A 101,249-nucleotide genomic window follows, 5' to 3' on the forward strand; every position below is an offset into this window, starting at 1 on the left:
ATGCTAGAAAAGAAAAGATTATCAAACTCTAGGTCATGGAGAAGGTAATTCTTAGGGTAAAACATGAAGAATACACAGAACCAAAAAATGAAAAAGCTCAAGAGACCAAATACTCAGAATACTATGATTTAGAGAAATGGTGAGTTCAGGAACCAATGTAAGTGGGGAGAGTGAAATAATGGGAGAAACACCATACTGAGCTAGCTTCCTTCCTTCCTTCCTTCTATCCCTTTCTTCCTTCTTCCCTCTCTCCTTTCCTTTCCTTTTGTTCTTTGAAGAATATAGGATAAAGTAGCATTGAATCTTTGAAACAGAAAGTCAAGAACTAATTTATGTGTTGTATGTGTATGCACACATACTCACACTCACACAGGAACACAGAAATAAAAATCAGCTCTGGATAATTGACATAGTGAAGGAGTTTTTGGTTGTATAGATACAACACTAATTAGAGGAAGCAGGAACCAAAGCAATCCAAGTCACAGGAATCTAGCCACACTGTGATTGACTTCTGAACTGTCTTGTTTCTTTGCTTCATTGGCTTAAGGTGATACTCCTAAACATCAAAATTCACTGAGTGAGACTAGATCAACTCCCTACACTGTAAATTGTAGGGCATGGAATGAGGGAGTAGAAACCTGGCGGGACCTAGTTGGAAAAAGTTCCTTTTGGAAAGAGTATACTTAGGAGCAGAAAGAGACAACAAAACCCACTATAACATGTACTCATGAGGTTTCTAAAATTTGAATGTGAGAAAAGTATGAGGAGAGCACTCAACCCAGTGGTGGTTCTGAGATATCCTGATCCAAAAGATGATGTAAGGAAAGACAGTCATGTGCAGTCAGCCTTTATTAGACTTGCAGACAAACTGCTAAACAAACAACACCCAAGTCCCAGTAGTCCCAGGGTAAGATTATTTCTCAAAGCAAGGAGTGCGACTGTGGAGTGTACTCTATGTCTACTCCATTCAGCCATCAGAGACTCAACTTCTATCCATCCCATGGCTTAGCTCTGTCCTAGATCCTGAGTCTCCACTCATGTGAGGTGGGGAGGAAAGCTCACCATTTCCCCTCAGAATTTAATCTTGGGGCCTCATCTGAAGGCAAGGGAGGATGGCATGGCTATTGGTGAGCAGTAACAGTCTCTACTTCAGATCCCAAAAGTTTCCTTGAATAAGCCCCAGTGAATTTTTCTCTCCACAGAATGAGATTGAAAATCTTGTGTCTACTCTGATCTCTTAGGGTTAAATATCAAGAGCATCATGAAAAGAGGATTTTGAAGCCAGGTCCAGGGTAAATCAATGGAGAGTTCTGTGGTTGATTGGCCAAGTCTGCCACAAGTGTAGAGAATGCTAGCCTCTGTATAAAATATTTTTGCTTCACATTTGCAGCTTTCTCAAGATGAAATTTCTCCCCTCTGGGGCTGTTAAATTCCAAAATTCTCCACTCATCATTTAGTAATAGTATAGGACTAAGAGTCATAAGGTCTGATTTTGAATTTACTCATATTTCATAGCCAGAGGATCTCAATTCATCTTTTACTCTCTCTGAACCTGTTTTCTAATCTTCTTATCAGGCAAAGCTATCATACACAACAACTGTGAGATCAAATTAGGTGTATATGAAATTATCTTCCAGCTTGAAGCATAATGGGGTCCAGAATACATGATAATAACTCTTAATTTTTGAGTCCTAAGTATCTTTCAAGCTTCAAGGGGTTTTAGTGTTTTGAAATGTGATGATTAAGTTCTTAACTATGTTCGAACAAAAATTTGTTATATCCCATCAGAATATGGCTCATTAAGCCCAACATTGTCATTGGCAGAGAAACTCAAGGGTATGCCAAACAGAAGTCTATAGCTGTTGTCCTTGATGTTAACTTCAAAGGACAATGACAAAACATATCATATTCTCATTTTACTTTGTAGTCAATTATGACTTTATCCTGCATGACTTAATACAACCTTGCAAAAACTATTTTTTATGACCACCTTGTGCACTCTTGTTCTCTAAACATTGTCTTTTTTATTTCTAAGATTTTTGTTTTCCTTTCATATTTCAAGGAGGAAGGAATATAGGAACTAGATAGAAGGCTTTAAACATGGGAATCTAAGTAGCTGCATTTACAGGTGCTCTGGAGAAGCTGAATACAATTGTTTATTTCTTTAAGAAATAATAGCCATCGAGCACATACTATGATGCTAAGAACTTTGTGTGTGTGTGTGTGTGTGTGTGTGTGTGTATGAGAGAGTGTGCCTCATATATATAAAGTTATATATTTATAAAATATATACAATCTATATTATATTCTTATAGAACTACTGTGGGGCAGTTTCTATCATTATTTCTGTGTGTGCAAATGAGTTTCAAGAACCTTAAAGAACTTTCCCAAGGCTGGGCACCAGGTATTCACACCTGTAATTCTAACTACTCTGAAAGCTAAGATCTGAGGTTCACAGTTTGAAACCAGAGTAGGCAGCAAAATCTCTTAACACCCTTTATCTCCAATTAACCACCAAAAAGCTGGAAGTGGATCTGTGGCTCATAGATTGTCAGCCTTGAGCAAAAAAACAAAAGGACAATGCCTGGGTCCCAGTTTCAAACTCCAGTAAGGGTGCACCACTTGCCCAATGTCACAAAGCTATTAAGTATATTTGAAGAAAAGGAAGGCGTTTACCCTTGAAATGTGTACTCTTTCCTATCGGCTGGCTATCCTGGTTCCTATGATCCATCAAAACCATTTCTCAGGCTGGGGGCATAGCTCCAGAGGTCGAGCATTTGCCTAGCTGGTGTGAGACCCTGGGTTGAATCTGAGGACTCAGTTTACCTCTCAGCTTCGGTGGCTGTTTTCCCTTCTGGTATTTCTTAATTGCAAATGTCTTGAGAGAGAAATTTTGCTTCCACATGCTCCCATCCTGGTAAGGTTCACACACAGTGAGCCTCCATGGTGTTCTACACCCTGCTTTCATGGCTGTTGGAGAGTACCTACCTACCTGGCCTTGCTTTTGACAGGACGATGTCACATGACACAAAGCAAGACTTTTCAGAGACAGGGCTGAAGGCATGGCAGGCAGCTGAAGGCTTTTTTGGACTGTTCATTCTTGCTCAGAATGTAGATTATTCTTATTATAATATTTAGAATTTTTGGTTCCTCCTCACCTATTTATGAGGTGACAGATACCAAGGATTTCCCCTCTGCCCTCACCTTTTCAGATTCAAGAATGGCTTTCCTCTAGCCCTCCTTCTCATCTTTTTCAACTACATTTATCCAGATATTATTATCAGAATTCTTCCAGTCTAAGTGCATCTTGGTTTTAAGAAGAGAGGATTCTGGTTCTCATTTTTTGATGCTGGAGCCTCCCAGAACCGGTCTAAGTTAACATAGTATAAAGGCTGAAAATGGTCCAGCTGTGCTGGATCTTTCTATCCTTATCTACAGACAAGTCCTTTGACAAAAACCTAGCATGGGAGTACTCTGTTGACTTATCTTCTGCCTCCCCTCACGGTTGGTGTGGTATTAAGATAGAGTGGTTAAAAGTACGGCCCCCGGGGTCAGGTAATTATGAATATAAATTCCGCCTTTGCCTAGACAAATTTCTTCGCAGTGTGAGCCTCTCGATTGTCAAGTAGGGATAATCATTCTTATCCCCCAGGGGTTGATCATTCAATTAGAGAATATATTTAAAAAGTAACACACGAGCAGAAAAAGCCAGAAATGGTGCCGTGACTCAAGTGGTAGAGTGCTAGCCTTGAGCTAAAGAGCTGAGAGACAGCACCCAGGCCCAGAGTTCAAGCCTCACGACTCGCAAAAAAAAAAAAAAAAAAAAAAAAGTAACATACAGCAAATGAGAACTCCCACTAACATTCGAGGGCCCAGCCTGGGTTCCTCCACTTTTCCCTTTCCTTTGCTCTTTAAAAAAAAAAAAAATGTTCCCTATTCTCCCACCTCTGCCTCATGGCATTGGTTAGTTTCTTATCTGACTATCACAGTAAATTTATGGAAGTGTTGGTAAGTATTTTTTCCCTCTGGGGATCTCTCAGTCCTCTATTCAAACCAGCAATCTTTTTGTGCTAATAATTCAGGAAAAGCATGCAACAAAATGCAAAGCTCTCCTTGGCTGTATGTATGCATATATGTACGTATTTCTTCCAGGGGTTTGCACTCAAGAGATTTATGCTTGTTTGGCTAGCTTACTCAGCTGGTGATCTACCTATCACTTGAGCCACACTTCCAGGCCAGTTTTTGGCTGGTTATTTTGAAGGTGAAGTCTCAAAGACTTTTCTGCCTGGACCGGCTTTGAACTGTGATCTTCTGGATCTCAGCCTTCCAAGTTGCTAGCATTACAAGTGTGAGCCACCCCGTGCCTGGTTCTTCCTGGCTTTTGGGCTTCAAAAATTCAACCTCATAGGCTATGAGAGGAAGTCATGGATTTAACCCAGGATACAAGTGTAATGCAGGAAAGACTGAAGGAGCTGTGGTCACTGTGGTCTAATGACCAGCATGCATCACTCTGCAAATGTTAGCCAACAGTTGCCATGGAAAACTTTGAAACTACTTCCTACTTTTCAAGGGGCAAAAAAATCAGAATAAATAGAATATAACATCAAATGTATTATCACCCATTGCATATTCGTCTTTCAAATTATGCAGCAATAATTCATCCAAAACCAGTGGGTTAGAACTAGGGAACACAAAAACTAGACAGTTCCTGTTTTGGAGCCCACAGTCGGAAGAACTAAAACACAGGATTGCAGTTTGGAGCAACAGACAACAGCAACAGCTACCGCTGAGAACTTGATAGAAATGTGAAGTTGTAGGCCCAGCCTGCTTAATCAGAGAGCTGAGATTGTTTTAACATACTTCTGGAAACTGATCCATGCTACCCTTGAAGAACCATCTAGATAGTGGAAAGCTAAGAGGACCTTGTAACAAAGAGCCAATACACACCTGAGCCAAACCTGCCCTCCTCTGCCATTTATAAATCATTTGCAATCCTTTCCAGGCTGGACTGTAAATACAGTGCTCTCTAGTAATTCACAAGGGTCATAGGGTGGTTCTTCATTTTCTTTTTCTTTTCTTTCTCCACCTACTTTCAGGTTTTCATCAGTATATAAGAATACCAGCAACTGGGCACCAGTGGCTCACACCTGTAATCCTAGCTACTCAGGAGGCTGAGATCTGAAGATCACGGTTCAAAGCCAGCCTGGTCAGGAAAGTCGGTGAGACTCTTACCTCCAATAAACCACTCAGAAAACCAGAAGTGGCACTGTGGCTCAGGTGGTAGAGTGCTAGCCTTGAGCTGAAGAGCTGAGGGACAGTGCCTAGGCCCAGAGTTCAAGCCCCATGACCACCACCAACAACAACAAAAGAATACAAGCAGTAAAATCAAGCACCTAATTTTAATATTAGAATAATGTGGTATAAGGGCTACACATATATTAACAAATTTTCATAACTTTTTTTTTTCTTAATTCTCCTTCCTTAGTTTCTGGAGTGCTGGGGTTACAGGCATGGATCACCACGTGGCTTTTGACATTTGTGTGCGTGTGTGTGTGTGTGTGTGTGTGTGTGTGTGTGTGTAGTAAAATATACCTACAATTCCCTATTTTAACCATTAACAATGGTGTGTAGTTCAACAGTACTGTTATTCACATTGTTTCACAAACATCACCATTTTCCATCTCTAGATTTTTTGTATCATTAAAAACTGAAATTCTTACCAGCACAACTATGTTTATTGCAGCATTATTTACCATAGCTAAGATATGGAACCAACCCAGATGCCCCTCAGTAGATGAATGGATCAAGAAAATGGAATTCTATGCCTCCATCAGAAAGAATGACATTGCCCCATTTGTTAAGAAATGCAAAAACTTGGAAAAAATTATATTAAGTGAATAAGCCAGGCTCAAAGAAACATAGGTCCATGGTTTCCCTTATTTGCAATATCTAGTATATGTATGAGTCAAGCAGAAAAGGTCAGATAATGTGATGTTAGGAAAATGAACCCTTAGATATGTATTTTAATGTTTTTTTCTTTCATGCATTTGTTTCTAACGCATCTATAAGATTATCTCTTTGTTGCTTTGTATGTCCCTCCCCCACAGTATAACCCCTGCTTTCACTATATTTGATGTCAGTATAACTTGTGGAGGAGATGGGGAAAAACAAGTCGTTTAAGGATACAGGTGGACCTGTTGCAACAATGAGAAGTACAAGTTGTCATGTCGAAAACCAGCTTTACAACGTTGGTGGGGAGGGAGGGAGGGGAGGATTGGGTGGAGGGGAGGGGGGGGAGGCTGGGAAGGGATGTGAAGGGTAAACAAAGGAGGAGGCTGCAATGCTTGATAAGAAATGTATGCATTATCCTGCCCATGTAATTGTAACCCCTCTGTACAGTATGTTCACAAAAAAAACAAAAAAACTGAAATTCTCTTAAACAATTGTTGGTACCTTTTTTTTTTTTCTCGCCAATGAGATTTCATTTCTATTAACTTGTATAAATTAACGTTTTAAATTAGGGAGACCAATCTTTTGTCTTCTACCACCTTATGCTTTTTAAAGTACCTCTCCTGGACTGGGCATAATGGCCTATGTAAGCAATCCCAGTTCCTAGGGCGGTGGAGGTTGGGAGGATCTCGGTTTGAGGGCAGTCCAGGCAAAACCCAAGACTTCCACCTAAAGAAATAACTGAGGTATGGTGACTCAGGACTGTGTTTAAGGGTATGTCAGGGGCATACGTACAAGATTAAAGCCCGAGGCCCTCCTGGGTAAAGAACTGCAAACTCTCATTTAAAGCTAATGAAACATCAAAAGTGACTGGGTGCAGATATATGATATTATATATAATTATATATTCAAAAACCCTGTGCCAGGTAACTTGCATCTCAAATTTTAAATTCTTTCATGGAATCACGGTCCATATTTAGGATCCCATTATCCGATTCTTCATGATTTGTGTGGCCATCCTTGCGGTCCCTCATCAACCCAATCTTGTGGGTAATATTCTTTCATTTTCTGCTACGGCTTGAACACTGAAATAGTTCATCGCCAGAGCTGCGCAAACGCCGTTTGTAATTCTTTTGAAATTACTGTTAAAATGTCAACCCGCTGCTGCGTGTTCGTCCTTCCCGGAGGGCGGACTGGCAAGTACCGTCGGCCGCGTTCGGGTTGGGGGATGACAGGGACCAGGGCCCCCGACCCACACTAGGGGGCGCGGTTTCCCGGCTTCGCCTCAACCACATCCGGGTTCCACCACAGGTTCCGGCTCGGGAGAAGGCGGAACCTTTCTAACGCGTCTCCAATCAACAAGTGCGGCGGGGACGCTTAAGGCCGCCGCGCATCGCTTCTCCCGGCGCGCGCTGCAGTTAGTTTGCTTGGGAAAGTGAAGGCGAGCTTCGAAAGAAGGCCGGCCTTTCTCCCGCTGTAGTGACGTGGAACGAAGGAGCGTCCACATGGACGTCCTGGCGGAAGAGTTCGGGAGCCTGACGCCGGAGCAGCTGGCGGCGCCGATCCCAACGGTGGAGGTAAGTGCTGCGAACCGAGAGGAGCGGAAGAGGCCGCGGCATCCGAGGAGGCGTTGTCGGGGGTGGGGGTGTGTGGTTAGTCGTGACCGTGGTGAGGGGCGGGGGCGGTAGCTTCTGAGCATGCGTGTGAGGCCTTCCTGCACTGGTGTCCCGGCACCCGCGCATGCGCAGCGTTGCTGGTCCGGCCTCCGCGTACACGTGGGGAGCCGACCTGAACGCTCTGTCTTGTTGCTGCCCCGGTTGTGAAGCGCAGCCGGTGGCTTTCCGGGTGACCCGCTCTGGGGGACCTGTTCTACCCTATCGGCCTGATAGAGAAGGAGACCGAAGACCGTGGAGCTACGCCTCTGAGCTTTCGGGAGAGGAAGCCCTTGTGACTCTCATCATCTGTGAACTTTCCAGTTAGAGGCGGCGGTGGATGTGTTTTGCTCCCGGGAAAGGCTCCTAAGTCTTTCCGAACCTTGAGATGTGTGTTGCCAGGGGGTTGGAGAGATGGAAAGTTGAAAGATAAAGAGATTAGATCTGGCCGCATGGGAGCCAGATACCTGAAAACTCACCCTAAGACCATCGGACGTTTCTGAGGACTTGAAACCATACCAGTAGTTGGAGGGTGAAAGGAAGGAGGGGGAGGATGGATAGCTAGGTGAGGGTACTGATGACCAAGTGTTCGTGTTAAACGTCTGAAGGAGTCAAGACTTTATCTCTGATGGATCTTAAGATGCTTTTGACAGGTTTAAAGAAGAGTGCAGCGATTCTTGCCTGGGATTGTAAGAATCCTTTTCTTTTGTCCAGCTCAGTGGCTCACACTGGGGAGACTGAGATCAAGACAACAGCGGTTTCAAGAATAGTCTGAGCAAAAGCATTAGCCAGATTCCTATCTCAACGGGAAAAAAATAAAACCAGTGGTCCTGCCTGTCATCCTGGCTACAGTGGGAAGCATAAATACCATTATCCAGGCCCAGTCCTGAAAAAAAGAAAGACCTTAACCCAAAGTAATGAAAGCAAAATGGACTAGACGTCTGCCTCAAAGGATAGTACATCTGACTAACAAGTAAAAGATCCAAGTTCAAACCCCAGGACTGCTACACAAACAAATAAATGCACTTCATTATTGTTACTTTGCAGCTTAGCGAGGTTGAATTATATTCCATCCTGTATTATCATTAACTAGCATTTTATCAAGCACTGTGTGCCAGGCTGTGTTTAGCTATTACATGCGTTATGCTATTTAATAAATAACAAATTAAGCACTCTTTTCACTGCCATTTTTGCCCAAGTGCTGGTGATTAAGGAGCTTAATCCAGTGTTAAAAAGCTGGTAAATGGCTAATCTGGAATTTGGACTCCTGTCAGTCTGACTCCAGAATCTTCATACATTCTGAATAGACTCTCTAGAAGGCTTATAATTCTTGTAAGAACTTGCATGGTGATGAGACCCATTTTCTCCCATCCAAGTACTAACTAGGCCCGACCCTGCTTAGCTTCCGAGATCAGACGAGATTGGTCGCGTTCAGGATGGTATGGCAGTAGACGAGACCCATTTTCTTTTCTTCTTTTTAAATTTTTAAACTTTTTATGGAGGTAATATTCAGAGGGGTTACAGTTACATAATTTAGGCAAAGAGGACATTTCTTTTTAGACAATGTCACTCCTTTTTTTAAATTAGTGCTGGGATTTGAACTTAATGGCCTTTTTTCTTAACTTTTTTAAATTACCCCTTGAGCCATTCCTCCCTCCACTTCTGCTCTTTGCTGGATAATTAGAGATATGAGTCTCCCAGATTTGTCTGCCTGAGCTGGCTTTGAACTTTGATCCTCAGATCTCAGCTCAAGTAGTTAGGATTACAGGTGTGAACCATCAGCACCAGACTTCAGCCTATTTTGGCTTTTATTTTTCAGGTAGGGTTTCATTTTTGCCTGATGCCATCTAAGATTACAGATGTGTGCCTCCACAATGGGCCCACTATTCCATTTTTCTGATTCAGGAAGAACAGTTCCTTTTTCCCTGTACTCTGCATATCACACCTTGAATGTCCTGCTTTCTAACTACAAACAAATGTGAAACTTCCTGCTGCCCTCTCACTAGTAGCAATTGCCACCTCTTATACCTTTCCTGTCTTACCTGGCAACTGACTTGTCCCACTCCTATCTGTTCTGTTTCTTGTAGTCAGATATCTGTCTGAACACACATGTGTATTTATCTTACTCTGTTGCTTAAAGGTCTTCTGTAGCACCAGGTGCAGGTGGTTTATGCTGCTTTTTGACGCCAGCTTGGGCAGGAAAGTCTGTGAGACACTTATCTCCAATTAAGCAATAAAAAAGCTGGAAGTGGAGCTGTTGCTCAAGTGGTAGAGTGCTACCCTTGAGCCCAAAAACTCAGGGAGAGTGACGGGCTTTGAGTTCAAGCCCCAGAATCAACCAAAAAAAAAATTATAAAATATAAAAAGAATTATCAAGTCACATTATATTTAGGAAATCTGTGGTATTAAGGTGTGTATTTATATATATGTACATGGTGCATATTTATATAGTTTCCATCAAAGTACTTAGAATTTATGAGTTATTCTTTTGGGGGGAGGGGGCAGGTGCAGGTCCTAGGGCTTCAACTCAAGCAACTCAGGTGCTGTCTCTGAGCTTTTTTTTTTTCCTCAAGGCTAACACTCTACCACTTCGGCTATAGCTCCACTTCCAGCTTTTTTTTTTCTTCTGGCTAATGGGAAATAAGAGGCTCATTGATTTTTCTACCTGGGCTGGCTTTGAATATTGATCCTCAGATATAGTCTCCTGAGTAGTTAGGAGTATAGGCATGTACTCCACTAGCAGCCAGCTCTTTTTGTTTTGATGACTTTCCTTGGTCACTATGATAGTCATTCTAAGTACATTGAAATCATTTGTATAAGTATTGTACTTGCTGACACAGAGTTGTAATGTTTTTACTGTTTGATCCACAGGAAAAATGGAGGCTGCTTCCAGCATTTTTAAAGGTAATTGTTTAACATTTAATAATAGTTATTTTCACATGATAAAAAATAAGTGGCTTTTTGTTCAGACTGACTCTCACAAAGTAACATTTATTTGACAGTAAAAAGAAATTAAGTACTGATATATGTTGCAACATGAATGAAGGTTATAGCCAAATGAAAGAATGCAAACTTGAAATATGTTTAGAGTTTTGTTCAGTTTACTCGGGTGTCCAGGCCAAAGGGAGACAAAGTGCTGGGAGTACTGATAGGTTCAGATTTCTGACCATGATGAAAGTTATGTCAAGGATTTGGCCTTTCTTCTATAAGAAGCTGATGAAGTTTTAAGTGAAAGAGTGACCAGCGATAGAAGGAAGCAGTGGAGGGGATGAGATTGATGGGAATACACTGCGGACATTTAAAAATGAGCCCCCCCCCTTCATGTGTAACTAATTAAAAAATATATAGACAAGTTGAGAAGCATGGCACTTTGGCTCACACTTGTAATCCCAACTACTTGGGATGTTCAGGAGGATTACAGTTAGAGGCCAGCCCTGGCAAAAAGTTAGTGAGACATCTCTCAACAAAAAAAGCTGGGCATTGTGGTGCCCTTGTCATCCCAACTCCACAGAAAGCTTATGTAGGAGGACTGAGGTCCAGGCCAGCCTGGGCAGCCACAAAAATAAGGCAGAAAAGGGCTGGGGGGGCATGGCTCATGAAGTAGAGCACCTGTCTGGCAAGCAAGTTGAAATTCCAGTATCCTTGCCTCTGTCCTCCAAGTTAACACATTTAAAGAAAGAATTGACTTTAATTTGCAATCCTAGAATCCGGCAAAACCTCATCTCCTATAATCTGAGTGTTCTGATGAGCCAACCAAAGGGGCTGAGCTTTAGGCAGAAATAGGTAGAAGAAAACAAGAAGAAGGAATGAGAAGTGGTTTAGTCATCTCCATTTAAAGAGGACTTTCTGCCATGGCAGCCACATAAACTAGTCCCCTTCTGACTGGTTGCTGTGGATTTCCTCCTGTGGAATGCCATCTGTTTTACATTCAAGTTGATTTGATGACACTTAGCACAAGTAACTCCATGCTGCCTGGTCTGATCTTTCGGTGCCTAGTGCTAGGAGACAAGTGACGAATAGTAGCCTTGTTTGACTTTGCTTCACAAGACAAAAAAAGAAAGGTTGAAAAATTGGTGCTCAATTGCGCCATCCACTCTGAATTTAGTATTCTATACGGAGTCAGTAGATTCAGATTCTGATTCTTACATTGTGAATTCCGAAGGCCAGATTGCTTCTACAAAGTTGGAGGATGCCTTGGTAAGATTGTGGAGAAATTGAATGAGATTAATGAAAAATTAATATGGAATTAATCCGCATGAATGAAGCAAATTGCTAAATTAAGACCCGTGGTTGTTTTATCATGAGTTTTGAGGAAAATCTCATTGTTTCTTTTGAACGAATTATATAGTCTGATATTTTGTCAGTATAATGTGCTAGTACTTTTTTTCTGTTGTAGGTTAAAGGCCTTGTGAAACAGCATATAGACTCATTCAACTATTTTATTAACGTGGAGGTGAGCATCTTAGAAGTAGATATAGCTGAGACATAATTGGAAGCCAGAGTCTCATTCCTCATGTTGCTCTTTCCACTGCAGATAAAGAAGATAATGAAAGCCAACGAAAAGGTTACAAGTGATGCTGACCCAATGTGGTACTTAAAGTAAGAAGCCAACTACCTTGCTATGCTTCTGCTTCTCCCCTTCCTTCTTCTCTTCTCTTCCCCCTTCCTTTACCTGCCCTGTCTTTCCCCTCCTCTCCCCTTCTCTAATCAGAAAGTTAGCAGTGATGCCATGCTATTAGCTAGTCTATCAACCTGCCTTCATATTTTCCCACCAGCGTCCTGTTTCTCATACTGAATGAGAAATATGTGATATCCTTCTGGCTTCCTAGTGTCCTTAGTCTGTTGATGGTTGGTCTCTACTGATGTTCATGACTTTTGACAGTTTTGAAGAGTTTGGTCAGTGTTTTTGGAAGGTCCTTCAGTTTGAGTGTACTTGATGTTTACTCATGATTATCATGCATTTGAGACAAAAATACCACAGAAGCAATTCTTCGTGCCATTTTTACTGATTCATATTGGGAATATGGATGTATTTTATTTCTGATGATTTTTAACTTGGTTCAACTGGTGAAGGTGCTATCTTCCAGCTTTCTTTATTGTAAAGTAATTGTTTTTCCTTTTGCAGTTATTATGTGCCTATGGGGATCCTTTGAAAGAAATCATAATTTCCCCATTGACTTTACTGCACATCAACAGTCTTACTGTGCTGGTTCTTACTGTAGTGTAATGTACTGCTACCTTTGTTTCCATCACACCTTCTGTGATAAGAAGGGCCTGTTCTTTCCTCTCATTTATCCTATACTTACATCAATTTGGGCCATGAAGGTTTATTTAATTTTATTGGTTATAATCTAGTCCTGTCTTTCTATTGTTCTAGCTGTCTCAGCTCTGAACACATAGAGAGTCCGCAAGTCTACTTCTGTGTTCTTTCCACATGCCTGCATTATTGTTCCAGTACTTCCTGGAGCCATCAGATGTGATAAGTCATCTGTGGTTCTCTCTGTAATAACTAGGAATCAACCATTTCTTCAAAGAGCCCTAGTCTCTTTTATTAGAAAATAAAACAACGTATGGATAGTAGGGTCCCAGTGGACAGATTTAGGAAATGTGTGTGTGTATACTAATACTTACTTACGTACATGTCCCTGCCTCTATAACCTATCCATTTTTGTATGTGTTAAAAACTAAGCAGACTGGTACCTCTGACTCAGATCCAACACTGTAGATTCAGTGTAATCTCCCTTATTTGTAACTGACTGACATCTGTCAACTACAGTCCTAGATAGTATATAAAGTTATTACAGAATTGTTTGCTCATGTGTGTGTGAGAATAAAGTTTGCTACTTGAGAGCATTTGTTATGTCGTCCCTTCTGTCTTTAGCCTTATAGCATCCAACTATCAAAGTACTGTTTTCTGAAGTTACTAGGTCATGGGTTCTGTTCTTACCTCTCCTTTGGTGCAGTTATGTTGTTTTAGTTTATTTTTTTATTTTTGGTATGGGTTCTGGGTCTTGAACTCAAGGCCTCAGCAACTCTCACTGAGCTTTTTCACTTGAGCCACAGCTCTGCTTCGTGGTTAATTGGAGATAAGAGTGTCATGGACTTTCCTGCCTGGGTTGGCTTCAATCCACAGTCCTCAAATCTCAGCCTCCTGAGTAGCTAGGATTACAGGTATAAATCACTGGTGCTTGGCTACTTATTTTTCACTATAGCATGTTTATACTCCATGTTGGCCTCTCCTGCATGTAGGTTGACTTTAATTATGCATTTATGTTTTGGATCAACTGACACAGTATTAAGAGTTATACCACCTGTACAAAACAGTGTTTTCAGAAATTGTTGCTTCCCCTTCCACTATAGCCACTTCCTGTAGGTTATAACTTTGCTAGTTTTTACTTTGTCCTTCCTATGAAGGACATATTTTTTTCCTTATGGCCTCTTACTTATAAGTAATAATACTTGAAGTATCTACCATAATAGTTTTTGCACTTTTTTTTAAAAACCAGGTATCATTTTTATGGAACCATATTTCCAGGATTTTTAGAAAGAGATTTATATTATTTTTGTAAGACACTTTGACAATATTTCTCATTTACAAAACTGCACTATCCTTTCAAAAAATGTACAGTTAATTATTTTTTGGTGGTTGTTCATACTAGGATTCGAATTTGGGGCCTCCTGCTTGGGCAGATGCTCTACCACTTGAGCCATGCCTCTAGTCCTTCTTTGCTCTTATTTTTCAGATAGGATCTTACTTTTTTTTGGTCTGGGGCTGGCTTTAGACTTTGATCTTCCCACTCATTTCTCCTTAGAGCTAGGATCACAAATGTGTACTGCCACACATTTTGTTTGAAATGGGGTTTAACTTTTTTTCTGGATTAGCTTCAAATTGTGATCATCCTGTTATCTGCCTTATAAGTAACTTGGCTTACAGGTATGAGCCATATACCCAGCCCTATTAACTTTTTTCAGTTGGTCATTCTTAGCAAAGTAGACATTTATCAAAGAATATCTTTATTTGTGGAGAAAACACCTTGATTATACATTATTTGGGGAAGCATAATTGGTAATGAAGTGTTTTGCTTTTCAGATATCTTAATATCTATGTTGGTCTTCCTGATGTTGAAGAAAGCTTCAATGTAACTAGACCAGTGTCTCCTCATGAGGTAATTATATATTGAATTCCTTTGCTGTAGTGCAGGTGATCATCTTGTAATAGATACTGTTAAAAGATTGTTTCAAGACAAATTTTAAAAATCTCCTCTGAAACAAAGGTAACCAAAATAAGCACTAATGTACAAGTTAGGAACTCCTGACCCAAAACTGAACATAGTGATGCTCAGTGGCTCAAGTCTACACAAATGTGCAATATCTAAAAATCTCCAACTCCTCTCACCCCAGCATTTTGGATAGGGATTCTTAACCTATGCAGTAGGGAAGCAATTCTGCCCTGTTTATTTGGTTATGTAATCAGAATCAGCACGCACTGTTTCTGTGGCCCTATTTCTGTCCCATTTCTGAGCTCTTTCCAGTCTGGGCTCAGCTCCCAGCTGCTCGGCTGCACACAGTATGCTGTTCATTGAAGTCACTCACCAGCACACTTTGAGAGTTAGCCAGAGATGGTGACAGGCAGAAGAGACCAAGGACCAGGAGCTCCTCTTTAATAGGAGAGATAGAAGAAAAGAAAATTGAAAAACAAGGTTTTAACAGAGTTCAGATAAAGGGTTATATATCCATTTACTGGCTTTTAACTGATCTTTGCTTTCCCCTCACATTCTTCTACTTTGTGTCCACCCTGGGAATTGAATCCAGAAAGAACATTGATTGTAGCTTCATCTAGCTTGTGTTCAAGCAAAACTAAATGATTGGGTTTTGAAGCATGGGGAGGCGGGGTCTTTAATAAAGAATAAGAGAGATGTTTGGTGTCAGAGTTGTTGTGTAAGCAAACTTCAATAGGCAGTAAGATCAAGAAACCAGATATTCTGTAGGCAAGCATTGGTATTATTTAGACATCAAGTGTTTATTGAACATTTATTTTGTGGCTTAACGTTTAAAAAAAAAATAGATGCAGTACTCTCCTGAGGCTTTTATACACTGTTACTTCAGAGACTGAAATAGCAGACAGTGAGACAGAGGCACCAGCATGCAAACCTGAGTGTCAGAATGGGGACCAGGATATGGGGATCGTGTGCACCCACTTTGTCTTCCCCAGCTTCCTATTCCATTTTGTGAGATCCAGTTTTTCAACAACTAGGCAACCAGTTGGCCGTCTCCAAATGATCTTTCTAATGGTATCACTGAGTTCAGAGAAGGGAACAAAGTATTGGAAGGAGTTCAGGGGTGTGGGAGCCACACTGCTCATAATTCTCTTTCTGATACTGATGAAAGCATGGATATTACGGCTCTTGGAGAGCTGGGGAGAGTGAGAGCAGGTAGGGGCAGACCTGAGCCACAGCAGAACTGAGGAGGTCGGAGCACCCAGCCCACCCCGTGGGAGGAGAGTCGGGGGTGGGGGGCAACAGATGGAGTGGGTTCCCAGTTATGTTTGCCTTTTGGTGTCTTCTTCTCTTGTTATTAGTATTTTTGGTGGCATGAGAGTTTGAACCCAGGGTTTTGTACTTGCTTGCTAGGCCAACCCCATACCACATCTTTAGCTTTTTTTTTTTTAATCATACCTGTGGAATTTTATTTACATTTGGGTTTGTTTTGGTAAAACTCATGGAATGTTCTTTCTGTCATGGGCATTACATTAACTTTATCAATTTATATATATATGTATATATAAAATATTATATACCAGGCACGATTCTAAAACTGTATTTTACTACTTTGGAAGTGGAGATCAGGAGGATCATAGTGTGAGGCCAGCCTGCATAAGAAGTTAGCAAGACCGACCCTGTCTCAACAAATACACCAGGCTTAGTGGTTCATATCTGTAATCTCAGCTGTGTTGCAGCTTGGTGAACATTTGAGGCTTTATAAAACAAACAAACAAAAAACTAAAAAGGATGAGGAGCATGGATGGTTCAAGTGGTAAAGTACCTGCCTACCAAGCACAAGGCCCTGAGTTCAGACCCTACCACCACCAAAAAATACACATACACATATACACTTTGGCCATGATTATCATTCATGTTTCACATGTGAGAGGAGACTGAGATGGAGAAGACGACTTAACGTAAATTAGAGTCAGGATTAGATCTTGGCAATAGTTTACACTCTGCTTCCATGACAGACCATTGTTGGTCCCCTTGATGATACACTATTCATAAATCATTTTTATTGCTCAGTATGTTGATTACTTTTGTGACGCTATAACCAAGTGCTTGAGTCAAACAACTTAAAAGGAGAAAGTATTGATTTTGGCTCATCATTTCAGAAGTTCCTCATCCTTAGTCCTTGGTCTCTTGATTCTGGGCATGTGGTGGGGCAGAGCATCATAGTGGTAGGAGTATGTGGAAGACAGGGAGCAGAGAGCAGAAGTTACTGGGGACCAGTTGTAACCATCACAGGCACCCCCACCCCTATCCTCAATCCTCCCATGTAAGCCCCACCTCCTAAAATTTCCACCACTTTCCAAAATCTGTTCAGTGCATGATACTATGGGACCTTCATATTCAAGCCAGCACAGTCAGCCCTAAAAACAGTAATATGTAGAAATCTTGGGCATTCTTGTAAGGGTAGAAAAAGTATAAATCTAACTACATTTTGTTCAGTTAAGCCAGAGAGAGAATTTCGCACCATGGCCCTAAGTTGTATGATTGATGTTTAGAGAAATTCTGTTTCAAACTGCCTGCCACCTGATAGTCATCAATACAACAGGGACATTGTTGGAAAATTTGGATGTTATTTCCTGTCTCTGCTCCTGGCTCAGGCATGGATCAGGTGTCATCTGTTCTGTTCTCACCAGGTCATGTTTTAGTTTGCTAAAGCATAACCAGCAATTTCTAAAATGCTGCAGATGGTTCAGAAACTGCTTGAGAGATGTATTGAGTGATTTGTGATAGAACATAATAACCAATGGTGAGGGGTTTTGTGATGGTTTTGGTTTCAGGGTGCATGTATACATTCATTGTTGTTACATTTGCTACTATTTGGAATAACATGCCCGGCCACAGCAATTACTTTCCATGGATTCCCTTAGCAAGGAGTCTTAAAGCTAGGCAGTAGTCTGGGATGGAATCAGATCAGTGAGAAGGGAATCAGTCCTAGTTTGTTCCACTTCTTGACAGGCAGGGCAAGAGTCCTCTGGGGGTGCCTAAGTCGATATAGAGCAAGGAGGATGATAACTTTCAGTTCCCAGCTGGAGACAAGATCCACATTCAGCATGGATCATACTTCAACTAGGATCAGAGATCCCAAGGGATCAGGACCCTTTCCTTCTCCAAAAGGAGGACCACTTGCTGTCTGCTTCTGTTCCAGTGCCGTTTGAGGGACATGACTTACTCCGCCCCCATTACTGTGGACATTGAGTACACCCGAGGCAGCCAGAGGATCATTCGAAACGCCCTACCCATAGGCAGGTGAGCAATGAAGCCTGCTGTGGAGCCAGAAGGCCTGCCTAGCCCGTGACGCACCTTGAGCAAGTTACTCATGCCTTATGTCTGAAGCTGAACTCTGTGGGAAATGACACCCATCTCAGGGATTAGTTGATGGATCTAAGTGAGTTGTATAAGGCACAGAGTATAGTGTGTAACACAGAGGCATCATTATTTGCTGTCCCTATCTTAGAAGCAGTGTGCCTGAGGAACCTCTTTGACATTGGCTGTTTCCCATAATTACTATCCCTGCCTTTCCTAACAAGCTGCACAGAGATGCAGATCCCCTCTCTGCAGCTTTGGCCTAATAATGTACATGGTGTTTTCTCTCGTTTTATTTTTAACAGGATGCCCATTATGCTTCGAAGTTCTAACTGCGTTCTAACAGGGAAGACGCCAGCAGAATTTGCAAAACTAAACGAATGTCCTTTAGACCCAGGTATGACTGCTATCTTGGATTTACTCCTCATTTTCCCCCCCCTTTTGCTTGGTGGTGGCTATTTTCCTCAAAACAGTCCTAACCTTTCTGCCTTCTAATGAACTTGCTGGATAAAACTATGTTCACAAGGCATCTGAAAATTGGGCTGCAGCTTTATTCTGTTCGTCTGGATTTCTGCAACTATGCCATTTCTTCTTTTGTGGATTTAAAATTTTAATACCCCAAGTTCTGATTTATTGCCATGGTTCCTCAGCCTTTTCTTTGTACCTTTGTTCAGTGGTTTCTGTTGGTTTGCTTAAAATTCAAGAATAATCCTCCAAATGTACTTGTCTAGGCTTGTCTGAAAAAATTCCGGTAGCTTTGCTCATTTTACTGTTTTAAATGCAGTAAATGGGGAAATGAAATTCTGAGTTCATTATTGTTAAATTTTTTAATTCTATTTTTGTACTTATTTTTAAGCAATTTCTTTTGTAATGTCTCAAGAGTAACACTTAGCAGGAAGTTTCTCTGTATGCCTTAACTTATGTTTCACATTGAATTTTTTTAACTGACAAGAGCTATAATTTCTATAGAGTTACACTGATATAGAATCCCAGAAAATGCTGGAAAGAATTTTACAAACATGACTACTAAATTCTAACAAAATTTTTTGTAAGTCAACCATGTTGCCTTGTCTTGCTGGTGTTCTGCAGGTTAGAGTGTAAAAATGTGTAATAGGTTATATGAGCTTTATTGAATAGGGGACATTGTTTTGGAAACAATTTGAGACTACTGTTATCACCAATTTGTTAGAGAACTTAGAGCAATTTTTTTTTTTTGGTCGGTCATGGGGCCTGAACTCTGGGCCTGGGTGCTATCCCTGAGCTCTTCATCTCAAGGGTAGTGCTCTACCACTTGAGCCACAGTGCCACTTCAGCTTTTTCTGCTTATGTGGTGCTGAGGAATCGAACTCAGGGCCTCATGCATGCAAGGCAAGCACTCTACCACTGAGCCACCTACCTAGCCCGCAAATTTCACTTTATATCAACAATCATTAGTTATTTCTGTTCTTTTTATAAATTACGTTTTTATTATCTTTTAAGTACAAACTAGTTACCATTTGGCAAAACATTTATGAATACAATGTGTCTTTTTTTTTTTTTTATCATGGGGCGTGAACTCTGGGCCTGGGTGCTGTCCCTGAGCTCTTCAGCTCAAGGCTAGCGCTCTGCCACTTGAGCCATAGCACCACTTCCGGCTTTTTCTACTTACATGGTGCTCATGCATGCAAAGCAAAGCATTCTACCACTGAGCCACCTTCCTAGCCCCTGCAATGTGTCTTGATCAATGTCACACCTTTCACCATTCTCTCCCATTCCTCTCAACCCTTCTTCTCTCCTCAATTTTGCAGATACATACTGAATTTTATGTTCTTAAAAGATCTGGGCTTACATATATCTTGTTTTGTGTATAGTCCAATGAGAGGAAGATTGTTCTCAGTAAGTTGATCATTGGTTGACTTGTTTGTAGAACATGTGCTGGCCTGATGTCAATCTGCTGTAGAGTGGTACTGGAGCCCCTTCACATGAAGTGGTAGCCCGTGCCATGAGGCAGTCATTTCACCCCCTGCTGACTAAAGAAGAGGTAGTGAAGCCTTTCTTGTTTCCTCTGGGCAGGTGGTTACTTCATCGTGAAAGGAGTTGAAAAAGTGATTCTCATCCAGGAGCAGCTCTCTAAGAACAGGATCATTGTGGAGGCAGATAGGAAAGGGGCTGTTGGAGCATCCGTTACCAGGTATGGGAGGCAGAGAAGTGTTCATGGGAAGCCCAGTGGCCTGCTTTCATACACAGGCAGGCAGTATTTCAGTAACTGCCAGTGTGATTTTTAAATTATCTGCATCTGATATTGGTGTAAATCTGTAACCATAGAGTATTGACTTTATGTAATTTCATTGATGCAAGTATAGGGACATCATTTGAAAGGTCACTAGTTGTCTTAATTAAGCTCAGCTTTTAATTAAGAAATTTGTTTTTGCCTTGTGACAGGATTTGACAGTGTAGCTCCAGCTGATCTTGCTAGAACTACAGACATATACCATCATATTCAGCTGCATTAAAGAAACTTGCAGGGAAAAAATACAAAAACACCCTTCAGCTTTTCCTGCTCCCTCTCACCCTTTGGCTGTTTACATGTCTGTTCTTACATCCATTTAAGTGGAGACTATTTTACATACAGTTTTCAACGATTCCTATCATGGACTTAATATCATGTTCTTCGCTTTTCACCACCTGTTTTCACAGTTAATTGCATATCTACAACAACTTCCCTTTAATACTGCTATGACTTTTTCCCCTGGTTTTTATCATTCATAACTTGAAATTTGGATGTTGGTGAGTTCTGGGAATAGAGATAGGGGGCATAGCTGTCTGTGCGGTACAGTTTCTCTTCTGACAATGTATTAGGAGGAATGAGTGTAGTGCAGAGTTTAGAACAGAGTTCCTATAGCTCTCTCTGGTGGAGAAGCAGTTAACAGCCTGGCTAATTATTATGAAGCACATACTCAGAGCAGGTCCTAGGGTCCTTTATACATGTTTATTTCATCGTCATCTCCATCTTCAAGGTGAATGGTCCTATCTTCTTTTGATAAGTGAGCTCAGAGTCACCTTGACTGTAAGAGCAGCCTTTGAACCCATGCCTTTCCCTTATGCACAGTTTTACAGCCAATAAATCTGAACTTAGATTCTAATTATTTTTGGCTATGACACTGCATAGGCAACTTAGCTTCTCTGAGTGGGTAATATGCATAGAATGTAACCAGCAACCAGTATGTGTTACTATTGTGGTTAATATAGCCTTTCTGTGCTCCTTAAAACATTAGGAATTTTATACCTAATAAAGGTTATCAATTGGAGATTCTTAGGCTCCTTTTTTTTCCTAGCTTCAATATAATTTATTAATTAATTTTAAATCATATTTCTTTGTAAAGTTTGGCTCAGGCTGTTTTGACGTTTTTCTCTTCAAGTACACTGTACAATCTGTCATGAATATATACCTTACAGAGAGTAAGTCAGGTAGAATCAAAGTACAGTAGGTCAAAGGACATTATCACTTATCCCCCACAAATTTCTACCATAATCTCAAAGCTAAAGAAACATTTATTTAAAAAAAGAAACATTTATAGATTTGGAAATGTTTATGGAAGTGGCTACGGAAGGGCAGGTTGTATATCTTTTTGTCATCATTGTTTGTTGTTGATTTTTTTTGTTTTTGTTGGTCATGGGGCTTGAACTCAGGGTGTAGGCGCACTGTTCTTGAGCTTTTTTACTCAAGGCTAACACTGCCACTTTGGACCATGGTGCCACTTCCACTTTTCTGGTGGTTTATTGGAGATAAGTCTCACGGACTTTTCTGCCCAGATTGGCTTTGAACTGTGATCCTCAGATCTCAGCCTCCTGAGTAGCTAGGATTACAGGTGTGAGCCACTGGCACCTGGCTCATTGTTTGTTTGTTTGTTTGCCAGTATTATAGCTTGAACTCAGAGCTTTACACTCACTTGGCTTTTATACTCAAGACTAATGTGCTCCCATTTGAGCCACAACTCCACTTCCAGCTTTTTGGGTTTTTTTGGGGGTCCAGTGTGGGGCCTGAACTCTGGGCTTGGGCGCTGTCCCTCAGCTCTTCAGCTCAAGGCTAGCACTCTACCACTTGAGCCACAGCGCCACTTCCGGCTTTTTTCTCTCTGCTTATGTGGTGCTGAGGAATCGAACCCAGGGCCTCATGCATGCAAGGCAAGCGCTCTACCACTGAGCCACCTTCCCAGCCCCGAGCTTTTTGGTTTTTTAATTGGAGCTAAGAGTCTCAGACTCTCCTGCCCAGCCTGACTTCCCACTAAGATCTTAGATCTCATCCTCCTAAATAATAACTAGGACTATAAATATGAGCCACCAGTGCCCAACAGGATGTATTTTTGAAAAATACTTATCTGAAAGGACTTTACTAATGATTGTTGAATCTTGCTGATTGATGAATCTTAGTGATTAAGAGCTATGGCCCTGCGTGTTACTGAGCGAGACCATTTACCTAACTTGTGTTTACTTGTAGCTCCACCCATGAAAAGAAAAGCAGAACCAATATGGCGGTGAAGCAGGGACGGTTCTATTTGAGGCACAACACATTATCTGAAGACATACCCATTGTGATCATATTTAAGGTAAGCTGCAGCTCATCTGAAAACTGAAATAATTTCTCTGATTTATTCTCATACATAATTAGAAATATGGAAGGTTAGAAATAGAAAAGTCTTTGGCATAGATGGATTTTAAATTGATAATTAATAAATCTGTACTTTTTCTATTTTATGAAGTAGATACCTAGAAGTACAGGATGAATAAGCCTCCAGCTTATGATGTTGCTAACCACATACTTCTCCTACCCAGAACTCCATATTACTAGTTGCTTGTGCATCTTTCAAGAGATAGTTTAAAATATACAAGAACATGCATATTTCAGTTTTGTCTGATACATCCATGCATACTGTTTTGTGATTAGTTCTTTTTGTTGTTTGTGTCTGACATCTTGGTAGTGTTACATTAGATGTGTAGTACTGGGGCAGGAGCTAGGGCCTCACACGTGATAGGCATTTGCTCTAATACTAGTCACACTCCCAGTCCCAGTGTATTCCTTTGGACAGACTGTCCACTTGTGGGTGTTAACCAGCTCCTAGTTCTCCATGAACCTGCACATCTCTATCTTGCTATTACAAAACTGCTGTAATATCATATCACACAGGGATAAGTATGGTTTCCAGCTGTCCTTATCCTTGTAGGTGACATTCCTAATAACTCTTCCATCTATAACTCACTTTTGTTTTTTTTTTTTAGCTTGTCTGTGAATTGGTAGCAAAGACCCCAAAAGACACTTCCTATAGAAACAGTTTAAATGGTGTACTCGTCTCACTTTTTCTGCCCTCAGCTGTCAGTATTTACCTACCCTATCAACAATTATTTTATTAGTCATTAAGCAAAACAGAGTTATGTGGCAGAGTTATGTGGCACAGTTGATCCTCAGTGTTTACAAATTCCATATTTGTGAATTTGCTTCTTTGTTAAAATATATTTAATTGTACCCCAAAATCAATACTTGTGTGACTGGGATGGTAGTTGTATACCACTGTGCCTGACTCAAATAAATGTGTTTTAATACAGAAGAACACATAAATTAGTATTCTGTATTAATCAGTTAAGAAAGATGTGATTGTAGGCTCACAGAAATCTACCCCTGTGTTTCTTTTTTTTTTTTTTTTGGGTCCGGTTGTGGTGTCTGAACTCTGGGCCTGGGCGCTGTCCCTCAGCTCTTCAGCTCAAGGCTAGCACTCTACCACTTGAGCCACAGTACCACTTCCGGCTTTTTTCTTTTTGCTTATGTGGTGCTGAGGAATCGAACCCAGGGCCTCATGCATGCAAGGCAAGCACTCTACCACTGAGCCACCTTCCCAGCCCAGCCCCTGTGTTTCTATCAGGAGCAATGATTCAGTATTTACTAATTATATGTAATTGAATATGAGTTATCAATGCAACTCCTATGAATAATGGTTTGACTGCAAATGGGTATGAAGTGAATCTTAATGAGTAGTTTAATTGAAATAAAGAGTTCAGAATATTTGAAGACATAATAGGTCCTTCAGATAATTTTAGAGATTGATAATTATCATTCTCATTGATCAACATGGTTTCACTTTTGGGTTAATGTTTCTATCCAGCAGTTTTTGTGATCATGGAAATAAATTCTGAGTTACACTAAGAAATGACAGGAAGAGATCTGCAGGGGTAGAATTCACTAAGCTCCTTAGAAAGGGAAAACTTGTGATTATAACCTCCAAAGGAAGACTAAAGAAAGGATGTGGCTCTATTGTGAAAGGTTTCACCTAGTGGCCAAGTATGAGGGTCAGGGAGGAAGTTAGGCTCTTTTAATTCAGGCTGGTAGTTGGGGCTAGGGAGTGTGATGTGGTGATTCCTAGGTATCTAGTGCATATTGACAAGTCAGGTTAACTTGGGAGGTACCCAAATTCCAAATGCAGCTATGGGAAGGGAGTTGTAGGAAATGTTTGTGTGTTTTGTACACCTTACTGTACTTTTGAGTTCAGTGTGAGGATCTGTTAGGTTAAGCTGTTTAATGTCTTTCATGATGATTATAACAGGTGCATTACATTGAGAGTCCAAAGGAAATTTTGAAAGACATGAAACATTTACTTCCTTTCTTGGAGGTTTGTATTTTCAAAGCACAGAAGGAATTGGGAATTTTCTTGAAGGGATTCCCACAGTGCCCAAGTGTCGGTGTACATTTTCATTTATCTGCGTAGAATTATATCTCCAACAGAGGGCAGTATGTTCACAAGTATCCAAAAGGCATTTTTGCAAGTTTTGAACACTTGTAAATGGATAGTACTGCTTTCTCTAGACCAGTAATTTTAATTAATTGTAATGCTTTTAATCAGACATTATTATAATTATGCATGATGAGATATACTTGTGCATAAATATCTGAAAAGTTTAAGTACTCTCTTTTATGAGGTAACAAAGATTTAATGAAAGTTTCTTCTGTCAAATTCATTTAATATTTATGTTGTGATATTTATTATGTTTAAATAGATACATACATAGCTGACTTAAATCCTTTTTAGGATAGGGCTGTAAATTAACAGCTGGATGTTGTTTCAGTTGTGGTTTCAAATTTTTCCCTTTTTGGTTATAAAAGAGTACTTCTGTTGCATAAGTTCAGAAACCTGCTCAGAAGCATAGCCACATATTCAGTATATTTTCCAGATCCTTTTCTTGTGATTTTTGTAACATAAACAATTTTGTTTTTATGTAATAGTGAATTATGAACAGCTTTCTATGTATATCAATAGATGTCTGCTTCATTTTTAGTGAGTATTGGGTAGACATTGAGTGCTTGTGGTACAGCATTTATGTATCATTTATCTTATTTGTTCTCATTCCTGCACACACCATAGGGTGCGTGTCCTTACACATGTTTGTATGGATTGATTATTTCCTGTGACAGTTTAGTTCTGGGAGTAGACATGTATCTTAAAAAGAGAAAAACAAAAAAAGTGGGCCCAGCTTGCCAATCTGATAATATATACAAATTAAAATAAGCATTTAAAAATTGGTTCCAATAAGTGGGCTAAGTATTTTGGTCATGCACAGTCTTTGGATCTTCAATTTCTTCAGGAGTCCGAGTACACTGACAAGAACTTGTTTGCTACCTGTGGTTTAGACTTTTCCAGCTGGGAGGCAGCAAAGACTATGGCTTGTTTAGAGTCAAACAGATCTACCTTAAATATCAATTTCTCCACTCATTGGCCATGTTTCTTAGAGCAAATTTTCTAATCTCTTTTAAGTCCTGGGTAATTCATCTGGGGCGAGCCTGGGGAAACCCCAAGAGGGTTGTGGAACTCAGTGAAATGGAATACTTAAAAAAAAAAATTGCCTGAAAGGGGGCGCCCTTCTTCTTTCCTTGGCTCTCCTCACCTACTTACTGTCAGAGCTGGGAAAATAAACTGGGATGCTAGAAAAAGGCACATCATTTCTCTTGTTGTGTTGTGTGGCACTAATACAGACCTTGACAGTCATTAGGACTTGATGGTTGTTGATTGTATCCAACAATTGGCTAAAAGTGACAGAATCAGCAGGGTTTCCAGATTCCATGCTGAGTCTGAGTATGACAGAAAAAACCTTGGAGGCCTAGGTCTGCCTTATTTATGGACTTGAGTCACCACCAAGGCTCTCCTGCCCATGAATCTTCCCACTTTCCTCTTTGCGTTCCCAGGCATTCGGCAGCTGCACTGTGGTGGCCCTCTGTAGCCGCAAAGATTTGTGGAAAACACAATCCAATTTCAGTGGTACTGACATTGTTTCTTAGAAACCAATTTATGGGGACACAGGAATAGAGGGAGGAAGGGTAATAAGTGTAGTCACGGCATTCAGTGTATACTATGTATAAATGAACAATGCAACTTTTGAGCAGGGATGGGAGGAGGAAAATGGGGAACGTGAAGGAAGGGGTGACATTGTCCAAAAACTGTACTCATTACCTGACTTCTCTTTGTACAACTACTTCATAAAGATAAAGAAGAAAACAACTTACACACAAGTTTTAATTAATTTATTATTTTTATGCCAGTACTATGGTTTGCAATCAGAACCTGGACACTGTCCTTTAGCTTTTTCACTCAAGGCTGATATTCTACCACTTGAGCCACCCTCTACTTCTGGCTTTTTGCTGGTTAATTGGAAATAAGAGTCTCTCCTGCCAGGCTGGTTTCAAACAGTCATCCTCAGATCTCGGATTACAGGCATGAGTCACCAATGCCTGGCTAAGGTTTTTCTTTATTTTCTTTTTTTTCTTTTGGGGGGTGGGGAGGTTGGTCGTGGGGCTTGAACTCCTCTGGGCTTGCGCACTGTCCCTTGCACTCTTCAGCTCAAGGCAAGTGCTCTACTGCTTGAGCCACAGCGCCACTTCCGGTTTTCTAGTGGTTTATTGGAGATAAGAGTCTCATGGACTTTCCTGCCTGGGCTGGCTTTGAACCATGATCCTCAGATCTCAGCTTCCTGAGTAGCTAGGATTACAGGCATGAGCCTCATTTTTAAAGAGAAACAATTACAGAGTTGAAGAGGACCTCACGGTTCTCATATTACCTGCTGAAATTGCTGTTAATAATAACAAATGAAGCCGGGCACCGGTGGCTCACCCCTGTAATTCTAGCTACTCAGGAGTCTGAGATCTAAGGATCGCAGTTCAAAAGCCAGCTAAGGTAAGAAAAGCCGTGAAACTCTTATCTCCAATAAACCACCAGAAAACTGGAAGTGGCGCTGTGGCTCAAGTGGTAGAGCACTAGCTTTGAGCTGAAGAGCTGAGGGATAGTGCCCAAGCCAAAGTTCAAGCCCCATGACTTACAAATAATAATAATAATAACAAATGAATGTTGCTTGAGAGAAAAATTTGAGATTTCTAAGTATTGATACTTGAAGAAGTTATTTCTATTGTGACCTATATACAATGTATTTCAACAGTCACCATTGGGGCTGGGAAGGTGGCTTAGTGGTAGAGCGCTTGCCTTGCATGCCTGAGGCCCTGGGTTCAATTCCTCAGCACCACATAAGCAAAAAGAAAAAAGCTGGAAGTGGTGCTGTGACTCAAGTGGTAGAGCGCTAGCCTTGAGCTGAAAAGCTGAGGGACAGCACCCAGGCCCAGAGTTCAGGCCCCACGACCGGACCCAAAAAAACCCAAAAAACAGTCACCATTAGTGTGCAACTCATTCTCTCCTGTTCAGTAATCTTCTTTCTTCTTTCTTTAAAAGTCACACTGCAGCTATCCAAGAAGACTGCATGACCATTTTTTTAAAAAAGTGCCTCCTGCTAATATTTTTGACTATTATTAGCAGGACATGCTATCTATCTCTTTGTTTTCTCATAGGGTCATTAGATAGCATTTCCACTGGATATGTTAGTAGGATTCATTTCAGGGACCTCGAGTATAAAGAGTTTCACGTAGAGCTAGTTTTAAAATGTCTAGATTATGTCTGTAAACTGAATGGTTGGGCATTTTGTTTCCATAGCAATATGTCATTTATTTGTAGCTGCAACTACTGAAGGCTAACTACTCATGAAGTCATTTCAGTCTTTGGAGCTGGAGCCCTTTTGATGGTAACGAGTTATAGCCCCTGTGTTTCAGTGATTCCATGTAGAAAGAGTTTCTTTTGCTGGAAAGCTTTGGCAATAATCATTCTTTCTGACATATGGTGTCACTTAACATGTGCTTGGCGTGTTCTTTCGTTTCACAACTTAGACATGTATTGGGGGCTTAATCAGTCTGTTTAGATCCATTGTTGGCCATTTGAAAATGTTAGGTAGTAAAAAAAAAACTACTTAGATTCATTATCAGGACAACTGGGAGTGACAGCCCATGCATCAGATAGGGAGGTTAAAAAAATATTGTTAATACCAAAGTAGGCAGTCAAATTGGTTGTCTTTTTCACTTGAAATTACTAAAACAAACATTGCCAAAAAAAATTTAGGTAGTCTTCAGGCCGTGAGATTTCAAGGTCAGCATGCCTAAAGAAAGGAGGCTCCTGTACCACATGACCGCCATGCCAACTCTGGCTTCATCTCATCTGTCACCCTGCCCTTCTGTGCCATTTGGTATGCCTCTCACCCATCCTTAGTGTCTGCCCTTGCACATCTCTGTGTTTGGCTTTCATTTTACTAGGTTGGTGAAAAGTCTTACATCAAAAATTCTAGAGAAATGTGATTGGACTCCACTGCAAATTAGTTACCATATTCTTGGTTTTCTTATATTTTTATTTTCTTAAAGCCCACATACTGTTATTTTGAGAATTTAACAAGCATGGGCTGGGAAGGTGGCTTAGTGGTAGAATGCTTGCCTAGCATGCGTGAAGCCCTGGGTTCAGTGGTAGAATGCTTGCCTAGCAATGCGTGAAGCCCTGGGTTCAATTCCTCAGTACCAGCTAGGCAGAAAAAGCCAGAAGTGGCGCTGTGTCTCAAGTGGTAGAGTACTAACCTTGAGCAAAAGAATCTCAGGGACAGTGCCCCAGGCCCTGAGTTCAAGTCCCAGGACTGGCAAAAAAAAAAAAATCAACAAGCAAAATGAATTTACATTGCCATTGTAGCTTTGTAAAGGAAAATTGTGCTCTAGTTCTGTTTCTGTTTGTTTGTTTTGGCCAGTCCTAGGACTTGAACTCTGGGCCTGGGTGCTTTCCCTGAGCTGCTTTTTGCTCAAGGATAGCCTCTACTACTTGAACTACAGTGCCACTTCCAGCTTTTTCTGAGTAGTTTATCGGAGATAAGTCTCATAGACTTTCCTGCCCAGGCTGGCTTTGAACCTCAATCCTCAGATCTCAGCTTTCTGAGTAGCTAGGATTACAGGCGTGAGACACCAGCTCCCAGCATGCTCTACTATTTCTGACTGGCCATGTGCAACCAAGGAGGAAGTGTGGGTGAAGGCTTTACTTTTATGCAGTCATCCTGGGAATAGTGTGGCTCAGCATGCTCAAGCTAAGAATAACCTAGTTTGTATTTTATATAAAACATTGGAACAGACCATTTTGTTTAATTTTTTTAATAATTGTCCTTTCATCTATGAAAAGCTGTCTTAATAAATTTATTTCATTTGTAAGTAGTAGAATTTCTAATGTCCATTTTACTAATTGTAGAGCTAAAAAAATCCTGCAAGACATGTGCTGGTAGCTCACATCTGTAATTCTAGCTACTCAGAAGATTGAGATCTATGGGATCAAAGGTCAGTTTCAGCCCTGGCAGGAAAAAACCCTGCGAGACTTCATCCTCAAAATAACTGGCAAAAAACTGGGCCAGAAGCATGACTCAGATGGTAAAGCACCAGTCAAGACAAGTGAGTGCAAGGTCCTGGGTTCAAACTGGTACCAGCAGCTAACTAAATAAATAAACTGCAAAAGGTAGAATTATGAAAAATAATTTGTATCTGAGTATTTCTTTGTAAAAAAATTTTTTTAACCAATCTAGTTGTATAGTTTAAAAGTAATTTCTTCAAAGTATGGGGGCACAAGCCTATTATCCCAGAATTCAGGAGGATGAGATGGAAAGATTGAAAGTTTGAGGCCTACTATGGAGCCTGGACTCAATAGCAAGACCCTATCCATTTAAAAAATGGAAAAATATATTTTTTTAAATACAAAAACTGAATTTGATTCCAAAAATTGTCGCCTTTGTTATCTGTGTCTGTAACAAATCATTGCCCAGGTTCTGTTGTTCCATAATTTGGGGGTTGTGTGGCTTGGTATTTCTGGCTTGGCTTTCTTTTTTGCCAAGGTAACAGTGCTTTTATAATGGAGTTACCAAAGTCATACATGCCCCTCTCCCCGACTTCTGTAGAAGAGCCTCCAAAGAATTTGTGAACATTTTTCATACTACCACACAAGTGGTCTAAGGGGCCACACCATCAACTTAGCATTGTTCAAAGTCTTGACGCCTTTCAGTGAGTTTATCCAGAAGGTCATGTGGAATCATAGACTTTTGAATTGGAAGGGCTCTGGGCTGCTGCCTCACTGCCCATGAGGTAGAACAGGGTGTGTGACAGTCCTAGCTGTGACGTATCATTAAATTAGGACGAACACCTTTGACCTCGTGGCTTGAGATGGTTGCCCGTCAGTCATGCTCAGGACAGTTCCCTCCATGTGTCACATTGGAATGTGGCTTCATTCCCCTTTCTCTCTCTCCTTTTGAGGAGACCTGAGGACACGGCAGTCAGAACTTGACAGTTTCCCTTTGGAAAGAATTGAATGCACACATAACTTTCTCCTAACTTCTAAGGAGCAGATTATCACCGTGCCAGGAGAGGTTTAGAGGGATTATGTTCTGTTTCTCCCCGTGGCAGAGTTCCAGGCAAACCTGTGAAGGAGTGAGTTTTAGGACCATATGTGATCTACAAAGCCCTGCTCCGCTGCATCCACCTTGAAACACTTAAGCGGGTTGCTTAAACCTGTTAAGTGTGTTCTTAGTTTTTAAACATCTCTTTTAAAGTCTACAAAAAGCCTCAATATCTCTTGAATAGTGAGGTAAAACATCCGTTAGGAAAATTCTTTTCACATGAATACCAACGATTTGACAAGTCTCAGAAAAATTAATGTTGTGACAAAAGTAATTGGGGTTCTGCTCATTTTCAGCAGTGTGTGTTTTTTGATTCAGTGCCCTTGGCTCTTTTTTCCTTACAAGTTTGCCTTGGTAATTGTGACCAGTCCTCCTCACTATCCCTTCTGGCCTCCTTTCTCCACTATGAAACTCTTAGAATATTTAAAAATTTTAGATGTAGTACACATGAGCAAAATGCTTGAGAATGTTTGTTTTCTTCCTCCTAATGAACATTTCTGCTTCAGGTTCTTCTGCAGCTTGGGCTGTGACTGCCAATGCCAGATGGCACCGTTTCTGAGAGAAGAGTTAGCTTTTGCTTAGAAGTAATACCACAAACAATGCCAAATTAGCATAAGCAAATGTCAGTGAGTGAGCACAAAGCCAACACTCTTTCCGTCTTTTCTTCCCTCTCTAGGCCATGGGTGTTGAGAGTGACCAGGAAATTGTGCAGATGATTGGGACAGAGGAGCATGTGATGGCCGCCTTCGGGCCCAGTCTGGAGGAGTGCCAGAAAGCTCAGATTTTCACACAGATGCAGGTGTGTCTTTCCCTGGTGTCCTTGGCTCTAAATCAGAATTGAGCTCTCATGTGGCTCAGCGATAAGGTGTCAGGTGCAGTGGTTTTTGGGGTGGTGGATTGGGGCAGGGTGTTGGGAAGATGGGAGCAGTTGGAGAAAGTTCCTTTGGCTCATTAGTGTAGATTGGATGGGGAATTTGCTAGACAAACTAGGAGCCTGTGGTCTTTAATTTAGAAGAGGACTATATGGCCAAGAGAGTTCTGTTCTTATATAAGGACAAAACCTTCAGTTTAAAAAATGTGTAGCACGGGGCGCCTGCGGCTCACGCCTGTAATCCTAGCTACTTAGGAGGCTAAGATCTGAGGATCTCGGTTCAAAGCCAGCCCGGGCAGGAAAGTCCGTGAGACTCTTATCTCCAGTTACCCACTAGAAAACCGGAAGTGGCACTGTGGCTCAAGCGGTAGAGCCTTGAGCTGAAGAGCACAGGGACAGCGCCCAGGCCCAGTGACCGACCAGAAAAAAAAAATCTGTAGCAATTCTAGTGTAGAGGGTTGATTGGAGGAGGAGCCATGCACTTTCTTCTTGTCATCTTGTTTTTCTTCTCGTATTGGGGAACAAACACATAGCCTATGCGTGATAACCTGGGACTCTACTACTGAGTTATAGCCCCCATCCTTAATGTGTCTCATGGCTTTTTTCCAGCTGAGCCACTTTAGGCATCCAGTTGTTTGTGATCTCTCTTCCGTTTCCTAAATGCCAGTTACTTCAGACAGCAAGAAAGGCCCAGGAATTATCCCACCACCCTTCCCCCACAGGTCCTCACTGACTGCTCAGCTCCTCCAGACAGCATCCGGGAATTTTAGAAGACTCAAAGATGACAGTATTTCATTATGCTGAACATAATAAAAACAACTGTACTTCCCTTCCCACATGGGCAAGCCCTAGCATCCATACTCAGGATGTCTAGTCTCAGACCTGTGAAGTGTTTGCTAAGTAAAAATCATCATAACATTCCTCATAGCCCAGCTAGGTGTAGGAATTCCCTACTACACAACTGCAGTAGGCGGTTCTGATTTGTCCATATGTATGTACATTGTCTCTTCTCTGGGTTCGTACGACAATATAGAAATTCTAGGGGTATCGTCCTGCCTTCCTCATCAAACTTAGGGCTCCTCATGTCTCCTTCACACACTAAGAGACTGGGTATCATTAGTTTCCTGGGAAGAGGTGACATTGTGATATATCACAGGGATACTCTTCTCCTCTGAGTTCCTCCAGTTCTTCCTTAAAGAAGAATCTTTAGACCTTTTTCCTAAAGAACTACACAAACATGCTTAAAAAAAAATTCCTGTAATACTCAAATGACAATCTTATAGGAAGAAAACAATCAAAAAACTAAAAAGGGAACTGTTGTGGTGTTATGTCATTGGTTTATAGTAAATGTTGATTTTTTTTTTTTTTTTTTTTACTACTCCTAGTATACTTTTCTTTATAACCAGAGTTTTTATCTTTGGTGCTTACAGTGTACATTGTGTGTGTGGGTAGGTGCTTAACAGAAGATTACCAGTGATGTCATTCAAACATTATCTGATTTTTATAGGCACTAAAATATATAGGGAATAAAGTAAGAAGGCAAAGAATGTGGGGAGGTGGACCGAAGAAAACCAAAATGGAAGAAGCAAGAGAGCTCCTAGCTTCTACCATTCTGACCCATGTACCGGTGAGTCACACTTTAGCAACTGAGAATAATGATTGTGGAATCTGTGAATTTCTACTGAAGAATTGTGAATGATAGTTTGCACTGTTAAAAGTGTATTTTTAAAGAGATTTTTAAAAAGAGGACTACACTTTCCCCCTGGAAGTAACTTTCCCTTATCTGCATATTATTTGTGTTTAGAATGTTAGTATAGTCATCATTAGCATGGTTTACTCTGTCATGCTCTTTCAATCTTATGGTTATTTTGTATATATAAAAGAGTGCTAGTACTAGAAATTATAGTTTCAAAAGAAAGCACTGATGTCTTACATGTTTTAAAAATAAAACAAGCAGGTCTAAAGACATGGCTTAAGCAGCACCTGCTTTACAAGTGCAAAGCCCTAAGTTCCAACGCCCCAGTACTGCCCCCCACCCAAAAAAACCAATTCATAGTACCTTTTCCATATCATTTTTTATTATGGTAAAAATATATGTAAATTTAATGTTGTAAATATGCAGTTCTCTGACAATAAGTACATTCACATTATTGGATGGCTGTGTCTACAATAGATGCTTTTGAAAATGCTTACTAGATGAGTTCATCTTCTAGATCTTGAGTTCTAAAATTTACACTGTCCAGACTTTATCACTTACAAGAAAAATTCTGTCATCACAACAGACTGGATCATCTGTCCTATCACCTGACTTTGTCAAATATCTGTTGCATGGCAGACAGTGTTGTAGCCCTGTTCCTGATAACCACTGCATAGCAAAAACTTCCAAAGCTCAGTGGCTGAACATGATTATATATTATATTTCTCATTGTACTATAGTTTGCTGGGTTTTTTAATAGATATTTTTATTGTAAAGATACCATACAGAAGGGTTACAGTTACATGAGGAAGGTAATGAGTACATTTCCTATCAAGCATTGTTACCCTCTCCTTTGTTTTTCCCCTTCCATCCTTTCCTTCCCCACTTCCCTAACTCCTCCCCCTCCACCAAGTTGTAAAGTTCTTTTTCAACATAGTACCTTGTACATCTCATTGTTACAATGGGCCATCCTATATCCTTGTTTCAGCATTTTGTTATTTTCCTTCCCCTCCCCAAATTAGAAAAATGTATATACAAGATGCAGGTCACCGGAGTCAAATTCAGTGAAAACAGGAGTGATACCATGGGGGAAGAACATACAAAAGAAACAACAACAACCAAGTCACATAGTACATTCTAAGTACATTAAAAACAACAGCAACAAAGATAAAACTTCTTGGAGGGGGGTTTGGGAAGGGATGGGAAGGGGAAACAAAGGAGGAGGCAACAATGCTTGATAAGAAATGTACTCGTTATCTTGCTCTTGTAATTGTAACCCCTCTGTACAGTATTTTCACAATAAAAAAAAAAAAAGATAAAACTTCTTGTGTCCCTATCTTGGGGTTCATTTCACTTAACATCCTCTTATATGGTCATATGTACATAGCTTTTGACCTTTTCTGCTTGTCCTATACTAGTTATTGCAAATAAGGGAAACCATATACTATAGTTTGCTGGGTTTAACCTTAAGTTGGGAGAGATTCTCATTCCCTATCTTTCATGAGGTTGCAAGTAGAGACAGCAGCTGAGCTGGAGTTACCTGAAGACTCAGCCAGGCTGGGTGTCCAAGGTGGCTTTCTCGATATCAGAGTGTCCTGGACTTCCAGAAAGGAAGTGAAAGTGCCAGGATACTTAAGAGGTAGGCCTAGAATTGGCTTCCACATCATTTTTGTGGTATTTTCTTGGTTACACTTATCAAAGGTCAGCTCTGAGGCTGATGACGTACACAGAATGAAGGAGTTTCAGGAGTCACCTTTGAAGACAGCTACCACAGGTAGTATGGAGATAGTATGTGTTTTCTCAAACTTTTTTTTTTTATGATTTTTGAATTACAGGTTAAAGAATTTAATTTCCGAGCCAAATGTATTTATACTGCAGTGATGGTACGAAGAGTAATCTTGGCTCAAGGCGATAACAAAGTTGATGACCGAGACTACTATGGTAACAAGCGACTGGAATTAGCAGGACAGGTGATTTAAATACCCTATTATAACCAGTCTTACTTTATTTTCACTGATAAGAATTAGTTTAATATTCATTTCAGCTTGTAAGAACAGACATTTTAATAAAATATTGTTTGTGTATAGTTTGAAGTATACATTTAAAAAAACCAAAAGTATACATTTTTTTTCACACATCTATGTAATAGACTTAAGAATTTCTTTAACTGAAAAACAGTTCTTTAACTGTGCTGATAGTATGTTACCTACATTATATCTTTTGTTGAGATGTTTACTGTTCTTGTAAGGTTGGAAATGAAATATGACTTTAAGTACTGTTTACTTATTTAATCAACAAATATTTATTAAACAGCTTTAATATGTTCTGTGCCTACTCCTAGGTTCTGGGTATATGGAGAGAGAATAAAGCAGGTGAAGATCCCTTTTCTCTTGGTCATTATACTAAATCTCCTGGGAGAGAGATGATCACACTTTTGAAAACATTAGTAGATTAGTGAGGAGAATATGTCTCTAATCTCATTTTAAAGTCTTAGTTGATAATGCTATCTTGAGTGTCTGAAAATCTTTGAAACTTTATTTTACCACTCCAATCACAGATTACCTTTAAATCAAAGAGCTGGAGACTTAAATGCTATTAGTTTTCTTTTTCTATTGATTATATGGAAGTACCTTGATATGATTCTATTATCCTAATTATAGTTTATTATATTCTTAAGTCTTTAAGCTGTTTTTTTTTTTTTTTTTTTTTTTTTTTTACCAATTTTGAGAGATTTAAATATCTTTTTTTTTTTTTTTCTGGTCCTGAACTCTGGGCTTTTGAACACTGTCCCTGAGCTGCTTTTCCTCAAGGCAAGCCCACTACCAATTGAGCCACAGCACCATTTCTGGCTTTTTTGAGTCATTTATTAGAGATGAGAGTCTCACAGACTTTTTTGCCCTGGCTGGCTTTGAACTGTGATCTTCAGATCTCAGCCTCCTGAGTAGCTAGGATTATAGGCATGACCACAGGTGCCTGGCTTAAATACCTTTTTTTGTACTATTCTTTCTCTTCTTTTCTTCTAACTCTAATTTTACTGATGGACCTTTTGATACTTAGATTCTATTAATTTTTTCCCTTCTGACTGGATGATTCTGTGATCTATTTTCATACTATTTATGTCATTTATAATTTATTGTTATATTCACCTGGTTAATTAGTCTAGATACTTTATCTTTCAATTCTAGAAATTTCACTTGGTATTATTTCATGACTTCTTTATCTCTGTTGATATTTCTTGTTTGTCCAACCATATTTTCATTTACATCTTTGAATTTTAATAGCTGTTTGAAGTCTTTGATACTCTTATCATCTTAATCACTTTGAGTCAGTCTTTTGATTAGCTTTACTCTCAATACTGGTTTTTTTTGTTGTTGTTTATTCTCATATGTATTATTTTGGATTCCATCTTGATAAAATCAAGTATTGGGATGTTAGGAGGATTCCCTTTGTATTTTAAACCAAGGCCTCCCACACTCAAGAGTAGATACTTGAAGGAAAGAAAGGCAATCTCATACCTGGGGAACTGAATTCCAGCAAAAACACAAGCTGGATGTATCTAAAGCACACTAGGCTAGGGATTTGGATTTAACTTTACAGTAGAATAGAAAACCTTTGGGGGCATGCTCTTCAGAGGAGTGACAGATCTGAGTTTTCGTTTGGGAAGCTTTGATTAAGAGATGAACAGGCCAAGAGGCAGTGGCAGTGTTCCAGGTGAGAAAGGATGGTGGCTGAGATGATGCCAGCAGACACTACCACGTCTGAATTCAAAGCTAGAAGTCATAAGTTAGAGCCATTTTCATTTGGGGGCAAAGTTATTGGTGTCTAGACTGTTGGAAGTTCTGTTGGGTTACATGCTTGGCTAATCAACTTTGACCACATTCAGATTGACTACCGTGCTTCTGATATCCTCACCACTCACAATCTGAATGTTTGCTAAATTTTAATTGGAAAAAAAATCATGCTGTAGAATTAGTCCATTAGAAAAGAAAGTTGGTTGCTTAGAGGAATAAGGACTAGATCAGGGAGGGTGGGGAAAGGAGAGAGACTATCCTGTTGCTTAAGAAATTAGAATTAAAAAGAGGGCTCCCATGTGCAAGAAAACATAGCTTTATAAACAATGTAAAGACATAAAAGGTATTGTGTGAGGAAAAATGTGGAGAAACAATAGCAGCTAATTTCACACCCCATGGGACGAAGAAGTATAAATGTGCTCCAGCTGGAGATAACAGAGTTGTCTCCACTGGTCCAGCCAGTTCTCAGAGCTTTGCCTCAGTTTTGCTGCCACCAGAGGGTTGGCAGGCCAGCCGCCAGTAGAGGTGTTAGCAAAACCTAGCGATTTCAGGCTTAATCTTTTCACCTACCTTTTCTTTTTTGGTAATGTGTTCATTATTTGCCGCACATTACTCTATTCTTTGTCTGCAGGTTTTTTTTGTTTCTAATGCAGCTTGCTTTGTATGGGTGAGATATGGAATGGTACCAAAATCCGGCACCTTGGAAAGCCAGGGATTTCCACCCTGTGACAAAAGAATGCCGTCTTGACTTCAGAGATTGCCTAATCCCAGCTGTTCTGATAATGTAATTAAGGCTGCCTAATGTCTTTAATTTTGCAACCAGTTTGTGTGAAAAGGAGAATTTGGCACTCTGAAGGCTTAAATACTAAATAGCAATCTCAAGACGCCTAATTAGAATTCTCTGACATTAAGCTAATTGGTGAAACTGTATTTCAGCAGCTTAACTTCTTTATTAATTTTTTTTAGCATTTTCATGGAAAATTAATTGATGAGCTGTCAGCATTTTTTCCCTTAAATATGACTTAGTCAGTAGTGGTCCTGTCCTTGCTCCTCAGACTAGCAATGAAAGGTATTGAATATTATCACCAGCATTCATTCCTTTTAATCATTTTACTCTTGACCTAAATAGTGTAGCTTGTGTGACTTGGCCTTTCCGTTTCTCACTGCTGTGGTAACTGGACAGCACTATTTCTCTTAGCTTGAAATTTAGGGGTGGAAATTTTATTAATGAGGCAGTTTTTCTGTTGAGTGTGCACTTACTTTTTACTTATTTAGTACCAGGGACGTTTCTTTGTATTTGAATCAGATGCTACAACAAACTCTACTGTGATCCAAAAAGAAAAAAACAACTTTGTCATAATTTGAGACACAGTGTCTAAGTGTGAAAGACTAATTAAAAGAGAGCTGAGCTTTTGTGGTTTAGGTTAAGGGCATTTGATTCTGCTCAGGATGCTTATTCAAGTTTCTTTTGCCAGTTTCCACAGGAAGTGGCTGAAATGGGCCTCTCATACCCTCTCCCCCTCTGCACCTGCTCCCATTCCCATGTTCTTTCTTGCCATGAGTGAAACTGCCGGGCTGACTAAGAAAGGATTAAGCTCTCAGGGAGGAAGTTTTCTTTTTAGACCACTTCTGACAGTCAACTCAAGTCCAAGTTTCTCACTTTCCTATCTGCAAGTTGATTTTAGTAGAAAAGTGGAACATGTATCTAACTTATGGGGGAGGAGCGGGGAAAGAACATAGAATCTAGTCCCACTTAAGAAATTCTTTTTTCAAAGCTAGCTAAAGAAGACTCACTTGGTTTGAATGCCTTCTTCATTCAGAGCCAAAAACTGCCTGTATATTATAAACATTCAGGAATAACCTCTCTCTCTGTCTCTGTCTCTGTCTCTTTCTGTCTCTCTCTGACACACACACACACACACACACACACACACACACACACACACACACACACACACACACACACACACACACACACACACACACACACACACACACACACACACACACACACACACACACACACACACACACACACACACACACACACACACACACACACACACACACACACACACGGAATTTGGTAAATCTTTAGCTTAAAGACCATCAGTGAATCTAAACATTCCTTTCTAAGTAAATAGTTTAAAGATAGAAACCCACAGTTTTGTTTTGTTTTTTTTTGGGGGGGGTCCTGTCGTGGGGCCTGAACTCTGGGCCTGGGTGCTGTCCCTCAGCTCTTCAGCTCAAGGCTAGCGCTCTACCACTTGAGCCACAGCGCCACTTCCAGCTTTTTTCTTTTTGCTTATGTGGTGCTGAGGAATTGAACCCAGGGCCTCAGGCATGCAAGGCAAATGCTCTACCACTCAGCCACCTTCCCAGCCCAGAACCTCACAGTCTTGCAAATTATTTTTTGTCAGTTCATTCAGATCACAAATACATAGTGCTCTTTTCTTCTCTATGTAGAAAAAGAATGCTTTCAAAAGAGAAAAAAACAGATGCTGTTAGTCATGCAGGGGTTGGTATTAGTTTATTATTGCCAACATATGCCTGCTCTTTACTTGTAGTAAGCCTCCTACTTAGTTTTCCCTTTGTGAACTTTCTGTTCAGGTTGCCTGTTGCTGTGTCACATGCTTTCCCAAAGCAGTAACTTAAACCAGAAACCATTTTCTTAGCCCTTATGATTTTGTGCGTCAGGAATTCAGGCATGACTTAGTTTTTGGTTCTTTTGTTTCACATGTGCTATGAGAGGTCAGTTGGAGGTGTTCTTCAGGGTACTGTTGGGAGGGCTGGAAGGGAAGGCTCAGTGAGGAACCAGTCTGTCCAGTGGGGCACACAAAGCTTGGGATGACCAAGCACCTGGACTTGAAAGCCATGCTCCTTATTCTTGCTCTGTGGTTGCAGTCACAAGTCCCGCTCAGATTCGAGGAGTAGGAGGACATGGCCACTCCTCACATTGTATTTGTCAGTCAGGGGTAAGCCAGAGATGTGGGCAAAGTTTATATAGAGAACTTGAGGGTTCTCTTTGTGGTCCTTTCTACTTCCTGTGGCATTCCCTTTCACTTTCTGCCTACTTCCACCCAATAGCTCCGATCTTTTTCTTCTGGTTCTTCATCTTCGAGTTTTAGCTTGTGTGGCTTGGACCCTCCACAAATGAGAAAAGCAGCTAGCCAGTGCTAATCACCCTCCGTTTTCCTGCTGGTGTCTTCAGAGAGATTTTAAGCACTCTGCTCAGACTTGGTTAGGAACTGCACACTCCACCATTTCTGGAAACATTATCATCTTTGACAGTCTTCACAGCTTCCTCTCCTATCCGATTGACTTGGCTTCCAGGACAGCACTATTTTAAGTAAATCACTCTTGTTTAATGTATTTACATTTTATCATATAATTGAAGTAAGTTCTATGTATATGTAAGTTGTGAAGGGAACAAAGGAGTGCCCTTGCAGCCATTACCAGCTTAAGCATTAGACTATTATCATCATCATTCCATTTACCTATTTTTATTTATTTATTTATTTTATTGTGAAAGTACTGTATAGAGGGGTTATAATTACATGGGCAAGATAATGAGTACATTTCTTATCAAGCATTTTAGCCTCCTTCTTTGTTTCCCCTTCCCATCCCTTCCCATCCTCCCCCGCCCTCCCACCCAATATGTACAGACTTGTACATCTCATTGTTGCAATGGGTCCACCTGTCTCATTGTTGCAATGGATCCACCTGTATCCCTATTTAAACGATTTGTTTTTCCCCTTCCCCTCCACAAATTATACCAACATCAAATACAGTGAAAGCAGGGGTTATACTGTGGGGGAGGGACATACAAAGCAACTAAGAAATAATCTTATAAATGTGTTAGTAACAATCACATGAAAGAAAAAAAAATTTGAATATATATCTTAGGGTTCATTTCCCTAACATCACCTTATTTGACGTTTTCTGTTTGACTCAGACATATAGTAGATATTGCAAATAAGGGAAACCATGGGACCTATGTTTCTTTGGGCCTGGCTTACTTCACTTAATATAATTTTTTCCAAGTTTTTCCATTTCCTCACAAATGGGGCAATGTCATTCTTTCTGATGGAGGCATAGAATTCCATTGTGTATATATACCACATTTTCTTGATCCATTCATCTACTGAGAGGCATCTGGGTTGGTTCCATATCTTAGCTGTAGTAAATAATGCTGCAATAAACATAGTTGTGCTGGTAGCTTTAGTGTAGTCTTGTTTGTAAACATTTGGGTAAATGCCCAAAAGTGGGATTGTTGGGTCATAGGGGAGCTCTATGTGGAGTCTTTTGAGGAACCTCCATACTGCTTTCCAAAGTGGTTGAACAAGTTTACATTCCCACCAACAATGAAGTAAGGTTCCCTTCTGTCCACATCCCCTCCAACATCTATTGTTACTAGAGTTTTTAGCCATTCTAACTGGGGTGAGGTGGTATCTCAATGTTTTGATTTGCATTTCTTTTATGGCTAGAGAGGTTGAACATTTCTTCCTGTGTCTATTGGTCATCCTTCTTTCATCCTTCAGAGAAGTTTCTCTTTAAGTCTTTAGCCCATTTGTTTATTAGGCAGTTGTTTCTTTGAAGATTTGTTGTTGGGAGATATAATTTTTTGAGTTCAAGGTATATTTAGATATGAGACCCTTGTCTATTGTATGGCTAGTGAAGATCTCCCAATCTGTGGGCTTTCTATTGATCTTGCTAGCTACGTCCTTTGCCATGCAGAAGCTCTACAATTTTATGCAATCCCATTTGTTCAACCTTTCTTTGATTTGTAGTGTTTCTGGGCCTCTATTAAGAAAATTTCGGCCTGTGCCAAGGAGACCTAGGGTTTCTCCTATTCCATCCTGTAATGTTTTCAGAGTGTCTGCTTTGACTCCGAGGTCTTTGATCCATTTGGAGTTGATTCTGGTGCAGGGTGATATATAAGGATCTAGCTTTAGTTTTCTACAAGTAGTTAACCAATTTTGCCAGCCCCATTTACTGAAGAGGCTGTCTTTCTTCCATTCTATTTTTTTAGCTCCCTTATCGAAGATTAGATGGCTATAGGTCTGTAGGCTCATTTCTGGGTTTTCAATTCTATTCCATTGTTCCTGAGGTCTGTTCTTGTGCCAGTACCAAGCTGTTTTGATTACTATGGCTTTATAGTAGAGTTTGAAATTTGGTATTGATATTCCTCCAGCACTGTTCTTTCTGATGAGGATCGTTTTTGCTATTCGGGGTCTTTTATTGTTCCATATGAATTTTTGGATTGCCTCTTCTATTTCCTTGAAGAATGAGGTTGGAATTTTGATAGGTATCGCATTGAATTTGTAGATAGCCTTGGAAGTATTGCCATTTTCACTATGTTAATCTTTCTAATCCAGGAGTATGGGAGTTTTTGCCATTTTCTAAGTTCTGTTTTGATTTCCTTTTTCAAGTTTTTAAAGTTTTCATCATAGAGGTCCTCCACTTCTTTGGTTAAGTTAATTGCTAGGTATTTTATTTTTTGTGGGGCTATTACAAATGGAGTTGCTTTCCTAATTTCAGCCACACTTTTCTCATTGTTGGCATACAGAAAAGCCATTGATTTTTGAGGGTTAATTTTATACCCTGCTATTTGCCAAAGTTTTGAATCAGCTTGAGTAATTTGGGAGTGGAGTCTATGGGATTCTTTAAATACAAGATCATGTCATCTGCAAAGAGGGAGAGTTTTCTTGTTTTTTTTTTTTTTTTAAATTTTTTTTTTTTGGTCCGGTCGTGAGGCCTGAACCCTGGGCCTGGGTGCTGCCAAAGAGGGAGAGTTTTACTTCTTCTTTCCCTATTTGGATCCCCTTTATGTTTGCATCGTCTTATTGCTGTAGCTAGGCATTCTAATACTAGATTGAAGAGAAGTGGAGAGAGTGGACATCCTTGTCTTGTTCCTGAATTAAGAGGAAATGGCTTTAGTTTTTCACCATTAAGTATAATGCTGGCTGTAGGTTTGTCATATACAGCCTTTATTGTGTTGAGGAATGTTCCATGGATTCCTTATTTTTCCAGAACCTTCATCATAAAGGGGTGTTGGATCTTGTCAAATGCTTTTTCTGCATCTATTGAGATAACCATGTGGTTCTTATCCTTGCTCCTGTTTATGTGATGAATTATATTAATTGATTTGCATATATTGAACCAGCTTTGCATCCCTGAAATGAATCCTGTTTGATCATGGTGCATGATTTTTTGGATAAATTGTTGAAGTCGATTGGCCAAAATTTTGTTGAGAAGTTTTGCATCAATGTTCATTAAAGAAATGGGTCTATAGTTTTCTTTCTTTGATGAGTCCCTGCCTGGTTTGGGGATGAGGGTTATGATGGCTTCATAGAATGTGTTCGGTAGTGAACTCCATTTACCTATTACTCAATCCTCTTCTCTTCCTCTGACTATTTTAAATATGTGTGTTTATTATTTCCTTGATTTACTACATTAGATAAGTTTTTATTTAAAAATTTCAAATAGCAAATGCTATTTGAATAAAGAAAAAAATGCTCTTTGAGCTGCGAATGACAGATGTACTTTTCTCTCTTCTGAATTTCTTGTAAACCAGGAGTTTAATCTAGATGTTAGACGATACCGAAGATTCTTCTGTTTTAATTGCTAGAACACTTCTTTGATGGTGTTATATCCTACCAGAAAGTGATGTCTGGTAGCATGTACTTTTGTGTGCTGTTGGAATCACTGAGTTCCAGTGTTTGGGCCCTGATTCATCCATTTCAGGTTCCCTAGGTGTTTTTCTCTGGATGGCTATATTTAGCAACTGAAGATGATCATTTCCCTTGTCCAGGATTTCAGTGGAACATAGAAAATAGTGATACTCTAGATACTGTAATTCTTCCATTGTAATGGATTGGCTGGAATTTTAAAAGTAATTCTTATGATCTCTGATTATCCTGAGACATAATTTATGTGGGAGCTACATCCTTTTCTTCTTTTTCTTCTTCTGAGTACTGGAGATTGAATTCAGAGCCTCAAATACGCTAGGCAACCAACCACTCCGTCATTGAGTTTTAGCCTCAGACTGCTACATGTATTTCTATTTTTTAATTTTTTAAAAATAATGTTACTTTTAGGGTTTCCTCGAGATAACTAGGCAAAAAGAAAGAAAATTGTTGCTGTTGTTTTCTTGAGAATCCTTATAAATGGATTTTTTAACATTTTTACTTACATTAGAATTATTTTTTACAATTGAATGAATGGATGGATAAGTAAATACATAAATAAGTTAAATAATGTTTACTGGCCTTTGATTGAGATTGCATTTGTATTGCTAGATCACTCTGGAGAGAACTGATTCTAAATAGTATTTCTACTGAGATTTACATAAACTTCTTGTAATAATGCTTTACAGACACTTGCTTTTTGCTTGCTTGTGTCATGTATGCTTGTTAAACTCATTTCTTGTTTCTAGGAGCGTTCCTTTTAGATTTTTTGGAATTCTTCTATTTGGGTAGTCATGTTATCTTCAAGTAAATATAATTTTGTATCTTTCATTCCTTTTTCTTGCTACATCTCCTACAGTGTTTAATAAAAGTGGTGAGAATGAACATTTTCCCTTTTTCCCCAGTTTTTCAAAGGACAGCTTTTGGGGTTCCTGCCCCTTCCCTGTGGGCTCCAGCCCCTGCTGTGTATCAGTGTAGGATCTTTGGCCCAAGTAGTTTTCCTGTTCCTCCCCCAGGGAAAGACGGTTTTGCTCCCCACCTCTTTCCTCTGGCTTTGTATTGGAATCACTGGCCAAAGGATTTGCTGGCCCCTGTCCAGCTGTACACTGTTGTTTCTTGTTAGGAGCCTGCAGAACTTTGCTAGGAGGAGGGTTTCCTGACCCTTCTGCAGCCCCTTAAAGGTTTTACTTCATGTGTGAGAAAGTCCAGGAAGTAGATTAGAGTTTGGTTGCTTTTGTTCCTACAAAGGAGTCTAGCTTGTTCAGGTCTCTGCACTGCTCCAGCCTTGTAGGAACATTCTTCAGAAAAGGACTTGTGAGTCTGGGTGGACTCCCTTGTGTCTAGGGCTCTCATGGTATACTACTCACAAGTCCTTGGAATTTTAACTCATTTCTTCATTCATGGCATTTGTATCCTTGCTTCTCCTTGTCTAATCATGCCTAACTAAACCACACAGTTTAGTTGTGCTGAGAATCTCATGTAAAAGGAATGATGCCATATAAATTCTCTTGTGTCTGATCTCTTTCACTCAGTATCATGTTGTTAAGAACTGGCGGTGGCTTTGCGATTATTTTTTTGTTCCTTTCAACTGGTCATTAGTATCTTATTATGTGTGTACCTAGTTTGTCAAAATATAGTTTGTATAGTTTATACTTCTTAGCTGCTACAAATAAATTATACCTATGTCCTAATGCAAATTTCCATGGGACACTGATTCTCAAATGCCTCCTCCTACCAGCAACCTGGCTTCTCCTATAATTTTTTTTTTTTAACTGTATTCTATTGCTGCTGGGATCAGCAAGTTGTGTTTTAATAGACCTCAGGGTGTAACTGTACCTGCTAAAGACTGAGAGCCTCTGGGAGATTCTTAAGGGGAAGAGCTCCTGGCACATAAGGGATAGATGGACAATGCAAACTGGCTTCTCAGTGGCAGTACCAGCTAGCCTACTCAGATGGTACCATATCATTAGTGTCCTTGGTCTGTTCCTTGCTAATTCCCTTTTTTATTGTTATTATAAAGGTAATGTACAATAGGGCTACAATTATATGTCAGGTAAAGAGTACATTTCTTTTTGGACAGTGTCACCCTGTCACCCCTTTACTCTCTGTTTTTCCCTCCCATCCAACCCACAAGTTTGTTTGTTTTTTTCTTTTTTTTGTTTTGGTCAGACATGGGGCTTGAACTCTGAGCTTGGGCGCTGTTCCTGTGCTCTTCAGCTCAAGGTGAATACTCTACCACTTGAGTCACAGCGCCACTTCTGGTTTTCAAGTGGTTTATTGGAGATAAGAATCTCATGGACTTTCCTGCCCAGGCTAGCTTTGAATCGTGATCCTCAGATCTCAGCCTCCTGAGTAGTTAGGATTACAGGCGTGAGTCACCAGCGTCTGGCTCAACCTACAAGTTTTATAATTCATTTTTAACATAGTGTCTCTTGAGTACCACTGCTGCATAATTCTCTTTTTATATTATTTTCACCATATTTTAGTAGATTTAATTAGTTGTACAAAGGAGTTTGATTTTGATACCACATATGCGTATGTATTGATACACAACCCTTTATCACTCTCTCCTTCCCTCTCTCCCTTTTTTCTCCTCATTTTAGTATATTTATTTGTAACACTAAAAATTTGGTTACTGGCCTGTGAAATGTGAAAATATGAATTAAATGCTTTAATACATCATCACATTTGCTTTTGGTTCCAGGACCCAGCACACACAGAAAATTCTACGCATATTTATCAAACTGACTTTTCCCATATATTTTCTTTAATTTAAGGTTCTTTCTTTTTTGTTTTTATTTGTATTTGTTAAAGCTGTAGTCAAGAACAAAACATATCAAATTAGTCTGTAATGCCATTGGAAAGATCACATACTTTTTCTGTTTTTTGTTTTTTTTAGCTTTTATCTCTCCTTTTTGAAGATTTGTTCAAAAAATTTAATTCTGAGATGAAGAAGATTGCAGACCAGGTGATTCCTAAACAAAGAGCAGCCCAGTTTGACGTGGTGAAGCACATGCGCCAAGACCAGATCACCAATGGCATGGTGAATGCCATTTCTACTGTGAGTCTCTAGCCTTTCTTTCAGAACTCTTCAAGTTGGGAATCTGTTCAGTAAAAGGGAAATGTGAAAGACTGAGAATCCAGGTTTTTAAAAATAAAAAACAATATATGCAAATCACAAATTTTCTGCTTGACAAACAGTAATTTTCCTCTTTTATTATTATTGTTATTAACCTCCTACTGTGCCTAATTTATAAGTTAAACTTTTTCATAGCTATGTAGTATAGGAAAAACAGTAAGATGTACCAGGTTCTATGCTTTCTGTGGTTTCAGACATCCCCTGGGGGTCATGGAGGTATTTTCTACGGGAAAGGAAACTGTACAGTTTTCCTGCCAACTTTGCATTCCTGTTCTATGAAGCACTAAGACAGTAACAGTAGATACACTTGCATTGAGGGAAATACATGTTTTAGTCTAACAGCTATTAATAGCTGTTCTTTTAAAAGGTACTTATCTCCATTTTTTCCTTTAATAAAGTTGACATATTTCAGTCAGGCTTATTAATTGGATACTTTTGTCCAAAAGAATACAAAAGTGTTTTATTTCACAGAAGGTTTCTGTTCTCCAAAGGCCTATCAGCTGTTCTTCCCTGAGTGATGAATTCAGCCCTCGGCAGCTGCTGTGTATTCAGGGCCTTGAGCTATTCATGAAAGTTTATCAGATAGGGTTTTTCTCCCTTTCTTAAAACATAGCAACTATAGGTCTATCAGATGAAGTCTGTTTCACGTTTTATATGCCAGACACACAATTAGGTTTATGGATGGCACCTTGCCCCAACAAAGAATAGTGTAGACCACCATGGTTCCCTAAACAATGAAGGGTAGTGTGGGCTTGCCGCCATAGTTGACTTCAGAGGTTTACATGGGGTCTATGCGAGCAGCTCTTGCAGAGAGAGCAATGACCAAGTGGAGGTTTACCCTGGCTGGTGCACGTGCCAAACTCCTGTGGCCCAGACTCATTTGAAGAAAGATATCCCAGAATGTGAGAAAGCCTCGGAGAGCTTGAACATAGTCCTTGCATCCTGATTCATTCTCTTTAGGTCATAAGAGCTATTTGTGGTAGTTCTTTTCCCCCTGAGGTGACATTGCTTTGCCTTCCCAGTGGGACTGCTTAGAGAAATCAGTGCTAGGCCTTCTGGCTGGCATGTCCCTATCTGAAAGTGACCAGGAAAAGAGCAACCTTTAAAATTCTAGGATTTACTGCCACTAATAGAAAGGTTTCACCAAATTGGTTTTCTTTGAGATTTAGACTTAGACGATTCATCTGTTTTTCTCCTCTCCCCTTGGTAATACTCCTGCAGAATACTAGAACAAGTTCTCTGCTGAATGTGTTGGCTTCAGCCCCCACCTATTTCCTGTTTTCCAGCAGTTATTGCCTTATTTTAGCTCTGTGCCCAGTATTTATTTACCTTATTTACCCTTACTCTCTGGGTAGAAGTCAGGTTCTACAGTCATTCTCATTCCAAGGTTGAAAGGAGTTCAGTGAGCAGTACAAGAAGTAAATTTGTGGTATACATGTGTTTGCCCTGTTTCTTTGCTTAGTGATGGATAAAATTTCTTCCTAAACTTTAGCTGTTTTCTATATTGCAGAAGATGCAAGGTTCCCAAGTGATCTTACTGTAGTGTAATAAGTATAATTGGTTGTAAGTATAAAACTTGTATCATTTCTGAGGATGCTCTCAGACACATTTCACCGTTCCTACCATAGGGATTTTAAAGCTGGTATTTGTGAATCTTCTCCTGAAATTGAATATAAAATCTGCATTCATGGTTCTCTGAACATTTTCCTCAGTAAAATACTCATAGCTTTCATCAGGTTCTTAAAGGAGACAAGAAGATGCAGATTTCTCTTTTAAATCAGAAAGAATTGATCCTACTGGTTTTGTTGTTGTTGTTATTGTTTTACCTTTTATTTTCTACTATTCTGTTTCAGTGCATGTTTCCCTGAATTTGTGTTTGGGGGAAAATTATTTCATATGCACAACTAATACAACCATCAAATAATATTATTTACAGCCAGCATAGTGTTCTGCACCTGCATTCTTAACTTCTTGGGAGGTAGAGATGGGAAATATCATTGATTTGAGGTTAGTTAGCTCAAACTAAAAGTTCAAGAGGCATCTCAACACAAAAATTGGTGTGCTGGTTTCCTGCCATACCATGATCTTCCCAATCTCAGTCTACCACACAGTTTAGGAGGTACATGTGTGCTACTGGACCCCACTGTTGATTGAGAAGAGATCTAGAATGTTTCTGGCCAGTGTGGCTAGGATTACAAGCATGAGCCAACAGTGCCATTTTTTGCACTGGCTATTTTTGAAATAAAGTCTCACTTCCTGCCTAAGTGCATGCCTGGGCTGCGATCCGCCTTCCTGTTGCTTGGATAACAAGTGCACACTGCTAGGCCTAGTTCTAATTGAGAAAGAGCCTCAAGAATTTTTTCTGTCCAGGCTGGCCTTTGAACCAAGGTCTCCCAATCTGAGCCTCTCCCGTAGCTAGAATTAATGGCATTAGCCACCAGTGCCAGCTTATTTCTTAATATGAATATATATATATGTGTGTGTGTATATATACACATCTATAGTGTATATATACACATATATATATATAAAAGATACACACACATTTTAGATTTCCTAGGCATTGACTAAGACATAGTTTGGCATCAGACTTGGTAGCACAAAACTGTACAAATTCAGTATGAGACCACGTCTGAAAAACAAACTAAGAAAAGCAAAAGGACTAGAAGTTATGGCTCAAATCATAAAGTATCTGGGTAGTGTGCACAAAGCCCTAAGTACTGCAAAAAGAAACAGAAACCTATAGTTTATTCATTATCCCTAATAACTACTCTCAGAGTTGCCTTTGTTGTGCTATATTTGTCTCTAAGACTAACTTTGGAAGATATCCACATCCCAATATTAGATTATCTCTTTGAACTCAAAACTTGTTTTACCTTTAATGTGTGTGGAAAAAGCTAGTGTTGGGTTAAACTGACTTATTCAGTATGGAATGAGTTCGATGGCTGCTCTGGTATGAGATGGTTGATGAACTGAAGCATGCTGAGATAATTTCCAAACATTGTTCTGATTTCGTATATTCCCAGAACATCCCTGCAAGTGATCCCGCAGTTTTGACTTATTTACTGAATGTCTATCATGGCTACAATTTTGTAATGAATCATCAATTCCAATGGTGAACTTCTCAGATTGACTCCTCAGGTTCGGCAGCAGATGAAAGGGTTAAGGGTCTTCTATCATTCATCTCTCTGCAGGGAAATTGGTCTCTAAAGAGATTTAAAATGGACCGCCAGGGTGTGACCCAGGTGCTGTCCCGCTTGTCCTATATATCCGCTCTGGGCATGATGACAAGAATCTCTTCCCAGTTTGAAAAAACAAGAAAAGTGAGTGGTCCTCGCTCCCTCCAGCCATCTCAGTGGGGGATGCTCTGTCCTTCTGATACACCTGAAGGAGAGGTAAAGTACCCAGCAAGTTTCTGTGGGGTCAGGGGTCATATCTGTTGGGATATCAAACTCTTGATATTCTGCTTCTGTTCCAGCCCCCTCTGCATATCTTCTGTTTTGATTAGCCACTTATTTGGCAAGAAATGTTAATGCAACTTGTCAAGATTACATCGTTACCATTCTAAAATCTTTTTTTTTTTTTTGTCAATCCCGGGTCTTGAACTCAGGGCCTGGGCACTGTCCCTGAGCTTCCTTTGCTCAAGACTAGCATTCTACCATTTGAGCCACAGCACCACTTCCAGCTTTTTCTGTTTAGTGGTACCGAGGAATCAAACCCAGGGATTCATGCATGCTAGGCAAGCACTCTACCACTAAGCCATATTCTCAGCCCCTCATTCTAAAACCTTCAACCTGAAGAAGCATCTGATTCGTATCTTACATAAAGAGAGGCATGTACCATTTCCATGCTTATCTTAGTTTATCCCAAGAATGAAACCAGGCAGTGAAAAAGGGATAAGAGTATAGACAACCGGGAGACCCATCACCTTTGATGCTCCCAAGAGTAAGAGTGCTTAGAGGACCTCATGTATTTAGTTGTAGCCAACTAGGTACCTACAGTCCAAGATAAAGTAGTTATGACTTACATAGGAAGCAAAAACCATTGTTCCAACTCAACCCAGGATTTACCTAGATTTACTTTTGTAGCCCCTGTTATTCCCTGGGTGGCTCCTTCTCTTGGATGTAGTCATTCTTAGTGTCACTTGATTCTGTTCCTTCAAGCAAAGGGTCATCTATGTATCTCAGCATGGCCTTTCTGATCCAGCATCAAGTACTGCTTGATCACCGGTGGTCTCTCTTACCTCTAATCCTTTATTCTTTCTTTGCCTTTCATACTAAGAAGTTTCAGTGTTCTGGCTGGCTATTTTATAAACTGTCTCCATTTCCAGCCAGAAGTTTTATGTGTTCACGTAGCCACAGTTATCCCTATCTTTCTCTACCATTTTCCCCATTATCAAGAAAACAATTGTGATGTTCCATTGTCTGCTAATACCAGTTTGCACAGTTAACGTGTGGTCATCATTATTTATAATTACAAGCAGTACTGTGTTGAGTATTTCTGTGACTGGATCTATTTTACATTCTTCTTAAGACACATTTCTGGGTTAAAAGAGGGTGTGTGTGCGTGTGCATGCATGTGCATGTACGTGTGTGTTTTAAAGGCTTTCCTGTGAATTGCCTTGTGTACTACTTTTTATTGCCAACAGCAAAGTGGTAAAGGTATTTTTCAGACACAGATTATACTTTGCATTATTAATGTTTATTTTAGAAATCACCATGTTATAATTTTTTTCTTTTTAGGCCTGTGGTTTGGTTAAAAACTTGGCCCTTATGACACACATCACAACTGACATGGAAGATGGACCTATTGTTAAGCTAGCTAGTAACCTGGGAGTAGAAGATGTAAATTTACTATGTGGGGAAGAACTTTCTTACCCAAATGTGTTTCTGGTCTTCCTTAATGGTAAGTATCCTATAGAGACATTCATTCTAAAACAACCTGTTGGGAGTTGAGAGAAAATCCATTACTTCTTTCTATTTAAAGCACAAGCATACCTTTAATTCTGGGCCCAGAATTACCCTAATGGCTGCCAAGGGAGAATAAAGTTTCACGTAGTATCGTTCAGAGCAAGTTAAATAGATGAGTTATTCTGCAGACATGATGAAATCACCCTAGAATGCAGTGATCCTGTGCAGTCATGATGAGGGGTATATGAGCAGCTGTGGCCAGGACCCCTTCCAATGGCTTATACTTCAGTTGCTTCTTTCATTATCCCTGTCTCCGTAAGGAAGGTGGCATCAGTTTCTCCATCCTTTTCTCTTACTGACTTGGTATAGTCTCTGTACTCATTTGATGTGCTTATCCCATGCTGCTTAGTTAATGCATCTTTTAGTCCCCCACTCCCCCCATTCCTCCCAGCCCAGGGTCCACTAACCCTTTACAGTGTGAGCTGGCTGGTGGGAAAGGGTCTGTGAACTGCCTGCCTTGCCTAGGGCTGACCAGAGTGGATGCTGACTCTGCACTCTCATTCCACACTTCTCTGTAGCTCACACTATCCCTGGGAGGGAAAGAAAGCTCAGTTTCCTCAGCTCACTGATGGTAACCACACAGCATGGAGTAGCTATAAGGCAGGGGTTGTTCTTAGCAGGTCATATAGATCAATTCATGACATCTGCACCACTTACATGCCGTGGGAGGGCCAGGGTTCAGATCCCAAGCTCATGCCTATAGCACTGTGCTGACAGCTGAGGAAAGGAAAGCTAATATTCCCAGAATTCCTTAGCCAGTGAGTGGTGGTAGTATAGACCTCAATCTGTCCACGACCACACCATGTCTCTTCCTATGGCCACAATGTTAATACATAGTATGTCCAAACAACCACTCATTGCACCTTAGTGTCTTCACTGTATGGATAAATCAGATTTTATCACTCAGGTGATTTGAAATCACATTGCATCTATTTCTGTCTTACTTTGTCTTATTTCCTTTTACTTAGGTAACATCCTGGGTGTCATTCGGGACCATAAAAAGCTAGTGAATACATTTCGACTGATGCGAAGAGCAGGATATATCAATGAATTTGTTTCCATCTCAACAAATCTGACAGACCGGTGTGTTTATATTTCCTCTGATGGAGGAAGGCTGTGCAGGTATATTTGCTTAAAGGAATTCAAGTGTCTTTCTATAAACTGTTGAAAGAAATAGGCTCATTTTTATTAAGCTGCTTTAACCTTTTTCACTATTATGAGATTTCAAAGATTGATAGGAGACAAAGGAAGGTCCAAAGTTTGTAGAAGAAAGAAGCTGCCCTCAGAGACCTCAGTCCTATGGGAGAGGCAAAAATATTTACTAGTTAGTAATGGTCAGCTCTTTTAGTAACTAATGCTAGTCACTTTTATTTTAATTGTGGTCTATATGAGTAAGGCTTTAACTACATTCAGCCCCATGATATGAGATGGTTTTCATTTAATAAACAAGAAAACTGAGATTCCCTAAGTTTATATCTAGAGCTAGAGGGTGGCACCGTTGGGTTTTTACTTACAAGTTTATAGAACTCCCTTGATTCTAACAATCATGAGTAAACCTACTGTATTTTATGGCTACAGTAGTACTTGGGTACAGAGGAAAAGGAGAATAGCTGGGAAAGGCAATAATGAAAATGTAGAGGCATGAAGAAAAAAGAATAGCATTAGACCCAGTAGAAAAGTGGGTTACTTTTGTTCATTCAGGGAGCATTTATTAAGGACTTTATGCACAAATTCTGTCCAGCATCTTGAGGTACAGAAACAAATATGACATAGTGTCTACTCCTTTAGGGGGACATTCAGGGATGCTGCTAAACTTTTAAGACTGCCCCTTACTTTACTTCAGGGTCTTTGTAACTACTTTAGTTAGTGTTTTTTCTATGCCTGAACACATCCTCATTTTCTTTGATTCTTTATCCTTTTAGTAAATTCTGAATGTTTCCAGTAAATTCCAGTTTTGCTTAAAGTAGACAGAACTGGTTTCTCTGATGGTATACCTGGAAATGATGTATCTGTCTTTGAACTCCAACTTGCCACTTTCTGACCTAATACATTGTATAAGTTGCTTCTGAGCCTTGGTTTTCTTAACTGTAAAAATGTAAGTGATAAAGTCTACCTATGTTTGTTCTGAGAAGTGGCAGGATATGGTACGCACTCAGAGGGTTTTGGCCAAAGTAAGTGCTTTTTTTTAATAGCTATTAACAATATGACCTAATTATGAAACTGACAGATTCTAGATTATTCTTTTCCCAGCACTTGTCTCTTGCATGCAATACATTCAGGCATATTCTGAAAGGAAACTTTTTTAGAAGTAATTTTGTAATGACAGGCCATAGATTTGCCAGAAAGACTAGAACTTAGTGAGGTGACAGCACTTCTCCTTCCTGCTCCTGTCTCCGAGTTTCAGCCTGAACTCTAGCAGCTCTCCAGTAGAGTGTACTGTCAACTCTCCTTTCCCTACCAAGCACAGCCAGGCTTTCAGGGTGCCGTGGGTATCCATGAACAGCTACCCTGTTCACTTTTTAGTAACTTTGTGATTGGGCTGCTCTCTTTTTGGTGCTTAAAACTGCTCAGTAGTCCTCACAGAGAGTTATTTGGGCTGCAGGGTAAGTGCACAAGTGTCTGTTGGCTACTTGCTTCCCTCTGTAAGAGCTGCTTATCCAAATAGCAACAGCCCTTGACGTTTCCGTGCTGCATGCCATCCTTTGTGTGGGTGTTTCCTTGTGGTGGTGAAGAGCTCAGAAGCAAATCACCATTGACAGTTACAGGTTAATCTGCAGAGTACTCATTCTACCTTCCACCTGAGAAATTGCTAGAAATCAGAAAGCAGGGAAGCTGTTGTCTGCAATCGTATATCACTCTTTTTGGTCAAGTGTCACTTTAACCTGTTAGTTTAGCTGAGTGACCTTTATAATCAAACCACCCTCAATATCTGGCTGTTCATTAGGTCTTCTGTTGATCCTGTTTTCCTCAGTGACAAGGCTTCTTTGCCAGCAGACTCCTTAGGTATTATATCAGGTACTTGTTACCTGTATGAAATGCATTCTAGGGCCTTCAGTGGATGCCTGGAAACCACATATTGTTCTAAATCTTATGCATGCTGAGATAGTTTTGATCTGATAACTGAGACTGCTATAAATGAGTAATGGACAGTGTCATGTGGGCTCATTAGACAAAGGAACATCACATCCTAGGCAGAATGGAGTGAGAGGATAGAATTATTTCTGTAGTTTTCCACTTAATATTTCCAAACCACCATGGACCTTCTGTAACTGAAATCAGTAAAAGCAAAACTAGAGAGGCTATAGATAAAGGGAGACTAATATAGACCAGATGCTCTGCCGTGGACCCTCAGGAGATGCTTCTGGAGTGAATGACACCTTTACAGTTTTGTTTAAATACTATGTAAAAGCTTCATTTCTCTTCAGACTTTATTGAGCATCATCTTGATGCTGCTTTTTCATTTAAAACCAAATGTTTCCTAGGAAACTTGAAGGAAGTACCATATATGTACATGTTTATGAATGTATATGCTCACATGTACATGAACTTGTAAGTGTGCATGAGAAGCAGAGGTTAGGTCCCTATGTGCCTATACATACATGCAAAAAGTACCCAGTGTCTACAAGAAATTAGGAATGAGTGTATTATCTATATCTTCTCTCATTCTGCTGTGGTAAGCATAAACAGTCAGACATAATTCTTCTGAATCATAACTATTACTTTGCTTTTGTGTTTTGTTTTTCATTGTAGACCTTACATAATTGTTAAGAATCAGAAGCCAGCAGTCACTAATAAACATATGGAAGAATTGGCTCAGGGGTACAGGTAAACAGCCAAAAGTAAAAATTACCAATCTCCTTAAATATACTCATTCTTTAATCATCTTACATGACATTATTTAATCTGCTCTTTGTAAGAAAAGTATACTGTCATCTTAGTCTCTTAATTCCTCTCCACCAAATACATCAGCCTATAAGCATTCTCCATGTGAAGTTCCTTGGCCATGGTGAAGTGTTTATTGCATTCGATCATGAGGCTTACAGTGTCTTGGCATAACTCACTGCACTATTAAGTGTTTCTAGTAAGAAAAGAACTCACAGTAATATGTTGATGTAGACATTTTGAGTTTCTCTTTATTTTATTCTTGTGTTTTATTGATATACTGGTATACTGGCCTCAACTCAGAGCCTCATGCTTGCTAGGCAGGCATTCTACTACTTGAGCCACACCTCCAGCTTTAAAGTAATGGATTTTTTTAAAAACTGGAGAACAGATGGACAAGAAGCACAGACTTTTAGGCTTTTGTTTCAGTGATGTATGATCACACTATAATCCAAGAGTATGTTTCAAATATCCAATTAATTAATATTTTGGGAGACAAAAGTGCTTTGGGCCTAAATGAAAGACAGGGTTTTTTTGTGTGTTATTATATGTGATATTGCAGTAAAATGCTTTTAACAATGCCTCTTTAACAACATATTCCCAGGAATTTTGAAGATTTCTTACATGAAAGTCTGGTTGAATATTTAGATGTGAATGAAGAAAATGACTGTAACATCGCTCTTTATGAACACACAATTAATAAGTAAGTAGCAAAGCCTGCTCTACCTGTACCAACTGTCTCAACCATCCTCCTCAGTTCTTCAGTCATGTCCAATAAGAACTGTTACAAAGGTGAAATAAGAATTAAAAGTATTCAAAGCTGCAAGCAAGCCATCTTTGATTCAGTTATTCTTCCTATTTGTGATACTAGTGTACATTTTTAGGAGAAATTGCTTCTTTGGTTTTAATATCCAGTTAGTGTTAAAAAAAATTTTTGAACCAATCATTGATCCAAAATGTGTTCCATCTCTTCTAGAGAAGATTTTGTCATGGGACAGTTCTTATTGTCAGTGCAGGAATTACAATACAGTATGTTGTAAAGATGTCTCTAAGCTTATATGCAATGTAAACTTGAAATGGTAATGTGTTCATAATATTCCTTCTAGAGCAGTGATGTTTTAAGAGCCATCTAGGGTCCATTTTCAGTATACTAGAGGATGTCTTTCTATTTTGCTTTGTTGTACATATAAATAATGCACCACTTGAGTAAGATTAGAATGTTTTCTGCTACAAAATGAAATATGTCACTATATTTATATTATAATTTGGTAAGCACTGCTTTTAGATAAAACTTTTATTCCTTAAAATTGTGAATCTCTGAACTTAGACATTATGTGATCTTATATATGTTACTGTCACAACAAAAAGGGAAAAAACAGTATGATGCTTCCCTTCATTCTTTTCAAATTACCTCAATCTTTATATTTTATAAAGTGGTTTTCATTTATCTGGAAAATATCAACCTGGCTAGTATGTAAACAGAACAGTATACTTAAAACAAATGTTGTTTCATTCTAGCCTGTAAAATACAGTTTCATTCTAGCCTGTAAAATACAGTTTCAAGTTGTTGCTTTTTAAAAAACAACAATAAAAGTTAGAACCCTTTCCTGCTGACAAAGACATAGGTATCTTAAGAGGATTGGGATTCTGCTAGGTACTAAGGAAATTGATGTTCTTCCAGGACCTATGTCACTAAATTAGGGATATAATTCAATACATGTATTGGAAAAAATAGATGAATAAATTCATGAACAAGAGATCTGTTACCAGGTACGTTGCAGCAGATTTCTATGGAGGGTTGGGACCTGGTCTCTTATAAATTATTTCTCTACAAGTACTAAAATACACTTAAAGTTATTAAGGTTCCACTTTATAAACACTTGGAAGGAAGAATTACCAGAGACCACAGATCTGGAATATATTATCTATTGTAATACCTAGAAATAACCTGGCTGCTTTTTCCCATTAAAGCTTCTCATTTGCTTTATTATATAGACAAAACTGTTTTCTTTAAAAACATAGAAGTAACTAAGGTGCTAATACCTATCTAATAAAAATATAGTACATACCACAAGTGTAAGTTCAAATTTCCTAGTAGCCACATAAAAAATGTAAAAAGTCACAGGTAAGGTTAATAATATTTTATTTAGCCCACCATGTCCAAATATTATGTCAATGTAAAATGAACATAAAAACATAGAAATAGTCTACTTTTTTGTTATTATTGTTGGTTACGGGACTTGAACCTAGGGCCTGGGTGCTGTCCCTGAGCTCTTTTCTCAAGGCTAGTGCTCTACCACTTTGAGCCACTGCTGCACTTCCAGTTTTCTAGTGGTTAACTGGAGATTGTAGTCTCACAGATTTTCCTGCTTGGGCTGAGTTTGAACTGTGACTCTCAGATCTCAGCCTCCTGAGTAGCTAGCTATTTTACTTCTTTTTCTACTACTTGTCTTCAAAATCTAGTAATACACTTATAACACATCTCATTTTGAAAGCCTAATTTCATTAGAAATAACTCAAATCTGATTTTATAAACTTATAGTTGAAAAATACAAATTGATTCTATTATAATGAATTTTTAAACATTTTCAGTAACAGTTACTTACTTTAGACTTGACTTTTAAATTGTAAAATAAAAATTGAGCTCTTCAGTCCTAGTTGCCTAATGTTTCAAATGCTCAGCAACCATTGTCAGCCAGTGGGTACCATGTTGGTTCCCATTAGCCCTCATAAGTTCATAGAGGAGTTCTATTCTAACATGACAATACAGTCTTCACATTGATGTAAGTTGGGAGAATAAGGAACAGCAGGCTACTCATCCATGTGGAAATTAATACTGCATTTCTGTGTTCTGTATAGTAATATATTAATAATAGCACATTATTATAATTCTTCATTTTCTACAAAAAGCAGTTCTACAGTTTCCTTTCTCTTGTGCTTGTCACTAGTAAATTTTCTAACATTGTTTTTTTGAATTTTCATGCTTTTTTATATTTTATTTAAACATTATCAGATCACTTTTATTGGCATTGAGGTTGATTTGCCCCTTGGGGACGTAGTAATATTTTTTCATTCCTGTTAAGAAACTTGATATTTAAGATACCTAATTTTTCATTAACTTTCTAGAGATACTACCCACTTGGAGATTGAACCCTTCACTCTTCTTGGTGTCTGTGCTGGCCTGATCCCATACCCTCATCATAACCAGTCCCCAAGAAACACCTATCAGTGTGCCATGGGCAAACAAGCTATGGGTAAGATTTCTTCTTTTTTTTTTTGCCAGTCGTGGGGCCTGAACTCTGGGCCTGGGCGCTGTCCCTCAGCTCTTCAGCTCAAGGCTAACGCTCTACCACTTGAGCCACAGCGCCACTTCCGGATTTTTCTGCTTATGTGGTGCTGAGGAATCGAACCCAAGGCCTCATGCATCCAAGGCAAGCACCCTACCACTGAGCCACCTTCCCAGCCCGTGGGTAAGATTTCTTTCTCAAACTGGGTTCAAAATGTTTGCAGAAAGCTGTTAAATCTTTTCACTGGTGTTCCATGTTTGGGTCAATCAGGTAACAGTGATGCCTGAGCATCGTCTAGCTCAGGGTCCCCTGCGGAGTTCAGGGCTTTGCCCTGTGAACCACTTAAATAGAAATGCAGATCTCTCTCCACTTGTTCCCTTAACTAAAGAAAGTGACAAAAATGTCACAGAATAATGAGAGAATAAAAACAAAGTCCTTTATAGGTAAAGTGTAAGTGATTAACCAGGAGAGATGGAAAAAAGAACAAAAACTCAAGTTGATGGAAGAGGAAGAAACAGATCTTTCTGTACATTGTACAGTAGAATGTCCCATGGGGTTGTCTGCCTGAGTGTCACTGAACTTGTTATATACTTGTGGCTGCTAGTGTACCTCCTAACACTTGTTATACTAGCTTCTTAGTTCATCTTCTTTCTTTTTTGTCTTCCCTTTCACCTGTCTGTCAATGAGTTTATCATTTCACCCAACCTACTTATAATATTTATTGAGCACGACTGTCCATTAGACACTGTGGTCGAGCCTGAAAGCAGAAGCACAACAGAGGTTTAAGCAAGTGTTTTCTGGGCAGGTCTCTACTTTGGGTGCTCTCTAGAATAAACAGGATATCCTTAGTGATGCAGAACAGAAGTGCTATAGGTGGAAAAGATTGAGTTTTCTTTAAAGGTAATACAGAGAGAGTTTTTGTCTGTTCCCAACTCCAAGGCGCATTTTGTTTATCTTAAATCATTTAAGTCCTTGTAAACTTAACACATTTTCTTTTCACTTATGCCTGCAACATAGATATAACCTGTCATGTCTAGTTTTAAGCGCCACTAGGAGCTTCATAGAGAAGTTGTGAAGCTGCAGAGAGGAAGGTTTTTGCCTTGCCTTTCAGTGACAACCAGAATGCAGTTGGGCTGCACCTGGTCAGGGCACAACATTCAGGAATCCTACTTCTTCCCTGGGGAGAGAGCATGTGCATTTCTTCTCAAGTTTTTATGTTGCCCTTTGGCTATCTAGAAGAAATTTTTAAAAGCATGTTGTCTTGCTACCATTTACCTGAATGATGTAAAGCCGGGACAGTTGGGAATAATTCCCAGTGGGAAAATCTAAGCGGCTCTCATCAATTTTGTCTCTCCCATTCATCCTCAGCAGTAGCATGGGTCGATGTCCTGTTTGTGCTTCTAGCTAACAAGTTGAGATATACAGTACTGAACCCTGCTCGTCCTGAAAGGGCTATCACTTCTATTGGCTTTACCAAAGCATTTTGTTTCCTGATGTGAATCCCAGCTGAAACAATACACCTTTTGTGTAGAACCTTCAGCAGAATTAACAGAAGACTAATCGCTTCATCGCTAATGCCACTCTTTATGTGTTTGAAGATTAAAACAGAAGAAGTGCCACTGGCTCCACTTAGTGAAGCTTTTCTTTTTTAAAAGAAATAAATAGTAGGCTTAAAGGAAAGAAATAATACATATATATCTATATAGAAATATGTTTTATTTTTTATAACTCCCTTCTGTACCAAAAAAAGCAACCTTTATTTCGTGGCTCTGAGTATCTGAAGTGGTGGGTTAGTTGCCACACACAGTTAAGCAGGATCAGTGTGTACAGAAAGCCAATTCAGTGTCTGTAGAGTTCTTTTGTAGTTTTCTGTGTGAAGGTTTTTTTCCTCGTTTTGTTGTGAGTGTCATTTGCAATTCATTGTCTGTGTTTTCTGAGGTTGGTGTATTCAGCTGCTGTGACCCTGGGTCCCGCACATTTAGCTCCTTGGATACAATCCTCTGACGTTACTGCTGACGCTTGCAAGACAAAAGCCACTGAATATCTTAAGTAATAAAAACTGCCTTTGTGACTGTTCGTTATTATAAAACACCTGACTGGAAAGAAAAGCGTGGAGGAAACTACATTTAAAGTTGGCACATGGCACGTTGGAATAGCTTCCTGAGCGTTGAGCAATGCAATATGAAAAATCACTAAGGGGAAAGGACTGTGGAGAGAGAAAACCTAGCATAGAGACCCAGGTCTGTAAAGTGGACCTAGCCCTTGAAGTAGGACCTTTTAACTCCATGCTGCCCTGACAGCCAATAACTAAGTCACACGGTCCCATTTTCAGTAAGCACTATCACTGAAGATTATTTAATCTCACAGTGCTAGGGCAGATTTTCTAAGGTCATGTTTTAATTTCTATTGTCTGTCTATGTTGAAATGAACAATAAATTCGCAAAAATGAATTGGTTCACCAAGCATTCCAGCCAACTGGGAAAATTTGCTGTATACCAATCTTCACCCCTTCAGTACCAGCCAACCCTCCCCCAGAGAATGAAGCAGTAAGTCATTTCTGTCACTACAAAGAACCAAGACAGTACAAACCACAGAAGCTGAAAGCCTTACCTCGTAACATAAGAAAGAGCTAATCCAGCATAAAACACCAGCAGGGGAGGTTTTTAAAATCTTACACACTGTAAGCTATTAATGAAGTTTGAGTTTTTGCACAGCATCTCTTTGTGCTACTGAGAACCTCTCTTTGATGCATGCCGCTTGGTGTGTAGTGACATGGTTCAGCCAGTAGTCAGGTAGATACCTGGTCATGGCAAGGTCTCCAGGTCACGGGTTGTATGCTGGAGCTGCATTGTGTGGACACTCAGTGGCCCCGAGGATAAGTTCACACAAGTCATACTTTCATATCCTGCTTATTTTATTAACTGGCAGACCTCTGGGGAAAAGGATTGCTCAGTCACTATCAGTTAATGAATATGCATCAGGCAGTCTCCCAGCCCCCACCACAGTTTCTTCCCAACCCTTCGGTCTTCAACTCCAAATTGCTAGGACTTGTTTTGGGGGTTTGGTTTTGTTTTTCTTGACCAGAAGTTAATGACACCACGGTTTCTGTTTTTAGTAGACTCTGTTCCTAAGCAGATAGTTTCTTCCCTTATGTTCTTTAAAGTAGAATGAGAGGAAGTAGAGCTGTGGCTCAAAGTGGTAGAGCACTAGCCTTGAGCAAAAGAGCTCAGGGACAGCACCAGACCCTTGAGTTCAAGCCCCATGACCGACACATCCCCCCCCCCCCCGAAAAAAAAAGAGAGATACTGGAAATAGGAAATTGAGATAAGAATTGGTTCCTTTCCATACCTCATTTCCACTTTCTGTTTAATTCTTTGGGAGTAAAGAATGTAGAAAAAAAAAAGAATGAAAAAAGTATTGACCAAACTATTCATGGCAGTCTTTTTTTTTTTTTTTTTTTTTTTTTTTTTACAATCCTGCTATTGGCTGAGCTATTTTAGGTATAAGTTTCTGTGGTATTTTGTAAGACTAGAATGATGGCAATGAATTACTGTGGAAGTAAACTGAAGTTTATCTTGTAGATTGGTTGGAGGTACAGTGGGTGACATTGCAGAGTGATAGGTGAATAATTTCCTGCACTCCCAATATTGTTACTGTCACAGTAAATGTGGCCACTTACTAAATACCCTAGTTTTCTAGAGGGATGGGGTACTAGGATAGGGATAATGGGGATTGAACCCAGGGCCTCATATATGACTAGCATAGGCTTTACCCCTGAGCTACACCCTCAGACCCCCAAATTCTTGCATCTGAGTTTCTTCTTTCAATTGCAGTAATAATCCTATGAGATATAATACTTTTTTTTCTGATAAGGAAGCTGAATTAGTTTGGTTGAATAACTTTGAAAAGGATACACACACACATATGTTCAATATAATGTCATATATAACTTACTAAAATTCTTATCAGCTAAAATGAACTTCTTTTCCTCTTTCCTAACTTCATGGATTATAGTTGGGCTGCCTTTCTTGCTAGACTATACATTACTAGCTCATTGAAGATAGGGATGGTCTGTCTTATCACTTATCTTTGGGCTAGCATAGTGCTTTCTTGGTAAGTAGTATAATAAATACTTAATGAAATTTTCAAGATGAGTGAATTTCTGAATGTATTAAAAATCATAAGAGCAGATTTTCTACAAGAATTGTGAGCCAAAGGGTAAGTTGTAGGAATAATGTATAATATCAGTAAGAGGGAAGACATCTAGGTGAATAGGACAGTAGAGTCAAGGGGTTGGGGATGTAGCAATTCAGTGATAGTGTACTTGCCTAACATCGAAAGGACCTGAGTTTGATCTCTACTTCCCTAAAAAAGAAAAAGGTCCAGAAAACACCCACACATCCACATATTTATGAGTAATTGATTTTCATTGAAAATGTCACAGCAATTCATCGAGGAAAGAAAGTCTTCAAAAAGATGAAATCTTTGTATTTTTTGTATATTTGTATTGGAAAAAAATGAACATTAACTTTTACCTCATGCCAAATTGAAATTAACACAAAGTGGATCATAACCATAAATGTAAAAAGCTAAAGTCATAAAACTTGAAGAGGAAGAAGAGCTCAATGAAAATCTTCATGATCCAAGTTAAGCTAAAACTTCTTAGCTAGGATGCAAAAAGTAGTAATTGCATAAAGAAAAGATTAAGTTGAAATTTCTCACAATTAAACCTGTGCCCTTTGAAAGACACTGTATAGAATATCGAAAATGCAGCCCATAGGGCAGAAAAAAAAGTATTTTCAGTACACATCTGACAAAGGATTTGAATCTAGTATAACAAAGAATTCTTTGATAATAGGACAACACAAGTGAAAGAAGGGCAAAGCAAAACCAAAATGTAGCCCTTCGTAAAGTAATGGGAATGGCCAGTAAGCATACCAGACTGTTCACCAGTATTCGTTGCCAGTAAATGCAAACTAAACTGCTGTGGGATGCTATTACACACATATTGGAATGATTACAACTGAAAATCTGACACAATCAGTGTCAGTGAGGATGCAGACCTACCAAAAGGCTCAACAAACAATTGTGTATTTATACAATAGAATGAGCTTTGATGTACACCAGTGAGTGAATCTCAGAATCATTATGCTAAGTGAAAGGAATAATCCTAAGACTCTATATCACTCAACAAAATGCAAACTGAGCTACAATGTTACAAAGATCAGTTGGTCACTGGGGCCTAGGACAGGTGGAGAGATCTTTTGGGATTATCAGCATAGTCTGATTTTGATCATAGTCTTAGTGACACAAGTAAGAAAGAGAAAGAAGAGTGTGTATATATGTGTACTTTCATCAATTCATATACTTGCTTTTTAAAAAAAAATACTACTGGGGCTTGAACTCAGAACTTTACCATTGCTAAGTAGTACTCTACCACTGGAGCCACTCTTCTGTCAGTTCATGTTAAATAGAGGACATTTGTTGTATTGGTTATGGATTACGAGAAGGAAGGAGGGAAGAAGAGAGGGAAAGAGGGAAGAGCAAGGAAGGGAAGGAAGGAAAATGCAACTTTTTTCAAGTATGCATGTTCTAAGTTGTTTGAGCCTTAATAACTTGTCATCCCACTTTAAATAAAAGTACATCTTCACTACTTTAACCTACTTTGCTTTGCTGATTTGTGACTTAGAAAATAGGGCTTTGTAAGAGTATGCCCTGGTATTAGAAAAATAAATCATTGGAGACTCTTAAGTACAGAAAATGGGACAACAGATATTCTCATTAGTTGTTTTAGGGCATTACCTACTACACTTTCTAAGGAATCAGGAAATCGTAAGAGCCTCCTACTTAGGGCATGTGTTTCACAAAGGCAAGTCTTAGTTGATTTCTTGTGACATTTTCTCAGAAAGATACCAAATAGCTAGTTAGACATTCATGTTTTTTAATAAAAAGTAAGAGGGAGTCTGATGGCATTTTAAAGTTCTATGTCTTAGAAATGGTAGTTCGTAGATCATGTTTTCAGGTACACACTTATTATGCTGCTTTGAAAGCATGTACATGTATGGTCCCACAAGACAAGTTCTTTAAAAAGTCTGTATAGAAATTTTTCTGATGAGATAATAAACCCAAACATGTGCTGAACAGTTTTCTTCTTCCCCATTCAGTGGCCAGCTGTAATGCCCAAGAATGATGTTGTGGGCCTGGCAGCACAATTTATAGCAGGATCCTGCCTCTTTGGCCATTGTTTAGAGGTGCAGCCATTTCTGCTTCCCTGCTGCATGATAATGCTTGTCTCAAGTTTCAGAAGACATGCTTGGCAGCCTGGTGGGACATTGCCTGAACCCTAGTCTCAAGCTGGGTAAAGTACACAATTGGAGCTGAAATCGCAACATAAATTTTAAATGATTTCATGGAAAAGGACAAACTTGTTGTCAGTGAACTTTACCATGATCTGAGCAGCAGTAGTCTTGTTTCTAAAACAGTAAGTGATCTATTGTCAGGTATCCTGTCCCATTTATTAGTTGGCACTAAAATAGCATAAATTAGTTGGCAGCTTATAGTGCAGACTCAACAAAAACTTCTTGAGGTTCAGTGTGACTATTGTCTTTCAGCTAAACCTTGATACAATTTTCTACAAATGCATAGTTATAAGAACTATAATGAGATTCTAATTTGACCTTTATTGAGCATTATGAAATTGTACTACACTAGGAGAATTTCTCTGGGTATATCATACAGATTTTATTATTGTTTTCAATAGTAATTGTTAAGGTGCACCATGTTATTTTTGCTGCTTGAATTGTTGATTTTGAGTCCTAAATTGAGATCACCATTGGTTTGATAACATGAATATAGGAGAAGTTCAAAGAACTAGATGTAGAATTGTTTTGTTGTTGTTATTGTTCTTGTTGAACTCAAGGCCTCATGTTCTCACTGGGCTTCCTTGCTTATGGCTGGCACTCTGCTACTTGAGCCCTGCCTCTAGCCCAGGTTGTTTTGCCTTGCTTTTGTTTTATTTTGCTGGTTAATTAGAGGTGGAGTCTTATGGACTTTTCTTCCCTGATGGGCTTCAAACTGCTACTAAGCCTCCTGAGTAGCCAGGATTACAGTAGGCTTGAGCCACCAATGCCTGGCTTGAATGTGGATATTTCCTGGTCCTCTGGCAACTCCATGATCTGGCCCATGAGCACCCTAGGGTTTATGTGTGTAGATGTCACTTATGGAGGCTTTGGGGCAAGAGGGACCTTCTAACGTTAACATCTGTTCTTAACTCCTCTGCCCTTCATGGGGAAAAGACAGCTGGAAGCTGGAGAGGCTCAGTGGTTTCCACACAACTTTAACAACAGGGCAGGCCTGAGTTTCCCAGTTTCTAAGTCTCTGTGTTGGATCAATTCTACAAGCCAAGAGACTGCAAACTTTTTCTTGAAGCAGGCAGTGAATCCCAGGATGTTTCTAAGAGGACAAGAAAGAGTTAACATTTTGTCCACTTCCAGAGGGTCAGCCAGATAGATCACTCAGGAAGGAAGAATCCATTCCTATTGGACTGTATCTAGCTTCCCTAGAGAAGAGACCTAGCCTTTATCTGTTTACCTGTTTGATACAGAGCAGGTGTCCATTAACTGCATAATAAATGATTGGTTAAAAAATGAACAAATCCCTGTTTCTTCATTCTCTTCTCCCTTTTTCACTTATAACTTTATGATTGTTGATTTTTCTTTATGAAGCGTATCTGTCACCCTGTGTTGACCCCTTGCCTATGGATACTACAGAGTCATCTCTCATCCCTCAGTAGGTAGAACAGAACCAATTACCAACTTGATGACTTATGAGATTGGCCAATGATTAAAATTCCCCAAATATGTCCAAATGTCAAAAATATTTAGATTGGTGTTACTCTGGTTACAGTTTTTCTTCTTTGTAGACTTGTAAACATCAGTGAGAAAAATTGCTTTTAAAAGTCAGTAGTCACCAGGCGCTGATGATTCATGCCTGTCATTCTACTACTCAAGAGGCTGAGATCTGAGGATTGTGGTTTGAAGCCCGGGCTAGAAAGTTCATAAGACTCTTAGCGTAAATAAACTACTCAGAAAAGCTGGAAGTGATACTGTGGCTCAGGTGATAGAGCACTAGCATTCAGTAAAAGAAACTCAGAAGCAGTGCCAAGGTCCTGAGTTTAAGCCCCAGGACAGGCGTACAAATATACACACAAAAAATGAGTCACATGCAGTTATTTCCTTTGAAATGTTTGACTTGAAGACTAGTAATTATTTAATACAGTTTTGGTTTTGTTTTTGTTTTATTCACTATTAATAAAGGTACCATTGGATACAACCAGCGAAATAGAATTGATACTCTCATGTATCTACTAGCATATCCACAAAAACCCATGGTTAAAACAAAAACCATTGAGTTGATAGAGTTTGAAAAATTGCCAGCTGGACAGAATGCAACAGTTGCTGTGATGAGTTACAGTGGCTATGATATCGAAGATGCACTTGTTTTAAACAAGGCTTCCTTGGACAGAGGTAAGTTCTGATATCAAGTTGTGTTTGTAGAAGTAGTTATAATGGATGATAAATGTAAAACCAGCTTATCATCAGAACAACAGTATCAGCATCAAGGGATTTGAATTTTATAATACATAAATAAGACACAGATACATTTTGGTAAAAGCTTTTTTAATATCTTACATGGAAATACTGAGTATACTGCTATAGTATGCTCAAGTCAATGACTTGAGTTAGTTTCTCAGAGAAAAAAAATAGGAATTAATTTATTTTCCAGCAAGAGTTACAATAGATGAAATGAATGTATATATGCCTATATACATATATATATATATGTATATATAGTAATATATTCTAGAACAAATCTGTGTGAGAGCAGAGTAGCAATGTCCAGAATGGAAAAGGTTATTATTTATTGTATATCTTAGACTAACAATCTAGTAGGCTGTTGTTTGTTTTTTAACCAAATGGCAAAAGTTTAAAATGTAGCTATCCGAACCCTACCTAGTGCATCATTGTGTTCATGTCTCTCTCATAGTTCACTTTTGCAGGTCAGCCCTTCGTGCCTCACCATCACCTGATCTGCAGGCTGACTTCTCTATTCATAATCTCTGTTTCTTTTTTTCCTCCCTGGCATGCCCACTGAGCCTTCCCCTTTCCTCTTTGTAGTTGCTAGGCAGCCATAATAGTACTCCTAGCCATGTGTCATTGGCATTAATGTTGGCTGCACTTAATTTATGCCTCTTTTTTTCCTCCAAATGACAACGGCTATGTTTTAAAACTAGTTATTTTCCTTTCTGATTAACTGGTAACGTTTATGTGGAAATCTGAAGGCTGTGATGCCTGTCAGAAACTCCGCAACCCAGTTTAATGATCTGAGTTTACTGGCCCCAGCTTTCAAGCTACCACCTGTAAATAAAAGGTCCCTTTGCACTCAGAAGAAAATTGTTCTTGATTTTATATAGTTTGAATTCACGCTGCACACCCATGTTGTTGGCTGTCGTATGATATTTCAAGACCCTGGCCCACTGAGCTGAGTTTATTATGGCCGTATACAGTTTATGAGAAATCTTGATGATGAAGACATACTCAGAGACACACAAATGTCCTCATCTACAATCCAGCCATAGAACTTAGTTTCATCCCATAGTCACCTTTAAGTTTTAAAAATTACGAGAGATTGCTGAGGTTTTATTTTAGAAATTTACGTTTGTCTGATTGATTTTCAGAGCTCACAGATTTCTCAAAGATTTCTAATTTGGGTGGAGAATCCTAAATGAAGTATTTTACAGCTGTACATAGATTTTATTAGCAAAGCAGGCATTTCATCCTGATAGATGTTTTGCTGTTAAATGGAACTCTGACCTGGCTAGATAGAATCTAGCTTAAGATAAATCTTTGGCTGAAGGAAAAGAGGGGGAAAATGACAGCTGATGGTGTTTGTTTTAAGAGATTCATTAGTTGAGATTTTGTATCTGATTTTTTTTCTGTCCATTTTTCTTTTATGCTATTCTACCATTCACTAGTCAAATGCAATCTAAGAATGTAATTAAACTAATCTTTAGGGCAGAAGTAAACTTTGTCTCTCCCATTGAAATAATTATCTTGTCTTCTTTTTATGCTTTTTTAAAATTCTTTTCTCTGGAGAAGAAATATTGTTTACATGTTTGCTTGCTTGTTTGACATTTACCCATAAATACCAAAATCACAGTGAAAGGAAAATTGTCCAGGGAAGCTTAGCAGAATTTAGTCACCAGAAGATTGTATACCAAGGATCCTCACTCAGGAGTTGGTGAACTTGGTTCTATTCTCAGATTTGCTGCCCACTTGCTGAGTGACCCTGGCTGCTTAATTTCTCTGGACTTCACTCAATGTGCCTGTAAAAAAGAGGGGGGGTTGCTGGGTGCTGGTGGCTCACGCCTGTAATCCTAGCTACTCAGGATGCTGAGCTCTGAGGATCATGTTTCAGAGCCAGCCCAGGCAGGAAAGTCCATGAAGCCAGAAGTGGCACTGTGGCTCAAAGTAGTAGAGCACTAGCCTTGTGCAAATGAGCTCAGGGCAGCATCCAGGCCCAGAATTCAAGCCCCACCACCACCAAAAGAAAAAAAAAAAAAAAAAAAGAGGGGTTTACCAGTGCTTTCTCTAAAGTATTTTTTGATTCTAGTCTGGTTCTTCCTCTAACATCACCACCTGTGGATTCCATGCTGGAAGATGGCTGGAAGATTGAAGTTTGTTTGACAGCTAATAGGCGAGGAGCCCTGAGTCCTTTTTTTCAGATGATCAGGTTGATACTAGTTTAGGCCAATCCCATCTTATCCAGCAATAGAACCGTCTAGGGCTTTTTTGGAGAAAGTGAGATGGGGTAGATGGTAGAATAGTACCAATCAATCCCTTGTTTCTTCATAGCATTTTTATTACATAATTGGATACTATATATTTCTTTTTTTTATTGTGACAATACTGTACAGAGTTACATGGGCAAGATGCAATTGGATATTATATATTTCAAACTGACCCATTTTGGCTTCATTTTAGGGTTTGGGCGTTGTCTTGTATATAAAAATGCTAAATGTACATTGAAACGATACACCAATCAGACTTTTGATAAGGTGATGGGGCCCATGTTAGATGCTGCTACGAGGAAACCTATCTGGCGACATGAAATTTTGGATGCAGATGGCATTTGTTCTCCAGGTAAAAGTTTCCAAAAATATATATAAATTTTGATGTATACTTTTTGAAAATTATTCATCAGTACTTTTGAATATTTAGTAAGCAGGGCAGAAAGAAGCAACAGCCTAGAATATTATCTAGACTCAACCAGTATGATATTCTTGAGTGAATCCACTCTATTTTTCTTTATGTTATGTTTTTACTTAGCAGTAATTTATTTGAACTAGTCAGACTTTTAAGGAAATGTTTAGAATAGGATTTTATGCCTGCATTTACACTGGTGCTTACTTTTTGCCAGTCTGGGGCTTCCACTCAGGGCCTGGGAACTGTTCCTGAGCTTCTTTTGCCCAAAGCTAGCGCTCTAACACTTGAGCCACAGCGCCACTTCCTGTATTTTCTGTTTATGTGGTACTGAGGAATCAAATCCAGGACTTCATGCATGCTAGCAAGCACTCTACCACTAAGCCACATTCCCAGCTGTGATATTTCTTAATTTATGCATTCTGCTGACTGTTTTAGAGTTCTCTTTCTCGATAAAGTATGACTCTATTATGATTACAGTCTTATAATGAATTTATTGATGCAACACAGAGCTCTGCCCTTAAGGGTCTTACAGAATAGTAGAACAGTCCATGAGACAGAGGTGTATCAATCATACACAAACATGTCAAATTGAAACCAATTTAAGCAGTCGTATAGGAAGAAGCTATGAGGCCATTGTAGGGCAAGATTTGACTTAGAGAGGAAATTCAGGATGGCCTTTTGCAAGTAAATGATATGAAATCTGAAGGGCGCTTTCAAGTTGGGTACTGAAATGGAGAAAGGAGTAAGTTCTGAGCAGAGCACATCCTATGGCTTGCTAGCCAGTGGACCTGAGAGCAGGCCAGTATGACAAGAGGAAGAGAGTACAGGCGAGTGTGGGAACATGAGTGGCTGGAGAGCTGAAATGAGGGAGGGCACAATGGGCCCAGACATGACAAGCCTGTTTTCATAGCAATGATAGGACCAGGTTTGTGTTTTGAATTGGAGAAAGGCTGAGAAGGGCACCAGAGGAGCGGAGAGATTAACTAAATGTTATTGGGCAGATCAGACACTATGCACACACCCGGTCAGTGGTTGCTGTCTGGGTGTCAGAGCTGCATGGAGTGGTGGTTCCCCGATGCACACAGCACGTGACCTCCCCCTCATTCTCTCTGCCTTTATACACTGGAGAATCTCACTCTTCATACTGGACATGTGTGGCTTGGAAAATAAGTGCTAGGACAGTATTCTAAGTATTTGATCTTTGAGCTTACCGTGAAGAGATGAAAACTTGATACTAGTTGAAGTCCAAACCTATTCTGATATCCCAAGAGATACGTAAAATTGCTGTTGATTGTTGATTTATGCATAGAGTTACAACCAAGCAATCTTCACATTCTGTAAGATGATACTGATTTATTCAACACTGTTTTCCTTTCCTTAGGTGAGAAGGTAGAAAACAAGCAAGTGCTTGTAAACAAGTCCATGCCCACAGTGACTCAGATTCCTCTGGAAGGAAGTAATGTGCCACAGCAGCCACAGTACAAAGATGTGCCCATAACGTAGGTATTGTTGTGCCTTGGTAAGATACGGGAAGGTTAGGAAAAGAGCAGAGATCAGGGGTAGTATAAAACAGATCCTGTGGGTGGAAAAGCTAGAAGTAGCATTTGCAGGCACTGTTACTTGTCATGAAAACAGCATCATTTAAAGATAAGACCAGGCTGTGGAATGATCTGGACGAGGTGCATAGCACAGGAGCTTCAGGTGTGGGGAGACAAATAAGGGTACATGGCAGAGAAGACCTGGGCTTTGACAAGTAAGGGCAGCTGTGCTGTGAGAATGTGGCAGAGCGAGGAATTCATTCCGTGAGGAATGAATTAAAGATTAAAGAATTAAAGGAATGTGTTAAAGATAATGAAGTGTGGCATCCCCAGTGTCTGATCTGATTTTAGGTCTGCCCGTATCATGAGTTTGCTCACACAGCTAAAGCATTTGAATGTTGTCTGTTTTCTCATCTGTGCAGTGAAAGAGATAGATAGACTTGTTACTCTCCAGGCTTCTTCTTCGCTCTAAAATCAAATATGAGACTACATGAGCCAGTGTCAGTGACCACATAGACACCATTTAAGAGAGAGAGCCAGGTCTGGGAGCCAGGCCGGGGAGGTGGGGGGGAGGGCTAGGAGATGGGGAAGGGTGGCATAGAAGGATGGGATTCCTGACACTGTGAGTTCTCAAAGAGGCGACTGTGAGCATTTTTGTGGTTGTGGGCATCCTACATGTTAACTACCTGCATCCTACATGTTAACTACCTCACCCATGAGCTATGTTCTCTTTGTAGCTCTTAGAAAGATGTGGAAACAGAAGCAAGGCAGGGGTAGGTGCCTCCTCAAGATCACAGAGGCAGGATTTGAACTCAACGCAGTCTGGCAACAGAGCCCCCTTTGAGCATGGCACTAACTGTGGCAGTATATGGAAGGAGCTTTGTACTCCTCTCTGAGGATGAGAGCACAAAGAAAAGAATGGGCAGTTCACTTGGGGAAGGGTCCTGTGCTGTTGCTGAGTCCCAACCAGAGCGCACTAGGTATGCCTGATGGCTCTCTTTGTCTACAGAAGGAATCTTTCTCTTAGTTCCTTAACTTTCTTTACTTATAGAATATTCTGTTATTTTGCCTTCTGTCTTCCATTTGTTTTCAACCTGTTTTTTGATTCCCTCTTCAGAAGCCAAAAAATATATTTATTGTTATAGGAAAATATTTTTTCTGCACTTCCTGTTCCTTTCTAGCCACCATTCTGTTCCTCTTCCTTTCATGGATCATTTCATTTCTGCTTCCCCTCATTCCCTGCCCACAGAAGCAGGCTCCACCTCTTCACGCCACTGAGCAGCTCTGGAAGGCATCACCATCTTCTCATTCACAGAATACCTTTTAGTATGAACACTATGCCAGGAACTAGTCCAGGTGCGTGGGATTGTACACTTAAACAAAACCAGTAGCAGTCCCTGCTTGTGCAGTTCACACCCCGGTGCAGGAAGACAACACAGTGAACAGTTGGTCAGATTCGCCCATCTCAGTGGGTCTTCAGTCCCAGTCTTGTAGACTGAGAATATGGCTCTTTTGTTCCCCTTGTATTCTAGTGCCTGGCAGGGTTGAATGCATACGTGAATTATGTATGACTTTTCTGGGGATTTGGTTCATGATACCACCTCACCTGATCCTCCTGCTGTTCTAGTTGCCCATTCTCCGCTTCCCCTCTGCCAAGCCTGGTAGTGTCCAGACCATGAGCTCCCATACCTTGCCTGGATGTGCTCTGCTGCTTGCAGAAATCCAAGCTCTCAAGAGCTTCCCGACATCCTTCCATACTTAACATTTGGGCATGTCAGGAATGCCCCGCCTAGACCAGAACCATCATCCACCCTAGCCCCAAACAACCTTTCCGCCTGAGTCCTTCTCTCGGATACCACCATCTTAACTAGTCACCGCCTACGGCTCAAACCTCTCACTTGCCACACTTATCACCTTGGCAACTCCTGTAGGTAGGTCTGTCTCCCTTCTCCTGTAGTTCTGACCACCACCCCTGCCCTAACAGTGATTACTCACTGTTCACTCACCCCCTCAGATGCTGTCTCTCACCCCTCTCACGCACGGCTGACTCTTGATTTTTCTAAATGATTCATCTCACCATAGCACCCTCTTGGACGGTAACGCACTGAGTCACAGTGCTGCCTGTGGAAGGTGGACTACCCACAATCCGTGGTCCCCTCCACATTTTCAGTGTGCCTCTTGCCTTTGCCCTGCACACCACGCCCATCACTCTAGGAAATCACCTGTAACTCTCTAAAATGGGAATGGGGCATTGGGTATTCATTCAGTCTCCTCCTTCTGTGGGACTCCCACCTCAAGGGTCACCTTCTTTATGACAGTGCTTGACAGCTACTCCTTCCTGCTGCCATTGTTGTCCCAGTTCCTAGCAATTGACTGATGTCTCCTGTTCTCCATCCCACTGAAGTCTGGACCACTTTTACCCTTCTTCCTTACTGCTGGGGAGCCCCTTTTGTACAGGAACTGTCTTCCCAATATCTGTATGTCCTGAGTCTGCATGGGTCAGACTCTTAAACACTTATACAATGACAGTTGTATGAAAAACAGAAGAGGCGAAGTGTAGGAAAAAAAAAAGTAATGATAAAGCTGAATTACATTAAAGGACCATTAGCAAAGTGGTACAGAATCTGGAGCTGAGCCTGCTCAAATTCCAGCTCTACCTGTGAGGCCAGTGCCTGAGCCCACGTCACCTACCCTTTCTTAGCATCTACTTCTGTTGTTTCTGTGAAGGCATAAGGACTTGGAATGGTTGTAACAATGGTTGCTGTGCCTGCTTCAGTGAGTGTATAGGATGGTAAAAGAGAATTTCATGATAAAAATGAAAATCATTTTTTGGAGCCACAAATGAGAATGTCAGATGTTGTGGGATTCATATGAGTATTTCTAATGGGTGATAAATTCACCAGGGGAAGTTTGAAAACTGTTTAGTAACTTTCTGTTCACCTTAGGTACAAAGGGGCAACAGATTCCTACATTGAAAAAGTGATGATCTCTTCCAATGCTGAAGATGCTTTTTTGATCAAAATGCTTCTGAGGCAGACAAGGCGGCCAGAGATCGGAGACAAATTCAGCAGTCGTCATGGGCAAAAAGGTAACCCTGTTTAGAAAACTGAATGTGTTTCTCCCTATTAAAGAAAAAGAAGTATTGTGTTTGAAAAAATACATTATATCAATTACTGTTTTCTCAGATTAACCTATTTGTATTTTAATAACATTTGGTAGCATATGATATAGTTGCTTATAGAACTATTTCTTTCCTTCTTTGCCCAAAAATATAAATACATTCTGGATAATGTATCTCTAGAAGTACATGTGACAACAATAACAATACTCATATTTTCTTCTTATGAAAGTTCCATTTTTAAACTACAATGTGTTCGTTGGGGTTGTAGTATTGTCAGCTGTCACATCTAGAAGACACTCAGAATTTTGTGCCCTCTATTTAACAGCTAAAGTTCATAGTATGTATTTTTAGTGGCTGATCTGGGTGCCAGGTGAACTGGCTGCTGACCTGTTATGAGGATCTAGTCTCCCAAACCCAGTGCAGTGTTTTCTCCCCTGTACCAGAGATCCATCTCTGCCATCTGCTTCATTGTGAGCCTTTCCTTTCATTGATGGTTTATACCCAAGTTTCATTTGTAGTTTTGTTTATCTTCAACAAGTTGAGCATTCTATCACTACTGATTCATTTTCAGTAGAATCTCATTTAATCACTGTTCATAGAGTTTAGGAATGGAACACACTAGATACTCACTTTATAACAGTTGCATACCTGAATGAGCAAGTGAGTGAATTGAAGTTACATCACAGCAGAATTCTCTCCTGTCCATCTAGCATGAGTGCCATATGAACCCACATATGTGCCCAAGGCAGAGCTGTGCTGGTGTGATGAACCCATCAGGAAACCCCAGTCAAGGCCTCTGGGTGAAAGGTCGGGAAGTCTTTCTGCCAGTAACGTTTTTCTACTGTTACTCTGATAGGGATAATGCTCATTGACAGAAGTGCTTTCTGATTTGTAATGACCTGAAACGGCAGATTTTAGAGATCTCCTTATTGGGGGCGGGAGAGGGGGGGCGGGGGGCAGACCGGTACAGAGGGGCTGTGACGTATACATCTCTCCAAGACTGGAGAAAGTTCTCCTGGGTATGGCTGACCTTTCACTTGTAGTGAGGAGTTTGTCTTGCAAGTTTTCCCACTCCAGATGGCTTTTAATCCAAGGGTAAAAACCTTCTGATTAGCCCACATTCCCCTGACAGTCACCCTCTCTTACAGCTTCATGAGATTTATTAAAAAAGACTGGGGAGGAAGGAGACAGCAAGCAAACAAAAATAGAAGTATAGGCTTTAACAGAGGGATGGAAGAGATGACGTGAGACTCAACATAAAATTTATCTTTTAATTCTTTACAGATATCAAATGTACATGATTTTTTTTTTAAATTTTTTGGGGGGTCCAATTGTGGGGCCTGAACTCTGGGCCTGGGCGCTGTCCCTCAACTCTACAGCTCAAGACTAGCGCTCTACCACTTGAGCCACAGCACCACTTCCGGCTTTTTTTCTTTTTGCTTATGTGGTGCTGGGGAATCGAACCCAGGGCCTCATGCATGCAAGGCAAGTACTCTACCACTGAGTCACCTTCCCAGCCCCATGTACATGATTTTAAACAGCTATTTTTTTTCCTTAAATAAAGGAAGTGTTTAGAAGTAGGGATGTAGTTGAGTGGTAGAGTGCTTGCCTAGCATTTGTGGGACCCTGGGCTCATTCTGTAACCACCACAAGAATTAGAAAAGAGGAAGGAGAAAAATTCAGTGTTGAGCCAAGTATGGTGTCTCACTCCTGTGAGATACATGGCAGGGAGAGATTGAAGGATCCAGGTTTAAGACTAGGCATAGGCCAGAGAAACACCAGACCCTATCTGAAAAATAACTAAAGCAATAAAGCCTGGGGATATGGAAAACCTTCAAACTAAGAAAACATATAACAAAAACATCTACTAGATGACTTTTTTTCCCTTTAAGCCTCGGCCTCCCTAACTTTAAATGAAGATATTCCTAAGGGGTTGTGTGTGTGCACACTGGTGTGTGTGCAGCAGGGACCACAGGGCCTGGTGCACAGACAGCAGGGAAAAATGGTGAGCCCACCAGTGGGTCTGTCCAGTTCTTCTGCAGCCAGAAACCAAAGGCTTTGACAAAGATGTGAAAGAAAAAGGATGGTAATAGAAAGAAATCAATGTAACTGGTTGGATGACTCAAAAAAGGAAAAAAGAGAGGACACAGAGTCTGTGGGGTTGAAACTGGTAAAGGATAGCGCCAATCTCAAAGCCACTGTGTCTTGCTAACTTGAGATTGGTATTGTAAGAACTTGACTTTCCGTCCTCTCATCCTGGGTTTTCTCTATGTACCAAGAACTGGTGTCAGTATTAAAACCTGAAAGTAAATAAGACTGACACACAGGGTGTCTGCTCTCCTATAGAGTTGATGTCCTCTTGGAGAGAAACAGAAGTAAAACAGAAAATAAGAACATAAAAGGTAGTAAAAAGGGCTATATGTGAAAGATGATATAAAAGTGACTAGTTTGAAGTTGAGCATTGTATTGTAGATCAGTATTTAGAAGCAGCTTCTGGAAGGAAGTGGCATTGAGATAAGACCTGAAGGATAAAGAGAAGGAGCCTGCCAAGCAAAAAGATGGTGAGAATTCTTTCTGGGCAGAAAGAACCTTTAGGACAAAGGAGCTGAGGCATGAGTGAGCTTAACATGAGATAAACATATGTGTCTGGCCAGAATAGACCTGAGGAGCAGCATGGGGTAGGTTGTGGGTAGAGAAGTAGGACAGGACACTTCCTACAGGGCTCCATGGCCAAATGGAAAGGAGCTCGTGCTTTATTCTAAGCCTGGAGGGGACTAGGACTGTTGGATGGTGAATGTAAATAAAGGAGTATTAAGAGCTGACATAGGACTCTTAAGAACTCAGCCTGGCATTGTGGACTGGGCCCAAGGAAAGGGAAAGGAAGGACACAAAGCCACCATTGCAGTGGCCCAGGACAGAGCAGAGTGATGGCCTTAGACTAGGTGGAGCAGTAGAGAGAAGTGAGTAGGTTCTCAGCAGAATGTACCAGTAGCTTAGCCATTGGGAGATGATAAGATAGGAATTGAGGAATAAGTCTGTGGCCTGAGCACCTGATAGTGCTGTTCACCAAGCTGAGGAAGACTTGGCTTCCCAAGGTGTTAGATATGATAAAGGCGAGAGAAGGTATTGGAAGGAAGTACAGGGGGCAGTGATTGCAGCTGGTTCATCTAGAACCTCCCTGTGCAGTGAGCGTAGCTCACAGAGGGAGCCACATAATAATCCAACGAGGAACTGGATCAGTCCTACAAGAATCAGAAGTTGACGAGTAAAGTGTGAATGGACTGGAAACAGTGGCACACATCATTTGTAATAGCCATGAAGAGAGCTATGAAGATTTAAGTGTAGTGATTTCCAGATATAGGTGTCCTGTTATGATTCCTGACATGCATGACTTTTTTTTTTTTTTTGTCGGTTGTGGGGCTTGAACTCTGGGCCTGGGCGCTGTCCCTCAGCTCTTCAGCTCAAGGCGAGCGCTCTACCACTTGAGCTACAGCCCCACTTCCGGTTTTCTGGTGGTTTATTGGAGATAGGAGTCTCACGGTCTCTCCTGCCCGGGCTGGCTTTGAACCGCGATCCTCAGATCTCAGCCTCTTGAGTAGCTAGGATTACAGGCGTGAGCCACCAGCGGTCTGTTTGGGTCCAAAGATGTTCCCAAGTAGGAACAGTGTTTAGTCAAGTTTAATTTCCACTTAAGGATCCGTGCGCGCGCGCGTGCACTTTCCAGTCCTGGGGCTTGGACTCATGGCCTGGGTACTATCTTTGAACTTTTTTGCTCATGGCTAGCACTGAACCATTTAAGCCATAGTTCTATTTCTGGCTTTTTAGCAGTTAATTAGAGATAAGAGTGTCACAGACTTTCCTGCCTAGGATGACTTCAAACTGCCAAACTCAGATCTCAGCCTCCTGAGTAGCTAGGATTACAAGCGTGGGCCACCAGCACCCAGCTAATTTTTACTCTTGAAATGTAATATTATTTTCCAAACATCTTGTTCTCTATGAAAAAGATTGAAAGATAATTTTGCTTTAGTGTATCTTTTTTCCCTCCATATAGAATGTCATATTTGTTGTTCTTGATATTCAGAAAATGACAGAGTCCTACAGAGTCCTGTCTGAAGTTGTCTTTGGCAAAGCTGTTGTTAGGGTTTCTTTTTGTACATGCATAATGTATAGATTGTATTTCTGTGCCTAATGCTTTCTAAAATAGCCTCTCCAACCATTAGAGGAGACTTGAAAAATGCAGTTTCACAGACTGTGAGAGCCTATCCTGCTCAAGCCTGATCACTTCAAAGTTGTAGGATAATTAGTAGCTAAGCGAAACAAGTGTGCAGAGGAAGCCGAACAGCAGTAGCTATAAGCTGTGGGCGATGAAAGAGTTGTGAAGAAGATGGACAAGGATGGAATGAGGCGGTACACTGGAACAAGAGAATCCATACCATTGTGGTTGAGAAGCCACAATAGCAGCATGCGATCAGCAAGAACTGAAGGCAGTTGGTGAGAGATTGCCAGCTTCAGAGGGGAATGTGTTTTCTCAGTTGCTATACAGCCCTGACAGGCCAGATAGCATACCTAGCCTCCTGTATCTTCAAAAGTTGAGGAGGACTGAGCACACAGAGCCACATGCTAAGGACGGAAAAAGAATTTCTATGAAAACAGTTTCACAACATAAAAACTACTCCAGAATCAGAAAAGGGCTGGGTTTATCCCCAGAGCAGTATGTGAGGGAATTGCAGTATAGTCCTCCTTTGGACCTTTATGAGCTCAGTTATATATTTTATCAGTCACCTCCCATCAAAAGAGTGTAGACAAGAATCACTAGAGCAGGCCATCCTTTATTAGTACACTCAAGTTAGCAAAGCTCAGATTATTCAGTAATAATCTATGCAACAAAGTTGTAAATGTTTACAAAGGAAAGACAGTCTGCTTTGGATTGGCTTTGTATTCACCTGGGGAGAGGTAAAGAAATCTTGAATTTCCAGGAATTCTAGGCTGTGTGGAGTGAAGAAGCTGTGACTCAGCTGATGCAGGATGGCACTCCAGGGAGATGTAGGGCAGAACACAGGTCTGCAGTGCCCTTCTAGCTTTTCTCTTCCTGCCCTTTCCTGATCAGTTTATAGGTAAAGTTATAAAATCAGTCATTCACACATTAATTAAAGGAATTGTGTGAATTTAGACTTTCTATTAAAACTAAAATAACATCTCAGCCTCTTGCACTTTGGTGTAAATTCTACTTGGAGAATTTACAAAGCTTTGAGCTTTGTTTTCTCTGATGCTTAGTGTGGTGATACATGCAGATTTCCTGGTCCAGTTTTTTTCTGTTTCATTTGTTTTCTGTTTTGTGTTGTGCTGTTCTTTGTTTTTTTTTGTTTGTGTGTTTGTTTTAGCTCTCCAGCAATATTAGCCTAAGGACTACCCAGGTTGTTTCATTTCAGTATTTCTGGCAAACCTAAAAATTATATTGCCAGATATCCCCTTACTTTGGCTGTCATTCACAGGGAGAGAGGGAGGGAACCGTGGTTTTCTTTGATGTGGAGAGGGGAAAAAAAGCAATATATCACTTTCCTGGAAGAGCGTTTCTTAGTCTCTCATGTGAAAAAGGATTAGTACCTCCAACAAAGGTCCTGTGGATCACAGAATCAGGCAGCAATACCAAACAGTATTCCTAAGGGGAGGAAAAACTGTATTTGAGTAAGGGTGTTTGTCCTGTCAACTAGAAGCCTTTTAATAACAGCAAATCAGAATGAAATACACTCCTCCATGTCTGACTCCAGCTCCTCAAGGCCAGACAGCTAGTTGAAATGAACTAAAGAACGTTTGTTTTGAAACAGAAGTTCTGGGCTTATCAGAAGGCAGTGTTCATTTAGTGGTTCATGGTATTTATAATATCTAGATGTGGATGAAATGTTTTGACCTTCTGTTGTTCAAAAATAATTCCATTTTAAGGTCACTTGCTTCTGTTTTGTATTAACAAAAGTTATTCAGCAACCTGCTACATTAATTTATTAACATTTTACTTGTATATTCTTAGGAGAAAAAAACCCCTACTCTGCTTTTCCAGCACATTGGAAAGCCTTACAGTACTATAAAAAAGCTAGGGGAAGTTAGAAAAAGTTTGTTTCTGTGTGCCAGAAAGACAGTTTGAGAAGAAAGTTTGTTAAACAAGATCTGACTAATAACTAGTTTTGCCATATTCTCATTTGTTATTTGTTTTTCTTTGTTTTCTAAAATTGAGAGAAGATCCTGACTGAAACTAGTAAGAATAACATCTTGTACTTAAGTAGCACTTGAGACCCATCTCCAATCCTGACAAGTGAGGCTGCAGCTTCAAACGGTCTGGGTGTCTTTGACTCCCTACTTTGCCTGATCCTGCTTAAATGCACACTTCTAAGTGGGGGGAAAGCGGGCTCATAGGCTAACTGTGAAGCGTATGATGGCGAACATGCAATCCAAAAAGAAATTCCAACAACTTTTTCTGTTAGAAATCAGGATTCTTTTGCCCTTGTAAACACCTGATTGTAAGAAGATTTTATTTCATCTGCTATTTAAGAACAAATTTGGGTCTTTGGTAGCTGGCCTGTAACCCTCTGACCTTTCAGTAAATATCCAACTAAAGCTTTGAAATTGGGTATTTTAGTGTTTTATGGCCCAAAATAAAAATCTCCAATTCTGTTTCCAAATAGTATAGCCTCAACACATTTTATTAAGCTCTTGACACATTTAGCTGTGTGTATTTTGTAAAGTTCCTATGGTTATTGTTTTACAATAGCTGCTTCCAGAAGCATTGTAAGGGTTTCAATTAATCAGCCCCTTTGTGCGCTTCAGACTATGCAAATTTATCACATCAAACCATTCAACTGCTCCTGGGAAAGCCGTGTAAAAACTGCATTGTCTTCTAGCGTCTCCTCTCATTTAGAGTGATGTTTTAATAAGAAAGCTAATCAAGTTTTCTTATGCATTATTTATCTGTTAACATGTAAGGAAGAGCCAAATTAAAACTATGTCAACCGGGATGTGGCAAGTGATGTGATAGATCTGGGTGCCATTCAGCAGTTTTTGCTGCCCCTTTCCCCTTGGGATTATGTAAGGTGGAGGTGTGGAAAAGAAGAGAAAGTTGATTTGATAATTGCAGAGGGGAACAGGAAGAAAGGAGTAACCACCTGTGTTGGCCTTTCCACTTTATTATTATTATTATTTAGAAATTTACATTTGTGAATGTATTAAGGCCCATAGATATGAGTTTATTCAAACTTGAAAGCATTTGGCTGCTCCTCTGACCCCTCCTCTGTTTGGTGCTGTAGTCAACAAGAAGCTGTTTCAAGCTGGAAACCCACAGCCCGCCCTGGGTAGCTCTAAAGTTATTAGGAAAGGGTATCTTGATAATGTTAAATGACCCAACCGACCCAGCTCAAGAAGTGAGAGTTTCAGCCTCCTCAGCCAAAGTGAAAGCAACTGCTCCTGGCCCTCTATTCATTAAGTTGGTCTCCTGTGCTCTGCTGGTTTGCTCCCTGCTGGGAGTAATTAGGATTCTTATATAATAATAATTCCTTGTGTTTAGATGCAGCCTTTCTCTAAGGACCTCTCAGACATTAGCTCATCTGCTCTTTTAACACAATTGCCTCATGAAGTAGGTGCTAATTATTCCCATTATGAAGACCAAACTACTAAGGCTTGTCCCTACTCCCCTCCCCACCTCCATGCCCCCAGGTAACACAACTGCCGGGAAGCAAATTAAATTCACCTGATTGCTTACTGGCCTACCCTCCACCCGTCTATGGTGCCAAGAGAGATTTCTTTAGATGGCGTTTCCCTGCATTGTCAAACCTCATTTAACATTGGGCCAGTCACTCCTTCACTGAACAGCAACCCTCTCACACTGTGACTACAGTGAAAAGTCAGAGCATCATTTCACCCCTCCTCAGCACAGCGTTAGCCTGTAGAATAGATGGCCTTATCTAATAGATGAGTCAACGCAGGTGAGTTAAACACATACTGCTGTACGGAAGAGTCTCCTTTCAGCACTGCCCCTCCTACTTTATCCCCTCCTACCAGCCCTACCCCAACTCTGCACCACATAGAGCCCTTGCTTGTGGCAAATGGAGTTGTGCCGAGTGGTAGCTTGCAGTGTCCACTGGGATTCCTCTGCATGGATTACTTCCCTGATTTGAACTTGAGGCCCCGCCCCTTTTCCCTCTCTCCACCTCCTCAGAACTCATCCTACACCGTATAGAAAGCCATTTGCTAATAACTAGTATATGTCTGGGACAAGTAGAAAAGGTCAAAAGCTATATACATATGACCAGATAAGATGAAGTCAATTGAAATGAACCCCAAGATAGGGACACAAGTGGTTCTTTTCTTTCTGGCTATTGTTTCTAACGTATTTATAAGGTACCGTGTGATTTTTTGTTGTTGTTATTGCTTTGTATGTCTCTCCCCCATGGTATAATCCCTGTTTTCACTGTATTTGATGTTGGTATAATTTGGGGAGGGGAAGGGAAAAAACAAAATGTTTAAATAGGGATACAGGTTGACCCATTGCAACAATGAGATGTATAAGACGCTATGTTGAAAAACGAACTTTACAATTTGGGTGGGTGGGGGTGATAGTTGTGGAGGTGGGAGGGAAGGGATGATAGGGGAAAAAAGGAGGAGGCAACAATTCTTGATAAAAAAAAATGTACTTATTACCTTGTTCATGTAACTGTAACCCCTCTGTACAGTATTTTCACAATAAAAAACTTATTTTTAAAAAAAGAAATGTTGGGAGATGAATTTAAAAAAGCCATTTGCTAGTCTCCATGCTCAATAAATTGAAGTCCCAGCATGGATAGCTCTTAAGTTAAAGTGTCATTATGGTTGCCTTTGCAGATAATACCTACTGTCCTATCCTTTTATCTATGTTCTTAAGGTAGTTCACTATCCAGATCCCATACAATGAAATTACTATTTTCTAAAGACAGAAAAAATATCTTTTGAATAAGTTAATTGCTGTTTATTATTAGAAACAGTTTGTAAGAAAGCTAAATAAATAAAGTCAGCTGGACTTTTTCCTGAGTAAATCCATTCTCAACATAATTTCTGTGTTGCTCTGTGAAGCCATGAAAATAGAAAGAGGATCCTGGGGCATGACACAGAAACAAGTGGATCAGCGCACACCAGAGGTTTCTCTGGACTCCTTAAGTTCTCCCTTAACATTAAGATGGATGATGAGAGAGCAAGTGTTCTGTTGACAGGACCAACCCCCTCTAACTTTCCCAGATTCACTTTTTCCTTATTGATTTGCAGTGGTTAAAAATTCTGTGGTATATTCTGTGGTCTGATCCCCAGTTGGCGTGAGTGCTTTCAGTGTGAAGGTGTTGAACTGGTGTGTTTGCATTTTACTACCAGGAGGCTGTGCTATAAACAATGGGATTGGGATGCCAGCATGAGCCAGGGGATGAAATTTTATTTTAAATCTGAAATGCTGTGTAAGCATTTAAGTTGTGAGTCGTAATTGTTTCTCAACAGCTTCCATTAGATATGGTTTATTTACAGCTCAGCCTCTTCGCAGGGTTGCAGGGCAGTATTAACACACAAGCTACTGCATATCATTTACATTTTTAGGACAGTAGTAAAGGAAATTGACCATAGATTTCCAGAGTTCTTAGCATGGGAGTGGAATGCATGCTTCAGTGTCCAGAAAGAAGTTTTAATTTTTCATTAGAAAATAAGCAACTCCCCACTTTATGGACTTGTATACTTCTGAAACAGAAATACCAGAAGAAAAAAAAAGAAAAGAGAAAGAAGAAGTCTGATTCCAAGATTGAGAACTCTCTTTTACTCTTAATGAATTCAGTCAAATACAAACTTTAAAAAAATCATCTGTCTAATTTGAGATTCGAGATCGTCAAATTCTGTCTAAATATTTTGTTTTAACTTCTAAGCTCATTACGGCCTCTTTGTGTTAACTTGTATTAAAATCTGTCAGCTATGACTGGTCTCATAAGCACAGTCAGCGGACCAGAATAAGTTAATTATTTACTTGTGTCGCCAGTGCTCTTCATCTAATGAAATGCACAGCTGTGTTAGATCTGCGGTTGGATGTGTAGCTCCCATTGTTCCACAAGTCAGCAGAGGGTAGAAGCTGCAATGATGGAGAGCCCTCAGTTCTTTCTGCTGTTCTGGCTTTCTGTGTCGATTTCATGGATCTTTTATCATTCACTTTCACACAAAACAAACAACACAGGGCTGTCTGCTATGGGAACCATCTTGGCATATAAAAGGGTTTTCACAGCTTAAAGTAATTTTAAGTTAGCGAAGATTTAATTTTTGGCTTACAGGTGCCCTTGGTTCAGATACAGCCATAGCCAATCCTAGAATAGAACAAAAAAAGTGAAAGCTACTTATGTATTTTTTTTTTTACAAAGTGTCAGAAAAAGGCAGATTAAAAAAAAAATCTCCGTAGAAAGGAAGTTCTGTACTAAATATTAATCAGATTTCAAGGAAAGTTATTAGATGCCGGTTTCAGGGGAGTGAACATTTTTTTCATTTTTAAGAACATAACGAATCTGAATTGGCTTTATTAAATGTGTCCACTAAAACCGAAAGACAGAACGCAAGTCATGCGTCTCCCCAGCCTCCCGCGGCCTGAGTCCATGCCTTGCGCTTGCTGGGTCAGCTTTCAGAGCCCCTGTTGATCACTCTCACCTTCTCTTGTTGGAGGCCAGGACATGCAGCTTCTCGCAAGCCCAGGCTGGCATTCCCCTGTGAATGCTGCTGAAGTGGTGCGGCGTTTTCTTTTTCAGGGGTACAACTGAACCTTCCATCTCCTCGCCAGGCAAAGCTGCATTCTTGCCGGACATCCCAGGATTGCCATTTTCAACATTGTGTTCACTACTAACAATGTTGTTGTCCATGCACCTAGATTTACAGTTGGACCTCTTTCAAAGTAGATTTCCCGGTAGCCTTAGGAGTTTATCAAATAACTTGAGTGTGGCTCATCAGATGGATGTTTTTTTGGAGGGAAGAGGAAAGGATCACACACTGGGCTTGATTGAAATTCTAACACTGTAGCTGAATTCAAAATAAAGTGGATGGAGTGATTGTTACAGTCTTCCTGTAGGAAAGCACAGGTACATAAAATAAAACCATTCCGACCAAAAAGCTAATTAAAATAACTACGTGTTCTAGAATTCAACTCCACAAACCTAATTACCATCTTGTTGGCAGAAGTCAGAATATTAATAATAACCAATATTAAATAAGCAGATGGCATTCTTTCCCTTTAGATTGTAGCCCCTCATGACTGAAACAAATAGAGATTTCCTTTTAAAGTAGTGTGAGCAGTGAAGGATGTAGCTCCATCATAGAACAGTTGTTTGGTGTGCTGAAGACCCTGCATTTGATTCCCAGCACCACAGTAATACTACTAGTAATAATCATAATCATAGTAAAGTAATTTGAACTATTACACAGAAGTCAAACAGTGGAGATTTTCATCTGTTGATAACCTCACACATAGGGAAAAGGAATTTTCTCTAACTACCATAAGAAAAAACACTATTTTTCTTAGTTCATTGCCATTGAACACTGGTTTTCCAGTTCTAAATTGTATAGATTGTGGTTGAAAGTCCTAATTGTACCCTTTTGCCTTCTCCCAAGGGGGGACAAAAAACCCAGAAGAAGTAAAAACTACCTACCAACAAAATCCCCTACAGCTTAGAGTAAATTTAAGAGCACATAAGTATTGGGGGGTAGGGTTGGTAGGTTTTGTTTTATTCTGTTTTCATTCTTAAAGTTCCATTTCTAATTTTACCTTTCCAAGTAGGATTTAGCATTTTCCATCCAGGTAATTTTTCTCATTTGTTATACACTGTCAGTTCCTTAAGGTGGTTTAGGTTTTTAGATTCTTGTCAGAAAAAAAAAAAAAAAAATCCCTGGCAAGAATCAGCCAAGCCACCTGTGCTGAGCAGCCAACAACAGGTAGACCTGTTAGCTCATCACCACTTTTTGTCTTGAAACTACACACACCCTCTTATTCAGTCAGGCCTGTGGTTAGTAGTCAGAGAGTTTGAATTCTTCTGATTTGGATACTGAACTAGAAGATCGTGAAATTGCTGCCAACTTAAAGCTGAGGGGGTATTGACAGGCCCAGGCCCAGGGCAGTCGCTTCTCTTCAGTCTTGGTGGCTCAGGAGGGTGGGCAAGCAGCCTGACAGCACCATTGTGTGCCAGGCCAGTGCTTTTCTTCAAGGAGAGTCACTTTGGAGCTGATTGTCTAGCAGAATAACTGTTGGAAATTGCTTTTGTTACTGTCGATAGAGACCAGGGGAAGGTTTTAGAATAGTGGAAATAGAGATAACAGCAGGGTGATTCCAATTAAATACTGTATTCTTCCTTTCTGCCTGTTTGCTTTCCGGGCATGAAATCTTCTCTCCCCCAGGTGTTTGTGGTTTGATCGTCCCCCAGGAAGACATGCCATTTTGTGATTCTGGCATCTGTCCGGACATCATAATGAACCCACACGGCTTCCCATCGAGAATGACGGTCAGTTACCTTGGGGCTTTTCAGAGACACTGCTTTGAAGGAGAAAAGTGGGCAGTTTAGTGACAGGAAGCGGAGGCAGTGGGAACTACCTTTGACAGCTTTCTCCCCGCCCCTCATTCTGGACCACTGTCTTCTGCAGAGGCAGTGGCCTAGAGCTGCACTCAGGCTCCTGAGTAGTGCGTGGCCTTTGGCACAGAGAACCCCATGGGTGGAACCTATACCATCTCCCTCCCATTGGGTACCCTCTGTCATTCTGGCCCCGCCTCGGACCAGCTGTGCGGCCTTGGGCAAGCTGCTTAACTTCCATACTTCAGTTTTTTTCATCCAGACACTGAGAAAATAATCCTAAAATTAGAGCACATGTATCAAACTACTTCATCAGAACCTGTTACACAGCAAGAGATAATAAATATTGCCACTGTTAAGTTTATCACTGCTATTCAGTCATGGTAGCTGAGAAATGAGCAAAGAGAATGTCTGTACCACCTACCACTGTGAGGGACTCACTGAATCGTTCCCATCCCTCAGGTGGGAAAGCTGATCGAGCTGTTAGCCGGCAAGGCAGGCGTGTTAGACGGCAGGTTCCATTATGGCACTGCGTTCGGAGGAAGCAAAGTGAAGGACGTGTGCGAGGACCTCGTTCGTCATGGCTATAACTACCTGGGGAAGGACTACGTCACGTCAGGCATCACAGGGTGAGTGCCAAGGAGCATTCTACAGAAAAGAATGGTTAGCCAGTGGCTCACGCCTATAATCCTAGCTACTCAGGAGGCTGAGATCTGAGGATCACAGCTCAAAGCCAGCCTGGGCAGAAAAGTCTGTGAGACCCTAATCTCCAATAAACCACTAGAAAACTAGAAGTGATGCTGTGGTTCAAGCGGTAGAGCGCTCGCCTTGAGCTGAAGAGCACAGGGACAGCGTCCAAGCCCAGAGTTCAAGAAAAGAATGGTTTGGTTAAGAGGTCAGAGCCTGTAGACGTGGGAAGCTCTCCTTTAAGCCCTAAGAAGTAAACCAGTGCTGTTTTAAGAGTTCTGATCCAGGAAAATCAGGATTTAGAGAACTGATCAATTGAAAAAGGCTAGTTGTGTTGACAAGACTACAGTTTAAAATTTTGGGAAGATTTGATTTCACAGCTTCCTTTTATGGAATGCTCATTGGACATAACACAAATGGTTTCCTTAAGGGTTGAATTTCCTTTGCTTCTCAGTGGCCACACCTACCTTGACCACCTAATCTAAGGTAGTTTTAATAGCAGTCTGGTTACTTGGCAGTGCTGGTTCAAACCTAGGGTCTCATGAATGGTAGGGGTGTTTTACCACTGATCTATATCCCAGCCCAGTGACTACTTCATTCACAGCTACCACCTAGCCAGGTGCCGGTGGCTCATGCCTGTAATCCTAGCTACTTGGGAGGCTGAGATCTGAGGATTGGGGCTTGAAGCCAGCCTTGGCAGGAAAGTCCATGAGACTCTATGTCCAATTAATCACAGAAAAGGCCAGAAGTGGTGCTGTGGCTCAAGTAGTAGAGTGCTAGCCTTGAGCAAAAGGAGCCTAGGGACAGCGCCCAGGCCCAGAGTTCAGGCCCCAGGATTGGCAAACACACACACACAAAACTATAACCTAGCACTTTCCACTTCTGGCTCCATTGTTATCAATAGCACTTATCACTATTAAATATACCATAATAATCCCTCATAATACAGTTATCCCTCTTCTGAGCTAACAGGGCTGCTGTGCTGTGTTTACTATTCTATTCCACTGTGTATCATAGGGCCTATTGCTCAGCAGGTGCTCCAGAAATGCTTGTAGAGTGATGAAACCTAGGCAAATCAGTCCAAGTACTATAAAGACAAGGGAGGGGTTAGAAGAGCCCTATAAGGAGTTGGATAGTTGAGACACGAGGAGAGTAAGTTTAACACTTTACCACTTAAGTTCCAGCAACTGGAAGAGGCCAGCTCTGCCACCCTTCTGGGCAGTGGCAGCCATCATGGGCCGGGGTAAGATTGGTGAAGGGAAAGAGCCAAGTCAAACAGGCAGTGGAGAGGGGTCTCCACGGCCTGCAGTGATCCCTGCAGTGGTAGAAACGATGAGCTTTCGTGATGTGGCTCACACATTAAGGCTTAAAACCTCCAATCAGTTGCTCAATTTAAGACATACTGTAGACTTTGTGCAGGATTCATGTGAGCCCTGGTATTCACGCTGCTCTTCCGGTGTTGCATGCCTCTTGCTCACAGTGAGACTGGGCTGGCAGCGCATGGTGGTGTCAGAGAACACTGTTGATATTCTCCACCATGAAACAATGCGGTTGTTGATCAGAAAGTATGTGAAACCACAGGGTTCCATTGGTGGAGCTTCCTGAAGATTACTGTTCTAAGAGGTTAGAATGGGTTGTATCCTGCTGCCATGACGACTGTAGAGTGTCTAGCCAACCAGACCATAATATGTGTGGCTGACTGTAGTGTGTCTTGTCCACACTGCCTCTCGCTGCAGCCCAGGCCCAGAATTCCCCCTTCTTTGGCACACTTTGAGAAGCACGGTTTAGCCTGTTGGCTCAAAATTCCACAGAAGCTCTGTGGACATGTGCACCCACCACTCTCACCTTTGTCCATCCTTGGACATAGCGAGGAGCGGGCACTCCTGCGGCTTTCCTCAGGGATGATGGGAAAGCATTAACAGTTCAATGCCATGTTACTGATTTACTAGAGTCATTCATTCAGTTGAACTAGAAAGACCCTTGGACTGACCACCCTACTGTACAACCAAGAAACAGGGTAGGAAGTATCTGTGCAGCAGGCTGGAGCAAGATGAGGGGTCTCATTCCCCCAGCATGCCCCTCCACTCTGCTCTCCTTGGGAAGAGGTTGGTGACCGTGGAAGCCTTCAGTGAAGCTGACGTGTATGACAGGGGCCAGTGGGCATCCTTTGCTCTTCTTCTGCTTGACATCATGCTGTCACTCCAAGTGAGCTTGTTCCCAGGCAAACCAGGGTAGCAGGAGGAGCAGCATTGCCCCCCCAGTTCTTGAGGAGCCTGTCCGATTCCTTCACCTTCTAATAGGCCACAGTGCTCCCAGCCTGGGTGATTGTGGGGCTTAAGTCATCCTGGAAGGTGGTCCTTCTTTGAGAAAGGACATTCTAAGGCCTTTAAAAAGCATTTGTTGCCTGGCTCTAGCCTAGAGGAAAAGGATTTTTCTTACAAAGTACTTCTGTAGTCACTGTCTTTAACACACCTTTTATTGAGCACTAGTATAACAAGCAGAGATAGGATCAGTGACAAAGGAGACAAAGGGCTAATTTTTACAGAGCTTATTTGTGGGGACGACAGGCACTAACCAGAGAAACTTAGCATGTGCAGTAGCAAAAGGTGTAAGCGCCCTGAAGGGTCAGGTGGAGGCAGTATGGAGGCAATGGTAGGGAGGAGGACTTATCTAAGAAAAATCAACTACTTTCAGGGAACAATTGTCTGAGGAATACACTGTTGATAGAGCCATGCACATGCTTGGTAGAACATTCTAGGCCAAAAAAAAAAAAAGTTGATGTATAAAGGCCCTGAGGTTGGGTAAGACTCACTACATTTGAGTAATGAAAAAGCCAGTGTTGCTGGAAGATTAGCCAAGCAGGAATAAGAAATGTAAAGAGGACAGGAACTAGATTATGTGTATTATGACCATGATAAAATGTTGGTAATATGAATTCTGACTGTGAAAAACCATTGGGATTTTAAAACAGAACATGAGATGTTGTGAGTAGCATTTTAGAAAGAATCACTCTGACTTATTACAGAAGAACAGATTGGGGATGGGAGCAGAAGCAAAAAGATCCAATTATAAGATTATTTGTGGTGATCTAGATAAATGATCTAAATCGCCTATATACAGTTACATTTGTGAAGTTTTTATCTCCTTGTGAAACTATTATCTATCTGGTACTTTTACATACACTACACATTGGAAATTCTTCTGACCCAGTGAACAAGTAGGGTCCTGCTATCTAGTATGCTCTCGTGTCTCTTGTTTGCCCGAGCTCCCTTGGCCCCTAACACTGACTTTTCTTCCAGTGAACCCTTAGAAGCATACATCTACTTTGGCCCTGTGTACTACCAGAAGCTGAAACACATGGTGCTGGATAAAATGCATGCCCGGGCCCGGGGACCACGAGCCGTCCTTACCAGGTGAGAGGATGCAGTCAGACCTCCCGCACTGCCCAGGTGTTGGCAGTGGTGCCTGTGCAACCAGACCAGTCAGAACAGCACAGTCCACACAACTACATGCGAGATGCATAGACAGAACAGACCCAACAATGTTTGTTTTCCTGAGATGTCAAAGTTTGGGCATTCCAAAAAAAACACCACTATTTGACTAACATGAATAAAACACCTGCCAGGTGAGAATCCTGTAGTGTGTATTTACATGAATGTATATACATACATGCATGCATATGTACATACATACATACTGTGGAATATTTCACAGCCATAAAGGAAGATGAAATCATGTCATATGCAAGAAAATAGATGGAGGACGTCAAATTAAGCAAGACAAGTTTAGCTCAAAAAAGAAGACAGTTGTAAGCTTTCACTCATGTGGCAGCTAGACCTAAAAGACATACACAGTCATGAACATGTATGTATGTATGTGTGCATGTATACATAATTAGATAAATGGATAAACACAGTTTGACTCTAAGGGACTGCTTAGAAAGAGAAGGGCATCGAAAAAGAAAGAGTGAATAATTTTGAATATACTGCAACTACTATATGAAGATAGCATAAAGAGCCTCAGTGAAAGCTGTTGGTCAGTAGGGCACTGGGGAGAGAAACAGACTCTGTGGGAGGGGTCTATTGGGAGGGGCTTAGGCTGTGAAAGAGGATGAACTGGGGAAAATAGACCTATGAAACTAGAACAATGAAAGCTGTTAAAAAGTGTTTTGGGGAGCGAGAATGATACAGGGGTGAGATTGATTGGAATATCTGATAAATGTGTGGAAACTAATGCAGGCTGAGAAAAAATTGAAAAAAATAGTTTTCTTAAGCTTAGCATATGTGTATTCATATATAAATATGTTTTAATATGTTAAATAATATATTCTGTTTATATTTTATAATTGTAGATATTTAATATATTAAATAATATGTTGGTTCTGTTTATATTTTATAACACATTTATAAGTATACTTATTGATATTATTGGTTGTATTATGCAATAGGTTTGTATTTTGTGTAAATATATCAGTATATTAGTATAGATTAAGCTTAGTACACAAACAGACACAGAGTCCTGGAGCCCTGGCAGGAAATACTTGGAGCCAGGTTGCTATTATAGTCTGTTCTGCTTCATTTTCTTGCTTTTAAATAACAGAATACTGAGACATCTCTAGAAGATACTCAAAGACATTATTTCCTGATATATCAATGATTGTGACAGTAATACTAATGGTGTTTTCTGGTTCTTTGTGAATATATTCATACTTCCTGTCTGTAATACTATAGTTGTGTCATTTTATTTAAGAACACTTCCAGTGTTCTTTTTCTCTATCGAAGCTCTTTGACCCAGGTGTTCCCAGCAAGGAGAGGGGCCGAGCAGCAAGCTCAGGGTTACTGACTAAGAGTGCTTTGGCTTCAGCTGAGCCCTGTGTCTGTGCTTAGCCTCTCTGTTCAACATAATAATAACAACATTTGTTTCAAAGGCAACCCACTGAGGGGCGATCTCGTGATGGTGGCTTGCGTCTGGGAGAAATGGAACGTGACTGTTTAATCGGCTATGGAGCTAGTATGCTTTTGTTGGAGAGACTGATGATTTCAAGTGATGCCTTTGAAGTTGATGTCTGTGGACAGTGTGGACTTCTGGGATATTCTGGCTGGTAAGTCAACGTGGTCTCTTAGGCCACATCATGCTATGTCACTAATAAGTCACAGCTGCAGGACTTCCTCTACCCCCATGGTCACACTCCCATGGTCTCCATATGATCACTGATGTCCTGTCCCCATCCATGCATTCCTGTGGTCAGGAATCTTTAAGTTCATGCTTGTTTTGTCTGTGTGATGCTCTGTGTTCTATACTACTAGAGTTTAAGTTCCCAAGAAGTACAGACTTCATCTCAATCTTGTAAGAATCCTAGCAGATAACATTGCTAAATGTTAGAATTATAGCCTTTTAAAGAAACTCTTGGGGAAAAAATAAACTTGAAAAACTCATTTGTGGCTTTTGACTCAGAACCAAATACTGCCCCACATCCTACAGGAAATGGTGGAGAGCTAGGACCATGACCTGATGCTCTGATCTCTTGTCTGCACTGCACTCTGCTATGGCAAGCTGCTTCACACTCGGACTACTTAGTCCATGAGAACCGTGGTTGTCTTAGTCACCATAGAGCCATCAGTGAATATCTGCTAAGTGCCAGGCACTATCTGGACCCCAGTACAGTGGTGCACAAGACAGATAAAGGGCCACTCCCACAGCACTTTCTCCTAGATCATTCTGGTTGCACGCTGTTTCCTCAGCCCCTGATTCTCCAGCCTGGAGTCTGGATGATGCTTCATAAAGAAGTAGTTGCCAAGCTGGGCACCAGTGACTCACACCTTTAATCTTACTCAAGGCTGAGATGTGAGGATCACAATTCAGAGCCAGCTTGGGCAAACAGATCCACAAGATTCTTACCTCCAATTAATGAGAGTAGAGATGTGGCTCAAATAATGAGCACCAGCTGTCAGCAAAAAGCTGAGTGAGAATATGAGGTCCTGAGTTCAAGCCCAGAACTAGTTTTTGGGTTTTTTTTCTAAGTCATTGCTAAATGATCCCCTACTATTGTAGGCTTGCTAATAAGTAGGTTACATAGAGAGTAGTTTATTGTTTCTATAGTGAGCTCAGCATACAAAAGCCACTCATGCTCTTTTCTATTTGTGTAATTACCTTTCCTAGCTGTAATGGCTCTACCTAAGCTCTACTTAACGATAGCCATGATCTAGAGCCCTGAAATCCCTCTGCAGACAAGAGAGCCAGTGATTCCCAGTCCCTACTCATTTTTTTTTATCAGAGGCAAAGTCTCACAAGGTCTAAGGTACTATGGGGAAGGGTGATAGCCACATCTCTGCAGTGTCCCTCTCACCTGCCTGCCCAGAGCCTCTCTTTTTTGTGGAGAGGCCTTACCCTGAGGACATTATGAGCCATCATTGGTAGGGTTGAAGAGAGCATGGGCTACCTTCTTCCCACTGAGTCCTCCAGGGCCTCCTTCCGGACAGTTGAACCTCTGCCATCCTAAGCTGCCAGTTTCTTAGTTGGATAAAGCAAATCAGCAATCAGAACAAGCATTTCCTTAGAACACAGTCTATCCTTGCTAACTAAAGGACAAATCCTTTTAGCTCATTATTTTATGATTCTGGTGCAGAAGAGTTGATTAGTCCCATCTATAAAGAAATGGTTTCATTTTAGAAGCCAATAGAAGAGGTAGCCACTTGCAGTTTGTTCTTTTCATAAGCTTGCAGAGATGGGCGACATTCTTCTGAGAAAAAGCCTGCCTCTTTCTTATATCAATGAGATGGGGGTTTGTTTCAGTCCTGAGATGTCCATTCATCTTTTGAAATGCATATTGAGCTTGCTTTTCATAGTCTGAGCAGTGTAACTAGAAAAAAAAAGTAAAGGAAGAAAAGAAATAGTATAATAGGAAGATGTCTGGGACCTACTTCCATGCTTCAATCATCAAATTTGGCACCAGGAATTTTAAGTAATTTTCTTTGAAAATATGATGCAGAAAAGTTATTTCATTAAAAATAGAGGCTATGAAACTTCCAAAACAGTTTTATTATCTTCTTCCCCTTCCATTGAAAGGAAACAGTAAACCAGATTCACTTGCACCCTTTGGACCCCTCTCCTCCCCCACCCCCGCCCCTGCATTCTCAGGTGCAGATATAAGCAGGAAGGTGTATATATCAGCAGTATTTTGTTCAATCCCTGGCTCTTCTGCTTGGACTCTGTCTCACATATTGGTCATCTGATGACAAGGCCTGATTCTGTATATATCCTAGGTGCAGACCTTTAAAAGTGACTTGATCAGGTTATACATTTGGAGGATCTTTACTGCAATTAGACAGACCATAATGTTTACTGTCTGATTTTGAGTGGCTTGCTTGTACCCTGTTACCAACAGAGAAACATCCTGATCCATTCTGTAGTCAGGCTGCTTGCTCGCGTGCTGTGTTCTGGCCGCTGCCGCATAACGATGCTGTCATTTTTCCCATCATTACCTGATGGCGTGTGAGGCAGAGTGGGAGGAGAGCGAGCACAGGCCTTCCACGCAGGATGGACACCATCCTATAATGATCCGCACAATGGAGGCTGACTAATTAGAGCAGTGCAGAACCTGGGAGCCGGCCTCCATGGGTGATTCGCACATTAGCAAGGCATTGCTATGGGGAGGTTTACAGTAAGACTGTTGTTCCTTGGAGGACACAAAGGGCAGAAGTCACAAAAGCGAACTCCTATTAAGATAATTAGCTCAGAGAGGACATTTCACTGGACAGTTATTTCTCATGTGTGGCCACAGCCTCCTCCTTGTGCAGCCTTTGTCCTAAAACATTAGTTTACTGCATGCTGGGGTCAAGTTTCTTCCTTAGGATGTGTCTCATACATTGCATATCTGTTGAAATATAAGGTGTCTATGCTACATATACATATGCATCTGTCTATACAAGTGTGTGTATATATGTATATGCATTATATGAGTACATATATGTATATACATGCATACATAGTTACTTATGTACTTGACCTTAATGTAGAGATCAACAATGCATGCACACATTTCTTAGCTTTCACAAGGATAACTTTGCTGTACATATAGTAGCTTCAATACTAAGAAATAACCAAGTCTGAAGAGCTTGATTGGATTCTACTCTCCTGTTCAAAAGTCTTGTCTTTTCCCTCAGACTTTATGTATCTCAGGGACAAAATCGGAATTGCAATTATAGAGCATCTTGATCAGAATCATCAAGTACAGAGCGATTGAGCCAGTTGAAAACTTTTTCAACAACAAAGAAGTCTAACTCCCAGTAAATCTCTGATAGTTCTTATCTCTAGAGCTATTTGAAAACAGTATATAGGCCAATGTTTTTGCATTTTAAAGAGAAAGATCTAGAAATCTGATAGTAGTAACTGATTTAAGTTGCATGCTTTTGAAACCGGAGAGTGAGCTTTGTCCTGTTTTTTATTTTGCCTCTTGTGTTTTCTGGTCACGTGTGTGTTTACCAATGTCCGTGAACACTTAGGAATAGAAAATAAATCCTATGAAGGGAGGGCCTGGTAGAGCAGGTCCTCCGCCCAGGCCATCACTCTGAGTTGCTGTCCTTCTGACGGTGCTGACTTGGCTTTCAGGTGCCACTACTGCAAGTCATCCTGCCACGTGTCTTCCCTCCGCATCCCCTATGCCTGCAAGCTGCTCTTCCAAGAACTGCAGTCCATGAACATTATCCCCAGGCTCAAACTGTCCAAGTACAACGAGTGAGTGAAGCAGGACCGGCAGCTACTGAAAAGACAGCCAGGCCAGTCTGACACAGAGCAAAGCGCAGAGCCTGGGAACTCTCTCCCTCCTCTTCCGTGAACAACTCAAGAGGTTATTTTCTTTCCCCAAAGCAAAACCAACAAAACTGATAAACATTTTGTGTTCAGAAGACTGACTATTCGACCTTGATCAGTGAGCCTCGAGCCTTGGGAGCCATGTTAACACCATGAACTACAGTGAGGTCTGACACACAAGGGAATGAGGGACATATCCTATCCTAAGGGGTACATTTATTTGTGTTCTGATAGGCTGAAACTTATTCATGAGAAAGACCTTGGTCTTGAAGAAGAGTATTTAGGTTTAAATCCTCCGTGATATCTTCCAGTGACCACAACCCCAGGTTCTCATGAGACTTAGGGGTGTGAAGAGTTTTACTTAAATTGTTAGGTGTGGGTTTTGTTGGGACACCTTATCCTGAGCAGCCTGGGGTCTCCAAGAAGTCAATTTGGTGGCCATGAAGTGAGTGAGGTATTCTTATCTGGTACTGTATCCAGACCTGTTTTCCCAACCATTAAACCTTACCTTTACACACCTCAACTTCATGGTGAAATATAAGTATATTCCTACCTGGTTAAACAAGAATGTTGTCGACTACTACAACAGTGGTGAACCATACTGAGAGATAATATTTATTAAATATCTAAATATAAAGCTGTGGATGCTTTGTCATTTTCTGTCTTCTGACCTTCCTTTCAAGATGTCAACTGACCATCCTCCTTTTTAACTTGACATTCTTCCTTACCCATTTCTATTTTGTTCTTAACTGCCCTGCTCTAAAGCCAGATAAATATTTGGGTAATGGTCAAGGGCTACATTCCCAGCATGTCTCACACCAACAAGAATCACTCTTCAGTGTCAAAATAAGGCTAAGGATCTGTGTTTAACCAAGTTAAACATCCACAGGACATTTGCACAACCTTTAGTCACCTCAAGCTAACATGTATTGGACTTAAGGACTCAGCCTCACCTCATTTCTTTCACAGTGAAGGTGTAGAAGTCAGAGAGACTTCACTAAAGACCTGCAAGGGAGGGGGAGGGCAGGCCTTAAACAGACTTCACTCGGGGCTGCATAGGACTTTGAACACCTACTTCTACCATGCCAATTATTACTAATCTAGCTTTAGAGTTGTCAAAATCGATGGCACAGGAAGATTGTGTCCTCAATTGTATAGGTGTTGTACTGTGCTCTGTGGCTTGCAAGGGAACTGCCCTTGCCAACTCTGCTGATGGTGCAGTGTGCAGCATCTGGAAGAACTGGCAGTGTGCTGGGTGTGGCACAAGGACACCGTCATTGTCATTCAGTACTGTGCACTGGACTGAGGGCAAGAAGAGAGCAAGACCGGAGCTCTACCACGGGAGAGGCCATCCTGGGCTCTGAGATTCAGGAGCATCAGAGACCACTGACAACCTGCACTCAGATTCTGGAAGCATTTCTCATGTCTGATGATTTATCACAGCTAAGGAACTGAGGGTAGTCAGAAACAAGGAGCTTCACTGGTAAGGGACCAGCCAGTGGGACTTGGTGATCTGGCTTCTTACAGAGGAGGATTTATTTATAATTCTATTTTTCAATCACTCAACGTGGCATTTAATCCTAGCTACTTAGGAGGCTGAGATCTGAGGATCATGGTTCAAAGCCAGCCTGGGCAGGAAAGTCTGTGAGATTCTTATCTCCAGTTAACCACCAGAAAACCTTAGTAGCACTGTGATTCAAGTAGAAGAGTGCTAGCCTTGAGCTGAAGAGCTCAGGGACAGCATCCAGGCCCAGAGTTCAAGCCCCATGACTGACCAAAAAAAAAAATCAAATGCAACTGACTAGTTATATTTTTCCTTTTTTTTATTATTTTATTTTTTCTAGTTCTGAGGGGCTTTGTGCATGTAGGCAGTCCGTATTCAGTTCTATTTTTTTGTATAAGTAAACAAAATGAGAAATGGTTGTTTGTTTGTTCACCAGTCATGGTTCTACCACTTGAGCCACAGAGCCACTTCTGGCCTTTTCTGCTTATGTGGTGCTGAGGAATCAAACCCAGGGCCTCATGCATGCAAGGCAAATACTCTACCACCGAGCCACCTTCCCAGCCCAGGAAATGAGTTTTTAAGAAAATCCATTCCAGACCATTCTGATCTTGAGGCAATGCATCTTAGGAAATACCATGTCATAAGACTCGGAAAGTGTGGTGTCCACATTGAGACATCTGGTGAAACTCCTCTGAGGTTGGTACATTTAAAAACTAGCAGATACAACATTTGGATAGCTGTGTATATGTGTGCATTACCTATCTTTTGGGCAGTAGTAGGGTTTAAACTCAGGGCCTCACTCTTGCTCAGCTTGTTTGTTCAACTGGCACTCTTCCACTTGAATCCCACCTTCAGCCTTAGTTTTTCTAGCTGTTATCAAGATGTAGTCTAGTAGACTTTTCAACCTAAAGTGGCCTTAAATTGCAATCCTCCAACTCTCAGAATCCTGGGTTGTTAGAATTATAGTAATATGCCATGAGGCCCAGTGTTTTCTGAGAAGTACTTCGATAGAAAGAGGTCCCAGGGGCCAGAGTTTGTAAACCACTGACAGAATGCCTTTCTATCGCCAGCATCACACACACATACACACACAGTAAGTTAGTTTTTCTATTTTTGGCAGTATTGGAAAATTTTATACGGTAGATTCCATGTTAGCAATGATGAGGAACATTTTATAGGCCACCCAAAAAGCACTTCTTAACCAACCTTTTGACAGTATGGAAGTGATATCAGCTGAGGCTAAAACCGGCTGAGGGACTGTGACTAGCATGTCCTGTGGCAGAATCCAAGCCGGGAAGAGCAAACCAAGGGTTCAGAGGCCTAAGTCCCAGACACAAAGGAAGCTCCCTGAGGTGAGCTCGCCTCCACCTTTCCATGGCTTGTCAGCTCAGTGTGCTGTGGCAGAATACCACAGGCAGGACGGCTCAAATGACTGAAAGGTATTTCTTTGCAGCTGTGGCCCAAGTCCAAGATGGCGGCTGGATAGGTTAGCGTCAGGTGACCTGGCCGTTGTGGGACATGTTGCTGCACCTCCTCACAGTTCCATTCTTTGGTGTGTGCCCAACAGAGGTGCATATGTTAGTGATGTGTTAGTAGTCAGTACATACAAAGTGTTCTGGCAGCATTATTTGTAATAGCCCCTCATTGTAAGTAACTACCTTGCTAATTAAGTATAGAACAATGATGTTAATACAGTGGGACACTCTAGCAATGAACATTGAATTTCTGTAGCCTAATATGGTGAATAAATTCACAATTATATGCCACAGGAAGACATGCTATATTAGTTCCTTGTAAGTTGTTAGATAGTATGTACCTATAAGAAGTCCCACTAAGCTCTCTATGCAAGTGGGGTAGGGTAGTGATGGCTGAGAGGGTCTCTAGAATATTGGTAAGAATTCTATAATTTGAGTCTTGATGACCTAATTTTGTTCATTTTATGAAAATTCACTAAGCAATATACATAGATATTTTCACTTTTCTGAATGTCTATTCTTAAAAAAAATAAATCTACCAGACGCCCAGGTGGCTAAAAACAGTCTAACATGAGCTCAGTTTCTTTGCTTTATAGACATGTTGCCTCAAATACAACATACTCACTTTGCTCTTTTAGTTTTCTCATCTTCAGAGTAGAACTGTTGTACCACTCCTAGGGCTGTTTTTAAGATGAAATAAAGCATGAATGGCTTACTATAGCGCCTCTCGCAAAGCAGGCCTGGACCGATGTCTGGTGTGCTTCACCGGTAATCAGCATGCTCGTGTCCCGAGTAGCACTGTGCAGAGAAGCCCCTCCCCACAAGCCCTCTCCCTAAAGCCTCCTCAGCCAGAGTGAGGACGGGCAAACCCAAGTTCCATTGGAAGAGGAAATTTGCCAACTGTGCGTGGCTAAGCACAGAACCCATCGGTATTGTAGTTTGGAAATATTGCCCTGTT

General features: G+C 40.5%; 1 protein-coding gene across 1 annotated transcript; it reads left to right on the forward strand.

Annotated features, from left to right (window-relative positions):
• The first annotated feature begins 7,260 nt into the window (after window positions 1–7,260).
• On the forward strand, window positions 7,261–100,813 carry Polr3b (RNA polymerase III subunit B). The gene is made up of 28 exons (XM_070014472.1): window positions 7,261–7,526; window positions 10,473–10,505; window positions 11,998–12,054; window positions 12,136–12,200; window positions 14,692–14,767; window positions 18,024–18,124; window positions 18,487–18,578; window positions 20,234–20,351; window positions 22,659–22,767; window positions 31,659–31,781; window positions 33,361–33,480; window positions 35,385–35,519; window positions 46,929–47,090; window positions 50,363–50,563; window positions 51,911–52,073; window positions 53,107–53,260; window positions 55,889–55,963; window positions 56,625–56,723; window positions 59,147–59,274; window positions 67,623–67,832; window positions 70,350–70,508; window positions 71,953–72,070; window positions 75,055–75,197; window positions 87,648–87,751; window positions 88,280–88,446; window positions 91,804–91,917; window positions 93,432–93,605; window positions 97,112–100,813. The coding sequence occupies exons 1-28, from the start codon at window positions 7,455–7,457 to the stop codon at window positions 97,239–97,241; spliced, it is 3,402 nt and encodes a 1,133-aa protein (XP_069870573.1). The 5' UTR covers window positions 7,261–7,454; the 3' UTR covers window positions 97,242–100,813.
• The last annotated feature ends 436 nt before the right edge of the window (window positions 100,814–101,249 follow it).

Source organism: Dipodomys merriami, unplaced genomic scaffold (genome assembly GCF_024711535.1).
Source record: "Dipodomys merriami isolate MVZ:Mamm:240054 unplaced genomic scaffold, mDipMer1.0.p SCAF_97, whole genome shotgun sequence".
Lineage (NCBI taxonomy): Eukaryota > Metazoa > Chordata > Mammalia > Rodentia > Heteromyidae > Dipodomys > Dipodomys merriami.

Excerpts from the sequence above, each read along its gene's own strand:
- Polr3b (XM_070014472.1), top strand. The coding sequence starts at position 7,455 with ATGGACGTCCTGGCGGAAGAGTTCGGGAGCCTGACGCCGGAGCAGCTG. Across the intron at positions 18,125-18,486 it reads AACGCCCTACCCATAGGCAG|GATGCCCATTATGCTTCGAA; the intron begins GTGAGCAATGAA and ends TATTTTTAACAG. Across the intron at positions 67,833-70,349 it reads CAAGGCTTCCTTGGACAGAG|GGTTTGGGCGTTGTCTTGTA; the intron begins GTAAGTTCTGAT and ends GCTTCATTTTAG.